The sequence below is a fragment of the Pongo abelii genome, chromosome 20 (genome assembly GCF_028885655.2).
Source record: "Pongo abelii isolate AG06213 chromosome 20, NHGRI_mPonAbe1-v2.0_pri, whole genome shotgun sequence".
Classification (NCBI taxonomy): domain Eukaryota; kingdom Metazoa; phylum Chordata; class Mammalia; order Primates; family Hominidae; genus Pongo; species Pongo abelii.
Genome location: NC_072005.2, coordinates 53,741,673 through 53,848,702, shown reverse-complemented (window position 1 = coordinate 53,848,702; position 107,030 = coordinate 53,741,673). Strand labels below are relative to the sequence as shown.

The 107,030-nt window shown below is 51.6% G+C and overlaps 1 protein-coding gene across 7 annotated transcripts; it reads right to left on the bottom strand.

Annotated features, from left to right (window-relative positions):
* Window positions 1-9,338: 9,338 nt before the first annotated feature.
* On the bottom strand, window positions 9,339-105,359 carry BICRA (BRD4 interacting chromatin remodeling complex associated protein). 7 transcript variants are annotated; one of them, XM_063720170.1, is made up of 16 exons: window positions 104,377-104,546; window positions 66,381-66,547; window positions 41,889-41,990; window positions 38,981-39,026; window positions 38,834-38,876; window positions 36,716-36,781; window positions 31,331-33,286; window positions 30,450-30,626; window positions 17,833-18,444; window positions 17,479-17,659; window positions 17,084-17,193; window positions 16,044-16,105; window positions 13,768-13,916; window positions 13,493-13,587; window positions 13,143-13,245; window positions 9,339-11,284 (listed from the first exon to the last, which is right to left on the bottom strand). In XM_063720170.1, exons 4-16 carry the CDS (start codon window positions 39,019-39,021, stop codon window positions 10,200-10,202), a joined length of 4,680 nt encoding a protein of 1,559 aa, XP_063576240.1. In that variant the 5' UTR covers window positions 39,022-39,026; window positions 41,889-41,990; window positions 66,381-66,547; window positions 104,377-104,546; the 3' UTR covers window positions 9,339-10,199. The 7 variants fall into 7 exon arrangements, with proteins under 7 accessions (XP_063576240.1, XP_024093378.3, XP_054396792.2 ...); XM_024237610.3 differs by having other exon boundaries at window positions 66,424-66,547; XM_054540817.2 differs by lacking the exons at window positions 66,381-66,547; window positions 104,377-104,546 and adding an exon at window positions 105,265-105,359.
* Window positions 105,360-107,030: the final 1,671 nt, after the last annotated feature.

The window sequence follows — 107,030 nt, the reverse complement described above, 5'->3', positions numbered from 1 at the left end:
GAGACCATTCTGGCTAACACGGTGAAACTCTGTCCCTACTAAAAATACAAAAAATTAGCTGGGCGTGGTGGCGGGCGCCTATAGTCCCAGCTACTTGGGAGGCTGAGGCAGAAGAATCACTTAAACACAGGGGAGGCGGAGCTTGCAGTGAGCCAAGATCACGCCACTGCACTCCAGCCTGGGGACAGAGAGAGACTCTGTCTCAAAAATAAATAAATAAACAAAAATTAGCTGGGTGCAGGCACATGCCTGTAGTCCTAGCTACTTGGGAGGCTGAGGCAGGAGAATCACTGGAACCCAGGAGGCAGAGGTTGCAGTGAGCCAAGATCACGCCACTGCACTCCAGCCTGGGCGACAGAGTGAGACTCCATCGCAAATAAATAAATAAAAATAATATTAATATTAAAACTTAACAGAGTTCATGAAACTTCTTGGCTGACAACCCTCCCGGCTCTCCTCTCTCTCAGAGTAAAAGCCAAAGTCCACACCAAGGCCCACAAAGCCTAGCATGATCCACCTACATCTCCCCTGTCCCCGTTCCTCAGGCAGCTCCAGCCACCGTGGCCTCCTCACCGTTCCTCAGACACACCCACAACCCTCCAAGTTCACAGCCTTTGCACTTGCTGACTCCTCTCCATGGAGTACTTTCCCCATAGGGATCTGAATGCCTCACTCTCTCCCCTCCTTCAGGTCCCTGCTCAAATGTCACCTCCTCAGAGAAGTCCTCCAGGATCGCCCTGCCTAAGGTAGAACCCGCTCTCTACCTCTTATCACTGCCCTATTTTTCTCCACAGCCCTTCCAACCACTCTGCATATTCCACATTTCTCTGCCCAAGGGACTGTCTTTGCCCTGAGAACATGAGCCCCGTGAGGGCTTTGCACAATGCCCAACTCCCTGCAGGTGCTCAGTAAACATTTGTAGAAACAATCCCTAATGTTGACTGAGCCATTCCTATGTGCAGGTGCCACTCTGAGCTCTTTGCATGCATGTATTAGCTCATCGAACCCTCATCATATCTCCAAGAAACAGGAGTTTTGGGGTTTTTGTTTTTGATTTGTTTTTGAGACAGTCTCACTCTATCGCCCAGGCTGGAGTGCAGTGGCACGATCTCAGCTCACTGCAACCTCCGCTTCCCGGGTTCAAACTGTTCTCCTACCTCAATCTCCCAAGTAGCTGGGATTACAGGTGCATGCCACCACACTTGGCTAATTTTTTTTTTTTTTTTTTTGAGTCAGAGTCTCGCTCTGTCGCACAGGCTGGAGTGCAGTGGCGCGATCTCGGCTCACTGCAAGCTCCACCTCCCAGGTTCACGCCATTCTCCTGCCCCAGCCTCCCGAGTAGCTGGGATTACAGGCGCCCACCACCATGCCGGGCTAATTTTTTGTATTTTTAGTACAGACAGGGTTTCACCGTGTTAGTCAAGATGGTCTCGATCTCCTGACCTCGTGATCTGCCCACCTCGGCCTCCCAAAGTGCTGGGATTATAGGCGTGAGCCACTGGGCCTGGCCTAATTTTGTATTTTTAGCAGACATGCGGTTTCACCATGTTGGCCTGGCCGGTCTTGAACTTCTGACATCAAGTGATTTACCCACCTCAGCTTCCCAAAGTGCTGGGATTATAGGCATGAGCCACCATGCCCAACCGAATTGTATGCTTTAAATGGGTGAATTGCATGGCTTCTGAATTATATCTCAATAAAACTGATATTATATATTATATTATTATAATATAATTATAACATATTATTTATTTTTATCTATTTTTTTCTATTTTTTTTGGAGGTAGACTCTTGCTCTGTCACCCAGGCTGGAGTGCCGTGGTGTGATCTCGGCTCACTGCAACCTCTGCCTCCCAGGCTCAAGCGATTCTCGTGCCTCAGCCTCCCGAGTACCTGGGATTACAGGCATGCACCAGCAGGCCCAACCAATAACATATTACTATAATATTACTATTATATATATAATATATAAAAGGTCTGGAGCTCAATGATAACTTACGTTAATGTTGTTACTGCTAGGAGACAGGCCCTGTTCCAAAAACATCACCTAAATCATCTCCCTTCCCCCAGGAGGGCAAGTCCTGTTATTATTGTTATTATTATTATTATTGCTATGTCTCAGATGGGAAAGTTGAAGTACAAGGAAGTGGAGACTCAGAGCTGGGTGCAGTGGCTCATGTCTGTAATCCCAGCACTTTGGGAGGCTGGGGCAGGGGATTGCTTGAGGCTAGGAGTTCAAGACCAGCCTGGGCAACATAGTGAGACCTCATCTCTGCAAGATAAAAAAATCTAAAAATTCGCCGAGTGTGGTGGTGCATACCTGTGGTCCCAGCTACTTGGGAGGCTGAGGTGGGAGGATTACTGGAGCCTAGGAGGCCGAGGCTGCAGTGAGCTATGATCGCGCCACTGCATTCCAGCTTGGGTGACAGAAGAAGACCCTGTCTCAAAAGAAAAAAAAAAAAAAAGGAGAGTTTGGCCTGCCAAGGTGTGGAAGAACTCGGAGTTGAGCCAGAGTTGTCTGATGGGAAAGTCTTGTTTTGCTTCTACCCCAGGGCTTCTCAACCTGTTGTAAAACATTCTGGAGGATCGGCTGGGCGCAGTGGCTCACACCAGTAATCCCAGCACTTTGGGAGGCCGAGGTGGGCGGATCACAAGGTCAGGAGATCGAGACCATCCTGGCAACACGGTGAAACCCCGTCTCTACTAAAAATACAAAAAAATTAGCCGGGCGTGGTGGCAGGTGCCTATAGTCCCAGCTACTTGGGAGGCTGAGGCAGAAGAATGGCGTGAACCCAGGAGGCGGAGCTGACAGTGAGCCGAGATCGCGCCACTGCACTCCAGCCTGGGTGACAGAGCGAGACTCCATCTCAAAAAAAAAAAAAAAAAATTCCGGAGGATCTGTGAACTTAGATGCGGGGGGAAAAAAGACAGCTGGAGTTTTCACTGAAATTCAGAGTTTCTGTCAACCACAAATGTTAGCAGCAAAGCACAGTGTCATCAGCAGGACCTGGGTCCCTGCCACCCAGAGGAATCACTGATGCGTTCATCGGTTTGCAGTTGTGGATTTTTTTTTCTGTTTTCTTTTTTTTTGGAAACAGAGTCTCACACTCTTTCCTAGGCTGGAGTGTAGTGGTGCGATCTCAGCTCCCTGCAACCTCTGCCTCCCAGGTTCAAGCGATTCTCATGCCTCAGCCTCCCCAGTAGCAGGGACCAAAGGTGCCCACCACCAAGCCTGGCTAATTTTTTGTATTTTTTAGTAGAGAATAGGTTTCACCATGTTGCCCAGGCTAGTCTCGAACTCCTGAGCTCAGGCAATTCACCCGCCTTGGCCTCCCAAAGTGCCAGGATTACAGGCATCAGCCACCGCACCCAGCACTCATCGCTCACTGGCCCCACAGCCAGCTCTCTCTAATGAATGCATTGAGGCAGGTTGGCTCACAGCCCAGTCTGCCATGTACTACATCTTTGGGGCCTCAGTTTCCTCACCCGCAAGCTGGGCCTATTAGTTCCCACGCTGGGGCTGCTGTGAGGACCAAATACGCTAACCCACGTGGTTCCCTGTTTAGTAAAGGTTAGTCACTGCTGTTCTTCTGCTCTGCCTGCAGGCAGTCAGACTTCCAGAACTGAGTCCCGGAGCCCGTGGAAACTGTGGGCGAGTCCTTGTGAGTAATCAGGAGGGGTCTTTCAGGAGAGTCTCTCTGAGAGTTTTGTGATCCAAGGATGTTAAGAAACAGCCATTTAGGCCGGGCGCAGTGGCTCACACTTGAAATCCCAACACTTTGGGAGGCCGAGGAGGGTGGATCGCTTGAGCCCAGGAGTTTAAGACCAGCCTGGGCAATATGGTGAAACCCTGTCTCTACCAAAAATACAAAAAAATTAGCCAGGCATGGTGGCACATGCCTGTAATTCCAGCTACTTGGGAGGCTGAGGCAGGAGAATGGCTTGAACCCAGGAGGAGGAGGTTGCAGTGAGCCAAGATTGTGCCACTGCACTATAGCCTGGGCAACAGAGCGAGACTCCATCTCAAAAAAAAATTTATTTATTTATTTATTTTCTTTTTTTTTTTTTTTTTTTTGAGATGGAGTCTCACTCTGTCGTCCAGGCTGGAGTGCAGTGGTGGGATCTCGGCTCACTGCAAGCTCCGCCTCCCGGGTTCACGCCATTCTCCTGCCTCAGCCTCCTGAGTAGCTGGGACTACAGGCGCCCGCCACCATGCCCGGCTAATTTTTTTGTATTTTTAGTAGAGACGGGGTTTCACCGTGTTAGCCAGGATGGTCTTGATCTGACCTCGTGATCCGCCTGCCTCAGCCTCCCAAAGTGCTGGGATTACAGGCGTGAGCCACCCCGCCCGGCCAAATTATTATTATTTTTTAAAAAAACAGCTGTTTTCCTATAGTGCTTTATTTCACACGTGGAGGGAGTAGTTCCAGAGCTAGGAAAGGGGATGGTCCATCCCTCTGAGACCCCAGATATCAGTTTCCCACCCACACACAACCCCAGGGGGCCCATTGCCATGGCTCATGCCTGTAATCCCACCACTTTGGGAGGCTGATGCGGGAGGACTGCTATAGGCCAGTGAGACCCCTGTCTCTACAAAAAATAAAAATAAAACAATAAAAATTAGCCCGGCAAGGTGGTATGCACCTACTCAGGAGGCTGTGGCAGGAGGATCTTTTGAGCCCAGGAGTTCGAGGCTTTAGTGAGCTGTGATTGCACCACTGCACTCCAGCCTGGGTGACCCAGTGAGACCTTCTCTCTCTCTCTCTGTCTCTGTCTGTCTCTGTCTCTCTGTCTCTCTAAGACAAGGTCTGGCTGTATCGCCCAGTGGCGCAATCTCAGCTCACTGCAACCTCCATCTCCTGGGCTCAAGCAATCCTCTCATCTCAGCCTCCCCAGTAGCTGGGACCACAGACGCACACCACCACACCCAGCTATTTTTTTTTTTTTTTTGTAAAGACCGGATTTCGACATTTTGGCTGGGCTAGTCTCGAACTTCTGACCTTAGGTGATCCACCTGCCTCTGCCTCCCAAAGTGCTGGCATTACAGGAGCAAGCCACTGTGCTGGGCCGAGACCCTGTGTCTCAAAAACAACCAAAGAAATAAACAAACAAAACACTTCCAGGGGCCTGCAGAGAAACAGGGTGCATCACCCCGGTCCAGCCGCCACCACCACCCACCTCGACTCACAGCAAATCACCTCCTCGCTGCACTTGGTTTCCGCCCTTGCCGCTCGTCTATTCCCCCAAACAGCCACCAGAGGGTGCTGGTGAACCTAAGTTCGCTCAGGGCCCTCCTGAAGCTCCCGTCTCACTCAGTGTTAACAGTGAAATCATCCCCATGGAGGACACGGTCCCGCACGATGAGGTGTCCTTTGTTCCCTCTCGGACCTCACCTCCAGACCTCTCCCCATCACTTATGGGCTGCAGCCGCATTGGCTTTTTCGCTGTTCCTCGACACTCCAGGCAGGCTCCTGCCACAGGGCCTTTGCACTGGCAGTTCCCTCTGCCTTGGATGCTCTTCCCTGAGAGCTCTCCTGTGGCTTCCTCCCTCTTTTCCTGCATATCTCTGCTCAAATATCACCTCCTCAAAGAATCCTTCCCTTCCCACCTGATCCCGAGGGCCCTGATGTGCAGTTGGGCAGGTTGTTCACTGCACAAGGCACTCATTGAATGGGTGAGAGGGGGCTGGAGCCCAGCTCACGCTCTGCTCTTCAAATTCTGGGCCCAGGAGAGAGGGGTGCCCTTTTCTAGTTCACACAAAGGCATACTAGGGCCTGACAGCTGCCTTGCCCACTTGCGGAGTCCTAATTAGGAAGAGTCAGGCTGCTGAGAACGCAGGAAAGCAAAAAGATAAAGCAGCTAAGTTACAGGTCTGCCTTTCTTTACTGTCTAGGACGTAGCCCCCCTGTACAAATAACTCAATCTTCCTGAGCCGAAGTATCACCAGACACCTGCAAGTGAGCTCACTGTAACCCTGGCATTATCAGTACTGCACAAAGCCCTCTTCAGCACACAGCATGAACTCTCTCCTATATGCCGGGTGCAGTGACTCACGCCTGTAATCCCAGCACTTTGGGAGGCAGAGGCAGACGGATTACTTGAGGTCAGGAGTTCGAGACCAGCCTGGCCAACATGGTGAAACCCCGTCTCTACTAAAAACACAAAAATTAGCTGGGCATGGTGATGGGTGCCTGTAATTCCAGCTACTCAGGAGGCTGAGGCAGGAGAATTGCTTGAACCCGAGACACGGAGGTTGCAGTGAGCTGAGATCATGCCACTGCACTCCAGCCTGGGTGACAGAGCGAGATTCTATCTAAAAAACAAACGAAAAAACTAACTCCATCCTATACAACCCCCAGCAAGGCTATGTTTCTTTGCAGTCAGCTTCTCCCTGGCTGTGTCGCCCATTGCAACCTTGCAGTGCATTTTCCTACTTTATTTCATAAATCTGCCTTTTTTGTTTGTTTGTTTGTTTTTTGATGGAGTCTCACTCTGTTGCCCAGGCTGGAGTGCAGTGGTGCAGTCTTGGCTCACTGCAACCTCTGCCTCCTGGGCTCAAGTGATCCTCCCAGCTCCCAAATAGCTGAGACTACAGGTGTGCATCACCATGCCCAGCTAATTTTTGTATTTTTATTTATTATTATTTTTTCGATGGAGTTTCACTCTTGTTACCCAGGCTGGAGTGCAATGACGCGATCTCAACTCACTACAACCTCTGCCTCCTGGGTTCAAGTGATTCTCCTGCCTCAGCCTCCTGAGTAGCTGGGATTACAGGTGCCTGCCGCCACGCCTGGCCAATTTTTGTATTTTTAGTAGAGATGGGGTTTCACTATGTTAGTCAGGCTGGTCTTGAACTCCTGACCTCAAGTGATCTGCACACCTCCCAAAGAGTTGGGATTATAGGCATGAGCCCATAAATCTGCTTTTTTTTTTTTTTTTAACCTACCACTGTCTTGGTAAATTCTCTTACCCCCACACCACCAGCCCAGATAATTGTCACTCACCTGTGACACACCTCCTAACGCTGCATTATGGATTGAGTTGTTCTGTCCTCTCAAAATACATGCTGATGTCCTAAACCTAGTGCCTGTGAATGTAATTTTATTTGGAATCAGGGTCTCTGATCTGAAGAAAGCTAGAAGGGCGGGGCATGGTGGCTCACGCCTGTAATACCAGCACTTTGGGAGGCTGAGGCAGGTGGATCATGCGATCAGGAGATCGAGACCATCCTGGCTAACACAGTGAAACCCTGTCTCTACTAAAAATACAAAAAGTTAGCTGGGCGTGGTGGCACATGCTTGTAGTCCCAGCTACTCAGGAGGCTGAGGCAGGAGAATCACTTAAACACTGGAGGCGGAGATTGCAGTGAGCCGAGATCCCGCCACTGCACTCCAGCCTGGGCGACAGAGCAAGACTTCCGTCTCAAAAAAAGAAAAAGAAAAAGAAAAGAAAGCTAGAAGAAAAAGAAAAAGGAATCAGGATCTTTGCAGATATTATTAAGTTATGACAAGGGCATACTGGTAGGATGGGCAAAAATCCAATATGGCTGAAGCCCTTAGAAGAGAAGAGATACAGTGGGAAGTCAGCCAGAGATTGGACTGATTCAACCACAAGCCAAGGAGAACCTGGGGCCAGCAGAAACTGGCAGAGGCAAGGAAGGATCCTTCCCTAGCACCTCTGGAGAGGGCATGGCCCTGATGCCACCTTGTTTTCAGACTTCAAGCCTCTAGGGCTGTGGGAGAATAAATATCTGTTGTTTTAAGCTGCCCTGTTTGGGGCATTTTGTTATAGCAGCTTGAGGGGACTAATACACCTAGCATGATTTTTTTTTTCTTCTTTTTTTTTTGGTGGGGGGATAGAGTCTCACTCTGTTGCCCAGGCTGGAGTGTCACAGTCTTGTCTCACTGCAACCTCCATCTCCTGGGTTCAGGCGATTTTCCTGCCTCAGCCTCCCAAGTAGCTGGGACTACAGGCGCGTGCCACACCATGCCAGCTAATTTTTGTATATATACCTATTTTTTATTAAGTAGAGACAGGGTTTCACTATGTTGGCCAGGCAGGTCTCAAACTCCTGACCTCAGGTGACCCGCTCGACTTGGCCTCCCAAAGTGCTGGGATTACAAGTGTGAGCCACCGTGCCCGGCCTGATTCTTCTTTATATGGGTATCTGACACTGTACACATTTACAGTGGACCCTCACTATTTGCAAATGCCATATTTGTACATTTTATCTGCTCATCAAAAGTTCTTTGTGACCCCCAAGTCAAGACTCTCAACACACACAGGGCAGCAAAATATCAAGTTGCCCAACACACACGTTCCCAGCTGAGATTGAATAAGGTGACATTCTGCCCTCGTTTTGGCTCTCACACCATAAACACGCGTCCTTTTCTTGGTTTATCTAGTCCCACGCTTTTCACATTTTTGTGCTTTTTGTTGGTGATTCATTGTTTAAAATGGGCCCAAGCGTACAGCTGAAGTGCAGTCTAGTGACCTTAAAGCGCCAAGAAGCTGTGATGTGCCTTTGGAGAAAAGATAAAACATATGTGTGAAATAAGCTTGCTCCAGGTTCCAGTTATAGTGCTGTTGGCATGACTTCGATGTGAATGAATCAACAATATAAATAAGGTATCTTTAGGGCTGGGCGTGGTGGCTCACGTCTGTATTCCCAGCACTTTGAGAGGCCAAAGCCAGAGGATCACTCGAACCGTGGAGTTCCAGACTAGCTTGGGCAACATAGTGAGATCCCATTGCTACAAAAAAATTTTAAAAAAAATAGCTAAGCGTGGTGGTGCGCCTATAACCCCAGCTACTCGGGAGGCTGAAGTGGGAGGATCACTTGAGCCCGGGAGATCAAGGCTGCAGTGAGCCACAATCGTGCCACTGCACTCCAGCCTGGGTGACAGAGTGAGCCCGTCTCAAAAATACATAAAGAAGTGTTTTTAAACAGCAACACACGTAAACTAAGGTGATGTAATGACCGAACTGTGGTGACCAGAGGCCCTTAGAAACCTAACCCTGTCTCCCTGGGGGCAATGGCTCAGTATTCACTAATTCTCAGAGTGTATGCAGAGATTATAGAACCCTACCGGAAATAAGAAGAACTGGCTTGATATGGCTTAGCTGTTTACCACCCGCCTTCCCCACTAACAAGTCAGCGTACCGGCTTAGCAGGGACTCCTGTCTGCCTTGTTCATATTGAACCCCTTGAGCCTAGAACGGGGCCTGGTACTCAGCAGGTGCTCAACAAATGCATGTGGAAGAAGGCCTCACAACCCCAGATCAAAACACTCCCCCACCCTCAAAAACCCAAGAGCAATGGGCCAAGGGGGCATGAGTACAGTTTTAAAAAAAGGATCGGTTTTTAATTTACAAGAGTTCTAAATGTACAGAATTCTCCTTTAAAAAAATCGTTATACACAATAAATACAGTACAAAAAAATTTATCTTACAGTACTAGTTTTGTCTCCGAGATTTCAAAATCTGGCAGGGGCGGCTGGAGGCAGGAAGAACAGAGGGAAGACTAGCTGGGGAGGGGTTCGGGGGAGAGGAAGACCCCAGTTTCTTGTTTTGCTCAGATTTCAAAGTCGAGGGGTGGGCGTTCGAAATCTCTCACTCACTTACGCACACACACAGACACAGGTCACGGAGCTGGACGTGCGGATGTCACACGGGTGCCTGCGGGCACAGCACGCTGGGAGGCTGGCTCCCCCACCCCCTCTCCGGTTTTGTTTGACAGCCTGTTGGGGGCGGTGGGGAGAGGCTGAGACTGTCTGGAAGGACCCTGCCAGCTCCCAGCACCCTCCACCATCTGAGAAACCACACGGACAAGACAGGCACCCGGAGCGTTGGCATCAACCTGGTGGCCCCATCCCTGGCAAACACGCGCGCGTGTCCCCCGGACAGAGGGGCAGAGTGTGCCAGGAAATGACAAGACACAGGAACTGACACGGCACTTTGCCCCTCCTTTGGCAGGGGAGACGTTTTACATTACAGCCCCCTCCCCTAAATCCACGCCCACCCCCCAGCAACCCAGCTGAAGCAGGCGGCAGGGAAGGAGGCCTTTGTGACTCAAATAACTTAGGCAAGAAAAACCGTCAGGGGATCCCCGGCTCGAGTCCCCAGGAGGCTGAGGGCGGACACCCGGCTGTCCCGGCGTCTTCAGGAGGAGGGGACGGGGAAGGGGAGGCGGCCCGGTGTTATCTGGTCAACGTCCTGGCGCCGAGGCCGCCGTTGTGACTGGAGGGCGGGTAGGCCTCGGGCCTGTGCAGGGGCGGCGGGGAGGCGGGGGTGCCGGCCGGGGCAGCGTGGGGGTACGAAGGCGCGGGCGTCCGGCCGGGGGCCTGCTGCAGGTTCAGGATGCTGTCGATGGCGCTCTGCAGGTGCTCGGTGAGCGTGTCATCCTGCGGGCTGTCGCTGGAGAAGCTGGCCTGGTCCACGTCGGGCGACTCGGACTTGCGCCGCTTGGCAGGGGGCAGCCCGGGCGCCTCCCAGTCGGGGTCCCCGGTGCCTTGGGCAGCGGTGGCTGCGGGCTCTGTCGGGGCGCCCTTAAGCATACGCTGGTACAGCTCGTCCTCCACGGCCGCCAGCTCGCGGATGAGCCCGCTGGTGGCCTCGTCCACTTTGGCGGGCAGCGACGCCGGGCTGCCTCCCCGTGCCCGGCTCGCGGGCGTCCCCTCCGGCGCGCCAGGGCCCCCCACGTTCTCGCGGTAGGTCTTGCGCAGCGGCAGGCGCGGGCAGTGCGGGGCGGTGCCCAGGGGCTTGCGCTCGGGGGCGGCAGGCGGCGGGTGGTCCACCGTGCCGTTCATCTGGCCCGTGGGCGGCGGTGGCGGCGGCGGCCGTGGCGGGGGCTCGGCCACCTTGAGGGCGGCGGGGGGTGGCGGGGGCTGGTGCACGGGGTCCAGGGCCGTGTTGTGCACCACCTTGCTGAGCCCGGCTTCCTGCTTGATCTTGAGCTTGAGCCCGATGCGGCTCCGGGCCTCGTAGGTCTTGATGGGCGGGCGGTTGCGGGAGGGCATGGGGCCGTCCTCGTCGGCGTCCAAAGAGGAGGCGGCAGAGGAGGAGGAGGAGGAGGACAGGGAGGAGGACGCCCGGGCCCAGGTGACCGAAGGGGAGCCGCCTGCCCCGCCGTGCCGGATCACAAGCTTGGTGGGCAGGTGTGGAGGGGGCTGGGCGGAGGCCCCGGGAGCTGAAGACGACGGGGGGCCGTGGCCGGGGAGCCGATGACCCTCGGAAGAGGCTGCGATGGGGAGGCCGAGCGAGCGGGAGGAAGACACGTACTCGTCTGCAGAATCCGGGCAAAGAAAACCCACGCGGTTAGGATGAGGCTCCCCCGACCGAGCTGGGAGGAGCTGTGTGCAGTGAGCACCTACTACCTGCCAGGCACCAGACTGCACCCTGGACCCTCCAATCCTCAGGACAGGCTGGGTGAGACCCTCTTCAGCAAGGCCCAAATTCCCCCAACTCTAAACCACTGTGTCTGGTACAGCGGCCACGAGCCACGTGGGGCTCATTCAGACATAAGTAAATTAAGAGAATATAAAACAAGGCGCACGCCTGTAATCCCAGCACTTTGGGAGGCCAAGGCAGGGGGATCGCTTGAGCCCAGGAGTTTGAGACCTGCCTGGGCACAGTAGTGAGACCCCTGTCTCTACAAACAAACAAACAAATAAATAAATAAAATATGACATTCTATTGGACAGCACTGCTCTAATTATATACATAACTTTTTAAAAATGGGGGTAAAGAGGTATCTAATTTCAAAATCTGGTCTGAAATGACATGATGTTTTTGTTTGTTTTTTGTTTGTTTTTTTGAGACAGTCTCAATCTGTTGCCCCGGCTGGAGTGCAGTGGCGCCATCTCACCTCACTGCAACCTCCGCCTCCTGGGTTCAAGCGATTCTCCTGCCTCAGCCTCCCAAGTAGCTGGGATTATAGGTGCCAGACACCACGCCTGGCTAATTTTTGTATTTTTAGTAGAGGCAGGGTTTCGCCACGTTGCCCAGGCTGGTCTCGCACTCCTGACCTCAGGTGATCCGCCCGCCTCAGCCTCCCAAAGTGCTGGGATTACAGGTGTGAGCCACCGCACCTGGCTACATGAGGTTATTTATGGTCTTGATTTATCCCAACTACTCTGGATACCCATCGATTTCACTCCAGAAATACTAGTGTGTTTGATCACAGAGTGCTTCCCCAAACCCACTAGGGGCAAATCAGAAGACAGCATTGAGGTAGCTCATCGCCTTTCTAAAAGCAAAAAGATTCCAGAACATATCAGGCCCCAAGGGTGTCAGATAAGGGACTGTAAACTGATCATCATAACCCCCACTTTACAAAATGAGAATACAGAGACACAGAGAAGGTAAGTAACTTGCCCAAGGTCACACAGTCAGTAAGTGGCAGAGCCAGGATTTAAACCAAGACTCCAGCATCGAGCCCCTAACCAAGGAACTACCCTTCCTCTCCTATCCTAGAGACTTCAGACTTGCTCCTGGCCCCTCCTTCACTATGGCCACCCCTTTGCACCCATTTAAGTACCAATGACTACTTTTTCAAAATTAAGGTCCAGAGCTCAAGGTGAAAAGCCTGGGCCTGGCAGCACAAAGCAGGGACCATGTTTTCATCCAGGGAAGCCCTGGAGTTGGAATGCGGGCAAAGGCTAAGGGAATATTCTGGAAACTCTGGCAGCTGGGCTCTGCCTGTACTGTTTTCTGCAGACAGAAGACTAGAGTGAGGCCAGCCAGCCGCCTAAGGTGCAACACTTAAGGAGGTGCTCACTCTCAGGGTCCCCAAGCAAAGGACTGGCACCCAAGAGTGGGCGTTACCTTATATATTTTGCAACCTAGGTGCCTGCTCTCCTGTTTTCTGTCCCACGGGGGTGGCAGAATATTCCCCCCATCCCAGAGTGGTGGGGGTGAAAGGGACACACAGGGATGGAGGAAGATGGATGCAGGCTATCTGGTCTGGGAGGCGGGAGGTCAGGGGGAGGCACAGCTGCCAGCAGGAAGGTGGGGCTGGGGCACCGCCTAGTGGTGGAGTGAGGTAGGGCCACACACCCACTCCCCACCCTGAATCTAACTCTTCTGCCCAGGTGGGGTGGGGGCACCTCTCCCTCCCCTCCCCTCTCACTCCCCACTCTCACCGGGCTTCTCCTTGGCCAGCTGTTTATCCAAGGCAAGGGTGGTCTTCTCCTCCTGAATGAACATTCGGTCGATCATCACCATCTCCGCTGAGGGGCTCACCCTCTGGGGTGGGGGGAAAAGAAGACGTGCGAGTGAACCAGCAAGAAGGCGGAAGGGACGCGAATGATGGGGACGATGCGTGCAGGGTCCAAACTGTCCTCCTTGTGATGGGAGCTCCCGCCTTCCTCCCAACCTCCCTCCTGGGGCTAGGAGGGGCGGGAGGCTCCACCTTGCCCAGAGCGGGTGAGGGAAAGGGGCAGTGTCCCAGCGGGGAGGAGCCCAGAGGCAAGGAAGGCGACTCTGACCCTACCCGGGACTCCTCCAGGAGCAGGAGCCGGTATTTATTGAGCATGGCCTGGGTGCGTTTCAGCAGCTGCGTGGAGACCGTCTCAAACTCCTCGTCCACTGCGAGGAAGGGAAGAGAAGCCAAGGGCGGAGATGTTGGGGGCGGCCGCGGATGCGCAGGGAGGGCGGGGCAGGGTCAGCATAGCGCACTGTGCACCTGCGACTCCACGCTGGCGGCGCCCCGCCCCACTGGCTGGGGTCCCCTGGGACATATAGAGCCGTGTCCTGGGGAGGCCTCACCTTTGTGGTAGTCATTGGGGGAGGGGAGGGCGCCCTGGTAGACATGGTAGGGCAGGAGGCGATGCAGGGCGTCCTCAAAGGAGGGGAAGGCCGTCTTGTAGTCGGGGTGCAGGACAGAGCCCTGGTGTTTGTGCAAATGCTCCAGGAAACTGCGGGTGGAAAGGGGAGAGACCACACACGGCGGAGGGTGGGGGGACGGGTGAGGGCCAGGGGAAGTCCCTGAACCCTCAGCCCCAGGCCGCAACTGAACACAACAGAGGGAAGGGGAATACTTGGGCAGTGGTGTTCGCATGTACTGAACGTGCTTGTTCCGTCTCACTGAGTCCCTGGGGCCGACCAAAGCAGTGCTATCGCTATCCCCATTTTACAGAAAGGGAAGGTGAGGTCGAGAAAGTGAAGTGAAGTCACTCCTCCCCAAAGCACATAAGGGAGGAAGAGCAGAGCGGGAGTGAGGCCACAGCCTGGAAGCTGCTATTCTGCCTCCTGCCACCTGGGGCCAGTGTGGCTCCACCCTGCGTCCTCCTAAGTGCAGCCTTCGGGAAGAAGGGAGGGAGGCTGGATCCTGTCTTCTCACGGGGCGCTTTTGTAGCCCATGTTACAGTGGGTTTTGTCTGTTGGCCGTGTGACTGTCTCCCCCACCAGGCAGGCCCAACTCCACCCTTGGCTAAAAACCAGCAGCCTCTCTGCACTGTGGGGGCAGGGAATTTGTGTCACTCCTGTGTTCCCAACATGGGGCTCAGGCCTGGGCACTGAGTGGGGACTTAATTCACACTCCTAGGCCAGGCGCAGAGGCTCACACTTGCAATCCCAGCGCTTTGCGGGGCCAACGCAGGATTGTCTGAGCCCAGGAGTTCAAGACCAGCCCGGGCAACACAGCAAGACCCTGTCTCTACAAAAATTATAAAAAAATTAGCCGAGTGTGTTGGCACGTGCCTGTAGTCCCAGCTACTCAGGAGACTGAGGTGGGAGGATCACTTGAGACTAGGAGTTTCAGACCAACCTAGGCCGGGCATGGTGGCTCAAACTTGTACTCCCAGCACTTTGGGAGGCCAAGATGGGCAGATCACCTGAGGTCAGAAGTTCAAGACCAGACTGACCAACATAATGAAACCCCGTCTCTACTAAAAATACAAAAATTAAGCAACTGTGGTGGCACGCACCTGTAATCCCAGCTACTCGAGAGACTGAGGTAGGAGAATCACTTGAACCCAGGAGACGGAGATTGCAGTAAGCCGAGATTGTACCACTGCACTCCAGCCTGGGTGACAGAATGAGACTTCGTCTCCAAAAACAACACAAAACAAAAACAAAACCAACCAGCCTGGGCAACATAGTAAGACCTTGTCTCCACAATATACGTAAAAAAAAATTTTTTTTTTTTTGGTGGGGGGACGGAGTCTTGCTCTGTCGCCCAGGCTGGAGTGCAGTGGCGCAATCTCGGCTCACTGCAACCTCCGCCCCCCGGACTTATATGTTTTTAAAAAACACTCATGGTGGGCTGGGTGTGGTGGTTCACACCTGTAATCCCAGCACCTTGGGAGGCCGAGTCAGGTGGATCACTTGAGGCCAACATGGTGAAACCCCGTTTCTACTAAAAATACAAAAATTAGCCGGGCATGGTGGCAGACACCTGTGGTCACAGCTACTTGGGAGGCTGGGGCAGAAGAATCACATGAACCGGGGAGGCGGAGGTTGCAGCGAGCCAATATTGTGCCATTGCACTCTAGCCTAGGTGACAGAGTGAGACTCTGGCTCAAAGAAACCCCCTAAAACAAAACAAAAAACTCTGCTGGCGGAAGGAGGGCAGGAGAGAGGGCAGGCAGGCATCCAGCATTTACCCATCCATCCACCCAGACTCCCATCCATCCATCCCCAAACACCTCCCATCATCCTCCCAACAGCCATGTCCACCCACTCACTTCCCCCACCCATCACTTCACCCACCCAGTGGGGCTCAGCACCGACGCTGCCCAGCCGTGTGGGAGACGTCGCGGGCTCAGCAACAACCAGGACGGACTGAACTGCCACCCTCCTGAGCCCCAGCCTGGCGGAGCCACAGCCCACCCTCCCTCCACCACTCTCTGGTCACCCCCATTACCACCCCATTTTCCAGAGGGGGAAACTGAGGGTCTATGAGGGAACTACATTGCTACCAAGAGGTGGAGCTGGGCTTGGCACTTGGGCCTGCCCAACTCTGCTTCTGGAGGGTGGCCCCGTGCTCCCCCAGGTCTCTGGAAGGTACAAGGCAGGCGTGCAAGGATGGGGTGTGGACTCACCAGGCTTCCTTGCTGGGCTGGAGCGTGGGGGGCTTCTTCAGGCCACTCAGCTTGCTCTCATACTGGGAGAAGAAAGGCGAGTGAGAGGCCTTTGCCTCCAGAAGCCTTCCCTCCCCGACCCGCTTCCCCTCCAGCCTGGGATAAAGACGGGACAGGGGACCGGTGTCTCACCCGGGTCGGGGCCTGGCCCCAGCTGCAGGATCCCCTGCCCATCACAATGAACCCCAGAGGAAGACCTGGGCTGGGCTGGGGAGTGGACGGAGAGGGTGACAGGCAGGCTGGAGCCCTGGGCGTCCTCCACCCGGGTCCCCTCCGTCCCCTTGCCCAGGGCTGCCTCTGTGTGACCTCCCTCCTCTGCCAGATGCCTGCTTCCCACGTCACAGCCCAGCACCCAGTGCCCCTGCCTCGCACAGTCTCTCTCCCAGTGTGGCTCCTGTCGTTTCACTCCCCCGCCTCCCCGCTTCCTGGCTTCCCCTCTTGTCCTCAGCGTCTGGCCTTCGTTCCGGCATCTCCATCTCTGAGCCTCTCCCGGCCTCTTGGGTCCTGGTCCTCCCACCTGCTCCTCTCCTTGTGTTCTGTCTCCCCCACATCTTACATCTACAGGTGGCCTCGAACTCAGCTGTCCCCACCCTCTCAGCCTTTCATTCTCGGTCCCTGATCTGCTCCATCTCCGGTTTGTCTCATCTAAACCCGCCTTTCCTGTCCTGAGCTCCCATCTTGTCGTCTCAGCCCTGTCCTTCCTGTCCTGTGTCCATATCACCTGCTCTTTCGCCAGTCACAGTCCCTCACGCTGTTGCCAGTCGTCTTGGTGCCATCTCCGTCCCACCGTCTCCGTGTTTCTCCCTCATCCCTGGCTGCCCATCTGGGTGTCATTCTGCCCCTCCTGTCCCTGCACGGCTGTTCGTTGTGTCTCAGCTGCCTGACGGTCTCAGCTTCATCCTGTCCCTGTCTTCCTGTGTCTCCCTGCCCCTGTCGGCCCCAGTTCCCAGTTCCCGAAGACTCCTGGTCCTGTCCTGACCCCTGCTCTGAGGGCCCCTTACCTGCAGCCCGGAGGGCTTCCCTGGCCCGGAGGAAGCGGCCTTGGCCACATTCAGGGTCGGGAGGTTGCTGGCAAAAGCCTTGTTCTCGGCCGGAAGCAGAGGAGGCAGGCCTGGGGGTGGGAGGGGTGGGGGAGACAGGGCCTGCGGTCACTGCATGAAGGTCCCTCCTCAGACGGGAGCCCCACCCTGTACCCCACCGCTCTCCTCCTGGCCCTCCGGCCCTTCAAATCTGGGGCCAGCTCTGCCACCTCCGGCCTTCCCGGGTCCCTTGAGTTCTGGCTGATGCCCTGTGCTGAGTCCCACAGCCCTGCCCCAGCCCATTCTCCCTACTCTCAGCCCCGCCCACCCATCTTCAGGCCCCATCTCCCTGGGCACGTAGGCGACCTCTCCCCTACCTGTGGTGGCCATGGGCGCCGGGGCGGGGGCGTGGCTGGGGGCGGTGGGGGTCCCGGATGGGGCCTGCCCACTGACCAGCACAGAAGCAGTGGGGCTGGTAAGGGGCCCCAGGCTGGTGGAGGTCTGCGGGGCGGCAGGGGCCCCCCCAGCCTTGTTCTGGAGGATGATTCCGGACGGCACCTGAGGAGGGGACAGGTGGATGAGGGGTGGGGAACACAGGCTAGGAGTAGGGGTGTCCAGACGCAGCAGGGCTGGGGAGGAACACAGAGCAGTAAGGCGGAGGGGCTCCCATCAGACTGAGGGGGTGGGATGGGATGGGGCTGATGGGACGGGCAGTCCCTGCCTCCCGTTACCTGGTGAAATCTCTCGAGAAGAGCCTTCGGCTGGGGCAGCGCTGGGAAGGGGGTGGTCACCATCTGGAAGGTCCGAGGAGGCGGTGGGGGGGGTGCTGCCGGCTCGGGGACCAGGTGGAGGGTTGGAGGGGGGGTGGGAGACTTGTGGGGCCCCTGGCTGGGTGGGAACTGGAGCTGGAAGTCGGATGGCGTAGGGGCTGGCAACCTGGAGGACGTCTCAGAGGAGGAGGCCACAGCGGAGGAGGTGGAGGATGGAGGGAGGTGGGGGGCTGGGGGCAGCGGTCCCTCAGGCGGCTGGGATGGGGGGCGGAGAGGCGGCTGGGGCGGGCCTGGGGCAGTAGGGGCCGGGTTGCTGGCAGGCGGGGGAACGCCCAGCTGGTTTTGGATGACAAAGATGCCAGGCAGAGTTGGGGGGGCCTGGGGTGGGGGGCAAGGGTGCAAGGCGGGCTCTGAGGGAGGGCGGGACACGCTCTGGGGCCGGGAGGGTGGGCGGGAAGGGGGCCGGGTGGGGTGTGGGGAGGGCAGGTGGGGGCTGTCCCCCAGAGGGGCCTGGTGAGGTAGTGACGGGGACGAAGAGGGGCCTGGGCCCTTCAGCGGAGCCGCTGCCGGGATCTGGGCAGGGGAGGGAGGGAGAGGGGAGGGGCGGGGGTCAGAACCAACCGTAGCTCCTGTTGCCCCAAGACACTGGGGTGCCCGGCCATCCCCACCAGAAGCCCCCTTCCTAGCCCACCCCCATCCTGAGAGGGGAGCCCACCACGGCTGCCCTTCCCTCGTCTCTCATTCCCCATGGCGCCCCCTCCACCTGCCCTCGACCTCTGTCCCCCACCCCAGCTCCTCCACATTTCTCTGGCCTCTGATCTCAACCCCGCTTCTGCCCCATTCCCCCTACCCCTCGCAGTTCCCCGGACAAAGGCGAGCCCTGCAGGGTTAGGGTGGCAGCAGCGGAGGAAGCAGAGGCAGTGGTGGCAGTGGCAGCAGGGGCACCACACCTGCTGCCCAGCAGGAGGCAGGAGGGCCGGGCGGCGAGCACAGCAGCGGGGAAGGAGGGCGGGCAGGGCAGCGTCCCAGCCGCCAGCCCCCACCAGCCCATCCAGCCAAGTCAAGGCAAAGAGACACCAGCATGATGCTGTGTACCATGGCTAGAGGCTGATGGCCACGGCACGGGAGCTGCTGAGGATACGGATGGCCACACAGGGACAGGCCTGGGTTCACAGTCACGTGTGGACCTCTGGATGCGGGCATGGGAAGACCTGGACCCCCTTCTAAGTGTCCTGGGCACCTGCCTCTGTGTGCCTGTGTGGCCATGGCTGCAGGCCTACCTGGGCACCATGTGAGCTTGCAGGTACAAGCGTGCGTGCGTGTGCACGACGTACCAGACTCTGATGAAGCCTGTGTCTGCAAGCACAAGCGATCTGGTGCTAGTTCTGTCACACGCACACAGCCACCTCGCCTAAAGCATGTCTCAGATGGAGCGCCTTGCCCTTCTGGACCCTCCTCCCAAAGAATCATAACCAGAGCAGCCACTGTGTAACCAGTGGACACCAGCTATGTACCCAACACTGGGCTGGCACCGTGACACTTGCTGTCACAGAATCTGCATCCTAGCAACAGCTCATGCTGATCTAACACAAATGGCCGGCCTCCCGCATCCATTTGTGTGATCTCTCCCTAGCCCTGAGGGCAGTGGTAACACTGGACCCATTTCACAGATAAGAAACTGAGGCCAAGGCGCCAAAACTGGTCCAGACTCTCCAGGCTAGGGAAGGCGGAACTGAGGCCTTTACACTGCTCAGTGACTTCTCAGCCGTTTCTCAAAGCTGACTGAGTTCAGGCTCAGAGGGCTCAGGAGATCTGCCCGAGGACAGCCAGCACCACCACACTCCAGAGCCGGGCCTCTCGGCATGACATCAGATTCACCACCAGCTTTGGCCTCTAAGTCCCAGGGCCCTTCCAGCATCCCTTCCAAGCTGGGCCCTGAGTAACTTCTGACAGTTAAAGAACCAAACCAATCAATCAATCAATCAATCAGTCATCAATCCAGACATTCAAAAGGTTTGCCACCTCTAAGAAGAGATGAGAGGCACAGTCCTTGGCGCTGTGTACGGCTGGTGGGACTGCCTCCTGGAAGGCAGCTTGGTCTGGGGACTTTGAAAGGGTCATGACTTTGACCTGGAAATTCCCCTCCAGGAATCTGTGATGAAGAATATTTAGCCGGGCGTGGTGGCTCACGCCTGTAATCCCAGCACTTTGGGAGGCTGAGGTGGGCAGATAACCAGAGGTCAGGAGTTCGAGACCAGCCTAATCAATATGATGAAACTCCATCTCTACTAAAAATACAAAAATAATTAGCCGGGCATGGTGGCATGCACCTGTAATCCCAGCTACTCAGGAGACTGAGGCTGGAGAATTGCTTGAACCTGGGAGGCGGAGGTTGTAGTGAACTGAGATTGCATTGCGCCACTGCACTCCAGCCTGGGCAACAAGAGTGAAACCCCGTCTCAAAAAAAAAAAAAAGAATATTCAAGTACTTGCTATGGGGATGCCCACTTTGGGAGTATTTACAATAGAGGAAAAGGAGAAATGACTCAAATGGCTGATGGCAGGTGCGTCGCTGAGTCGGGGAAAGGAGAACTGGCCCACTCAACAGGTTCCAAGGGCTCAGGGAGGTGGCCCACACACAGCGGCACTCCGATGCCACAGGGAATAGGAGAATAATACAACATTACAGGATCCCTGGGCACCTGGGAAAGTTGGATTATGGACAGTGGATTTGACAACAGTATCATGTCAATGCTGTCTGCTTTATTTCTTTGCAGTATGATGGTTAAGTAAGAGAATGTCCTTGTTCTCCAGGGCTGAAATGTTATACTAAAATATTAAGGGGTAGGCTGGCCGCAGTGGCTCACGCCTGCAATCCCAGCACTTTGGGAGGCCAAGGCAGGTGGATCACTTGAGCCCAGGAGTTCAAGACCAGCCTGGTCAACATGGTGAAATCCCATCTGTACTAAAAACACAAAAATTAGCAGGGCGTGGTGGTGTGTGCCTGTAATCCCAGCTACTCAGGAGGCTGAGGCAAGAGAATCACTTGAACCTGGGAGGCAGGGGCTACAGCGAGCCAAGATTGTACCACTGCACTCCAGACTGGGCGATAGAGTGAGACTCAGACTCAAAAATAAATAAATACATAAATAAATAAAATAAAATATTAAGGGGCAAAGGGGTATAATGGTTGCAACTTACTCTCAACTGATTCAGAAAAAAGTGTACACAGAATGAAAACGCTAAGGTCAAGGCAGATGCAGCAAAAGGCTGACAATGGGTAGATGTGGGAGGCAGCCACCAACAATCCACCTCCTTGTGTTCAGTCCCCTCCCACATGCTGGTCTTTGTGGCCAATAGAATTTGGCAGAAGTGATTATATGACACTTCCAAGATTAGTTATAAAAAGCCAGCGGCTCCCATCCTGAGCATTCTTTCTGTTTCTATTGGGTCACTCACTTTGTGAGAAGCCAACTGCTGTGTGTCATGTGCTGCCCTTTGGAGAGGCCCACTGAGGAAGCAATTGAGGCCTCCTGCTAATAGCCACACAAGTGAGCGTGGGAGCAGGTTCTCCAGATCAGTGGGACCTTCAGATGACTACAACCTCATGGGAGATCCAGAGCTAGAACCTCCTAGCTAAGCTGCTTTCAGATTCCTGATGCTTAGAAACTGTGTGAGACACATGAATACTTGCTGTTTGAAGCTGCTAAGTTTTGAGGGTAATTTACTGCATAGCAATAGATAACTAATACATCTAGTTGAGGAGTAAAGAACTCCTATGAGCTCTCTGTACTAGTCCTGAAACTTTTTGTGTTTGAAGTCATTTAAACATAAAAAGCTTAAAGATACCAAAAAATTTAAAAAATTTAATTTCATTCTCATCAAAAGTGCGCACACACACACACACACACGAACCACAAATTAAATCACATGCCAAATGACTTACTGGGGAAAATATCTGCAACTCCTAGTACAAAGTTCGTCTCTCTCATATATAGAGAGCCCCTAGAAATCACTAAGAATTACAACTGGTGAAAAGCGGGCACAGGATATGATCAGACAGTGCACGGAAAAGGAAAGACAAAAGGCTTAAGTATTTTCAGAGCTACTCAACCTCACTTGTAATAAGAGAAATGCACAGCAAAACGCACCCCAGGGCACTATTTTTCACCCTAGGGTACCATTTACCACCCATCGCATTAGGAATAAAGCCTATGTCTAGTAAAGATGCTTGCATATACTGCCCTTGGGGGTCTCAACTGGCACAATTTGCTACAACTCCAGAGGAACACAATTCAGCAGTAGCTATCCAAGTTATAAATGCACATTTGCTTTACCAGCAAACAGGCTTCCAGGAAGTAAACAGACCTGCACACATGGGAAATAACAGGTGAACAAGTAGGCCGGGCGCGATGGCTCACACCTGTAATCCCAGCACTTTGGGAGGCTGAGGCGGGCAGATCACCTGAGGTCAGGAGTTTGAGACCAGCCTGGCCAACATGGTGAAACCCCGTCTCTATTAAAAATACAAAAATTAGCTGGGCATGGTGGCGTGCGCCTGTAATCCCAGCTACTAGGGAGGCTGAAGCAGGAGAATTGCTTTTTTTTTTTTTTTGAGACGGAGTCTTGCTCTGTCTCCCAGGCTGGAGTGCAGTGGCGCGAGCTCGGCTCACTGCAAGCTCCGCCTCCCAGGTTCGCGCCATTCTCCTGCCTCAGCCTCCCGAGTAGCTGGGACTACAGGTGCCCGCCACCACACCCGGCTAATTTTGTATTTTTAGTAGAGACGGAGTTTCACCGTGTTAGCCAGGATGGTCTCGATCTCCTGACCTCGTGATCCGCCCGCCTCGGCCTCCCAAAGCGCAGGGATTAAAGGCGTGAGCCACTGCGCCCGGCCTCCGAGAATTGCTTGAACCTGGGAGGCAGAGGTTGCAGTGAGCCAGTATCATGCCATTGCACTCTAGCCTGGGCAAAAAGAGCGAAACTCTGTCTCAAAAACGAAAACAAAAACAAAACAGGTGAACAAGTTGTTTTCTGCAGCTTCGTGTAGAACGCCAAAATCTGGATGTGGTCTAAAGTGCATCAATATGGTACTTCCTGGGGAAATGAACTGTGGCTCTTCTGTACAAAGGAATACTTCAAGACTCTAACAGAAAACAAGCAAACTCTCTGTTGCTGCCACAGTAAGTACATAATGAGCTCCTTTTTGGGTACAAATGGGAGAGAAACGTAAACCATATTTGCACTAGGTTGTATATACACGAAGAACTGGAAAGGGATACAAAAATTAGGCCAGGTGGCCAGGCGTGGTGGCTCACGCCTATAATGCCAGTACTTTGGGAGGCCGGGCAGGCGGATCACCTGAGGTCAGGAGTTCAAGACCAGCCTGACCAACATGGCGAAACCCTGTCTCTACTAAAAATACAGAAATTAGCCGGGCGGGGTGGTGTGCACCTGTAATCCCAGCTACTCCGGAGGCTGAGGCAGGGAGAACTGCTTGAACCCAGCAGGCGGGGATTGCAGTGAGCTGAGATCTTGCCACTGCACTCCAGCCTGGGCAACAGAGCGAGACTCCGTCTCAAAAAAATAAATAAAAATAAATTAGGCCAGGCTCAGTGGCTCATACCTGTAATCCCAGCACTCTGGGAGGCTAAGGCAGGAGGACTGCTTGAGCCCAGGAGTTCAAGACCAGCCTGGGCAACAGAGCAAGACCCTGTCTGTAAAAAAAAAAAAAAAAAAAAGAAAGAAAAAGAAAAAGAAAAAACTTTTTGATGATCATACCATGTGAATAAAATGCCTTATTTAAAAAATGTTTTAAATAAAATTGGGGTCGGGGGGTTAAACAGAAACTCCATACCAAAATATTACTTCTTCTACAATATTTATCTTAGAAAAAACAAAGCTAGGCCTGGCATAATGGCTCACGCCTGTAATCCCAGCACTTTGGGAGGCCAAGGCGGGTGGATCACTTGAGGTCAGGAGTTCAAGACCAGCCTGGCCAATATGGTGAAACCTTGTCTCTCTAAAAATACAAAAATTAGCCGGGCATGGTGGCATGTGCCTGTAATCCAAGTTACTTGGGAGGCTGAGGCAGGAGAATCGCTCCAAACCCAGAGACAGAGGTTGCCATGAGCCAAGATCACACCACTGCACTCCAGCCTGGGTGAGAGAGAGAGAGAGAGACTCTGTCTCAAAAACAAAAAATAAAACAAAACAAAGAAAAAAAAATTTATTTTTTTTTTTTTGAGACGGAGTCTCGCTCTGTCACCCAGGCTGGAATGCAGTGGCGCAATCTCGGCTCGCTGCAACCTCCGCCTCCCAGGTTCAAGCAATTCTCCTGCCTCAGCCTCCTGAGTAGCTGGGATTACAGGCGCACACCACCATGCCCAGCTAATTTTTGTATTTTTAGTAGAGACGGGGTTTCACCATGTTGGCCAGGATGGTCTTGATATCTTGACCTCGTGATCCACCCAACTCGGCTTCCCAAAGTGCTGGGATTACAGGCGTGAGCCACTGTGCCTGGCCAGAAATTTTTTTTTTTTAACCAACTGTTTGCACACAGTGGTATTACATGTGACTTATTTTTCTTCTTTGTTCTTTTCTGTATTTTCTACATTCTCTAAATGAGCACAAAATTATTATTATTATTTGGTCTTCAACTGCTAGCCTCAAGTGATTCCCCCCATCTTAGCTTCCCAAAGCAAAAAAACTAACATATGAGTGGATTGTCCATCAAGAGATTCCCTCCTTCTCTTCCTTCCCTTTCTTTCTTTCTTCAGAAATGAGATCTCGCTATGTTGCTCAGGCTGACCTCAAACTCCTGGGATCAAGTGATCCTCCTGCCTCAGCCTCCCTCCTGAGTAGCTGGGACTACAGGCATGAGCCACCACGCCCAGCTTCCAAGAGATTTCAAGAGCCCCATGTGGAGGCGGCAAGATGCTCAACTTCACACATGATTAGAGAAAAGCACAGGGGGTGTGTCACTTTCCAGCCTGGCAAAGAACAGGCCAGCTGCTAATCTCGTGTATCGGTAAAGCTGCAGGACCAAGTGAAGCTATCACTGGCATGAACCTTTTCAAAAAGGTTTAGCACTTTCCATAAAATGGTTGGAAAGCTTATCCTCTGCATCTGGCAATTCTATTTCTAGAAATTTACCCTACAAGTACTTTCATACCTGTGTGCAAAGGATGGGTGCAAGGATTTTTTTTTTTTTTTTGAGGCAGAGTCTCAGTCTGCTGCCCAGGCTAGAGTATAGTGGCACAATCTCAGCTCACTACAACCCTCCCTAGGATCACTACAACCTCTGCCTCCCAGGTTCAAGGGATTCCCCTGCCTCAGCCTCCCAAGTAGCTGGGATTACAGGTGCCCACCATCACACCTGGCTCATTTTTGTATTTTTAGTAGAGATGGTGCTTCACCATGTTGGCCAGGCTGGTCTCACACTCCCGACCTCAGGTGATCTCCTGCCTTGGCCTCCCAAAGTGCTGAGATTACAGGTGGGAGCCACCACGCTCAGCCAAGAATATCTTATAGGAGTTTTATTTGTTAACAATGACAAATAAACCACCTGAAGTATTCCTGAAGAGGGGACTGAATAAAGAAATCATGGTATGTCCATATCACAAAACACAATAAAGACATCAAAAGAAAGAGGCAAACTATAGCCCACAAGCTAAGAACAGTTTTTACATTTTTAAACAGTTGAGGAAAAAAAATCATAAGAATATCATTTTGTGACTTGCAAAAATTACATGAAATTCCAATTTCAGTGTCCTTAAATAAAGTTTTATTGGAACACTCCCGTGCTCATTCATTTACATACGGTCTGTGGCTGCTATTGCACTATAATAACAGAGACCACATGGCCCGCAAAAGCCTGAGATGTTTACTATTGCTTCTTTATAGGAAGTTGCCCAGAAAAATAAACAAATAAATGAATAAAAATCAAATGAGCAAAAAGAAAGCTTGCCTGGCTTCTTTCCCTTCATAGCTCTTTCAACATGCCCAACTCTGTTCTAAAACATTTTAATGTTAATATACATCTATTAATTTACAGATATTAGTTTATTTAACCCTCACAGCTCTACAAAGTAGCCGCTGTTCCTATCATTCTGATTTTGCAGGCAAGGACACCGTGGTACAACAGAGAGGCAAGCAGCTTGCTGAAGGTCACAGGGCCTGTAAGTGGCCAAGTCCTATTTCCTAACTCCCACATCACAGCAATCTTCCCAGATGGAGGTTTGCAAAAAAACCTCCCAAAATAAAAACACACCCCTACACATAGTAACCATTGGTAATGGCTCAAGTCATCTTAGGGGGTTGGAACCAGCACTTAAAAAGAACAGTGGAGGCTGGGCGCGGTGGCTCACGCCTGTAATCTCAGCACTTTGGGAGGCCAAGGTGGGCAGATCACCTGAGGTCAGGAGTTCGAGACCACCCTGGGCAACATGGTGACACCTTGTCTCAACTAAAAATACAAAAATCAGCTTGGCATGCTGGGGCACTCCTGTAATCCCACCTACTTGGGAAGCTGAGGCAGGAGAATCGCTTGAACCTGGGAGGTGAAGGTTGCAGTGAGCCGAGATAGTGCCACTGCACTCCAGCCTGGACAGCAGAGGGAGACTCCATGCCTCCCCCCAACCCCAGAAAAAACAATGGAAACAAAATAGAAAATATTGATGTGTATCACACATTGTAATACAGCTAATATTTCATGAAACTTTTGTTTCAGTGATATGTGTATATATACAAATACATATATGTATGCGTGTCCTGGGTGGTGACATAAAATGAAATTCTTGTGCCGGGCATGGTGGCTCACACCTGTAATCCCAGAACTTTGGGAGGCCGAGGCGGACAGATCACCTGAGGTAAGGAGTTCGAGACCAGCCTGGCCAACATGGAGAAACCCTGTCTCTACTAAAAATACAAATATTAGCCAGATGCGGTGGCGTGCGTCTGTAGTCCCAGCTACTCGGGAGGCTGAGGAAGGAGAATCGCTTGAACCCGGGAGGTGAAGGTTGCAGTGAGCCGAGATCGTGCCACTGCACTCCAGCCTGGGTGACAGAGCAAAAAAAAAAAAACCAATTCTTATCCCAGGTGGTGGGTCAAGGAAAAAAAAAAAGGTCTGAAAGCCAGTGCTCCAAGATGCGTTGCTAAATAAGCAAAGCCAGATGCAAAACACAGTCTTTGTGTTTCTGTTTGTGTTAACACAAAGGGAAAATGTACACATGCTCACACATGCGTGCGCGCACACACACACACACACACACAGAGGCTGCCAAATCCATCTGGGTACAGAGAGCACAGAGTTCCTTCTGAGTGCAGGGGTTGGAGTTCGGACAGTAAGGGAACCACTATTCTTACTAACAGTAAGAATCACCCAGATTGGGAACTGCTATTCCATGCATTCCTGCATATCCACAGGATAGCGGTTCTCAATCTGGATGATTCTGTCCCCACCAGGGGACACTTGGCCAATCACCCAGTCACACACCCACCCATGCCATCCATCCGTCCATCTATTCAGCCATCTATCCAGCCATCTATCTGTCCATCCATTTGCTCACCCAACAAACATTCACTGACCACCTTCTGTCGTGCTGGGCACTGTTGCAGATACAGCTACTGCGGAGGGCCCTACCTTGTGCCTCCCCGCCTGTGTGTGTGACTAAGAATCAGCTCGTGTGCACACCTGCCTGTGCGCATACCTGCCTGTGTGCACTAAGCTTCCTTCTCAAAGGTCATCCACACGGCCAGGCACAGTGGCTCACCGCTGTAATCCCAGCCCTGTGAGAAGCCAAGGTGGGAGGGTTACTGAGCCTAGGAGTTCGAGACCAGCCTGGGCAGCATAGTGAGACCCCATATCTCCCCCACACACACACACAAAAATTAGCTGTGCGTGGTGGCATGTGCCTGTAGTCCCAGCTACTTCGGAGGCTGAGGTGGGAGGATCACTTAAGCATGGGAGGCGGAGGTTGTAGGAGTCAATATTGCACCAGTGTACTCCAGCCTGGGCGACCAAGCCAGACCCTGTTTCCAAAAAAATAAGTTCAGCTACAGCATCATTACTGCAACAGCTAACAGTGTCTGTTCACGAGTGCTGGCTCTGTGCAGTGCCATCATGTCAGGTCACTGGCCTTATTCTCATTTTAGATGCAAAATCCATGCCTCAGAGAGCTCCACTAAGCAGAGCTGGATTCACACCCAGGTCTGGCTTTCTCAAGACTTCAGGTGTTTCCAGCAATAAGCCCCCAGGGTTTTTAATCTAGGCCCTAGCATTTGCCAGCGTGCAACCTTGGGCAAGCTAATTATTCTCCCTGTGCCTCTGTTTCCTCACCTGCAAAATGAGATGCTACCACCTACCTGGAGGTTGTGAGGTTTCAACGAGAGAGTGCCAGGCCGGGCGCGGTGGCTCACACCTGTCATCCCAGCACTTCGGGAGGCTGAGGCGGATGGATCACCTGAGGTCAGTAGTTTGAGACCAGCCCAGCCAACATGGCAAAACCCCATCTCTCTACTAAAAATACAGAAATTAGCCAGGCATGGTGGCGGGTGCCTGTAATCCCAGCAATTTGGGAGGCCGAGGCAGGTGGTTCACCTGAGGTCAGGAGTTTGAGACCAGCTTGGCCAACATGGTGATACCCTATCTCTACTAAAAATATGAAAATTAGCCAAACGTGGTGGTGCGCACCTGTAATCCCAGTTACTCAGAAGCTGAGGCAGGACAATCACTTGAACCCGGGAGGTGGAGGCTGCAGCGAGCTGAGATCTTGCCACTGCACTCCAGCCTAGGCGACAGAGTCAGACTCTGTCCCCCCCAAGATAATAATAATAATAATAATAATAATAAAAGCAAACATTTATCAAGTGCTTACTTTGTGCTAAGCATATAGTAACTCGTTTACTCCACCTAAGTGCTTCCTTAGCCTGCCTAAGCACCTGCTGATGGAATGAAAAACTGGTTGCTGAAGGTTAAATGGTAAGTGGGAGAGCGTGCAAGTGAAACCACGGCTGCTCAGGGTCAAAGCCCGTGCTGACTTCTGCCATCCTGCCCTTGTCACTGTCACACTCTCCTCTTCCTACTTATCCACTGGTCCTTTTTGAATGAGTACCACATTTACTGCTCTAGAATAAGACGGTAGCCCTCCCTAACCTGTTATGTGCTTATGACTCATAAGCATAATGGTTATTACTTTAAGACAAAAGGCGAATTTTCCTAATATGTAAAGAGTTTCTACAAATCTACAGCAAAATGACAGTAACCCAGATTTTACAATGGCAAAGGGTATGAGCAGTTTCATAGAACAGAAAGTACAAATGGCTCTTACTCTTATGAAAATCTGCCTGACCTCATTCACTATAAAAGAAATGCAAATGAAAACAAAACAAGATACTATTTTTCACCTATCTAGATTGGCCAAGTTCAACATACCGGTGAGGTTGCGGGGGGGAAAAGGCACAACCACATATTGCTGATAAAGGTAAAACTAATTTACACTCCACAGGCGGCAATTTGGCAATGTCTGTCAGAGATAAAAATGCATATGCCTTTAGAGCCAGCAAATTCCTTTTGAAGAACTTATACTACAAAATGACATACATACAAAGGCATTCTTTGCAGCCTTGTTCATAATAGCTAAAGATCAGAAGTGACCTAAAAACCTACCAACAATTTAGACTGGCTAAATAAATATCCGTACATGCACATAGTGGAATACTACGCAGTCATACAAGAGAATGAAGAATGGGGCCAGCACAGTGGCCTACACATGTAATCCCAGCACTTTGGGAGGCCGAGGCGGGCGGATCACTTGAGGTCTGGAGTTCAAGACCAGCCTGGGCAACATGGTGAAACCCCGTCTCTATTAAAAATACAAAAATTAGCCCAGCATGGTGGCGGGCACCTGTAACCCCAGCTACTCGGGAGGCAGAGGCAGGAGAATCACTTAAACATGGGAGGCGGAGGTTGCAGTGAGCCAAGATTGCGCCACTGCACTCCAGCCTGGGCGATAGAGTGAGACTCCATTTCAAAAAAAAAAAAAAAAGAGAGAGAGAATGAAGAATGGTCTCCAAGATCAATTTTTAAATAATAAAAGATGCAATACTGCAGGGAGAGGATGCTACCCTTTTTGTAAACATTGAAGGAAAAGAATCCATATTTGATTCTGTTTCCCTATCCAGATAACAAATGCAAGAAACCACCCTGGGAGGACAACAGGAGGCCACGGTTCAGGAGAGAGGGCTTTCCACTATGCATCTTTTTGTGCCTTTTGAAAGGTGAATTATCTGAATGTATTACTTATTCGGATTCGAAAATTATAATTTTAGGAAAGAACAGATTTCCTTCCGTGTGTGTCTTGCATTCCTGCAGCGCGTGGGCTCCCAGGGCCGGCCCTGGTCTCAGGCATCCACGATCACTAGCAGACACTTGGGAAACACTTGGCGGGTGAAGGAGAGCTCTGTGTTCCAAGTCAGCAGGACAGAGACGCAGGCAGGGCGGAGAGCGAGGAGCGGGAGAGCGGGCAGGAGGGGCGAGGCTGGGTCTGTGCTGCGGACACAGGCTGCTGGGGTCCCTCTACCTGGGGGGCCGGAGCCGGGGAAGTCCGGCTGTCGGGGGCCTGAGGGCCGAGGCCAGCTCCTTTGGCGACGGGGGTGGCCGGGGCTGGGTCTTGGGCGGGAGGCGGGGCGCTGACTATGACCGAGGCAGGCACGGAAAGGTGGGGGCCCTCTGTGGAGAGGGGCTGCTGGCTCCTCTCCTGCAACGGGCAGCCCGCACAGGGTCAGAAGGCCGCCCCCACAGGCCCTGAACCTCCCCACCTGAGACCCCTGCCCCTATTGACGCTCCCAGGGCTCCAAAGAACGGGCTAGTGCGCAGCCCGGCAGGCGGGGTGCCAGGCACAGAGGCCGAAACCCAGGCAGCCCGCTCCATTCTGAGCTCCCATCGGCCCCTCTGCCAGCTCCACGTTGCCCTGCCTCTCTCCTGCCCCACCTGCCTGTCCCTCTGTCCCTGTCTCGTCCACTTTCTCTCTGAGATTCCTCTCCTTGTCTGTCAGCAGGCCAGCCAGTGCCTGCCCTTCTCTGTCCCTCTGCTAGTCCCTCTCCCTGCCGGTCCCTCTTCTCTCCCTGTCTGTCAGCAGCCCAGCCAGTGCCTACCCTTCTCTGTCTGTTCGCTGGTCCCTCTCTTTGTCTGTGTGTCCGCCAGTCCCTCTCACTGCCTAACAGTTGTCCTGCCTCTCGTCTGTCAAGTCAGCCAGCCTGCCAATCCATCTTCCTGCCAGTTCAGCCAGGGCCCTTACCCTTCGGGCCTCCACTTAGGAGCCACTTGTGCCGTGACTGAGACCTTCCCCCCCAGCTGCCACAGTGGCATCCACTTTTGGATCTTGGTGCCTCGCCCCAGGGCCCCTCTTCCTCCCAAACCCGCCTCCTCCAGGTACCTGCTCCCTTGCCCCGCCCTGCTTACCTGGGGCAGGAACATCTGCAGGGAGTCCTGAGTGAGGATGGCCGTGGGGGTGGCAGAGGGCGGCTGCCCCAGGACGATCTTCTCCGGGCTAGACGCCAGGCCAGGGCTGGGCTGGGGGGTGGTGGCCTGAGGCGGGGCGGCGGCCTGTGGGGTGGGGGCCTGCGGGGGCTGCTGCGCCTGCGGCTGCTGGAGGCCCAGGGGCAGGGGTGTGCTGACCGCGGGGGGCGCCTGGGGGGCAGGCTGCACCGTGAGGACGGGCGCGGCCTCCCCGGTGGCGGCGGCAGGGGTGGCCGGCTGCACCAGGCCGTCGGGGGTGTTGAGCATGGCCACGGCGCTGGGGGGCAGGGTGACCCCCTGGAGGACGGTGGTGGCGGCCGGCCCAGCGGGCGCTGGCTGGCTCTGCGTGGGCAGGCTGCCCGCCGCCAGCGACACGGGCATCTGGAAGAGCGCAGGCTGGCCCACCTGGATGGGAGCGGCGGAGAGGATGTGCGCGCTGTGGGCCCCGGAGTGGGGGGCCAACACGGGGCCCAGGCTCAGTGGGCCCGCCAGGTTCTGGTTGGTGAGGATGGGGTTCGCGATGAGCTGTCCACCTGTGTGGGGGGCAGCGGCCGCCAGGATCTGCCCGCCCACGTTGGCCGGCAGGGCTGAGAGTTGCTGTGGGAGCTGGACCGCGGGGGCGCCAGGCAGTAGGAACTGGTTCTGGCCCGGCAGCATGTGCTGGGCGGGGATGACGATGCTGCTGCCTTGGTTCAGGAGGTGGACGCTCATGGGTTTGCTCAGGACCCCGGGGGGCTGCGGCGGGGCCGCTCCGGTGGTGGTGGCCGGTGGCTGCTTGAAGACGTTCCCTTGCAGCGCAGGCGCGGGGAAGCCCGACAGCACCACGTTCTGGCCCGCCTTCCCCGCCGCCATGAACGTCAGGTTCTGTGGGGCCTTGGGCTGCTGCGGGAGCGCCCCCGGCTCGCCCTGGATGGTGAGCGTGGCGCCCGCGGGCGCGAAGGGCTTGGGCGTCAGCTGGTAGAGCTTGGGAGGCAGCACCCCCGCGGGCTTGGGCTGGATGGGCGTGGGTGTGCGATGCAGGATCACGTTGGGCGCCGGGACCAGTGGCGATGAGCCGAGGCCTGGGGCCACCGCCAGTGGCTGTCCCGAGGGCGCTCCGGTGGGAGCCGAGGCGGCCCCCGCGCCTCCGAACACAGAGTTCCCATTGAGCGTGGTGGCCACAGCGGCCGGGAGGTTCTTCTGGATGACCAGGCCAGCCCCCTGTGGCGAGACACCGGCCGACGCCAGCGTCACAGGCTCCGAGGGGCCAGCCGCCGAGGCCAGGTAGCCGCTGACGGGCACCTGCTTGGCCAGGAGCTGGGAGGTGGGCGTGTTGAGCGCCATGACGGGCTGGCCCACCACCTGGATGGGCGCCAGGCCCAACGTGGCCGCCGTGGCACCCCCAGGGCTGCCATTGGGCAGGCCTTGGAGGCCCGGGATGGGCTGCAGTGTCACGTTGCCCAGGCCCACAGGCTGCAGGAAGGGCTGGACACTCAGGGCCTTGTTGACCACGTCCTGGGGCGGCACCAGGGCCTGGTGGGTCAGCACGGTGGGCGGGCCCTGCAGCCCCAGCAGGTCGGTGCTGCCTGGGAAGAGGGCTTGGGGCCCCGCAGCCACGGCCGCCGCCCCTCCAGCGCCCGTTGGGCCTGCCCCGCCATCCGCAGGCTGCAGGGTGGGCAGCTGGAAGGGACCCAGGTCCAGCTCAGCCTCGGCCTCCAGCGTCTGCTCCGTGATGTTGGCCTCTTGGAGGCTCTGCTGGAGGATGTCACAGGGCTGGTCAGCGCCCCCACCGCCCCCGCCGCCACCCCCTGTCGCAGGAGAGCCCAGGATGTCATCTTCCAGGAAGTCTAAGTCCACACTGGGGGCCGGCTGGTTGGGCTCTGGGTTCAGGTGGTTGCCGGAAGCTTCTTGCACATGGAGCTGCAGGCCAGGGAAGGTGGGAAGGAAAAGAGCTGAGGTTAGCAAGGGGCTAGGCTCAGGCCACAGCTGCGGCAAAGAATGCCGAGGTGACAGGGCAGCCACGTTCAAGAAAGAACATTCCCGCCTGGCATGGTGGCTCACGCTTGTAATCTCAGCACTTTGGGAGGCTGAGGTAGGAGGATGGATGGCTTGAACCGAAGAGTTCGAGACCAGCCTGGGCAACGCAGTGAGAAAAAAATTTTAAAACAGAAAAATTAGCCAGGGGTGGTAGCCAGGGGTGGTAGCATGTGCCTGTGGTCTTAGCTACTTGGGAGGCTGAGGTGAGAGGATCACTCGAGCCCAGGAGTTTGAGGCTGCATAGTGGAGCTACGAGCACATCACTACACTCCAGCCTGGGCGACAGGGCAAGACTTTGTCTGAGAAGAAAAAAAAAAAAGGAAGAAAAAAGAAAAGAAAAGAAAAAAGAACATTCCACCTGCAAGTGGCTGGACCCAGGATCAAATCCCAGCTCTGCCAAGGCTTAGCTGTGTAACCTAGGGCGTGCTTGATCTGACCTCAGTTTCTCCATCTGTACCCATCAGTAAAATGTAATAAAAAAACCCTACTGTTCAAGGCCACAGTGACACACGCCTGTAATCTTAGCACTTTGGGAGCCTGAGGTGACAGGATCTCTTAAGCCCAGGAGTTCCAGGCTACGGTGAGCTATGATTGTGTCACTGTACTCCAGCCTAAGTGACAAGAGTAAGACCCAGCAGGGCACCCTCGGGACAGCCGCTGGTGGTGGCCCCAGGCCTCAGCTTGTCACCACTGGTCCCAGCGCCCAACATGATCCTGCATCGCACGCGCATGCCCATCCAGCCCAAGCCCACGGGGGTGCTGTCCCCCAATCTCTACCAGCGGACACTCAAAAAACAAAAATAAAGACTAGGCACCGTGGCTCACACCTGTAATCCCAGCACTTTGGGAGGCAGAGAGAGGCAGGCGGATCACTTGAGCCTAGGAGTTTGAGACCAGCCTGACCAACGTGGTGAAACACCATCTCCACTAAAAATACGAAAATTAGCCAGGCGTGGTGGCACATGCCTGCAGTCCCAGCTACTTGGGAGGCTGAGGCAGGAGAATGGCTTGAACCCGGGAGGTCAGAGGCTGTAATGAGCTGAGATCCTACCACTGCACTCCAGCCTGGGTGACAGAGTGAGACTCCATCTCAAAACAAAACAAAACAAAAATAAATAAAAACAAGCAACTATTGTTTAAATAGTGATACAGGCCCACAACACTTACCTGTAATTACAAAACCCAAAAAGCTCTAAGAACTGAGACTGTTTTCATAGCCCTGTTCGCAGCAAAACCTGACCAGAACCGACATGGCACTTTAGGTGGGATCCATTTATCCACATGATGTGACTTCCTAAGTTTGGCCGCCGAAAGGCAAGCGTGTGACATTACACACACCACATATATGGCACCACTTTTCCAGAATTTGAGAAATTCGAAATTCTGAAACACACCTGGCCCTAAAGGTTTCTGACAAGCAGTCGTAGTTCTGGTGGAGTAAAGCTCACATCAGCAGTGGCTCCCATTTGTGAGCTTCTGTGCCAACCGCACTGTGAGTTCAATGCTTTTTGTTTTTTTCGGTTTTTTTTGAGACAGAGTTTCACTCTTGTTGCCCAGGCTGGAGTGCAATGACGCGATCTTGGCTCACCACAATCTCCGCCCACGGGTTCGAGCAATTCTCCTGCCTTAGCCTCCCAAGTAGCCAGGATTACAGGCATGTGCCACCATGCTTGGCTAATTTTGTATTTGTGGTAGAGACAGGGTTTCTCCATGTTGGTCAGGCTGGTCTCGAACTCCCGACCTCAGGTGATCCGCCCACCTCGGCCTCCCAAAGTGCTGGGATTACAGGCACGAGCCACCGTGCCCAGCCTCAATGCTTTTTAAGTGCTTTTCATGCTATCCTGGACTGCAACCCAGGACACGCATGGAAAAATACCTGCAGGCATATGTGTGGAAAGCCTCACAAACAATACTTATGATACAGATTTCCATCTCCACCAATACTGACCAGATAACCCATCAAAATCTGCAGCTTCCAAGATTCTCAGTAAATCCACATGGAGGGTTCACGGTAGCACCCGGCCCCTGGCAGGTGCTCGAGAAGCATCTATCATCATCACTGTCATTATTATTGTGATTCTCCATGCTGTTGATGGTGACAGTCCCATGAGGTGGGTGCTGCTCCCTTCCTCATTTCACAGATGAGGGGACTGCCTGGGTCAACCACTGGTGAGTGGCGGGGAGTAGCAGGCAGACAGGGCTCTGGCTCAGCCTCCAACCAACTGAGGACCAGGCAAGCCACTGTGACCCCCTGAGCTCTTAACTGCCAGATGGTCACAACCAACCTGCCTCCTGGGATGCCTGTGAAAATTCACTGATGTCACGTGTGGAGAGTGTTTAGAACCGGACCAGGGATCTTAGGGTATACAAAAATGATGGTCGTGGTAAGAAGTGTGATCACAAAATAGTAACAGGATCACCACTGTTACTGGGCCTGTAAATAGACCAACGTTATATAATTACTGCATTTCCTCATCATTTATATTACGAAAGATAAGCTATTTGGAATATGATATTATAGCTGTGAGAACTAAATGAAGATGACAAGGAAGGGCCGGTCGTATAATAAGTGTTTGGTGAATGCGTGTTCTGATGATGAAGAGAGAAGGCGGGGAGGGTGAGGAGGGGGAAGGAGGAAGGCGAGGCAGGGAGTGGGGAGGCCGAAGGAAGGTGTGGGGAGGAAAAGGTGAAGGAGGGAAAGCAGCAACAGAAGAGGGAGAAGGAGGAAGGAGGTGGCTACTGTGGTGTGGACAACTGGCACTTAGTCATGGGACCGGCATAGTCAGGCACACAGTAGGTGCTCAATAAACGTCCTCTGCATTGGCCACTCTGGGCTTTGCTCAGCACCCATATTCACTGCCCAGGTGAAGACTGAAGTCTGCAGGTGAGGAGGCCCCTCCCCTAGGTCACACCCTGCCATGGCTGAGTTGGGCAGGACCCCAGGCCTCCCCGAGCCCTCTGCTCTCCAAAAGAGTGCCCCTGTGAACCCCACAACCCACATCTCCTTCAGCTCCCCGGAACCACTCTGCATGAACCGCTCCAGGGCCCCAAGGCCTCGGGGACCCTCACCTCTTCCCCGAGGGGTCTGCAAAGCACAATCAGCCTTGTTCATGTTGCCCCCCCACAGGGTTCCCCAGCTCTGCTCCTTCCTGCACTGCCAGGGTGGTCCAGCCACCCTGGGTGGCCCACCCCTGCCCTCCTCCTGTCAACAGCCCTCAGGAAATGAGCCCAAGCCTCCCCTCTTGGCTTCAGGCCCTCCTCCCACTGGCAGCCCCAACAGCTCAGGCAATGATCGGGAGCCACAGCACTTACCCCAGGACCTTCATAGAAGGCACTTTGGGCCTCCCCGGGATTATCCAGGAGGTCATCACTGTCAAGCTGCAACAAGACCCACCCCATCCAAGGTCAAAGGTCAGCAGGGCAGGCCCATGCTCTGGAGCAGAAACCAATTTAGCGTCACTCAGGACAAAATGACAAGGGTTGGGATGGGAGAGGGCTGGGGGTATGGGAAACTCTCGCCTCCGAAAAGAGGCCCCAAAGGCAGGGGCTTGGGTGCCTGCCTAAAACCCAAGGCATCCCCAGCGCTGAGTCCCCGAGCCTGGCCTGCAAAGCGATCCTGCCGTGACTGCCTTGAATTCCGGAATCCTGCCTTCACGCCTCTGCCCAAGCTGCGCCCTGCCACTGCCCCCAGTCTCTCCAGTAGCACAGCCTTCAGGAGTGGTCACTCGTGGTCCAACAGCTCCTGTCCCTTCTCACTAAGTACTCCTTTCCCAACGCAGCCTGAGTGCCTGGCATGCCCACCATCTGGGCACCTGACAAGCCATGTGGTGCCGTCTCTGGGAGGGCAGGGCCTTCTCGAATGCCTAGCACCATCCTTAGCGCCCAGAACAGGCCCTGGCATCCACACACGTGCCCAGTGAATGTATGTCCATGGCTGGGGCTTCCCTAATTTCTTGTTCCAGCTGGACATCTCTCCAGAACCCCAACTTGTACATCCACCAGCACCACCTGGACTTCTGGAATCTTCCCCAAATTCCCAACCTCAGAAAATGGCACCAGAATCCACTCAGTTGCTCAAGCCAAAATCCAGGAGACATGGTGGACACTCTCTCCCCCTCAACATCGAGTCCACCAGCAAGTCTAGTTGATGCCACCTCCCAGATAGATCCCAAATCCAGTGCCGCATGCCTCCCCCACTGCCTGCACCATGCCTCATGCCTCTACTCTACAAATTATTTGATACGTCTCCCTTCAAGAGGTGGAGCTCAATTCTCCTCCCTCTGAGTGCTGGCTGGACTGACTGATTACCTTCTAGTGAATACAGTGTGATGGGAGGAAGGGCGTGGGACTTTGGAGACTGGGTCATTAAGGGTACTGTGGGTTCCTCCTGTGTTCTCTCTCGGATCACTTGTTCTGGGGGAAGCCAGCTGCCATGCTGTGAAGACACTCAAGCAGCACTATGGAGAGGCCCCCGTGGTGAGGAACTGAGGCCTCCTGCCAACAGCCACAGGAATGAGTCCTGGTAAAAGCACATCTGCCAGCCTTCAGATGACTGCAGCCCCAGCCCACAGCTTGACTGCAACCTCATGAGAGTCCCTGAACCTGAACCACTCAGCTAGGCTGCTCCCAGATTCCTGACCCTCAGACACTGCAAGAGCTCTAACAATTGTTGAAGGCACTGCATGCTGGGATAATCTATTACACAGCCATAGATACTAATACAGCTACTCAGAGCTCAACAGACTTCTACTTTTCCCCATTTTGTTCCGTTCTCTGGGGAGCAAATCAAATATGGCATTCTCCTGTTTAAGAGCCCATCAGAGCTGCCTGTCACATTCAGAATAAAAATAACAACTCCTCTATCAGGCTTCCAGGCCTACATAACCTGGTGACTTTTACCTCCCACAGTCTCACCTCCTACTAGTTGCCCCTTCAGTTTGGCCCCATCAGCCTCCTTCTTGTTCCTCAACCATGCCAAGCTCTCTCCCACCTTTGAACTTGCTCTTCCCCCTGCCAGAAGCACCAGGCCTGGCCACCTCCCTGTGATCCTCCAGGTCTCAGCTTCAATGTTACCTCCCTTGTGTGACCCTTTCTGATCACATTATCTAACGGAGCCCCTGGGACTCATTTATTTTCTTTTAAACCTCTTTCATTGTGCAAATGACATTATTATTTTTTATCATACTCTACATGGTACTTTTCACCATTACCTTTATTAGTGACTGGTTTCTTTGTTTACCAAGGAGGTGTCCATGGCAGGAGGGCAGGGATTTACCATGAGTTTTGCTTATGGCTGTAACTCCAGTGCCTGGCGTTAGAAGCCACAAGGCAGATGGCTACCTCATCAAGGGGACACGTCTCTCCCTGTCCCTCACTCCCGATTATACAGCCCCCCACGCAGGGAATGCCTCTCCCTGTGCCCATGCTTACCTTCTCGGATCCATGCAAGAAGTCATTGAGGGCCTGTGGGTCACTGGAAGAGAAGAGGAAGAGACGCTGAGGAGGTAAGGAGCTGGGGAGGGGAGGGAGGGGAGGGGGTTGAGACAGAGGGCAGGGGGTGGGGAGCCCGTTACTCACCAAATCACGTCTAGTAAGCATCTCCCATCCTCATCATCCATCGCCACTGGATGGGGTGGGGTCAGGAAGAGGGCGAGGGAGACAAGGTTAGATTTTGGCAGCTTGCCTGGCCCCCTCCCTTCAGGGGAGCCCCCTGGAGGGGGTCAGAGTTTCTGTTCCCTTGAGTCCATGGGGATAGATGGGGACAAGGAATACCCCCAGGTGCCCTCCCAGCCAGAAAGCCCTGACCAGGGACAGGGTCCTTTTCCTCCCACTCCAACTCTCCCAGCACCTGATGATGATGATGATGATATCAACCGAGACTAAGTGAGTCCTGACTATGCCTCACACACACTAAGCTAATCCTCAGGGAATCCCAGGAGGGGCCCCACGGCCCGTACTTTGCAGAGGAGAACTGGAGGCACCAGGAGGGTCATCCTCCGTCTCCCAGCAAGCAGGCAGCAGAGCCAGGCCTGGAACCTAGGAAGCCTGGCTCCTGAGCCCTGCTCTTCACCACCCTGCTGTCCTGCCTCCCCAGACATGGGGCGTGTGGTGGGGATCTGTCCTACATATAAACGGGTGAAGGAGTGAGGGAGCCAGTGTAGACAAGAAGGGCTTTGTGGCTCAAGGCTCTGGGTGACCCTTGAAGATGTCTGCAGTGTGTTCCTGAGGAAGGGGAGGGTGGTGGGGAAACTGAGGCAGAAGCAAGGGAGAGGGGCTCATGAGGAGGGGCGCTCTGAGTCAGAGAAGCCACCGGGGCAAGGCTGAGCCCTATGGTCTGAATGATGAGGATGAGGATGGCTAACATTTGTCGAGTGCTCGCTAGGTGCCAGGCACTGTCTGAGCACTTCAGCAATGTTAGCTTGTTCCACCCCCATAGGGAAGGGATCGTTAGTCCCATCTGACACCAGGGGAAGTAGGTGTTCTCTGTATTTATTTACCCATCCACCCTCCCATCCATCTAGCCTTCCCTCCCTTCAAACACCCCTCCAAATATTCCTCCAACCCTCCAAAACATCCCTCCCTTCCCTGCCTCCATCCGTCCATCCATCCATCCACTTCTTTATCTTCCCAAACATCCCTCCAAACATCCAATCAGCCCTCAGAAACATTTAACTAGCCAACCCTCCCTCCAAAGCTTCCTCCTTCCTCCCTCCAGCCATCAGTCTCTTCCTCCCTCCATCCTTCCATCCATCTACCTACCCATCCCTCCATCCTTCCACCCATCTACCTACCCATCCTCCATCCTTCCATCCATCTACCTACCCATCCTCCATCCTTCCATCCATCTACCTACCCATCCTCCATCCTTCCATCCATCTACCTACCCATCCTCCATCCTTCCATCCATCTACCTACCCATCCTTCATCCATCCATCTACTTACCCATCCCTCCATCCTTCCATCCATCTACCCACCCATCCCTCCATCCTTCTACCCATCTACCTACCCATCCCTCCATCCTTCCACCCATCTACCTACCCATCCTCCATCCTTCCATCCATCTACCTACCCATCCCTCCCATCCTTCCATCCATCCACCTACTCATCCCTCCATCCTTCCATCTAGCTACCCATCCCTCCATCCTTCCATCTACTTACCTATCCCTCCATCCTTCCATCCATCTACCTACCCATCCCTCCATCCTTCTACCTACCCATCCCTCCATCCTTCTACCCATCTACCCACCCATCCCTTCATCTTTCTATCCATCTACCTACCCATCCCTCCATCCTTCCATCTATCTACCTACCCATCCCTCTATCCTTCCATCCATCTACTTGCCCATACCTCCATCCTTCCATCTATCTACCTACCCATCCCTCTATCCTTCCAAGCTTCCATCCAAACACCCCTCCTTCCCTTCTGCCAAATACCCACACAGACCCATCCTTCCAGCCACTCATCCCTTCATTACTTCCTGCACCCTCTGCCCCCTTCTCCTCCCAATGACACACACAATACACAATGAAAAAGAAGACCTGATCCCTGAATGGTGGGAATTTACAGCTCAGGACCGTGTAGTTCCCTTACCCTCTTTTTTCGTTGGGGTAGAGGGTCTCAAACCTCATTGATGATGTGACAACTGCCACGGTGCCACGGGTCACCATTCTCACCCAAAAACCCCACATATAAAATCTTACACGCACCCTCGGCTGGTTCACAGCCCCTCACCCTGACGGCATACTCTGAACTCCCCTAACAGGGGTCTCCTCAGTGCCACTCCCAAGTCCTCCATCCCCAGTGCTCAGTGACACAATGAAGACCCCTGGCCAGGGACCTCCCACAGTGGGCTGGGGTGTATTTGCTGAATCATGTTGTGAAAAATCTGATGACACATGCATGTTTCACGCCAAAACATGCACGTGGGTAAGAAATGTGACACATACTTTTCCAGGGTTCACGGATCCCTCTCCCTGCAGCACAGACAGAGACACATGCATCTCCAGAGCCCCACACGCCAATTACTCTCCCTCTCAGGGGCTGGCTGTGGGGACTGTCCCCAGGGAGGCACCTCCCGGGCTCTCGCTGCCTTAGGAAGTGGTGAGGACGTACTCTCACCACCTGCTCCATATCCCAGCCCCACCAGGCTTCCTCACCCTGTGTCACCAGGTACATGACCTATGAGCCCCTTCCCTCCCCAATCCGCTCACAGAAGGCATGCAAAGCCATGGTCTGCAAAAAATCTGGAGAAAAGGGGAAAGGGGCAGAGAGAAAGATTTTGCTTGCAGCTAATGCAGAGGCAGGGTGATGGCCCAGATGACCCAGGGGGCCCAGGTGGGAGAAGAAAGAGCCGGAGATACTCCTTAGCCAGGCTCTTCCAGGAAGGAATGCTCCTTCCTCATCCAGGGGCCAAGGGGGTGCTGGGGAGGTGGAATGAGGGACGGTTGCCCCTCCAGGAATGAACAGGGATGCTTTGCTGGTTACCTGCGCTACAAACGAATCATGAAGGGAAGGAGGGGCGTGTCCACTCCAGGTCTACGCAGAGCCCCCAGCTGGGGACTTGGAAAGGGTCCTCTTGGGGGCCAGCTGTGGAGAAAATGAGAGACAGACAGTGAGTGAGAAAGTCAGCGAAAAGGAAAAAGACATGGTCAGAGACGGACAGAACTATGGGAGGTAGGTAGGAGAGGGATGGACAAAGGAGGGGGATGGAAGAGAGACGGGAGGCTGAAAAGGCAACATTCAAGGGAAGTTTAAAAAATTTAGAATCACACAAAATGGCTGGTGCGGTGGCTCACGCCTGTAAATCCAGCACTTTGGGAGGCTGAGGCAGGAGGATCACTGGAGCCCAGCAGTTCGAGACCAGTGCGGCTAGGCAACACAGGGAGATCTTGTCTCTACAAAAAGAAAGCTTTTTGGCTGGGCATGGTCGCTTGCCTGTAGTTCCAGTTACTTGAGAGGCTGAGGCAGGAGGATCGCTTGAGCCCAGGAGGTCAAGGATGCTGTGAGCTAGGATAGTGGCATTCACTTCAGCCTGGGCGACAGTGAGACCCTGTCTCAAAAATAAAAAAATTTGGCCAGGCACGGTGGCTCACCCCTGTAATCCCAGCACTTTGGGAGGCCGAGACAGGCGGATCACGAGGTCAGGAGATCGAGACCATCCTGGCTAATACGGTGAAACCCCGTCTCTACTAAAAATACAAAAAATTAGCCGGGCGTGGTGGCGGGTGCCTGTAGTCCCAGCTGCTCAGGAGGCTGAGGCAGGAGAATGGCGTGAACCCGGGAGGCGGGGCTTGCAGTGAGCTGAGATCGTGCCACTGCACTCCAGCCTGGGTGACAGAGTGAGACTCCATCTCAAAAATAAAAAATAAAAATAAAAATAATTTAAATAGAACAAAACCACACTATACATACTATTACCCCATATATACTACATACATGTAGCACATACACTATAGCATGTAACATTATACTATATCATTTACTGGCACTTCAGTCTAACAAAATGCAGCCAATTCTTGCTATTTGCAGTAGTGAGGTTCTAGAAAGTCACCGTGAACACTGAGCCGCTGCTCCTAGGGAAAATTCAAGGCTAGGTTCTTGCCAGGTTCTGGCCACAGTATTTTCACCCATCAATCGATACATCACCTTGACTTATATGCGTTTCTGTTTGAAGACATCTTATTTAATCTATATTGTTGATTCATTCACATTGAACTCATGGCCAACAGGGCTATAACTCCCACCTGAAGGAAGCTTCTCTAACACAGGTATTTTCTCCAGAAGGCACATCACAGCCTCACTGCCCTTAGGAACACTAGATTTCTGCACCCTGCTTGTAGCCATTTTATTTTATTTTTTTATTTTTTGTGAGTCTTGCTCTGTCACCCAGGCTGGAGTGCAGTGATGCGATCTCGGCTCACTGCAACCCCCGTCTCCCAGGTTCAAGCAATTCTGCCTCAGCCTCCCAAGTAGCTGGGATACAGGCGCCTGCCACTGTACCCGGCTAAGCAGAGACAAAGTTTCACCATATTGTCCAGGCTGGTCTCAAATTCCTGACTTCAAGTGATCCACCTGCCTCGGCCTCCCAAAGTGTTGGGATTACAGGAGTGAGCCACTGTGCCTGGCCTAGGAGCCATTTTAAACAGAGAAATCACCAATAAGAAGCACAAAGACAGCAGGGCGCGGTGGCTCATGCCTGTATCCTAGCACTTTGGGATGCTGAGGCGGGCAAATCACTTGAGGCCAGGAGTTCGAGACCAGCCTGGCCAACATGGCAAAACCCTTTAGTCTCTACTAAAAATAGAAAAAATTAGCCAGGCCTGGTGGCGGGTGCCTGTAGTCGTGCCTACTCAGGAGACTGAGGCACGAAAATCACTTGAACACAGGAGGCGGAGCTTGCAGTGAGCCGAAATCGCACCACTTGCACTCTAGCCTTGGTGACAGAGCTAGACTCCGTCTCAAAAAAAAAAAAAAAGACTCACAAAGATGTGAAAAATGTGGCATTAAATAGATTGCAAAAAGGACACTGCTTTGCAATCTGAGCTGAAACACGACATCAGAGTGCTGCCAGGCCCCACCTCAGCTGGGAACCTGCATGTCAGGCAGCTCAATTTTTTTGGCCACTCTACCCACTTCTGCAAATGATCAGCACCGTTTTGGGGTTACCAATGTTCGCAAGTAGGTGAGTTCACAAATACGGGATCTGTAAAGAACGAGGACCAACTATGACAATGATAAACCACGCTGACTGCAGGCCCACTATGTGCTGGGTGCTGGTTTAGGTATCCCACCTGTACAACTCATTTGCCTTCCCTAAATCCCAAAAGGCAGGTGCTTCTGTGATCCCTACTCAGTAGATGAGGAAACAGGCTCAGAGAGGTTACTCATCTGGCTGAAATCCTGTAGCTGGTAAGAGGTCAGGCTGGGAATTTTTTTTTTTTTTTGCTCTTGTTGCCCAGACTGGAGTGCAATGACGCGATCTCGGCTCACTGCAACCTCCGCTTCCCGGGTTCAAGCGATTCTCCTACCTCAGCCTCCGGAGTAGCTGGGATTACAGGCATGCATCACCACGCCCAGCTAATTTTGTATATTTTTAGTAAAGACAGAGTTTCACTATGTCAGCCAGGCTGGTCTGAACTCCTGACCTCAGGTGATCCGCCCCCCCTTGGCCTCCCAAGGGGGGATTACAGGGGTGAGCCACCGCGCCCCGCCCAGGCTGGGATTTCAGCCCAGGCAGGCTCACTGCAGAGGCCTCGCCCTTAACCACTACCCGACAGGCGACCCTCTCCTGCTACTTCTCTTGTAGGATCTGAAACAAATACAGCAGAATGTTCAGGCACTATTGCGGGGCTGGGTGACAGGGGTGTGCATCTCTGTTATCATTTTATGAATGCCTGGGATGCTTCAGATTGGAAAAGGAGATAAAGGGACTGGCATGGACGAAGGAGGAAGGAACAGGAGTGGCGAGTGGCTTTCTCTTCCTCTCAGGTCCTGATCCCAGAAAGATCTAGAAAGCAGATGTTGCAAGACCCTGGAACACAGGATTCTTTTCCTCTGGAATGCGGGTGCCCTGTTCCTGGCCTGGAGGTGTGCATAAGCTCCCAAGATGAAGGGTTCACGTCTGTTCATGCTTCCTCCCTGGCTGTGGTAGGTGTGGCCCAAGCTCTGAGCACGACCTACCTACCAGCAGAATTAGAGACAGGAGGAGGTGCAGCTCCCGTGAGACTTCTGCAAACCAGTCCCGAGTGTGAATTTCGAAGTAGAGGCTGTAGAGCTCTCTCTGAGGATTTTGTATTCATGTGCTTTCATTCCAATGACAACATTAAAGACATGAACGGGGCCGGGCGCTGTGGCTCACACCTGTAACCCCAGCACTTTGGGAGGCCAAGGCGGGCGGATCACAAGGTCAGGAGATCAAGATCATCGTGTGAATGGTGAAACCCCGTCTCTACTAAAAATACAAAAAATTAGCCAGGCGTGGTGGTAGGCGCCTGTAGTCCCAGCTACTCAGGAGGCTGAGGCAGGAGAATGGCGTGAACCTGGGAAGTGGAGCTTGCAGTGAGCCGAGATCACGCCACTGCACTCCAGCCTGGGCAACAGAGCGAGATTCCATCTCAAAAAAAAAAAAAAAAAAAAAAAGACATGAACGGGAACTTCCTGGGGAGAAGGAAACAGTCCGTGTTGTGACCAAGGTGAGGTTATGTGAGTGTTCAGAATTTAACAGCTCGGATTTGTGTGTTTCAACACAGGAAAACTTTATTTCAAAGAACTAAAAAGGAGGGAGGCGTGGGTAGCTCACACCTGTAATCCCTGCCTCGGCTGGGCAGGAGGATGGCTTAAACTCAGGAGCTGGAGAACCAACCTGGGCAACACAGCAAGACCTCATCTCTACAAAAAATTTTAAAATTAGCCAGTGGGTAGTGATGGGCACCTGTGGTCCAATCTACTCAGGAGGCTGAGGTGGGAGAATCGCTTGAGCTAGAGAGGCCGAGGCTGCAGTGAACCAAGATTGCACCACCACACTCCAGCCTGGGCGACAGTGAGACTCCATTTCAAAAAGAAAAGAAGGCCGGGCGTGGTGGCTCACACCTGTAATGCCAGCACTCTGGGAGGCCGGGGTGGGAGGGTCAACTGAGGTCAGGAGTTCAAGACCAGCCTGGTCAACATGGTGAAACCTTGTCTCTACTAAAATACAAAACAGCTGGGTGTGGTGGCACATGCCTGTAATCCCAGTTACTCGGCAGGCTGAGGCAGGAGAATTGCTTGAATCCAGGAGGCAGAGGCTGCAGTGAGCTGAGATTGTGCCACTGCACTCCAGCATGGATGACAGAGCTCAAAAAAAAAAAAAAAAAAGAAGAAGAAAAAGAAAAAGAAGAAAAGAAATTGGGCGAGGGGCTGGGGTTGCCGCCTGCGCATGCTCAGAGCAGGAATCAAGTGCACCTTGACGGATTCTGAGGCTCCCATCCCTGGGCTGCCACTTCTCATTCCCAGCCGTGTACCCTAAGACAAGTTACTTATCCCCTCTGTGCCTCAGTTTGGGGAGGATAACACTACGTCCTCCATGGGACTGTTACATAGGAACACCCTTAATCCATGTCCTAAAGTACTCTGTAAGCAGTGTGTACGCTAGTCGTGATCATTTTAATTGCCACTGTTGATGCTATCTAGTGGGGCGACTCCCAGAGCTTTCGGGCCACAGCCCAGTGAGGCTGGACAGAAGTCCCCAGCCCCACTTTGGTGCTGTTTGCCGCACGTGGCCTATGTGTGTATCTGGAAGGGTTAACAGATCTCCTGCTTCAGCCAGGTACCAGGGATCTTTGAATCCTTCCAAACACCCTGGTATTACCCCCATTTTCCAGATGAGATAAACGCAGTGGAAAAGAGCAGTTTTGGGGGCGCTGCAGCACCTGCACTGTGTGCACCCTCACCAGGCCAGCTAGGTGTCTTGCTGCTCTCAACCCAGCAGGCAGAGGAAGCCTTTCAAGACACAAATGAACATTAAAAAAAACAAAAACAGCCAGACATGGTGTTGCACACAGGTAATCCCAGCTACTCAGGAGACTGAGGCAGAAGAATTGCTTGAACCCAGGAGTTCGAGGCTGCAGTAAGCTGTGATCGTGCCACTGCACTCCAGCCTGGGCAAGAGAGCGAGACCCCATCTCAAAAAAAACAAAACCAAAATTTTAACATCAAATATCATATATCCATCTGATGGTTTGGTCGTTTACTGTGTGTCTCTTCTACCAAAATGTCCCCCAGGACAGGAACCTTTGCTTGTTTTGTCCCCTGCAAGATCCCTGGGGCTGGCACAGTATGTGGCATACAGTATGAGCTCAGTAAATATCTGTGGGATGAATGAATGAATTTGCAGAGGAAATTAAACAAATCCTTTCATTTGTTCAAGAGGCAACTTGCTGAAATGTACATTTAGTAGGCACCTACTGTGTGTCTGGTGGGGGTTGCTGAGGACAGCAAAAGGGCAGAAGCAGACCCCATCCCTGGCTTGGGGAGCACAGCCAGTGGTTCTCAGCCAGGGAGGGCGCTGGAGACCCCTCCCCTACCCCCCACACTCAGAAACTTTTGAAACAGTGACTGAGGTTGCGGGGTGGGGGGCGGAAACTAGCATGCAGGGTTGCGGACCCAAAATTGTCACCAGCACCCTGGAGACAAGCCGTGGTGTGGCACACTGGCTTTTTAACCATCTGTCTGCTGCCCCCCACCCAGTGGGCCTGCTCCTACGGAAAGATTCTCCTTCCATGAGATGGAGTGGGCGCACTGTGTCTGTTCAGAGCAGAAGCTTCGAGAGCCATCACATAGTTCCCCTGAGTTCCAGAACAGGGCGGACATGTGGACAGAGCTACAGCCAACCCACCACAGGGATACACATCAGCAAGAAGCTAGCCTCCGCCAGCATGAACCACTGCGACCCGGGCTCACTCGTCACTGCGGCATCACGCAGCCAAAGCTGCCTGGCACACCCCGAAGAGCCCGCATTGCCTGAGTGCTTCCGGGTACCAGCCCCTGTGCTTACTCCATATCCACCGATCCTTCCCCATCCCCACGGAAGCACTGCTCATGCACATCTTACAGGAAAAGGAGACTCAGAGGTGGTCAGGACACTTGCCCCAGATCGCACCATGGGACCAGAATTTGAACTCAGACCCTGTGATTCTGAAGACCTCACTCTTCACTACCACACTATAAAAAGCAGGAGAGGCCGGGCCTGAAAACCACAACCAGCTCCAAAGAACAGCATGACGCAACAATGACACAGTGTCCTTCCAGAAAATTGTGTGAATTCCTCCTCCACTTGTAATGCAATCGGAGTTTTGCGCTGTCATCAGGAGTTGTGCAGAAGCCAGGCTGCTAGCAGGATACAGAATTAAAAGGGCCAGCTAAGTTCCACAAACAGGCAAATTTTAATTTCCCAATATAAATTGGAGTAACCTCAGGTTGCCTGCCAGTAATACAAAGTCTCCAGAATGATATCATTTGCCGATAGGAAGTGCAGATGATGTGGCAAAGTCTGTTGCTTTTCAAAACACCATTTCCCCACCTCTCCTCCTCTCTGCTCACAGAAGCCTGACTCTGTGCAGGGTAACACTTGCCAACACTAAGATGTAAACAAAGACTGTTCTAGGCCAGTCTTTCTCAAACTATGGGTCACGCCTTTGAAGGTTGTGAAATCAAATTAGCAGGTTGTGACCAGGAACTGCTTTAAATAATTAAAATGCATGCAATGGAATGGAATGGAAGACATTAACGTGTATCGTACATAGTAAAGAGTGAGTATTTGACAAATTGGTTTCAATAATGTGTGTGTGTGTGTGTGTATGTGTGTACTGTGACACACAGAAACATATTTTGGACTGTGAGTTGTGGTCAAAATAGCCCTAAAATAATTGAACTAAGCCAGAGGCATTCCTATCTCCTTTATCAGACACTCACTTTCCCAGCCTTTCTTGCAGTTAGAGTAACCACAGTTCTGCAAATAGTAAAAACCGAAGTGTACAGACAGGTTCTGCTCAGTGAGACTTTCAGGGAAAGTTTTTCTTCCAGAATACAAAGACAGAGTTTCTCCAGAAAGACAGTCTTTTGCTCCTGCTTGCAGTTTTGAATACAGTTGAGATGACTAGAGCAGTGGCAGACATTTTGCAACCATGAGACAACAAACCTGAGGCTGAAAAGCCCACCAGCAGAGGATGGTTGATAGGAGCTGACAAAAAGACCGTGTTCTTTTTTTTCTTTTGAGACGGAGTCTCGCTCTGTCGCCCAGGCTGGAGTGCAGTGGCGCAATCTTGACTCACTGCAACCTCTGCCTCCCAGGTTCAAGTGACTCCTGCCTCAACCTCCTGAGTAGCTGGGATTAGAGGCACATGCCACCACGCCCGGCTAATTTTTGTATTTTTAGTAGAGACGGGGTTCACCACGTTAGCCAGGCTGGTCTTGAACTCCTGACCTCTAGTGATCCGCCCGCCTCAGCCTCCCAAAGTACTGGGATTTCAGGCATGAGCCACCGCGCCGGCCTGACTGTACTCTTAATAACTCTTCATGGGCTGCCCGCCTCCAAACTTGTTAATCCTTACGGTTTAAGCCACTATGTGGTTTCCCATTATTTGCAGACAAATACAACCTGACGCAAAAAGAGCTTCCATTTCTGGATTTTCTTTGCAACCCATGGCAAGGCCTCTCACATGGGTCAAGGGCTGTTCTTTGTGGGTCACTGATTAAGAGGAGAGGTCAAACAAAATGGGAGAGGGCTGGTGGAAAGGGGATCTGAAACAAAGGCCACTGTGGTTGATTGCAAAGTGGCCAGAAATTCTCCTCCCTCGTCCCACACTCTTTGCAGCTCCTCCTATTAAGAAGTGGGGTCTACGACTTCAGCCCTTGACCCTGGGCTGGCTTCTTGACTTGCTTTGGCCAACAGAATGTGGTGAAAGTGATGGTGTGTGATTCTTTTTTTGAGATGGAGTCTTGCTCTGTTGCCCAGGCTGGAGTGCCGTGGCACAATCTCGGCTCAGTGCAACCTCCACCTCCTGGGTTCAAGCGATTCTCTCCTGCCTCAGCCTCCTGAGTAGCTGGGATTACAGGTGCATGCCACCACACCCAGCTAATTTTTGTATTTTTAGTAGAGACGGGGTTTCACCATGTTGGTCAGGCTGGTCTTGAACTCCTGACCTCGTGATCTGACCGCCTCGGCCTCCCAAAGTGCTGGGATTACAGGCATGAGCCAAGGCGCCTGGCCGATGGTGTGTGATTCTGAGCCTGGCACACTTCCACTCTTTGCCCAGCTGCCAGGTGAAGATGCCCAGGCTGGCCTGCAAGAGGATGAGAGCCACGTGCCCATCACCCCATCACCCCAGCTAACAGCCAGCCAAGCCCTAGATGCAGAGTCACCAGCTGCCCAACAGCTGACTACAGACACCCAGCCCAGGCCAGAAGCACCTAGCTACGCCCAGTCCAAATTCTAACCGTTGGGATCATGGTTTTCCTTTTTCTGTTTATTATTGTTTTGATTTTCTGAGACAGTCTCGCTCTGTTGCCCAGGATGGACTGCAGTGGTGGGATCACAGCTCACTGCAGCCTTGACTTCCTGGCCTCCAGGGATCTTCCCACCTTAGCTTCCTGAAGAGCTGGGACTACAGGTGCACGCCACCACACCTGGTTAATTTTTTGTAGAGACGGGGTCCCACTATTGTTGCCCAGGCAGGTCTCAAATGCCTGGGCTCAAGCAATCCTCCCATCTTGACCTCCCAAAGTGCTGGGATTACAGACAAGAGCCACTGTGCCCGGCCAGGGCTGTGTGTTATGCAGCGACAGCTCACTGATACAGCTCTCTCTGGGGACTAGGAACCAAGTTTGACCCCACACCCGACTCATCCAAGTTTTATCCCTCCCACCTCCCAAATCTCTCCAGTCAGTGCCCTCCTGTCCATGACCACTATTCTGGCCCAAATGTAGTAAATGTATTTCTCTCATCACCCAGCCTGGGTTCACATTTGGCTTATTCACATCTGGCTGCTCCTGCCATTAAAATACTCAAAAGCTGCCCTACCGATTGGTAAATAAATGCTGCCCAAGCAGCCTCGGCTCCTCCTATATGCCTGCCCTGCGCTGGACACCGAGATGCCATGTGTAAACGACCATACAAAGCCCTCCTCCCTGGCCCGGCTCCCTCTGGCCTCTGCTCCTCCCCGCGAACCCCCTTCCTCACTGGCCACCGACTGGACCTGCCCCAACTACGAGTCCAACCTCTGCCTGGGCCACATGGCTATGAGCCCTGGTGTTTGGGAATCTGGGCATTTGACTGGGTCAGGTTCTGTCCCATGAGCCCTTGGCTACGGCCACCTCCGACTTCATCATCTTCGTCACCCCAGCCAAGGTTGCTGAATGCTTACTAAGTGCTTCGTATTTTTTTTTTTTTTTTTTTTTGAGACGGAGTCTCGCTCTGTCACCCAGCCTGGAGTGCAGTGGCGTGATTTCAGCTCACTGCAAGCTTCACCTCCCGGGTTCACGCCATTCTCCAGCCTCAGCCTCCCGAGTAGCTGGGACTACAGGCGCCACAACCACGCCCAGCTAATTTTTTGTTTTTGTATTTTTAGTAGAGACAGGGTTTCACTGTGTTAGCCAGGATAGTCTCAATCTCTTGACCTCGTGATCTGCCCGCCTCGGCCTCCCCAAGTGCTGGGATTAGAGGCGTGAGCCACCGTGCCCGGCAAAGTGCTTCATCTTACTCCATTTCATTCTCACAGCAACACTATAAGGCAGATGCCATTATCCTCATGCCCATTACACAGATGAGGAGACTGAGGCCAAAAAGGGTTGGGTACTTGCCCAAGGTCACCCAAGAGCCAGGATTTGAACCCAGCTGAAACTCCTAAGCCCATGGGAACTACATGATGGTGCCAGCCTGGCCATCTCTCCCTCCACCCCCCGACAGCAGGGGTGTACTATGACAGGTTCCCCACCTCTGCCAGTCACCCGGCCAGGTCCTCTATCCCTTTCGTTGTCCTGAAATGCCTCGAATGAGTCATTCCCGTGAACTTTGGTCAGATAGACAAATGAGGTGATGCATTCACCTGGCACGTGGACTTAACATGCTATGACGCCTAGAAGTTAAGCTCTCAGGATGTATTTCCAAGGCCTTTGTAGTGAGTTGAATGGTGGCTCCCACCACGAAAAATATGTAAACATCCCAGAACCTGTGGATGTGGCCATCCTTATTTGGAAAAAAGGGTCTTTGTAGACATAATTAGATTAACAATGTTGAGATGAGACTGTCCTGGATTATCTGGGTAGGCTCAAAATCCCATGAGAAATGTCCTCTTAACAGCAGAGGAGAAGTCACAGAAGAGCAGAAGGCCACGTGAAGAAGGAGGCAAAGCTTAATGTCACGTGGCTATGAGCCAAGGACCACCTAGAGCTCCGGGGGCTGGACCAGGCAAAGAAGGCTCTAGGCTCTTCCCTAGAGCCTCCCGAGGCAGCATAACTCTGACCACCCCGGTGGCCCCGTTGACACCCTGATTTTGGACTTAGGGCCTCTGGGACTATACGAGAATAGTTTCCTGTTTTAAGATCCCCCATCTGTGGTATTTGTTACGGCGACAATGGGAAACTAATGTAAATGTAAGTTTCTAAGACACAGAGGCATATAATACGTAGAGTATAGAACATATATATGAAGCCTGGGCAACATAGTGAGACCCCATCTCTACAAAAAATTTTACAAATTAGCCAGGTGTGCTAGTGTGCACCTGTGGTCCCAGCTACTTGGGCAGCTGAAGTGTGCGGATTGCTTGAGCCTGGGAGGCTGAGGCTGCGGTGAGCCAAGATCATGCCACTGCACCACAGCCTGGGTGACAGAAGGAGACCCTGTCTCAAAAAAGAAAGAGAAAAGAAAAGAAAAAAAAAAGAGAGAAGAGAAGAGAACGTGTGTGTGTGTGTACGTGTGTGTGTGTGTGTGTGTGTGTATGTATGCACCACCATGTACAGCTGCACAGGTTGTTCACTGCACAAAGGAATCCAGACAAAGAGGCAAGTGGGGCATCAAATCCAGTCCAGGTTCTGCTCACACCTATGAGCCCCAGAGAAGGGTGGCATCCACATGGAGAAAGGAGTCCCCTTTCCCAATTCATACAAAGGACACACCACAGAGTCATGCCCTCTCGGACAAAGCACCATTTTCAATTGCATGCAAAAGCCCAGTAAGAGCTGGCTGGGCCCTGGATATGTAGCCACTTGCATGATGTGTCTATTTTAAAGCTAGAAAACGAAAACAGGGAAAAAAATGTTGATTCTTCACCCACCTCCACCCCTGTTGGGAAAGACAGAGAAAGAGCAATTTGAAGAGCAATTAAAATCTACACCATCTTTATTTTTAGTGACCTTTAGAGCTCTAAAATCATTGAATTAGTTTAACCAAATAAAGTGGGCCCCATAAAGCTTAGATTGCCCATAAAGCGACTGATGTCCAGCTCCTAAAAGCCTATTTTATACAGGTAGTTACAAACTAGAAATGTTTTGTGCGTCTTCTTTTTTCCCTTTTCACCATTTGACGCTGTTCTAAATACAGCTATAAAGCTGCAGGCTTGCCAAGAAAACCAGGTATCTCAAAAGGGTTTGGATTTTTCTCAATGCCGGCTTATGAGAAACAGGAAAAACCCTGGGAGAGGGTAAAGCACAGGCATTCGGGGTGGGTGACGGGAATACAAAAGAAATGATTATGTTCATCGGACACAGGGCTTCACACGTCATCAGGCAACGAAGCAGGCTTCGAATTTGGGGGAAAAAATGCAGCTAAGGGAAGCAAAGGAGAAAACAAACGTTCCCCAAGACGTGCACATGGGTTTGTAGATCACTGGTTCCTAATACAGATTTGGGAATCTGGGAATCAGCAGGTCCCGGTGCGGCCTGAGACTCTGCATTTCTAACGAGTTCCCAGGTGATGCTGATGCTGCTGGCACAGACCACACTCTGAGAACCACTGTTCTAGAAGCTGCTGCTTCTTTTTTTTTTTGAGACGAAGTCTCATTCTGTCACCCAGGCTGGAGCACAGTGGCATGACTTCAGCTCACTACAAACTCTGCCTCCACGGTTCAAGTGATCCTCCCGCCTTAGCCTCACAAGTAACTGGGATTACAGGCACTCGTCACCACGCCTGGCAAACTCCTGACCTCAAGTCATCTGCCCGCCTCAGCCTCCCAAAGTGTTGGGATTACAGGCATGAGCCACCACGCCCGGACTAGAAGCTTCTGTCTCTTTAGTTTTCCTTCTGGGGTTCTTGTTCTTGTATCAAACACAAGCCACCAGTTCCTGGTCAAGGTCCAGGCCTCTGACCAAGTGGTCCCACCAAGTCTTCTCTGAGGCTCAGGAAGGCTAATTTAGAAGTTGCCCAGGGTCTGATAAACACTTCCAGCCCCACCATCCTGGTCAACAGAGGACAGACCATAGTGAGTGCAGACCCCTGCTCCTTGGCCAGAAACTTTCTTCCTCAGACTGCCTTGCAGCTCAGAATGGATATGGGAAAGTTTTCACATTTGGTTAAAAAGGCAGAATCTTGTCTTGGGAAGACTGTTTGCTCCCGCTCCTTCTTTTTGCTTGAAAGACTGCTGTGAATATAATGACAATGACCGGTGCCGCAGCAGCCATTATGCATTCCTGAGGGGAAGGTCAAGAGAATCGGGGGTTCCCTAGCAAAGCAGACTCAAGGGAAAAAAAACGAGAGAGAGAGAGAGTATAAGAGGGACACTGACCTACTGGCCTGACAATCCTCAGCTGCCAAACATCCCTGGAATGGCCTTCTCCAAGACATCTTGTCCCAGAAGAGAATTAAAGCCTGGATTAAGTAAAGTTAAACATATACCAACTCTATGACCCAACAATGTCACGCCAAGGTATTTACTCAAGGGAAGTGAAAAGTATGTCCACAAAAGCACCTGTACAAAAATTTTCACAGCAGCCGGGCATGGTGGCTCATGCCTGTAATCCCAGCACTTTGGGAGGCCAAGGCGGGCGGATCACAAGGTCAGGAGATCGAGACCATCCTGGCTAACACAGTGAAACTCCGTCTCTACTAAAAATACAAAATATTAGCCGGGAGTGGTGATGGGTACCTGTAGTCCCAGCTACTCGGGAGGCTGAGGCAGGAGAATGCCGTGAACCCAGGAGGCGGAGCTTGCAGTGAGCCGAGATCAATGCCACTGCACTCCAGCCTAGGCGACAGAGCAAGACTCCATCTCAAAAAAAAAAAAAAAAAAATTTCACAGCAGCCTTATTCATAAAAGCCCCTAACTGTAAATGGCACAGACAGCCATCAACAGTTAAATGGATACATTGTTACATCCACACAACAGAATACAGCTTGGCAGTAAAAGGGAATGAAGGACTTCCACACGCAACAATACAAATGAGTCTTAAATGGATCATGCTGAGCAAAGGAAGCCTGGCACAACAGTCTACACACTGTGTGAGTCCATTTGTATAAAGATCTAGAATATGGGCCCAGCGCAGTGGCTCACACCTGTAATCCCAGCACTTTGGGAGGCCAAGGCAGGCAGATCACTAGGTCAGGAGATCGAGACCATCCTGGCTAACATGGTGAAACCCCGTCTCTACTAAAAATACAAAAAATTAGCTGGGCATGGTGGTGGGCACCTGTAGTCCCAGCTACTCGGGAGGCTGAAGCAGGAGAATCTCTTGAACCCAGGAGACGGAGGTTGCAGTGAGCCGAGATCACCGCACTACACTCCAGCCTGGGTGACAGAGTAAGAATCCGTCTTTAAAAAAAAAAAAAAAAAAAAAAATCTAGAATATCCAGAACTGATTTATAGTGGGGGAAAAAAATCAGACGTGTGGCCACTTCAAGGGAGGGATGCAGGAATGACTGGGAAAGGCTATAAGGGAGCCTGCTCAGATGATAGACGTGTTCTCTAGCTAGATTTGAGTGATGCTTATATAGGTAGTATTTGTCAAAACTCATCAAGCTGTGGACTTAAGGTTTGTGCATTTTACGGCACATAAATCAGAACCCAGTAAAGCACCACTAGCATGAAGAAAAAAAAAAATCGCTGTGCAACTGATCGTTATTCCAGGTGGCTGTGTTCTATATATTATAGAATCTAAAAAGTGACTGTGAACATTGGATTAGCAAATACTTAGACATTAGCCATGTCTCCTGGGGGAAATACAAAGTTAGGTTCCTAAAAGCCTCTGGCCACAATGCTTTCATCAACCAATATATAACCTTGGCTTATGTGTGTTTCTGTTTGAAGACACCTTATTTAATGTATAGTTTTGATTCATTAACATTGAGCCTCACATCAGCAGCACCCTAACTTGTGCCTGAATGAAGTTTCTCTAATATATATGTATATTTTCTCTGAAAGGCACATCATAGCCTTCTCGTTGTTTTTTTGAGACAGGGTCTCACTGTTGCCCAGGCTGGGGTGCGGTGGTGTGAAAAGAACTCACGGCAGCCTTGACCTTCCAGGTTCATGTGGTCCTCCCAGGTGTGCGCCATCACACTTGGCTAATTCTAAAATTTATTTAGTGTGTGTGTGTGTGTGTGTGTGTGTGTGTGTATTTAGTGTGTGTGTGTGTGTGTGTGTGTGTGTGTGTGTGTGTGTGTGTGTGTGTGTGTGTGTGTGTGTGTGTGTGTGTGTGTGTGTGTGTGTGTGTGTGTGTGTGTGTGTGTGTAGACAGGATCTCACCATGTTCCCCAGGCTGGTCTCGACCTCCTGGGTTCAAGCGATTCTCCCACCTTGGCCTCCCAAAATGCTGGGGTTACAGGCGTGAGCCACCACGCCCAGCCTCACAATACAGCTTTCTTGGGCTTAGAAACATTAGACAGCACTTCAGCACTAACCTGGGGACTTTTTTTTTTTTTGAGACGGAGTCTTGCTCTGTCACCCAGACGGGAGTGCAGTGCGGCGATCTCAGCTCACTGCAACCTCCACCTCCCAGGTTCAAGGGATTCTCCTGCCTCAGCCTCCCGAGTAGCTGGGATTACAGGTGCCCGCCACCACGCCCAGCTCATTTTTTTTTGTATTTTTAGTAGAGATGGGGTTTCACTGTGTTGGCCAGGCTGGTCTCGAACTCCTGACCTCAGGTGATTCACCCGCCTCAGCCTCCCAAAGTGCTGGGATTACAGGCATGAGCCACTGCATCTGTCCTAAACCGGGGACATTTTACTAATTTTTTTTTTTTTTGAGATGGAATTTTGCTCTTGTTGCCCAGGCTGGAGTACAGTGGTGCAATCTTTGCTCACTGCAACCTCCACCTCCCAGGTTCAAGCGAATCTCCTGCCTCAACCTCCCAAGTAGCTGGGACTACAGGCATGCACCACCACACCCGGCTAATTTTGTATTTTTAGTAGACCCAAGGTTTCGCCATGTTGGCCAGGCTGGTCTCGAACTCCTGATCTCAGATGATCCACCCGCTTCGGCATCCCAAAGTGCTGGGATTACAGGCGAGAGCCACCACGCTCGGCCAAACTGGGGACATTTTAAACAGCAAAATCACAAAGCACAAAAACATAGAAAACATGGCACTAACTAGACCACAAAAAGGACACTTGTTTATAGTAAGAGAATAAGAAAGCAGGGCGTGGCGTTGCTTGACCGTGGCTGGAGATGTGTGCACCAGGTGACTCAAATTTTTTGCTATTCTGTGAGTGTCCATAAATGATGGGAAAAGCATTGTGCGTTATTGATTTTGGGGTTATGAGTAAGTGTTCGCGATTAGATGAATCTGCAAATATGGTATCTTGGAATAATGAGGACCCCCTGCACATGACAATACCCACCAAGATCAAGACGCATTCACCCTCTGCCTGGCTACTTCACTTATGGGAACATACTCTGCAGGTACCATTGACACGACCAAAATTATACAGTTAGGGGCTTTTACAGGTGTGTTGTTTTGTGATTTTTTTTTTTTTTTTCATAGAGATGGAGTCTTGCTATGTTGCCCAGGCTGGTCTTGAATTCCTGGGCTCAAGTAATCTTCCCACCTCAGCCTCCCAAAGTGCTGGGATTACAGGCATGAGCCACCATGCCCTAGCCTTACAGTTATGTTTCTATGAATAATAGCAAGACGGTAGCAGGTGCCTGTAGTCTCAGCTACTCAGGAGGCTGAGGCAGGAGAATGGCGTGAACCCGGGAGGCGGAGCTTGCAGTGAGCCGAGATTGCACCACCGCACCCAGAGTCTCCCTCTGTTGCCCAGGCTGGAGTGCAGTGGCATGATCTTGGCTCACTGCAAGCTCCACCTCCCGGGTTCACGCCATTCTCCTGCCTCAGCCTCCCGAGTAGCTGGGACTACAGCTGTCTGGGTGACAGAACGAGACTCCGTCTTAAAAATAATAATAATAATAATAGCAAGATACTGGGAGCAACCCACTGGCCATCAGTAGTAAACAGGTTGATTTTTTTTTTTTTAATTTCTTGGGCAGGACTATTGCAGTAGTAAATGGGTTAAATAAACTACAGTTTCTCTAAACAGGGGAATAGTATGCAGCTGTACAAAAAAGAAAGAGGTATACAAATGGCCATGACAAGATACTCAACATCATTAGCCACCAAGGAAGTGCACATCAGAACCACAGGATGCCATTTCGCATCCATTAGGATAGCTCAAATCAAAGAGACGGACAAGGGCAAGTGTTCGTGAGGGCGTGGCGGAACACGAACGCTCACTCACTGTTGGTAGGACTGTAAAAGGTTGCAGCTGCTGTGGAAACCCGCCTGGCAGTTCCTCCAAAGGTTAAACATAGAGTTGCCATGTGACCCAGCAATTCCACTCCTACTTATAGACCCAAGAGAGACGAAAACATATGTCCACACAAAAACTGGCCCAAGGCTGGGCACGGTGGCTCACGCTTGTAATCCCAGCTACTCAGGAGGCTGAGGCAGGAGAGTCGCTTGAACCTTGGAGGTGCAGGTTGCAGTGAGCTGAGATTGCGCCACTGCACTCCAGCCTGGGCAACAAGAGCGAAACTCTGTTTCAAAAAACAAAACAAAACAAAGGCTGGCCTGTGAACATCCGCAGCACCTTTACTTGCAAGAAGCAAAAGGTAGAAATGACCCAAATGCCCGTCCGTGGATGAACGGATGAATAGATGTGGAGTATCCATATCACAGACTATTATTCCACCATAAGAAGGAAGGAAACACGGGCACACGCTCCAACACGCATGAACCTGGAACGCATGACACCAAGTGAAGGGAGCCAGGCACAAAGGCCATATATTCCATGATTCCATTTATGCAAAATGTCCAGAATAGGCAAACCCAGAGAAACCGAAAGTAGATGTGTGGTTGCTAAGGACTGTGGGGAGGGAGAAATTCAAAGCGGCTGCTCATGAGTACGGTTTCTTTTTGAAATGATGAAAATGTTCTAAAATGGATTGTGGTGATGTCTGCACAACTCTGTGAATATACTGAAAACCACTGAATTGGTACACTTTAGATGGGTGGATTTTATGGTATGTGAATATGTCAATAAAGATGTCGTTGAAAAAAAAAAAAAGAATGAGGCCAGGCAAAGTGGCTCACACCTGTAATCCCAGCACTTTGGGAGGCCAAGGCAGGCGGATCACTTGAGGTCAGGAATTCGAGACCAGCCTGGCCAACATAATGAAACCTCATCTCTACTAAAATACAAAAATTAGCCAGGTATGGTGGTGAGCACCTGTAATCCCAGCTACTCTGGAGGCTGAGGTCGGAGGATCGCTTGAGCCAGCGAGGGTGGAGGTTGCAGTGAGCTGAGAACGTGCCACTGCACTGCAGCATGGGGGACGTCACGAGACCCTGTCTCAGAAAAAAAAAAAAAAAAAAGAATGAGGACGTTCTTTGTGTACTGATAGGGAAAGATCGCCCAGACTATTGCTACATGGAAAAGTAAAATGTAGAATGGTGTGTGTAAAACGTTACCACCTGCTTAAGAAAAGGGTGAAGAAGAAATGATACATATTCTGAATGCTTTTCAATGCCTAAAGAACTTCAGGAAGGGTGTATATGACACTAAACACACTGACTAACTATGAAGGGACCTGGCAGATCAGAACAGGAATAGGAGGTGTTCCACTGCATAGTTTTCAAAATAACTTTTGCTTTTTCAGCTTTGTGAATTAGCCATCTCAAAAACTAAATTTAGAAATATTTGTTGAAAAAAATAAGAGAGTATTTAAGCCATCAGTGGTCAAGTCAACTGTTACTTGCAGCCGAATGCACACAAGCTAAAAAGCCACGAGTAGTAAGAGGAAGCAATGAGATTAGAACCTGGGTTTCATGGACACCAAAGCCTTGGCTGCTTTCCAAGATGCCACACTGCCTGACTGCTGATGTCTATACAGAGTCTGGACAGGCCGGGCACAGTGGCTCACACCTGTAATCCCAGCACTTTGGGAGCCAAGAAAGCAGGATCACTTGGGCCCAGGAGTTTGAGATCAGCCTGGGCAGCATAGTGAGACCCTGTTCTCTAAAAATTTTTTTTAAAAATAGCTGGGTGTGGTGGCACATGCCTCTGATTGCAACTACTCAGGAGGCTGAGGTAGGAGGATTGCTTGAGCCTGGGAGGTCAAGGCTGCAGTGAGCCATGGTCACACCATTGCACTCCAGCCTGGGTGACCTTGTCTCAAAAAAATACTCCAGATGACCTTCCTCCCCTCCACCCTTCCATACCAGAAACAGCTTTTTACCTGGATTCTGCATGAGCCCTCCTAATCACTCCCCTATTTTTCTCACATGCCACACAGGCAAAAAAGCCTTAGAGACCAGAGAAGTGACAGCAGGCTGACATCTGCCCAGGACCTGGCAGGGGTTTGGGCTGGCAGAGTCACAGGCCTGGGTCTTACAGCAAACACCTTCAGATGCTGACCTGGTGCGGATCAAACGTTCCTGTCCCAGAGCAGGTCCTGGGCGAGCCATGGGTTTGCAGCCGCATCACAGCCAGGACTGGCGCCATCTGTGGGAATCAGCCAATGCTGGTTGGCTCTAAGATGCCACCATTCCTCTTGTCTCTTAAATAACTCCAGCCCACCCTTCTCTAGGTCTTGGAACCAGCATTGTCTGCCCAACCCTCTCGTGCTCGTTGCCTGGAGGGTGGCAGGGACTTCTAACTGACCTCCCACTTTTAAACTCAGTTCCCCACTTGGTGGCCAGAGCGACCTATTTTATTTAAGGTCATGCTGTTCCCCTTCTTAGGGCTCCCTACTGATTCCTACTGCTCCACAAAGAGAAGTCAAACGCTTTCCTGATGGTGCTGGGAGTGAGGAAGTCATCCCTGCTCTCCCGGAGCTCACGTTCTACCGGCAGGAGTCAGACCCTGAACCAAGAGACAGCGTCCCGAGGAGAAGATGAGGGCAAGGATGCTGAGAATGGTTGGGGAGGGCTGGGGTACATACAGGATGTGCAGGAGGTAAGGGGAGCAGCAATGTGGCCACCCCAGGAGAGCGGGCTCCAGGCAGAAGGAGGAGGACATGCAATGGTCCTGAGGCAGAATCACGTGGACGCCTCAGGGACCACGGGCAGTGATGAGGGTGTGAGCATGAGTAGGCACGCAGGAGAGGCGAGGTCAGACAGACGAGGGCAAGGACTTTAGCTTTTATTCCAGGTGAGCCCAGGGCTGCGGGAGGGCCCCGGACAGGGCAGGGACATGACCTGACTTGGGTGTTCACAGGTTCCTTCTGGCTGCGGAGTGGAGAACGGACTGCAGAAGGTGATGACGGAAGCACAGCGAGGGCGCGACGGTAACAGTCCAGGCAGGAGATATGGTGACAGCGGAGGGGACAAGGCGCAGTCAAATTCTGGACATAATAGCAGAACAAGGCCGGGCACGGTGGCTCACGCCTGTAATCCCAGCACTTCGGGAGGCTGAGGCAGGCAGATCACGAGGTCAGGAGATTGAGACCATCCTGGCTAACACGGTGAAACCCCGTCTCTACTAAAAATACAAAAAATTAGCCGGGCGAGGTGGCGGGTGCCTGTAGTCCCAGCTACTTGGGAGGCTGAGGCAGGAGAATGGTGTGAACCCTGGGGGGCGGAGCCTGCAGAGAGCCGAGATTGCGCCACTGCACTCCAGCCTGGGCGACAGCGAGACTCTGTCTCCAAAAAAAAAAAAAAAAAAAAAAAAAAATAGCAGAGCAAGAGGGTTTGCAGATGGATTGGCCAAGGGGTGTAAGGGAACAGCGGAGCCGAGAGCCCTCCAGCATTTGAGAAGGCCGGGCGGGCCAGGCGGATGGTGTCAAGATGGGTGGACCGGGCAGATGGTGTCAGGCTGTGTGGGCTGGGCGGATGGTGTCAGGATGTGTGGTGCACACAAGCCCTCACACATGCTCCTTCCTCTCATCCACTGCCCTCTTCAGTGAAGCCCATTTCCCTCTAATGCATTCTGCTGGTCCCAAAGCTACTGATCACCTTATTAAGAGAAGAGACGACTCCAACCCAGGGCACAGCAGGGAGGGCTGCCCAGAGCCTCAGAGAAAGAGAGAAATACTGAAGTGGCAGCCATGGGCAAGAACTCCATACCTCCCTCTCAGAGCAACACCTTTTATATTGGGTTGGTGCAAAAATCATTGCACCTTTTGCCATTAAAAGTAATGGCAAAAACCGGCCAGGCACGGTGGCTCATGCCTCTAATCCCAGCATTTTGGGAAGCCAAGGTGGGAGAATCACTTGAGGTCAGGAGTTCGAGACCAGCCTAGTCAACATGGTGAAATCCCGTTTCTACTAAGAATACAAAAATTGGCCGGGTGCTGTGGCTCAGCCCTGTAATTTGGGAGGCCAAAGCGGGAGGATCACGAGGTCAGGAGTTTCAGACTAGTCTGGCCAACATAGTGAAACCCTGTCTCTATGAAAAATACAAAAATTTAGCCAGGGTGGTGGCGGGTGCCTGTAATCCCAGCTACTCGGAAGGCTGAGGCAGGAAAATCACTTGAACCTGGGTGGTGGAGGGTTGCAGTGATCCGAGATTGCACCCTGCACTCCATCCTAGGTGACAGAGCAAGACTCCACCTCAAAAAAAAAAAATTAGCCAGGCATGGTGGCATGCACCTGTAATCCCAGCTACTCAGGAAGCTGAGGCAGGATAATCATTTGAGCCCTGGAGGTAGAGGTGGCAGTGAGCTGATACTGTGCCACTGTACTCCAGCTTGGGCGACAGAGACTCTGTCTCAAAAAAAAAAAAAAAAGTAATGGCAAAAACTGCAATTACTTTTGCACTTAATGGCAAAAAATCTAATTAGTTTTACACTAACCTAAATCTCATTTCAGAATCTGTCCCTACCCCAAAGTCTAAGCAGGTTCCAAGTTTATATTTGACTTTGAGTACTCAATAATCTTGGGGTTAGCTGTGCTGTACAGTGTGAGGTAGGGATCTGATTTCATCTCCTTCCACCTGTGGATGACCTTTTTACTTTTGATCCCTACCTCTATTTATTATGAGTCCCTTGTTTCCCCACAAATCTGACCATTGTCCATATCGACCTCATACCATGTCTTAATGTGCCTGGTTCTCCTTCTGGACTCTCTGTTCTATTCCATTAGTAGGATATCAATTTCTACTAATTCCCTAACCTCAGAGATAAAATAGATTCTGTTGGACAGGTAATCAATACATTGACACTGAGCAGAAAGTGGCAGGTGAGTGGGGAAGTGAAGTGTCTCCAGGAAGGACACAAGATCTTCGAGGCAGAGACAGTAACATTCCTTTGCTTGTCAATACATTCCTGTTTGAATTTCTGATTATGTTGACTTATATATTATGAGATCAACTTTTAACTAAATTAATCCTCACAAAAGATACAGAGGGCATATAACAGTGCTCACAAATAAATGAAAAGATTAACAATAATATTAATAATGTACAGGCCAGGCACAGTGGCTCACGCCTGTAATCCAAGCACTTTGGGAGGCCAAGGCAGGTGGATCACTTGGGGTCAGGAGCTCGAGACCAGCCTGGCCAACATGGAGAAACCCCATTTCTACTAAAAATACAAAAATTAGGCCGGGTGCAGTGGCTCACACCTGTAATCCCAGCACTTTGGGATGCCGAGGCAGGCAGATCACAAGGTCAGGAGATCAAGACCATCCTAGCTAACATGGTGAAACCCCATCTGTACTAAAAATACAAAAAATTAGCCAGGTGTGGTGGCGGGTGCCTGTAGTCCCAGCTACTTGGGAGGCTGAGGCAGGAGAATGGCGTGGACCCAGGAGGCGGAGCTTGCAGTGAGCCGAGATCGTGCCACTGCACTCCAGCCTGGGCAACAAAGTGAGACTCCGTCTCAAAAAAAAAAAAAAAATTAGCCCAGTATGGTGGTGCACGCCTGTAGTCCCAGCTACTCAGGGGGCTGAGGGAGGAGAGCCCAGGGCTCACTTGAGCTCAGGAGGCAGAGGCTGCAGTGAGCCAAGATCAGCCTACTACACTCCAGCCTGGGCGGCAGAGCAAGACTCTGTCTCAAAAAAAAAAAACAAAAAAAACAAAAAAAACTCCTGACCTCAGGTGATCCACCGCCTCAGCCTCCCAAAGTGCTGGGATTACAGGCGTGAGTCACCACTCCCAGCCATGCCCTTCCTTTTCTCCAGTGTCACCAGAGCCATCTGTAGTCACAAGCCCTCCCCCAGTCCCTCTCCTGCTTGCTTTCCTGCAGGCGCTGATTGCTATCTGACAGGCCATAAATGGGACTTATCTTAGCTCCTGCCTGGCTCCCCCAGGAGCGGTGAGCTCCAGGTTTCTTTTTGTTGGCTTTGTGTAAATATTGACTGACTGGGACTCCTGAAGGAGGATGATTCTCAGTGGCCACAGGTGACGCTGTCAGCGCCTGACCTAGGCCTGACTGGGACACATCCACAGGCCGACCAGAAACCACAGGGATTGGTCAGCAGGAGGCAGGAGAGGAGGTGAAAGGGCACAGGGGCGGGTTGCAGCTCAGGCAGCCACTGCGGGCTCAGAGACGCCCAATCTATGGGGGTGAGCAGTTAAACTGGGCATCGGCACAGAAGGCAAGGAGGGAACGAGCAGTTCAGAGAGACAGAGAGAGGGATGGGGAGACGGGAACAGGAAAACAGGGAGGCAGAGAGAAGGCAGACGCTCCACAAGGACTGATGCACCCTCCCCCCATCCCGCACACCGACCCAGGAGCAAGTTAATCCAGTAGGTCTATACCAGTAGTTCCCGCCCAGGAAATGCCAGGAGCACCCCCACCCCCAATAAACAACCCCAAATGCCAGGGCAAATATGCCAAACGCCTCCCAGGGGGTGACACCGCCCCCCGTGAACTACGGTCTCCATATCTAGACACTCAAGCCCAACAGGACACCCCGCATCGTGGACAGGATCCCCATGCAGTGTGGTCAAGGACATGGCAGGGTCTTCACTAACGATGCGGCCATCTTGGTCACAGGCACCGTGGAAAAGCACGTTTCTCAAGTCCACAGGGCAAGGGTTAAAGACTAAAACCAGCAACAGAGACAGGCGATCATGGCTTCCAATCCTTACCCGGGAAGGAGGATTCTAGAAGAACATGCAACATGGGCCACACACACGTGCCAAGGAGAGAGAGGAGCCCACAGATCATTTCTACCTGTTACCTAACAGGACCTACTCTCTATGGAATCCCAACTTTATGCATGGCGGGGCAGAGGCGGACCACAAAACACATTCTAGAATGTTCACAGCACCCCTAAACTGAAACAACCCAGATCCTATCAACAGGAGAATGGATGAATCATCAAAATGATAGAGAAATCAGAGCCCTCATGCATTGCTGGGCGATATACAAGGGTGCCGCTGCCGTGGAAGAGTCTGGCTGGTCTCAGTAGGTTAACACACAGTTACTCTGTGACCCAGCAATTCCACTCCCACGTAGAAACCAGGAGAAATGGAAACACGTGTCCACACAAAAGCCTGCACACGAACATTCACACGGCATCATTCAGAACAGCGCAAACTGGAAAAAAAAAAACCTCCAATGTCCACCAACTGAACGGCTAAACAAAATGTGGCCTATCCATACAATGGAGTATTACTGAGTCACGAAAACGGATGAGACACTGACACACACATGGAGGGACCTTGACAACATCATGCTGAGTGAAAGAAGCCAGGCACAAAAGGCCACGTCGTGTAAGAGTCTGTTTCCACGAAATGTCCAAAATAGGCAAATTCACAGAGCCAGAAAGTAGATTTGTGGTTACTGGAGGCTGGGAGGGGGAGAAGGAGTGGGGATGATGGCTAAGGGATGCAGAGTTTCTTTCTGAAGTGATAAAAATGTTCTATAATAGATTATGGTGATGGTTATAACTCTGCAAACACACTATAAACTGTGGTGAACGATTTACATGGGTGAACTGTATGATATGTGAGTTATATCTCAATAAAGCTGTTAAAAAAAAGGAATAACTGTGTGAGAGTGTTACTTTATAATTGCCGGATGAAACGAGCATATTTTACACTTTTCTGTAGGAATCCTCGAGTTACTTCACCTTGCTGTGTCTCAGTTTCCACTTCTGATAGTAACCGTCTCACCTTCAAGGGACTGTCAGGAGGATTAAACGAATTAATACGGGTGAAGCGCGTGACCTGAGCTCCCAGGATGTGCTCGGGAAGTACTCTCAGGAATAGCTGTTATTCTCAAATCCCCGGGCTAAGGCTGAAAAAGTAAAACACAGGGAAGAAATGTTCTTAAGCATGGTGTTTCAGCCGTGTGTGTGTGTGTGTGTGTGTGTGCACGCGCGCACATGTGTGTCTGTGTGCGTGGGTGTGTGTCGGGCTGAGCTGATCCCTTGGACTTGATTAAAAGCCTCTACTCCAAGTTCACCGGGGGCTGGTGATTTCTGGAGATTTTTGCAGGCGCTCTGGAGACATAGGGAAGTTTCCAGCAGGGACCTATCTCTGCTCCCCTGAGGACCCTGGTGTCCACACTGTGAGGCAGAAATCCCAGGTCTGGGGACACAAGCCCTCAGTGGGCAGAGCATTCCGCACCCTGGACGTACCCCTCCTCCACCCCCTGCCAGTTCCCAAAATGCACCTCCCTGGCTGATGCCCCCCTGCCCTGAGTTTTCTTTTTTCTTTCTTCTTTTTTCTTTTTTTGGAGACAGGGTCTCACTCTGTCAACCAGGCTAGAGTGCAGTGGCACAATCACAGCTCACTGCAGCCTCAACTTCCTGGGCTCAAGAGATCCTCCTGCTTTGGCCTCCAGCATAGCTGGGCCTACAGGCGCGCGCCACCACGCCTGGCTAACTTTTTTTATTTTTTGTAGAGGCGGGGTTTCACTCTGTTGCCCAGGCTGGTCTTGAACTCCTGGCCTCAAGCAATCTGCCAGCCTCAGCCTCCCAAAGTGCTGGGATTACAGGCGTGAGCCACTGCACTTGGAATCTCAGTCTTGAGCTTTCAAAATATGTCTCTCCTGTCAACTGTGCAAACTGAATGCCTGAGGGCAAGAGGAAGAGCCAATCAGAAGGAAGATTAGAAGGAAATAACATACTTGCTCTACCCCAGGAGTGACAGGATTACAAGTTACTTTTGTGTTATCTGCGTTTTTGGAACTTTGTATATTCCAGTTTCTTTTTTGCTCCCTCCCCTTTCCTCTTTTGCTCCTTCTAATGATCCTCTATGACCTTTTCATGTTAAGAGACCATTTTTCTTCAACCTTTTCTTGAAATTATATGACCCCAATATTATGAATGCAGCGGGTTGTCCAGCTGAACGCACCACCTGCCAGAACAAGGACAAGATGATCACCAGCCCTTTGGAAAGGAATCAGAATGTCCCTTTCAGAGGCAGAACCTCAGGGTGGTTAAGAACGCAGGCTCTGGAAATTCCAACCAGCGATGCGTAGCCTGGATCTCACTGAGAGGAAACATCCAACAAACCGAAAGTGAGAGACGTTCTACACAATAACTAGCCTGGACCCTTCTAAAATGTCAACATCACGAAACACAAAGAAAGGCTGAGGAAACCCTCCAGAATGAAGGGACTGAAAGGGACCAGACAACTAAATGCAACTGGTGTGATTCCAAACCTCATCCTACATCAGGGTGGGGAGGATACGGCTCTGAGGGACATTATTCTGGACAGAGCCAGAATACGGAGAGTGGCTGCGTTAATGGTGTTGTATCAATCAATGGTCAACGAGGTGCGTCTGATAACTGTCCTGTGGTTCCATAAGAGAACGGTTCTTCGGAAACGCACGTTCGTGTCATTCCTACCCTCAAATCGTTTAGGAGAAGCACAGGACAGAGAGAGAGGAAGTGTGTGTGCAGAGTTCACGTGAAACTGGTTCATTTGCCTTAAGAGTAAACCAAGACCTGCAGACAGAAAACCTTTTGCTCTACAGGCCTGTAGAAATAAAAGCAGATGCAATGAAATCCAGGCGCGGTGGCTCACGCCTGGAATCCCAGCACTTTGGGAGGCCAAGGTGGGCGGATCACTTGAGGCCAGGAGTTTGAGACCAGCCCGGCCAACATAGCAAAACCCCATCTCTACTAAAAATACAAAACTTATCTGGGCATGGTGGCGGGCGCCTGTAATCCCAACGCCTTGAGAGCCTGAGGCAGGAGAATCACTTGAGGCTAAGGGCTAAGAGTTTGAGACTAACCTGGGCACCTAAGTCTCTGCAAAAAAAAAAAAAAGAAATAATTAGCTGGGCATCATGGGCACACCTGTAGTCCTAGCCACTTGGGAGACTGAGGTGGGAGGATCCCTTGAGCCCAGCAGATAGAGGCTGCAGTGAGCCACGATCTCCCCACTGCACTCCAGCCTGAGCAAGACAGCAAGACTCTGTCTCAAAAAATAAAGAAATAAATAAAAGGTTGGTGAATGTAGGTAAAGGTCGCTCTATATCATGCTCTGTGCCTCCTGGCTGTGCAACCTGAAGCAAGTTACTTCCCTCTCTGTTCCTCAGTTTCTAGGTCTACAAAATGGACATCAGAACAGAATTAACCCCCCCAGGCCGGTGGTGTTCCGGCTGAACACGCATGTGGTAGTCTCGCAGCCAACCTGGGTTCTGGTGGGGGCTCTGGACGCTTAAATATTCTCAGCATTGCCCGTGCTTCCGGGGCCGTTTCAGGACTTCATTAGTCCAGAGCCTGATATGGCAAACAACCGATGTTAATTGTTAGGACCAGCACGAGAAAAGCAAAACCATGAAAATGTATGCCTTGTTTTCTCAGCTAACCTACAGGCTGCTCAAAGTCAGACAGTGTAACTTCTGCTGAGCTCTTCTGTCCACAGCCACCCAGTGGGAGGCTGGTGTCCCCAGTACCTCATCACAGCCTGTCTAATGCCAGGGACCCCAGGGACAGCACCGTGAGCAGCCCCGGCATGAAAAGGGATGGTCATGGCTGGATGCCAGGGATGCTGCGACAGGGCCAGTGTCCCAGGTGACAGATGCCCCTCCAGGGCCTGGACTGAGCTGCTGGGATGCAGAAAGAGCCACATTCAAAGCCTTCACTTTGTCAGTCAGGGGCAGCACACCAGGGCCCCAGATGTATTTGGGTTGGTTACAGGGTTACTTTTGTAGGTCAATTTTTAGCATCCAGAAAAAGGGCTTTTAAAAAGAATTCCAGACCGGGCACAGTGGTTCATGCCTGTAATCCCAGCACTTTGGAAGGCTGAGGTGGGCGGATCACTTGAGGTCAGGAGTTCGAGACCAGCTCGGCCAACATGGTGAAACCTTGTCTTTATAAAAAATACAAAAATTAGCCGGGCATGGTGGAGGGCGCCTGTAATCTCAGCTACTCAGAAGGCTGAGGCAGGAGAATCGCTTGAACCCAGGAGGCAGAGGTTGCAGTGAGCCAAGATTGCGCCACTGCACTCCAGCCTGGAGCGAGACTCCGTCTCAAAAGAGACAACAAACGATCCAATTTAAAATGAGCAAAAGAAGATACGCAAACAGCCCATAAATCAATGCAATGTTCAACATCTTTAGTCGTCAGGGAAATTAAAACTACAACCATAATGAGATATTACTACATACCCATTAGAATGTCTGACATTATAAAGGCTGACGATGGTAAGTGGTGGGGAGGATGTGGGGCAACTGCAATGCTTATCCATTGCTGGTGGTAAACAACTGCTTTGAAAAATATTTGGCACTTTCTTTCTTTTTTATTTTCTTTTTGAGACAGGGTCTCACTTTGTCACCCAGGCTGGAGTGCAGTAGCACGATCTTGGCTCACTGCAACCTCCACCTCCAGGGCTCAAGAGGTCCTCCTGCCTCAGCTTCCCGAGTAGCTGGGACTACAGCTGTGTGCCACCACGCTTGGCTAATTTTTTTGTATTTTTGGTAGAGACTGGGTTTTGCCATGTTCCCAGGCTGATCTCAAACTCTTGGGCACAAGCAGTCCTCTCGCCTCAGTCTCCCAAAGTGCTGGGACTACAGGCATGAGCCACTGCGCCCGGCTGGGCAGTTTCTAACAAAATTAAACATACCCTTATCATCTGACCCTGCTAATCCACTTCTAGGTATTTGCCCGAGAGAAATGATAGCATAGGTCCACACAAAGACTCGTACAGGCATGTTCAAGCAGCATCATCTATGGCAGCCAAACACTGGAAATAACCCAAAGGTCCATCAGCAGGTGAATGGATGAAAAAATTATGATATATCTGCATAATGGCATACTGCCAGCAAAAGAAGGAAAAAACGACTGGTACACATAACATAGATGAATTTCAATATCACTATGCTGAGCAACAGAAGCCTGATACAAAAAAAGTACATGCTGTGTGATTCTATTTATGTCAAACTCTAGAACAGACAAATTGAAATTGCAGAAAGTTGCAAAATCAACATGGAAAAATCAGTTGTGTTTCTATACACTAACAATGAACCTATCCAAAAAAGGACTTAAGAAACAATCCCATTTACAATAGCATCAAAAAGAATGAATAAAATTTAACCAAGGAAGTGAAAGATCTGAACACTGACAACTATGATACATGGATGCGAGAAATTATAGAAGACACAAATAAATGGAAAGATATCCCATGTTCATGGATTGGAATACTTAATATTGCGAGGAAATATATATACATATATGTGTATATATGTGTATATATACGTATATATGTATACGTATATATATACACATATATATGTAGATATATATAACTCTAATTGGTCTATAGAGTCAATGTAATCACTATCAAAATTCCAATGGCATTGTTCATAGGAATAGAAAAAAAATCCTGAAATTCCTATGAAACCACAAAAGACCCTGCCCTGAATAGCTGAATTTTTATTTTATTTTATATTTTTTGAGATGGGGTGTCGGTCTGTCACCCAGGCTGGAGTGCAGTGGCATGATCATAGCTCTAACTGCTGGGCTCAAGCGATTGTCCCGTCTCAGCCTCCCAAGTAGCTAGGACCACAGGTGAGATTCTAAGAAAAAAGAAAAAAGCTGGAGGCATCACACACTCCCTGAATTTGCTGATTAGAAAAGACAAGTTGAATCTCTAGTTATAGAAAGCAGAGATTTTTGTACTGCCTGAGCCAGGGGGTAGTGAAGATTGATTACAAAAGGGCATTATTGATCCTTTTGGGGTAACAGAAACATTCTGTATCCTGATCGTGATGATGGTTAATAATGGTACACATTTATCAAATTGCATCCAATGATACTTTTTAAACGGGTGTGTCACACTGTACATAAATTATACCTAAGTAAAGTTTACTAAAAAAAAAAAAATCTGGCCAGGTGCGGTGGCTCATGTCTGTAATCCCAGCACTTTGGGAGGCCGAGGCAGGCAGTTCACAAGGTCAGGAGACCGAGACCATCCTGGCTAACACAGTGAAACCCGGTCTCCACTAAAAATACCAAAAAAAAAAAAAAAATTAGCCAGGCATGGTGGTGGCGGGTGCCTGTAATCCCAGCTACTCAGGAGGCTGAGGCAGGAGAATCACTTGAACTTGGGAGTGGGGGTTGCAGTGAGAAGGGACTGCGCCACCACACTCCAGCCTGGGCAACAGAGTGAGACTCCATCTCAAAAACAAAACAAAACAAAACAAACCTGCCTTAAAAAGTGTGTGTGTGTGTGTGTGTGTGTGTGTGTGAGAGAGAGAGAGAGAAAGAGAGAGAGAGAAACACAGAGACAGCGAGTGAGAGAGATGCTTACACATGCACAGAACATCTCTTTGAAAGAAGGCCCAAAAATCCTAACCATGTTGCCTCTGGGAAGAAGACGTGGGTATAGGTGGCTGGGAGTTGGGGGAGGGAGGAGACTTGTCACTAGAAATCCTTGGTACCATCTGAGTTTTATACTTGAGCATGTGTTCCCTATTCCAAAAAAAAATCAAATAAATGCACACAATTTTTAAAGCCCCAGAGAAAAGCTGTTTCCCAGGCTTGGCCCTCTCCCTACGCCTTCCCGGGAGCTGAAGCAGTAGCAGGCTGTCCCTTCTGTCCCTCCCCTGGGGCCAGTGTTCAGGGCAGGCTGAGGCCTCCCTGCCGGGGGAGCAGAGCTGCCCCAGGGCCTACCCCAGGCTCCCTGGAAATTAATTCCAGACTCACTCTCTCTTGGCTGAGGCTGGGGGAGGGGGAGATATACAAAGAAAGAGCAGGAAAAGAAAGGAAGAGAGGAAAAGAGGGAGGAGGGAGGAAGAGACCCGTGGGCGCTGTGAGAGCACAGCGGAAAAGCAGCCCCGGGCAGAGAGGCGCTGGAAATGCCAGCTTCCACCTGGCTAAAGAAACAGCCACCAAGCAGCTTCTGTAATAGCCAAAGGGGAATGGACCCAATGTCCATCCACGGATGAATGGATCAACAAAATCTGGTCCATCCATCCAGTGGAATATTATTCAGCCATAAAAAGGAATGAGGCACTGCCACAGCAGGGGTGGACCTGGAAAACATGACACAGAGAGAAAGACACCAGACACAAAAAGATCGGCTAGTGTATGATCGTGTTTATGTGAATTACCCACAACAGGCAAATCCATGGAGACAGGAAGCGAATTAAAGGCTGATGGGGCTGGGAGGAGCAGGGGATGGGGAGTGGCTGCGTAGTGGGTATGAGGTTTCCTTTTAGGGTGAGAAAAAATGTTCTCAAACTAGACAGAGGTGACCGTTGCACAACTCTGTGGAGATACTAAAAACCACTGCACTGTACACTTTACATGGCTGGATTTTATGATACGTGAATTATGTCTCTCAACAAAACTGTTTTAAAAAGTTAAGCAAGAGAAAATAAAGTCACCAGGCGGCCGACCCCAACACCCTTACCTCGACTCTTAACTCCAACCTGCATTTCCCAGGCAGCAAATCCACGCAGAGCATCCTCCCTCAGCACAGGCCCCATGGGTCACCCCCCAACCCCCAAACACAGAAGTCTGATCAACAGGCAGAACCAGGCCCAGCCTCCAGTCTTGGCTGCACCGCCTGGGTCCCCCACGTGATTCACATGGGCCCCCATTCACCCCGGTTCCCTCCCTTCAGCATGCGCAAGGGGAGGAGGGCGGCCAGCTCGGCTTCATGTTCCCCCCACCACACCGCCCACCCCCACCCCAAGCCAAGAATGAGCCCAACAAGAAGACGCAGAAACCACAATATGCTGGGTGTGCAGAATTTCCTAAGTGATGTAAAGTGCTGACTTCAGAAGCACAGACACCTTTATACTTCAAAAAACAAAACCCAAGATGTAGAAACCTTTACACATCCATAAAAACATACACACACACACACACACACACACACACACACACACACACACACACACACACAGAGAGAAAACCACACTGGAGGGGTTAAGGGAAAGGCTCGGTGGGGGCCCTGCCCTGGGCTTTGTGGTTCCTTAGGAGGCTACACTGATTAAGTGAGATTTAGGACTAATATTAAGCAGGGAGGAGAGAAAAACCCAAGGTGTTCCTAAGCAATATGTATATTTTTTGAGACCAAGTCTCACTCTGTCGCCAGGCTGGAGTGCGGTGGCGCGATCTCAGCTCACTGCAACCTCTGCCTCCCAGGTTCAAGCGATTCTCCTGCCTCAGCCTCCTGAGTAGCTGGGACTACAGGTGCGCACCACCACGCCCAGCTAATTTTGGTATTTTTAGTAGAGACAGGGTTTCACCATGTTGGCCAGGACGGTCTCAATCTCTTGACCTGGTGATTTTCCCGCCTTGGCCTCCTAAAGTGCTGGGATTACAAGAATAAGCCACTGCACCCACCCAGCAATTCTTTTATGAAATAATAATCCTGGCTGGGCACGGTGACTCACTCCTGTAATCCCAGCACTTTGGGAGGCCAAGGCGGGTGGATCACCTGAAGTCAGGAGTTCGAGACCAGCCTGGCCAACATAGTGAAACCCCGTCTCTAGAAAAAATAAAAAATTAGCTGGGCGTGGTGGTGCACGCTTGTAGGCCCAGCTACTTGAGAAACTGAGGCAGGAGAATCTCTTGAACCCAGGAGGCGGAGGTTGCAGTGAGCCGAGATTGTGACACTTCACTCCAGCCTGGGTGACAGAGCGAGACTCCGTCTCAAAAAAAAAAAAAAGAAAGAAATAATAATCCTGACCAGGCGCGGTGGCTCACGCCTGTAATCCCAACACTTTGGGAGGCCGAGGCGGATCACCTAAGGTCAGGAATTCAAGACCAGCCTGGGCAACATGGTGAGACCTCCATCTTTAAAACAACAAAAACAAAAATAAAATGAAATAATAATCTACAAACATATGTTTTTGCTTTCAAGCAACCAAGCTATTGATTCCATAGAATTCCTGGGAAGGGACTTCCCGGCTCCAGCATCTCTTGTTCCCATGCCACCCTGACCCAGCCCCTCCAAGACAACACCCCCGTACAATTCACCTTCCCAAAATGCTGACTGGTGGAAATTGCTTTCCAAGTGGACAAGGGAAAAAACAAAAAACTTTGATTCATTCATTCAACAAATATTTAATGCTGCACCTACTAGGCCCCAGGCCTTAAGAAAACCCTCATGGAGCTAAATTCTTCTGAAAGGAGCACACACAAATTAGGAAACAAATTAATCTTGAATGTAACATTGTCTAGTAGTGAGTGGCTTATAAACCCCCATGGCCATAAATGAGGAATTGGGCTGAGCCCTTTAATCATCTTTTCAGGACAACCCTGCATAGTAGGTTCTTTATCCCCATCTTGCAGATGAGGATAACTGAGGACTACGGCAGCTGCCCTGACGCTGAGAACTGCCATTCACTATGGGCCTGCCAGGTGTTTCAGCGCTTAATTCACACGTCAGTCCCAGGAAGTGGGAGTCTAGAACTGAAACCCAATGGGGGCAGGAACAATGCCCACCACACCTGCCACAGTGCCTGGCACATGGAAAGTAGGCAATCAATAGTTGTTGAATCAATGAACCCACAGACACTTTTTTCCCTTTTTACAGATGAGGCCGTGAGGATCAGAGAGAGCAGGTCACTGACTCGAGGTCACCCAGGAAGTGAGTGACAGAGCTGGACTGCAGACATGGTCTGGCCCCCAAGCACTCCCCGGCCTACTCAGCCAGCCTGTCCTCGGAGCCCTCGCACCCACCTAAAGCCAGACTGGCCCCAGCTTTCAAGCCTCTGGGCGTTTTTTGGAGATGTTCCTAACTCTTGCCACTCCTCCACTCCCAATGCTCTTTCCTTTGGTTCACTCAAATCGTCCCAAGTTCCTCATTGAATAAATATTCACATACTCAGCAATGAAGGACAGAGGCACGTGCTATGTGTGGGCTCTGCTCCAGATGCTAAGGGACAGTGGTGAAGAAAACAAAGATCTTCCTGAGCTTAGGGCTCACATTCCTGAGGACGGTAAGGGTGAAGACAGGAAAGAACAATAATATAACATATTAAATATTTAATGTACATGTATATGATTTATAGCCACTGAATATAAAAGTTACACATTTATGATTTATATTTATATTAAAATACAAATGATATCTATGGAAAAGTTATTTTACAAATATTAGAAATACTTATGGCTGGCACTGTGGCTCATGCCTGTAATCCCAACACTTTTGGGAGGCCAAAGCAGGAGGATCGCTTAAGCCCAGGAGTCTGAGACCAGCCTGGACCACATCTCGAGACTCCATCTGTACAAAAAAAAATTTATGAAAAAATAAATAAAACTATTTATAAATATTACAAAATATGGCTATATATAAAATCAAGGCAAGGCACAGTGGCTGATGCTTGTAATCCCATTACTTTGGGAGGCCAAGGTGGGTGGATCACCTGAGGTCAGGAGTTTAAGGCCAGCCTGACCAATACGGTGAAACCCCATCCCTATGAAAAATACAAAAATTAGCCAGGCATGGTGGCACGCACCTGTAATCCCAGCTACTCTGGAGGCTGAGGCAGGAGAATCACTTGAACCCAGCAGGCAGAGGTTGTAGTAAGCTGAGATTGCACCAATGCACTCTAGCCTGAGCGACAGAGCAAGACTCTGTCTCAAAAAATAAAAATAGGCCGGGCGCAGTGGCTCACGCCTGTAATCCCAGCACTTTGGGAGGCCGAGGTGGGCGGATCACAAGGTCAAGAGATTGAGACCATCCTGGCTAACACGGTGAAACGCTGTCTCTACTAAAAATACAAAAAATTAGCAGGGTGTGGTGGCAGGCACCTGTAGTCCCAGCTGCTTGGGAGGCTGAGGCAGGAGAATGGCGTGAACCCGGGAGGTGGAGCTTTCAGTGAGCCAAGATTGCACCACTGCACTCCAGTCTAGGCAACAGAGCGAGACTCCCTCCCAAAAATAAATAAATAAATAAATAAATAAATAAATAATAAATAAAAATGAAATAAAATCAATGTAAAATAGATGGCATGTCAAAAATGAAGTGCTATGAAGAATAAGCAGTGAGAGAGATGCGCCAGGGAGTTGCAATTTTAAACAGGGTGACAAGAGCAGGCTTGGCTAAGGAGGGAAAGGAGGGCCCCACAGCAGGGGAACAGCAAGTTCAAAGGCCCTGGGGTAAGACTCATGCCTGCCTTGAAGGAAGAGGTTGGTGTGGCTGAAGTGAGTGAATGAAGAGGACTCAGTGGGAGGTGAGGTTACAGGGAGAAATTCAGAAGCCAGGTTGCATATTAAATACAGTAATATAGGCTGGGCGCAGTGGCTCATGCCTGTAATCCCAGCACTTTGGGAGGCCAAGATGGGAGGATCACCTGAGGTCAGTAATTCAAGTCCAGCCTGGCCAACATGGTGAAACACCATCTCTACTAAAAATAGAAAAATTAGCTGGGTGTGGTGGTGCACGTCTATAATCCTAGCCACTCAGGTGGCGGAGGCAGGAGAATCACTGGAACCTGGGAGGCAGAGGTTGCACTGAGCTGAGATAACACCACTGAACTCCAGCCTGGGTGACAGAGACTCCGTCTCAATAACATTAATAATACAGGCTGGGCGCAGTAGCTCACATCTGTAATCCCAGTACCACTTTGGAAGGCCCAGGCAGGAGGATCACTTGAGCTCAAGAGTTGGAGACCAGCCTGGGCAACAAAGCAAGATCCGAAATCTACAAAAAAATTTTAAAGATTAGCTGGGCATGGTGGCACATGCTTGTAGTCCCAGATCCTCAGGAGGCTGAGGAGGAAGGATCGCTTGAGCCCAGGAGGTCAAGGATGCAGTGAGCTATGATTATACCACTGCACTCCAGACTGGGCAACAGAGCAACACTCTGTCTCAAAATAATAATACAGGTTGAGCATCCCTTAACCTGAAATAATTGGGACCAGAAGTGTTCCAGGTTTCAGATTTTGTAGGAGTTTTGAAATATTTGCATATACATAATGAGATGTCTTGGGGATGCGAACTGAGTATAAACATAAAATTCATTTATGTTTCATATACACTTTATATACAGTCTGAAGGCAATATTATAAAATATTTTTAATAATTTTGTGCATGAAAAAGTTTGTGTACACTGAACCATCAGAAAGCAAAGGCTTCATGCTGGTGATCAAAAAGTTTCAGATTTTGGGGCATTTTGGATTTTTAGATTAGGGGATGCTCAACTTGTAGTTAAAAGGTGGAAACAATCCAAGTTTATCCATTTCAGCAGAAAAGTGGGTAAACAAACTGGTATATCCACACAATGGAGTATTACCCAGCCTTAGAAAGGAATGAATTCTAATACGTGCTATAGCATGTATGAGCCTTTACTATGTTAAATAAAATAAACCAGACACAAAGGGACAATATCACATGATTCCACTTAGATGAGGTGCCTAGAGTACGGAATTCAATGAGACAGAAAGCAGAAGAGTTTTGCAGGGGCTGGGGGCCAGGGAGAATGGAGAGTTACTGTTCAACGGGTATCGAGTTTCTGTTTGAAAAAATTCCTAGAAATAGAACAGGTGCGGTGGCTCATGACTGCAATCCCAGCACTTTGGGAGGCCAAGGCAGGTGGATAGCTCGAGCCCAGGAGTTCGAGACCAGCTTGGGCAACATAGTGAGACCCTGTCTCTACAAAAAAGTAAAAAAAAAAATTAGCCAAGTGTGGTGGCACGCTCCTGTAGTCCCAGCTACTTGATAGAGTGAGGTGGGAGGATCACTTGATCCCAGGAGGCGGATGTTGCAGTGAGCCGAGATCCAGACACTGCACTCCAGCCTGAGCGACAGAGCCAGACCCGGTCTCAAAAAAAAAAAAAAAAATCCTAGAAATGGACAGTGGTGATGATTGTACAACATTATGAAGGTACTTAGTGCCACCAAATTGTACACTTAAAAAAGGTTCAATTTTATGTTATGTATATTGTACCACAATAAAATTATAACAGCAGCTAATATTTATGTTGGTTTTGATGTATCAGGCGTTATTCTAAAAGCTTTACATATGTGGCCAGGAGTGGTGGCTCACGCCTCTAATCCCAGCACTTTGGGAGGCCGAGATGGGCGGATCACGAGGTCAGGAGATCGAGACCATTCTGGCTAACACGGTGAAACCCCGTCTCTACTAAAAATACAAAAAATTAACCGGGCGTGGTGGCGGGTGCCTGTAGTCCCAGCTACTCAGGAGGCTGAGGGAGGAGAATGGCGTGAATCTGGGAAGCGGAGCTTGCAGTGAGCCGAGATCGCGCCACTGCACTCCAGCCTGGGTGACACAGCTAAAAAAAAAAAAAAAAAAAAAAAATTTAATTTTAAAAGAGAGAGGAGAGTCGAGTATGGCACTGAAGTATCTGGCCCAGGTGGCTGGGAGCTCGGAGCTGCCGTTTACTGAGATGGTGCCGTTTACTGAGATGGAGAGAAGCAGGCTTTTTGGTTTTTATGGGTTTTTTCCTGGGGAGGAGAACCATATCAGGAGCATGGTGTTCAACACATTAAGTCTGAGGTGTCTCTCGACAACCTAGTGAGTTTCGCAAAGTGGTACAGGCTGCAGACAGCGTGCCAGTGATCAAGGGGGAAAGAAAGCGAGTGAAACCCCTTCCAGCGCACTCTTTCTGAATTCCTTCTGCTACCTGGCCACTTTCAAGGCCTGGCCTCCCTCCTGGTTCCCACCAAAGTGGGCACAGCCAACATGGCCTCCTCCCGGTCCAACAAGGCAGATCCCATGTCCAAGGCAGATCCCGGTCCAACAAGGCAGATCCAACAAGGCAGAACCCGGCCCGGGTTAGTCCATGATGCCATTCCCCCTTCCTCCCTCCTCCCAGCCGTGGCCTCCTCCGGGCTCCGGGCTCTGAGCCTTCAGAGAATGGGTTCCAGAAGCCGCACTGCCCACTCCTCCCACCCACCCTGCAGAGCCCGTCAAGGCCTGACGCCACTGCTCATTCTCACTCGTCTGGCAAGGATGGGAGAGCTGAGTGGTAAATACAATAAAACACAGGGCTGGGAGATGCCAAATGGTGTGTGCAGTATGCAGCCTGGGGTGTATGAAGAGGGGGAAATGGAATTTACATTCACATGGCCCCACAATCTTTTAGTGGAAACCTCTGGAGTGAGATGTGTTCTGAAATGAGGAGTTTTTCAGGCTTTGGAGGCGGACAGGGTGAACGCACAGAACGCGGGCTCTGAGACACCCAGCAATCCAATCTTAATATTTCTGAGCTAAACATATGAATATTCAGATGGAGCTCAATAAAGACGGGTTATAAATAGCCTGGCTTCAGGTCAGGGCTTGTCACCCGATGAGTCACTGCAGGTGAGGTACCATTAGCATGATTGATGCCACTGGTGGTGTTTTCATATCGTGTCTTGTTCACTGTCCATTATAACAGGGGAAGAGACTTTGCTCCCTAAACCTGGAAGCTCTCCAGAAATGGGGAAGCCCTGGGTCAGAGGAACCTGGCTTCCAATCTCTACTCTATTATTTCCTGACCCTAAGCAACTGCCCCACACCTCTGGGGCTTTAGTCCTAGAGGAAGACTAAGGGTCTGGCTGTTGCCTATTAGGCCTTAAATTTAAAATAATCACAATGGCCAGGCACAGTGGCTCATGCCTATAATTACAGTATTTTGGGAGGCTGAGGTGGGAGGAATACTGGAACCCAGAGTTCAAGACCAGCCTGGAAAACATAGGGAGATCCCATCTTGGAAAAACAGGCCGGGGCACAGTGGCTTAGGTCTGTGATCCCAGCACTTTGGGAGGCCAAGGCAGGTGGATCACTTGAGGTCAGGAGTTCAAGACCAGCCTGACCAACATGGTGAAACCCCGTCTCTACTAAAAATAAAAAAATTAGTCGGGCGTGGTGGCGGGCACCTATAATCCCAGCTACTTGGAGGCTGAGGCAGGAGAATTGCTTGAACCTTAGAGGTGGAGGTTGCAGTGAGCTGAGATCGCACCACCGCACTCCGGCCTGGGTGACAGACTGAGACTGTCTCAAAAAAAAAAAAAAGAAAAAGAAAATCGAATAAAAATAATGACAGCAACAAAATGACAGCAATATTAGTAAGAGCAGCTAAGCTTTATCAACCCTTACCGTGGTCCAGGACGTATACTGAACTCTTTGCTGCTATCATCTCACTGAGCCGAACCCTCGCACCACTTCGGGAGGCAGACTCTGCTGTCATTTAACCTCGTCTAACAGAGGAGAACTTGCCTGAGAAGGAGACAGCTGGGGATCCGAGCCCAAGTTCATCTGACACAGGCCTTAAACACTGTCCAAAACTTGAGTCACGCCTTTCCTAGGCTGGGTGGGCCTGTGCCTGAAGGTGGTCCCCTCCCACTGTGCTGATCATTTGGTCAAATGACAACCCGGATCGTTAAGTTCTGACTGTGTGCTCTCTGCCCTCTCACTGAATCCTCCCAAACAAGTCCCATGAGGGAGATACTATTATTTGACCCCTCAACTGCACCCCAACATGGCACACAGTGATGGGAGCCCACACGTGTGGTTCCCAGTCCAATACACTCCACCTCCTGGTCACGCTCCCTGTGGTGGTACCATCGGATGCAGCCAGCTCTCCCATCACCTGGGATGTCCCAGGCCACCTTCAGCCACCCACAATCATCTCTTGCTTCTCCTTTTTATGGCCCCTCTGAAATCCTCACCTTTTCTTGAGGTCGGAGGTAGGACTCGAGGACTGAGAATTAGGAAGCAGCCAGCCCCCGGCTGACTCCTGCCAAGGTCCCCAGAGTCCAGCACAGGCCTGGCATGGAACAGCCACTCAAAAGCTCCCACTGCCGTTTGCCAGCAGTGAAAATGGTGAAGCCTTTCTGGAATGCAACTTGGCGGGGCTACCAAAGTCTAAATGCTCGCTCCCTTTTGCCTCAGCAATTCCTTTTCCAGGAATCTGGCCGGTGGAAACACTCTTGCATAAGCAACCCAAGGTATGGATATAAAAATGTCAGGTCGGGTCACTCCCCAGCTCAAAGCCCTCTCACGGCTCCCATCTCACTGAGATTCAAAGCCAAAGTCCTAGTCAAAGACAGAGAATGGAAACTCTAGAGCAATAAAGAGGTAGCGCTACCAGGCTAAAAGTGGAGAGAAAATGGAACACTAAAATATTCCATTTAAAAGAAGCAGGGAAAGGCCAGGCACGGTAGCTCATGCCTCTAATCCCAGCACTTTGGGAGGGTGAAGCAGGTGGATCACCTGAGGTCACGACTTTGAGACCAGCCTGGCCAATATGGCGAAACCCCGTCTCTACTAAGAATACAAAAATTAGCCAGGCGTGGTAGCGTGCACCTGTAGTCCCAGCTACATGGGAGGCTGAGTCAGGAGAATTGCTTGAACCCAAGAGGCAGAGGCTGCCATGAGCCAGGATCACACCACTGCCCTCCAGCCATACCAATAATTATAATAAACATAAATCGGCCGAGTGTGGTGGCTCACATCTGTAATCCCGGAACTTTGGGAGGCCAAGGCAAAAAGATCACTTGAGGCCAGGAGTTTGAGACCAACCTGGGCAACATAGTGAGTTCCTGCCTCTACAAAAAATTTTAAAAATTCGGCTGGATGTGGTGGCTCATGTCTATAATCCCAGAACTTTGGGAGGCTGAGGAGGGCAGATCACCTGAGGTCAGGAGTTTGAGACCAGCCTGACCAATATGGTGAAACCCTGTCTTTACTAAAAATACAAAAATTAGCCAGGTGTGGTGGCGTGCGCCTGTAATCCCAGCTACTGAGAAGGCTGAGGCAGGAGAATTGCTTGAACCCAGGAGGCGGAGGTTGCAGTGAGCCAAGATTGCATCACTGCACTCCAGCCTGGGCGACAGAGTGAGACTCAGTCTCGAAAAAATAAAATAAAATAAAAAATTAGCCAGATGGGGTGGGGCACATCTGTAGTCCCAGCTATCAGGAGGCTGAGGTGAAAGAATCGCTTGAACCCAGGAGTTCAAGGTTACAGTAAGCCTTGATGACTGCACTCCAGAATGGGCAAAAGAGTCAGACTCTGTCTCAAAAAAAACCCCAAAAACATAAATCATCTAAACTTGTGCTTTCCACTATGAGCAGCGTCACATGACATTTGAGCACTTGAAATACGTCGAGTCCCAACTGAGATGTGCTGTGAGTATAAAATACACACCAGATTTTGAAAACTTCATGTGGGAAAAAAATAAAAGACTACAACAAGTGTTGGCAAGGATGTGGAGAAACTGGAACCACGTGCACTGCAGGTGGAAATGTAAAATGATGTAGCCACTGCTCCTCCAAAAGTTAGAATAGATCATTACCATACAACCCAGCAATTCCACTCCTAGATATAAACCCAAACAAACTGAAGGCAAAAAGTCAAACAGATACTTAGAGCCTATGTTCACGGCAGTGTCGTTCACAATAGCAAAAAGGGGACATGACCCAAGTGTCCATTGATGGCAGAACAGGTAAACCAAATGTGGTCTATCCATCCAATGGAAGATTACTTAGCCACAAAAAAAAGAAAAGAATTCTGATACATGCTACAACAGGGATGAACCACGAAGACATGTAAAGTGAAATCAACACAAAAGGACAAATACTGGATGATTCTATTTACATGAGGTACCTAGAACTGGCCAATATAGGCCGGGCGCGGTGGCTAACACCTGTAATCCCAGCATTTTGGGAGGCCAAAGCGGGTGGATCACGAGGTCAGGAGATGTAGACCATCCTGGCTAACAAAGTGAAACCCCACCTCTACTAAAAAAAACAAAACAAAACAAAAAAAAATTAGCCGGGCGTGGTGGCGGGCACGGTGGCGGGCACCTATAGTCCCAGCTACTCGGGAGGCTGAGGCGGGAGAATAGCGTGAACCCGGGAGGCGGAGCTTGCAGTGAGCCGAGACTGCGCCACTGCACTCCAGCCTGGGCGACAGAGCGAGACTCCGTCTCAAAAAAAAAAAAAAAAAGAATTGGCCAATATATAGAGAGTAGAACAGAGGTTACGAGGTGTTGGGGTAAGGCAGGATAGAGAGTTACTCTTTAATAGGTATGGAGTTTCTATTTGGAATGATGAACAGGTTCTGGTAATGGATAATGGTGACAGTTACACAATATTAAAGTACTTAATGCCACTGAATTATACACTTAAAAATAGCTAAAATGGGTGGCCGGGCGCAGTGGCTCACGCCTGTAATCCCAGTACTTTGACAGAAGGCCACAGGGGGTGGATCACCTGAGGTCAGGAGTTAGAGACCAGGCTGGCCAACATGGCGAAACCCTGTCTCTATTAAAAATACAAAAATTAACTGGGTGTGGTGGTGGGTGCTTGTAATCCCAGCTACTCGGGAAGCTGAGGCAGGGGAATCACTTGAACCTGCGAGGCAGGGGTTGCAGTGAGTCGAGATCACACTACTGTACTCCAGCCTGGGTGACAGAGCGAGACTCCGTCTCAAAAAAACCCACAAAAAACAAATAGATATTTGCACACTCATGTTCAAAGCAGCACTATTCCCAATAGCCAAGAGGAGTAAGGAACTCATGTGTTCATCGACAAATAAATGGATAGGCAAAATGTGGTCTATTCATGCAACAGAATATTATTTAGCCTTAAAGAGGAGAGAAATCCTGTCACATGCTACACCACGAATAAGCCTTCAGGACAATACAATAAGTGAAATAAGCCAGTGACAGTATGACAAATACTATAGGAGTCCACTTAAATTTGGCATTTAAAGTCAAATTCATAGAGACAGAAAGTTGAATGGAGGCTACTAGGGACTGGGGATGGGGGGAGTTGTTGAATGCGTATAAAGTTTCAGTTGGGCGGTTGGGTGCGGTGGCTCACACCTGTAATCCCAGCACTTTGGGAGGCTGAGGTGGGCGGATCATGAGGTCAGGAGATTGAGACCATCCTGGCTAACATGATGAAACCCCATCTCTACTAAAAATACAAAAAATATTAGCCAGGCGTAGTGGTGGGCACCTGTAGTCTCAGCTACTTGGGAGGCTGAGGCAGGAGAATGGCTTGAACCTGGGAAGCGGAGCTTGCAGTGAGCCGAGATCGCGTCACTGCACTCCAGCCTGGACGACAGAGCAAGATTGAGTCTCAAAAAAATAAATAAATAAAGTTTCAGTTGGGCAAGATGAAAAAGCTCTGGAGATCTGTTACACAATAAAAGTACATTTAACACTACTGAACTGCACATTTAAAAATGATTAAGGCCAGGTGCGGTGGCTCATACCTGTAATCCCAGCACTTTGGGAGGCCAAGGCAGGAGGATCACTTGAGCCCAGGAGTTTGAGACCAGCCTAGGCAACATGGCAAAACCCTGTGTCTACAAAAAAAATACAAAAATTAGCTGGGTGTGATGGCATGTGCCTGCAGCCCCAGCTACTCAGGAGGCTGAGGCGGGAGGATCACCTGAACCCAGGATGTTGAGACTGCAATGAACTATGATCATGCCACTGCACTCCAGTCTGGACAACAGAGACCATGAGCCCCAAACTCCCCACAGAGGTCACCTTTGGAAAAGGAAAGAAGAAGAGATGGTGCAAAGACTTTCGTCGTGTTATATGACTTTTCTCCATATGTAATGATTAATACAGACCTGGCTGCAAATTGGCAAACCCCAAAGCTAAGAGCTAAGGAATCTTATTTTAACCTTGGCATCCAATGCCTCCCCTCCATTTGCAGAATCCTTGAAAGCAACTCAGAAACACCTGGAAAACCACTGGACACCTTGCTACTCAGAGGGCAGGCCCCTGACCTTAACAGCCTCACCTGGGAGTTAGAAATACAAAGTGTCTGCACCAGCTGACTCAGAACTCACATGGTAACAGGATCTCCCAGGAACTGGTGTGCACGTTAAAGTCTAGAAAACTGTGGATTTGCATCACAGCCCAATGTGTCTGCACCAGCCCATACAGACTGAAGAGGGGTTAGTAATAATAATAGCAACAACAGTCAATAGTAATAGCAACCAGCAATGACAAAGTCCTTGTTATGTGCCAGTCACTCCACAACATATCATCTCAAACCCCATACCCTGGCCGGGCGCGGTGGCTCACACCTGTAATCCCACCACTTCGAGGGGCTGACATGAATGGATCACGAGGTCAGGAGTTCGAGACCAGCCTGGCCAACATGATGAAACCCCCGTCTCTACTAAAAATACAGAAATTAGCCAGACATAGTGGCATGCACCTGTAATCCCAGCTACTTGGGAGGCTGAGGCAGAAGAATCGCTTGAACCTGGGAGGTGGAGGTTGCAGTGAGCCGAGATCACACCACTGCACTCCAGCCTGGGCAACAGAACAAGACTCTGTCTCAAAAAACAAAACAAAACAAACAAACAAACAAAAAACCCACACTCATCCTACTCAGTAGGCATTTTAGGTCTGTGGCCCCTAATCTGCAATTCCAACCTCCAAAAATCTCTAAAGCCATCCTTTTCTTTTTTCCTGGCTCATTGTGAGGCAAAGCACAACTGCAATGGCTGTCCTTAGATCTCCCTCTTAGTATCAACAGCCGCAGATATATTTGCTGCAGAAATATTATTTGCAGAAGTGCTAGCATATGTGTCGACGGGGAGCTGCCTGTCTTGCTGGGGGTGTCCCACATCATCCTGTGTGCACTCTGGTCTGAAACAGCCTGAATTTTGAAACACCTACAAAGTCAGTTACTGCCATAAATGCAGTATTTCCGTTGACCTATGAATGTCATCTATTTAACCTCCAAGGAGGAAGTAGGCCTCTCTAGCTGATTAGGGAAACTGAGGCTGAACAAGGTAGGGGCCTTGTTCCAGTGCCACAGTTGGCTCCAGACCTACACCACACCCCCCAAATCCTGACTCCAGCCGGTCACCCATGCTCTCTAGCTCAGGAACACATTGTTCTCTGAAAGAAGCTGAGGTGGCCATGATTATGTTAAAGAAGACATCAGGGAGGGTAAAAGGAGAAAGAGAGGCTGTGCCTCAGCCTGCAATGGCTCAGCAGCAACCCAGGTTGGCTCTCGGGGCAAGAGGAAGGGAACTTCCCAGCTGTGGTCTTGGCCCCTGTACCAAGGGGGCAGCAAGGCTCGATGAATAAAAACCCAGGGTGGACCAAGCACAGTGGCTCACGCCTGTAATCCCAGCACTCTGGGAGGCCAAGACGGGTGGATCTCTTGAGGACAGGAGTTCAAGACTAGCCTGACCGACATGGTGAAACCCTGTCTCTACTAAAAATACAAAAGTTAGCCGGGTGTGGTGGTGTGCGCCTGTAAACCCAGCTACTCCAGAGGCTAAGGCAGGAGAGTTGCTTGAACCCGGGAGGTAGAGGTTGCAGTAAGCCAAGATCGTGCCACTGCACTCCAGCCTGGGTGACCGAGAGAGACTCTGTCTCAGAAAAAAAAAAAACAAAAAACCCAGGATGCAGCTGGGCGTGGTAGCTCATGCCTGTAATCTCACTGCTTTGGGAGGCCAAGGCAGGCAGATCACCTGAGCCCAGGAGTTCAAGACCAGCCTGGGCAACATGGCAAGACCCTGTCTCTAAAAAAAAAAAACCAAAAAATTAGCGGGGCATGGTGACACATGACTGTAGTCCCAGCTACTCGGGTGGCTGAGGAAGGAAGATTGCTTGAGCCTGGGAGATCGAGAGGTCGGGGCTGCAGCAAGCCAAGATCACATTACTGCACTCCAGCCTGGGAGACAGAGTCTCACTCTGTCTCCAAAACAAAACAAAACTGAAACAGGCTCCAGGAACAGACCATCCAGGGAAGAGAGTGGGGGCTCTGCCACTTTGCAGCTGTGGGGCTCTGGGCAAGTCACTTAATCGCCCTGTGCCTAGTTTACTCATGTGTAAAATGGGGGTGCTCCCTGCACCTACCTCCTCCAGTCCTTCTGTGAGTGAAGGAGCTGATGCTTGTAAGCGGCCTAGACCAGAGCCTGAGCTGGGGCGAGCCAAGATAAGTGCTGGCTGTGATTATCATGGTTATTGCCATCACGATCCGTGAACAGCTCTTAACTGGCTCCCCAACCCTCCTGAAACCCTTTGCCAAACTTTGGGATATAGAGTCAAGTGTGTGTTTCTCTGGGGAAAAGTCTGTGGCCCTGAGCAGATTCCTAAAAGGACTGGAGCTCCCTCTTACCCCAAATTAGGAACCACCATTTGCTCATAAGACCCAGGGGCCAAGAAACAAAAGGCACCTCTCCACATCCAGCAAGGCAGCTGCCAGAGCTCTCTCTAACTACCAGCTCCCCGTGCCCCTGGCCCCCACACAGCCCCACAGCCTCCCTTTCCTCCTGTGTCTCTCAGCCCATCCATGCTGGCCTCCTGAACGCCTTCCCAATTGTACACACAACCTCTGCCTTCACACCCTCTCCTCTTCGCAAACTGTGAGCAAACTTCACTCCTGAGCCCAACCCAGTACCACCTCCTCCAGGCTCTTCCAGAACCTTCCCTCACCTTCTTTCCTTTTCTCTCCTAAGCCTCCAACTCAGCTCAGAAACTCAAAAACCCAATCCAAACCCAACCCAATCTCCTCACGATCTGTGTAAGGGTCACTTGGCCCCTCAATCATTCAGTATCAGTTAAGGGTTTATTCAGTCCTTTTCAGACCCTGGGGATGTCACCTAACATGGAAATAAGCTGAGTGAAGTGAAGGAAATTGGACGAGAGAGTCAAAGAGGGCTTCCCCGAGGAGGGAGCATTTAAGCAGAGACCTGCGAGATGTGGACCCAAAAGAGTTGGAGGCCACAGTGAACCATGATCGCGCCACTGCAATCCAGCCTGGGCATCAGTGATGCCCTGTCTCTAAAAAAAAAAAAAAAAAGCCAGGTCGGTGGCTCACACCTATAATCTCAACACTTTGGGAGGCTGAGGAGGGCAGCTCACTGGAGGTCAGGAGTTCGAGACCAGCCTGGCCAACATGTCGAAACCCTGTCTCTACTAAAAATACAAAAATTAGCCCGGCGTGGTGGCTCACGCCTGTCATCCCAACTACTCAGGAGGCTGAGGCAGAACTACTTGAACCCAGAAGGTGGAGGTTGCAGTGAGCCGAGATCACATCACTGCACTTCAGCCTGGGCAAGAGTGAGACTGTCTCAAAAAAAAAAAAAAAAAGCCAGGTGCAGTGGCTCATGTCTGTAATCCCAGCACCATGGGAGGCCGGGTCAGGAGGATCACTTGAGCCTGGGAGTTCAAGGCCAGCCTGGGCAACATAGTGAGACCTCATCTCTGCAAAAACTTACAAAATCAGCCAGGTGTGGTGGCACATGCCTGCAGTCCCAACTACTCGGGTAGCTGAGATTGGAGGATCGCTTGAGCCTGGGAGGTCAAGACAGGAGTGAGTATGGTCACACCACTGCATTCCAGCCTGGACGACAGAATGAGACCCTATCTCCCAAAGAAAAACAAAAAAAAGTCAGGGCGTGGCGGTGGGAGGTACAGGCATAACTTGTTGGATTGTGCTTTGCTTTACTCCACTTCAAAGACACTGTATTTTTTTACAAACTGAAGGTTTCTGGCAACCCTTTGTCCAGTGAGTCTATCTGCATCATTTTCCCAGTCACGTGCTCACTTCATGTCAGTATCAGCATATTTTAGCAATAAAGCAATTTTTAATTAGGGTATGTACACTGGTTTTTTTAGACATAATATTATTGCACACTTAACAGATTGCAGTATCGTATAAACATAACTTTTGTATCCACTGGGGAATCAAAAAACTTGTGTGGCTCGCTCTATTGTGATACTCACTTTACTGCAATGTCTAGAACCTAAGTTGCCTCCTGTCTCTGGGGCATGCTTGTAGCAGGGGAAGATGACTGGGCAGAATACAGTGCAGGCCGAGGTGGGGAGGCGGGAACAAGCTTGGTGAGTGAAAGGCAACATGAAAAGGGTAGGAGATAAGCCAGGCCCGATCAGGCAGACTTTGTACAGAGCTGAAGGGGTTTTACCTGAGGGCACTAGGGAGTCACAATCGGTCCGGCATGTTGGCTCACGCCTGTAATCCCAGCACTTTGGGAGGCAGAGGTGGGCGGATCATCTGAGGTCGGGAGTTCAAGACCAGCCTGGCCAACATGGAGAAACCCCGACTCTACTAAAAATACAAAATTAGCCGGGCACGGTGGTACATGCCTGTAATCCCAGCTATTCGGGGAGCTGAGGCAGGAGAATCGCTTGAACGCCAGAGACGGAGGTTGCGGTGAGCCGAGATCGCACCACTGCACTCCAGCCTGGGCAATAAGAGCTAAACTCGGTCTCAAAAAAAAAAAAAAAAAAAAAGAGAGAGAGAAAGAACACTTCCTTCCACCCAGCTGCTCAGGGTAATGACCTTGGATCATGCTAGATTCCCTGTTTTTCTTACCCCACCCCCAAGCCCCAAAGCCTGCCCCAGAAGTTCCCTCCTCCAGGAAGCCTACCCTGATGCCTCCCCGCCTGACCTCCCCAGGCTCAGCTGGCAATCCTCAGACACTGATCTGGCTTTGCAGAGGAATGGGTGTGTTCCTGCCTCATCGCCCTCCCCAGTCCCTGAAGGCACAGCACTGGCTATTTGTGCTGGAGGCGAGAACATGGGCCACAGTCCAAGCAGTAGGAAGCCTGAGTGTGAGTCTGAATTAACCAGGAGGACGAAAATCCCAGCTCAGGCAGCAGCTCCCTGTGTGACCTTGGGAAGTCATTTTACCTCTCTGCCTCTGTGACAGGGAGATGGTGAACACCTGGGGGTCTGACCCTTGGGAGGATTTGAAGTGAACTGTGCTACCTGCAGCCCATGGAGCGCACAGCAGGGAGAAGCAGCAGGGAGGGACAGGTAACCAACAAGGCGACCCTCTAAACACAGCACTGGGAGGAAAAGCAGCAGGAGGAGAAACAGAAGCAGTATCCTTTCTGTAAAGCAAAAATCCATCGCACAAAGCAAGCAATTCACTCCAGCGCAGGAGGTCACTGACGGGGAGGGGAATGAAAATAAAAGGGAATTTTATAAATAGGAGTATATATTTTTATATATTATAATGTATAGTTTTATATTTCTATTATGTATTATGTAATGTCTAATACATGAGAGTATACACACACACACACACACACACACACACACACACTTTTTTTTGAGATGGCCTCTCGTTCTGTCACTCAGGCTGGAGTGCAGTGGCACTATCTGGGCTCATTGCAACCTCTGCCTCCTGGGCTCAAACAATTCTCTGCCTCAGCCTCCTGAGTAGCTAGGATTATAGGTGCCTGCCACCATGCCCAGTTAATTTTTGTATTTTTAGTAGAGATGGGGTTTCACCATGTTGGCCAGGCTGGTCTTGAACTCCTGATCTCGTGATCCACCCACCTTGGCCTCCCAAAGTGCTAGGATTACAGGTGTGAGCCACCGCACCCAGCTCACTCCTAAATTTTTTTTTTTTTTCTTTTTTGACACGGAGTCTCACTCTGTCACCCAGGCTGGAGTGCAGTGGCACAATCTCGGCTCACTGCAAGCTCCGCCTCCCAGGTTCACGCCATTCTCCTGCCTCAGCCTCCGGAGTAGCTGGGACTACAGGCGCCCGCCACCAGGGCTGGCTAATTTTTTGTATTTTTAATAGAGACGGGGTTTCACCATGTTAGCCAGGATCGTCTCGATCTCCTGACCTCGTGATCCGCCTGCCTCGGCCTCCCAAAATGCTGGGATTACAGGCGTGAGCCACCGTGCCCGGCCCACTCCTACATATTTTTAAGCAGACTTTTGTTAGAAACCAAGTTACAGTCAGGCGTGGTGGCTCATGCCTGTAATCCCAGCACTTTGGGAAGCCAAGGCGGGAGGATCACCTGAGGTCAGGAGTTCGAGACTAGCCTGGCCAACATGGCAGCGAAACCCCATCTCTACTAAAAAAGTATGGCTGGGAGTGGTGGCTCACACCTGTAATTCCAGCACTTTGGGAGGCCATGGAGGGCAGATCACGAGGTCAGGAGTTCGAGACCAGCCTGGCCACATACTGAAACCCCGTCTCTACTAAAAATACAAAAATTAGCTGGGCGTGGTGGTGCACACCTGTAACATCAGCTACTTGAGAGGCCAAGGCAGGAGAATTGCTTGAACCTGGGAGATGGAGGTTGCAGTCAGCCAAGATCGCACTACTGCACTCCAGCCTGGGCGACAGAGCAAGGCTCTATCTTGAAAATAAAAAGAAACTGAGTTAAATAAGTCTCTCAATTCAGGCCGGATGCAGTGGCTCACTCCTGTAATCCCAGCACTTTGGGAGGCGGACACCAGTGATCACCTGAGGTCAGGAGTTCAAGACCAGCCTGACATGATGAAACCCCATCTCTACTAAAAATACAAAAATCAGCCAGGTGTGGTGGCATGTGCCTGTAATCCCAGCTACTCAGGCGGCTGAGGCAGGAGAATTGCTTGAACCCGGGAGGCGGAGGTTGCAGTGAGCCAAGATAGCACCATTGCACTCCAGCCTGGGCAACAAGAGCAAAATTCCATCTCAAATTAATAAAAAAAAAAAAAAAAAAAAAGGCTAAAAAATTTTAAATACAAAAGCAGGACCATGGAAGGGGACATGCTTGAGAAGGTACAAAGCACTGGGCAGACATCAGGGGATTTTGTTCTTTTGGCTAAAGAGACAGAAATTTAACAGAAAAAGGCAACCCTGCACAAAACAGCCTTGAGACAGCGGGCAAACTGCAGGGTGGGACAGGACTTTTCCTGAGTTTTATCAACTCCAAGATGCGCATTTTTCACACTTTTGTCTCTGAAAAGGAAGCCGCATCTTACAACTGATGGCTGCTTAGCCCAGGAAATACCCTGTCTGGCTTTCACTCCCAGGTGAACTGCAGGAGAAACACCAGAACTCAGGGAGCCTCGGTTTCCCCGCTGAGCAGTGGGGAGGTCGACAATCCTGACCTACCTCCCAGGTTCCCATTCACTCCCTCTTTGAACAGCACTTAGGGAGTGAGTACAGGACTCCAGGCTCACACGGAGGCACCAGGGAGGTAGCCAGGGTCAGGACAAGCAATGACCGTAGACAGAGGTCGAGTGGGGCTCCAAGACCCATGGCTGCCTTGACAGGGTGACAGGACTGCTGGGGAGCTCTGCTGCTGCCGGAAGAGGCCTAGGATTTAGGGCTGGGCTACCTGTGCAAAAGAACTGCTCAGAGACGGGGCTTGATGAAAATGCTGTTTCCTGGACTCCACTCTTCGGGATTCCCAGGAGTTTGGTCTGCGTGGAGCCCAGGGATGGTCATTTTTCACAAGCATCCCTGGTCATTTGGAAGCAGGTGGGTTTTTTTGTTTTGTTTTGTTTTTTTGAGACAGTCTCGCTCTGTTGCCCAAGCTAAAGTGCAGTGGTATGATCACAGCTAACTGGAGACTCGACCTTGTGGGCTCAAGTGATCCTCCCACCTCTCAGCCTCCCAAGTTGCTGGGACTACAGGCATGCACCACCATGCCCGGCTACTTTTTGTATTTTTTTGTAGAGACGGGGTTTCACCATGTTGCCCAAGCTGGTCTCAAACTCCTGACCTCAGGTGACCTCCCAAAGTGCTGGGATTAGAGGTGTAAGCCACTGCGCCCTGGCCAGTGGGACACTTTTTGAGAAACACACAGGAACTCCAAAGACAGGGTCTCTGCTCCCCTGTCTCCATCCCTGGGACATGCCTGTCATCCACCCATCCATTCATTCAACAAGCATCTACAGAGCACCTACTGCACACCAGGAGCTGAGAACACAGGAAACACAGCCCTCCCTTCTCATCTTCTGCAGTTTGGAGCCTCATGAGAAAGCCAGGCTTGAAGAAATACTCACGGGAAAGAATTTCTTAAAGGAAGGCACTCCCGCTACACAGACACCAACATGCCTGCATCTCAAAAGGATCATGCTGAGCCGAAGATGCTCAACCCAACGGACTCCACAGGGCAGGTCTCCCCCTCTGTGAAATTCTAGAAGAGGCAAGCCTGACCCACAATGACAAGGCAGGCCAGTGACTGCTTCTGGGAGCAAGTACTGACCAGGAAGGGGCAAAGGGCAACTTTCTGGCAGTGACGAGAATGTGCTGTATCTTGATAGGGGTTAGGACTCATGGAAAGGCATGCTTAAGCTATGTGCATTTTAATGAATGGCTCTCTGCAGCCTCAGCCTCCTGGACTCAAGCAATTCTCCCATCTCAGCCTCCAGATTAGCTCCAGGCAGGGGCCACCACAACTGGCTAAGGTCTTTATTTGTGTTTTGGAGAGATAGGGTCTTATTGTGTTGCCAAGGCTGGTCTCGGACTCCTGGCCTCAAGTGATCCTCCCACCTCACCCTCCCAAAAAGTACTGGGATTACAGGTGTGAGCCACCGTGCCTGGTCCCTCTGCGGATTTTACTGTAAACTTCAATGAAAAAGGACTGGGAGAGGCTGGGAGCAGTGGCTCATACCTGTAATCCCAGCACTTCAGGAGGCTGAAGCAGGCAGATCACCTGAGGTCAGGAGTTCGAGACCAGCCTGGCCAACACGGCAAAACCTCGTCTCTACTAAAAATACAAAAACTAACTGGGCGGGATGGCGGGCGCCTATAATCCCCGCTACTCAGAAGGCTGAGGCAGGGAGAATGTCTTGAACCTGGGAGGCAGAGGTTGCAATGAGCCGAGATACTGCCACTGCACTCCAGCCTGGGCAACAGAGCGAGACAGCGAGAACCCATCTCAAACACAAAAAAAAAAAAGAAAAAAAAAAGGGGTTGGGAAAAAAAAAAAAATAAATATATATACACTGTGCATGAAAGGGTAAGTATACTCACAAAAGTAGGAGATCACCACGCACATTCTAGGGAGAGAAATTCCACCAGTATAGCAAGGGCTTGCTAAGCTGTGAGCTCAGACCTCTCCCAGGGAGACCTCCCGCACCCAGGCTGGGTGCCAAGTGTCTGAGGTCAATGAGACACTATGCATGCCAGGTGATGGAGGTTACAGTCCAGAGAACTGTCACAGCCACCCAGTGAGGCAGGCGCTGTGGACATCTGCCCGCCCAGCCTCACACAGTGGACAAGAGTTGGCATCCAGCCTCTGGAAAGGTGGCTCCGGGGAGCTTCACCTGCAGGCGTCCCTGGACACTGGGCCATCCTCTGCCTCCAGGCAGCAGAGGCCACCAGGTGCTCCCTCAAGGACCCCAAGGGTCTTTAGCAAGGGTCTCACAGCCTCAGACAGATATTCCCGCTCACTCCGTTCCCAAGGTTACCAGGCTGGGACACAGAGGACATAAGAGGCTGAGAGGGGCCACGCTGAAGTTGGCAGCCCCCTAAACAGGCAAGCACTTCAAAGGGAGAGTGCAGAGGGACAGGGTGGGCATGGCGAGGGAATGAAGGTAGTGGGGCCGGGCTGGGGGGTCCAGGGGCATCAACCCTTCCTCTGCAATCCTAGAAAGAGCATTTTTGTCCCCAACCTCAAGAGTATACACAGAAGCAATAACAACACTAACAATAGTGACCGTTTACTCTGAGCCAGGCACTTGCAAAACATCTTTTCCACGCTAGACCTTATTTAACAATAAGGTCATCCAAATAAGTATTTATTATTTCTCCTGTACTTCCGGTTCTCTAAACTGGACTACAGGAGGGAAATAGCTTGCCACCAAGTCACAGGCTTAGAAGGAGCAGAAACAGGACTTTAACCCACACAGCTGACCCAGCTGCCCATCACCTCCAGGGTCATCCTAGGGGTCCATCCCCTGCTGCCAGCCCCACTTCTACTCTTCCTTTATGAGGATGATTTCTGCACAGAGTAACAGAACCTGTACCCCACACTGCATGCACCCAGGTGTGACCCCCAAACCTGTGTAATCAGAAACAACCCACAGGGTTTGAGGCTTGGTGTGGCCAAGACAGGGAATTCATCACAGTCCCAAAGAGGGGATCACAGAAAAAGGACAACCTGATCAAAGCCCACTCCCTGCTGCCTCAGTTTCCCAACCTATGAAATGGGCCTAATGCCACTTTCTTCACAGAACAGGACAGACTCTGGAGGTGCTGAAACAAATTCTGGATCCCAGAAATAACAACACCATTAACAACAATAATAATACAACGGAAATGATATGATATCTGGAATTTGCTTTAAAATACCTTGGCAAAAAAGAAAAAAATATATGTGCACGGTAGGTAATGGCCAAAAAAAAGATCAGATCAGCAGAAAATTCTTGCAGAAGCTGGTGATGGTTACACAGGGGTGGTTGTGCTATTTTCTCAACTCTCGGTGAGTGCTTTAAAATTTCCTTAACAAAAAGTTAAAAAGGCCGGGTGCATGGCTCATGCTTGTAATCCCAGCACTTTGGGGGGCCTAGGTGGGCAGATCACCTGAGTTCAGGAGTTCGAGACCAGCCCGGCCAACATGGTGAAACCCCTTCTCTACTAAAAATACAACAATTAGCCGTGTGTGGTGGCAAGCGCCTGTAATTCCAGCTACTTGGGAGACTGAGGCACGAGAATCGCTGGAGCCTGGGAGGCGGAGGTTGCAGTGAGCCGATATGGCGCCACTACACTCCAGTCTGGGTGACACAGTGAGAGCCTGTCTCAAAAAAATAAAAAATGTAAGTTAAAATAACAATAAATAAATCTGCCAAGCCGAGTCTAGATGGCAAAAAAAAGAAAAAAGAAAACAAAATAATAATAAGCAAAGACGGCCAGGTGCAGTTGCTCATGCCTATAATCCCAGGACTATGGGAGGCCAAAGTCGGAGGACTGTTGAGCCCAGAAGCTGGAGACCAGCCTGGGCAATATAGCAAGACCTTGTCTCTATAAAATAAAATAAAATATTTAAAAATAATAGGCCAGGTATGGTGGCTCATGTTTGTAATCCCAGCACTTTGGGAAGCTGAGGTGGGTGGATTGCTTGAGTCCAGGAGTTCGAGACTAGCCTGGCCAACATGGCCAAACACCAGCTCTACAAAAAATACAAAATCAGCTGGGTGTCGTGGCCCACATCTGTAGCCATAGCTACTCGGGAGGCTGAGACATAAGAATCACTTGAACCCGCGAGGCAGAGGTTGCAGTGAGCCGAGATCACACCACTGCACTCCAGCCTGGGCACAGAGAGAGACTCTTGTCTCAAAAAAAAAAAATAATAATAATAATAAAAATAAAAAATAATAAGAATCAAAGTGAAGCTTCACTGAGCATTCCCGAGAGCCAGGTCCTATCCTAAAAAGCTTCCCAAGTCTTCACTCATTGAAGCTTCACAATACCCAAAGTGGGGGAAGCTCTGTCACAGAAGAGGAAATTGTGGCCCAGTGGGTACTTGGGCATTGTCTTCCTTTTTTTTATTTTTTGAGACGGAGTCTTGCTCTGTCGCCCTGGCTGGAGTGCAATGGTGCGATCTCAGCTCACCGCAACCTCCGCCTCCCAGTTTCAAGCGATTCTCATGCCTCAGCCTCCTGAGGAGCTGGGATTACAAGCATGTGCCACCACGCCTGGCTAATTTTTTTGTATTTTTAGTAGAGACAGGGCTTCACCATGTTGGCCAGGCTGGTCTCGAACTCCTGACCTCAGGTGATCCGCCTGCCTTGGCCTCCCAAAGTGCTGGGATTACAGGCATGAGCCACCAATGCCAGCCCTGTGCCTCCCATTTAAAATGCCAACATTGATTGCCTAGGGTTTGGGGGAAAGGCCATAGCGACTTGGGTATCTAATCCTGTGGGAGACTCTGCTACTTAATAATAATTATTCCAATCACAGCCACTCACATTTTTTGGGTGCTTGCTATACCCCAGGCACTGTGCTGAACACTAAGCATGCCCGAGGTGGCTTTCCTCTCATGACCACTCTTCCAGTTGGGGAAACTGAGGCACAGTACAGGGAAGCCCTGTGTGCCTCATGCCGGAGCAGCCTGCGTGCCCTCTGCTGCCATGCAGTTTAGAATGCCAACATTGTTCCTCGTGTGCCTTTCAGGAAGACAATGGGGACCTTTCAGAGCGGAGGAGTCAGCATGAGTCCCGTGGGAGAACAGTAATCATAGTGAAAACAACAGCAGCATCATTTGCTAGTTCCTGAAAGCGACTGCCTGCCCAGCTTGGCAGAACATTGCTTCGTTCAGCCTCACAGCAGACCCTACAAGGGAGGCATCATGGGCCCATTTTATAGACAAGGAAACTGAGACCATGCAAAGGAATTGCTTGCCCAGGGTCACACTGCAATTAAGCAGAGAAGCCAGCATTCCATCCGACGCCTGCCAATTAAGGGGGTCACAGTCCCCAGGAGAAATAAACTGCCTAAGAATGACAGGTGACACAGACACTGACTGACAAGGCTACCTTGGCACTTTATGGGTGTTTGGGGACCCTCACAAGAGCCTTACCAAGTAGGTACTGATATGAAACCACTTAATAGAGGGGAAAACCAAGGCCCCAAGCAAGCCCCCTGTCCACAGCCATTCAGCCAGCAAGTAGCAGAACTGGGATTAGAACCAACAGGCAGGGCCCAGAGCCCACGCTCCTAACCTCCACACCAGGTGGCAAGCATGTGACACAGGCCATAAGCAGGAGGAAGAGGCAAGGAGGTCATCAGATGCAAGGAGGTCACCCGAGGCAAAGAAACCTGCAGCCTGGAGACGCTGCCTGGGCGACAGGTGGGATCACATTGAACAAGAGAGAAAGAGAACAACTTTCTTCAAGGGGCAGCATGAGGGGCAGGGCACGGTGGCTCATGCCTGTAATCCCAGCACATTGGGAGGCCAAGGCGGGAGGAGTGCTTGAACAGGAGTTCGAGACCAGCCTGGGCAACACAGTGAGACCTCATCTTTACAAAAAATATTAAAACTCCCTGGGCGCGGTGGCGTGCACCTGTAGTCCCAGCTACTGGGGAGGCTGAGATGCGAGGCTCACTTGAGCCCAGGAAGGATAATGCTGCAGTGAAAAGTGATGGCACCACTGCACTCCAGCCTGGGTGACACAGCAAGATTCTGTCTCAAAAAAATAAAAAAGATGCGACATCAAAGGTGCTCCCTAAGAGCTACCGAAAGACAAATCACTGGCCCTTGATCTAGCAATCCCACTTCCAGGAGTCCATCCCACAGGCATACTCATTTCCCTGTAACATGTGTGGACATGTGCCTTCCCATGCTTCACACAGAAACGTCTGGAAACACCTCCACGTCCATTATAGTAAACAAGGATTCACCCACACAGAGGAATACCACACAGCCAAGAAAAAGATGGAGGAAGACCTACATTGGTAGGGTCTCCCTGGGAGATGAAGTGGGAAAAAAAGCAATGGATAGACCAGACTACCATCTGTGTAAGATGAATAGTTTTTTGTTTGTTTGTTTGTTTTAGACAGAGTCTCCCTGTGTCGCCCAGGCTGGAGTGGAGTGCAGTGCCGCAATCTCGGCTCACCGCAACCTCCGCCTCCTGCGTTCAAGCAATTCCCCTGCCTCAGGTTCCCGAGTAGCTGGGATTACAGCCGTGCACCACCATGCCCAGCTAATTTTTGTATTTTTAGGAGAGATGGGGTTTCACCACGTTGGCCAGGCTGGTCTTGAACTCCTGACCTCAGGTGATCTGCCCACTTCAGCCTCCCAAAGTGCTGGGATTACAGGCGTGAGCCACCATGCCCGGCCTGAATAGTTTTAAACACATACATCCATATATAAGAGTACATGCACAGAACATCAGAATGGAGGTGCTGTCTCCAGGGAAGAGAGCTAGGGGACCAGGGATTCTGGGGAGGTTAGAGGGAGAGACATCATCTTTAGTGTTCTGAATTTGCCCCGTGTGTGTATCACTTAGAACAAAAAGAACAAAAGGCAGAGAGAGAAAAAGATGATGTCTCAGACCACCCAGACAGAATGAATGAAACCCCACAGCGGCTAATCCAACCCTTCTCTCTCCTCCTCCTGGACTGTGTCCCAATGTCTTAACTGATCCCCAGGGCCCTGTCACACAGTAGGCCCTCAGGAAGTTTAATTGGGAACAATTAAAGAAACAAAGGCCTTCTCTGCTTTTGCCAACACTCCTTCCCCCCTCCCCCCAATGAATACATACACTCATACACAAAACTAATTGTCACCAAACTAGAAATGCCTTAGAAAACTCTCCCTCTCCACTGGGGAAACTTGCATGTCACTGAGACACAAAAGCTTCAGTCAACTGGGACAAAACTCTACTGGTGGTACTCCAGGCGGAGGAGAACTCGAGGGACAGAACCAGGAGACACTCCCTGGGGACCCCTCAACCAAACGCTCCCCATTCGTCTCTGGTGTGGCATAAGGTGCATCCTACCAGGGAGCTAGCTCAGACAAGACAGGGGACAAAAAACCAGAGGGATATGAAGGGGTGAGTAAGGAGGGGGCAATTCATTCTGCTGGGAGAGCGGGCAGCAATTGTCATCTTGGACACGGCACGGGTGACTGCTCTTGTTTCTACTAAGTGAGGGTGCCTGGTGGGGGAAGAAAGCTCAAATATGACCAGGGCAAGATAACCATACTCCCCACCCCTCTCCCCTGCAGGGCGGGAGAGGGGAAATGGCAGCCCCTCTGCCTTCCAAGCCCAGGCGGCCTGGAAAGGAATGCCATGTTTTCCTGTTTCCAATTAACTTCCCCTACCAGCAGCCCTCTGCATTCTTGAGACCTGGAGTCAAGGCAGCCTCGCGGGTGGGGGTTGAAAGCTGGCGGGGGAACTGGGCTGCTGGCTAGACCTGGGCTACAAGGTGGCCCACGGGAACTGAGGGAACCCTACACACCCCCAGGAACTCCGCCTTCATAGGCCTCTGGGTGCTGATCCCCTGGCCCTTCCACAGCCTGGGGCACACCCCACCTCCTGAAGGAAGGTTAGGGAAGGGCCGGAGGCCTCTGGGAAGGAAGTCAGCACGGAGACCCTCTAGCGCCTCACTCGGACTTCTCCCACCAGCCCCCCAAAAAGATCAGTTCCTACATTCAGCCAGCACTCAATCTTGAGAAATCTGGGTGTCCCCCACAGCCCCTCTCCTCCTGCCCACCACCCCCGAGAATTCTTATTACTTATGCCTGTCATCTCACCAAGGGAAATAACTGCACTTAAAGGAGGGGACAGTGGCTGCGGGGATCAGGGGTCCCTTAAAGCTCCTGGGATCAGACACCATGAAGCACCATCTCCCCAGTTCTGTTGACAAATATGGAATCCCCACCACTAGTCTCTGCCGTCTGGCTTGGGAGTCCCAGCTCGGCTGTGGAACATGCTTCCCCCTGGCCTCAGTTTCCCCATCTGTAAAATGGCAAGATCACCTGTATTACCTCCTACACCGGGTGAGCTGGGCCCAGCCCCTCTCTGTCAGCCCCTCAGCCCCTCTCCCTCAGCCCCCCAGCCCCTACAGCTAAGCATGTATTCCGCATGGGTAAAGTGCTGAAGGGGTAGGGGCCTAGTCCCCGAAGCGCTCAGAGGGTGGGTGTCACTGAAGGGGAATTGTTTGTTTGCAGCTGGCCTTCCCAGACCACAGGGAATTCTTCTGGGGCAAAGGTCTTCTGCTACTCACCTTTACACTTTTTATTTATTTTTTATTTATTTTTTTTTTTTTTTTGAGACAGGGTCTCACTCTTGCCCAGGCTTGAGAGCAGTGGCACAATCACAGCTCACCCCAGCTTCAAACTCCTAGGCGCAAGCAATCCTCCCACCTCAGCACCCCCAAGTAGCTAGGACCACAGGCGAGTGCCACCATGCCCAACTAATTTTTTCATTTCTTGTAGACGCAGGGTCTCACCGTGTTGCCTAGGCTGGTCTTGAAATCCAGGCCTCAAGCAATCCTCCAGCCTCGGTCTCCCCAAGTGTTGGGGTTACAGGTGTGAGCCATGGCACCCGGCCTTAAATTTAAATGCCAGTCAGATTACCTGAGGTCAGGACCTCAAGACCAGCCTGGCCAACATGGTGAAATCCCGTCTTTACTAAATATACAAAATTTAGCCAGGTGTGGTGGTGGGTGCCTGTAATCCCAGCTACTCCGGACGCTGAGGCAGGACAATCGCTTGAACCCGGGAGGCAGAGGTTGCAGTGAGCCGAGATCAGGCCATTGCTCTCCAGCCTGGGCAAAAGAGCGAGACTCTGTCTCAAAAAAAAAAAAAAAAAAATTAAATGCCGCCAGTTGACATTCCTCCCCTGTGCCCACACTGCGTATCCTGCCTGCTGAATGATAAATATAAATGACACGTTTGGATAATACTTTTACCCACCTCCAGGTCACTTAAAGGAACTATAATTACCCCCCCTTGCAGATGAGAAAACAGGACCAGCAGTTAAATGACCTGCCTAAGGTTACAGAGTGGATCAGGCCAAGGAGAACAGGCAAGAAAGTTCTCCGCTAGCTGCATCAAAGGGCCATGGTGTGGCAAAGCGACAGCGGGTCACAGGGCATAGGAACAAGACATCAACAGTCCCAAACAGTTCAGCTTCTCTCTTCTCTACTTCAGGGCTGAGTAGCAGCAAATGGGGCCAAGTCCCCCGCTCAGGTAGAGAAGGGAGAAGATGACAGTGGGGCCAGCTCCCAGGTACCCTGAGCCCATCACTGGCCAGGCCTGGGGCTCCCCCTCCCCGACTCCTCACACACCTCCAATTCTCAGTTCCTGCAGGCAATTCTCCATTCCAGCCACAAGTGAAATGATCCTGCCCTCAGCCCAACTTCGAGGTGCATCTTACCCCTTCCCAAAACCAGCTCCCAGGGAAAAAAAAAATCTGGCTGCTTTTTCTAAGTATTATCTACATTTCCGAACCAGGTCCACTGAAGTCAGGGGGACAAAGTGCCAAAGGGTGGGACAGAAGAAGAGCTTAACAGTTTTGAGCTAAGCTGGAAAAACTCCAGGAGGTTACAAATTGGGGCTCTATGTGACCCAGGGCTGTGTGACCCTGGGCAAGCTTCTTAACCTCTCTGAGCCTCCACCTGTCTGGAAAATGGGAATAATGTCTGTCCCTTCTCTATTTCCTCCTTGGACTCTGGCCAGTGTGTAATGTACTTAGCAGCAGCGGAATAAGGCTCCCTAGTTAGATATTGTTATTAATATTTCCATCTTGAGGGGGGAGCTATGGGGGAAGGCAAGGGAGGTCAACATGTCCCAAAAGTCCTACCAGTGCATGGGAAGGGGGTGCTTCCTGAGTTGTCCTCCCGTTTTCTCATGACCCAGGGCAGGTCAGAGTTGACAAAGCCCCCCACACCCATCCCAGGTGCTGCGAGAGGTTAAAAGCACAGAGAGCTTATCATAAATCTCAGACCTTGATGCCTTGGATGTTTCTAGTTTCCCTTTCAAGTGCCCTCCGTAAAGAGGTGTAAGAAAAAGGCACCCCTAGATCTGTACTATACTACGGAGTGGGTAGGTAGGTGTGTGGGGGGGGGCGGTGAGAAAAGGGGACGATGGTCAGGACATGGGCCTGGGCACAGACTGCAGCCCACAAGGCTGGGGACACCAGAGAGCTAGGACCTGTCACCTGGGCCTCCCCGGGAGAGCTGACACCGCGGCCTCTGACCCCACCTCCCGGGAAGTTCAGCTGCTCAGAACCACAAAGCAAAACAAAGGGGCGCGGAGAGGAAGAAGCCGCAGTGCCTCCCAATCACCGCCGGCGCCCGAGCCCGAGCCGAGCCCTCCCGCGGCTCCTTGCCCGGTCCTCCCGGCTGGCCGCGCACCAAGGCCCAAGCAGCCCCTGGTCCCTCGTCTCCCCGCGGCCGCCCGTGACAGGAGTCGGGAAGCAGCCGAGGCGCAGTCGGGGATGGGAAAACCAGATGGCTCCATCCCTCCTCCCTCCTCCTCCATCCCTCCCTCCGGGTGCCCGCGGCCTGGCTGCCCTCCGCAGGGGCCCGGGGAGGCCGCGGGCCCAGCTCGTCCGGGCTCATCCCGGGGAAAGGGCTGCCTTTGTCTAAAGGTCACCACCCGAGCGCGGTGCCCCGGCCGGGCCTGGTGCCTCCCGTTCCCAGGCCGAGGGGGAGGAGATGGGGGGCCGCCCCGAACCTCGGGAAGTGACAGGAGGCGCTCACCCCCCCACCCCCGTAACGGCCCCCTCCGGGATGAGCCTCAGCTGGGGGTGGGGGAGGGGGTCACCTCTCTCCACTGCCGGGGGCTGGGGGTCAAGTCAACTCCTTTCATTGTTTAGGGGCGGTGCGGAGGGGGAGCCCCGGTGGCCTCCTTCCCCATCCATCCCTCCCCAGCTTTCCAGGGGCCCCCAGTGTCCGCGACACCCAAGGGAGGGATTTGGGGAGGGGGCGCAGGGGCCGAGCGAGGCGGGGAGATGCAGGCTCTCCGCCTCCGGCCGGGAGATCACCGCCCGCTACCCGGTGGCCCTTGCCTTCCCCGAAAGGCGGGGAGCGGGGCGAGGGGAAGGGGCCGGGCAGGGGAGGGGGTCTCCGCGCCCCTCCCCCCGTGGAACGTTAGGTCTCCTCTCTCCGCCGCTCCATTGTATCCCCGGCAGCCGGCGGGAGGGCCGGGGAGGCACCGGGCGCCGGGTCTGGGCAGGGAAGCCGGTTGGGGGGGTCCCCGTAGGATCGGGGCGGCGGCGGTGGTGGAAGAGACGCGGGGCTGGGGGGTGCCGGTGGCGGTGGGCGCCGAGCAGAAAAAAAAAAAAAAAAAAAAGGAGGCAGCGGGCGCTGCGCCCCGGCTGGGGGGCTGAGTGTGTGAGTGTCGCGGGGGTGGGTTCGGCCCCGGCTCCGGCTCCCCCCACACACACCCTCGCCGCCAACCCCCACTCCCCCCTCGCTTTTGCGCCCTGTCACAGCCCCGACTCGCAGGTAGAGAGAGTTAAGAGATTTAAAGAGAAATTGCTACATTGTGAGAAACTCACCCTGATGTTTGAGCAGCCGTCGGCGCGGGGTCTCCGAGACGGCCCCGCACGGGCTGCAAAGGGAGGACCCAGAAGGGGCCGGCCGGCCGGGCCGGTCAGCGCACTGCCTGATCGCATGGCGGCCGCTCGGCAGCCGCTGCCGGGCCCCCGCCGCCGCCCCGCGCCCAGGCCCGCGCGCCCCGGGCCCGCGCCCGTTCCGGGGAGCGCCCCTCGGGTATGAAAAAAAAAAAATTTTTTTTTTAATTAAATGCAAACGGAAAAAAAAAAAAAACCTCTCAGGTTTTGTGTTCCGCCCCCCCTCCTCTTCCTCCTCCTCCTCCTCCTCCTCCTCCTCTTCCCTCCGCCCTCGCCGGAGGAGGGGCCTCAGGAATCCCCGCCCCGCGTCCGGGCGGACCAGCCCCGACCCCGCCAGGCCGAGCGGCGGGCCCCGGAGCCAATGGGAGGCTGCGGACGTCCGGGGACTGGGCCCTCCGCGCCGGCACCGCCCCCGCCCCCAGCCCCAGTCCCGGGGGTTCAGGGGCGCGCCTGCTCGGGCTCGGGTGTAGTTTGTCGACTGCCTCCGGCCGCGATCCGGGTGCTGGGGCGCGGGGCAGCTGAAGGGATCCGCGCTCCCAGACCCCCGGTCCGGCTGGGGAGGGGGCGCCGTGCGTCCTGGGCGCGTCCCCCAAGGCGGAGGACGGTCGTCCGGCGGGAGGACGCGTCCAGGGGGAGCGCCGCAGGTTCGAAAAGATAACTGGAGTCGAGGATGAAGGAAATGGAGGGGATGGAGGGGAGTTCCCCCCAGAGGTGGGACCGCGCCGGAGCCTGGAGTCGGAGCCTGACAGGATGGAAGGCGGCGGGCACTTCGGGGTGACAGGCCGGGACCCCGGGCGTGGCTCGATCACTCACCCTAGCTGGTCTCCGTCGAGCCACGGCGGCGCCGGGGAGGCGGGTCGGGCCTGCCTGGGAGCCTGTCCCCGGCAGCTCTGGCCGCGCTGATGGGATTCCCAGAAGCCCCAGGACGCCGCGGTGGTGTCGGGTCCGTTTCCGCCCTACCAGGCCGTAAACGCCCTGCTGGCGGGACACGGATTCACGCGTTGCCCTTAGCGAGCGCTTGGTGAGCGCCCACTGTGTGCGCTGCGCAGTGCTGGGGGCCCAGCGGGGACACAGAGCCCCCCGACCTGCCCTCCGGAGGCTTGCCGCGCAGGGAGACTTACACTTTGTTATCTTAGTCCCTTCTGCCTCCCCAGTGCCCTAGAAAAGCTCGTGCACACAGTAGGTGAATGCGGGTTGAATAAATGAGTAATTGAGACAGATTGTAATTTTGTTGTTGTTGTGTTATATTTTGTTTTGTTTTGAGACGGAGTTTCGCTCTTTCGCCCAGGCTGGAGTGCAGCGGCACGTTCTAGGCTCACCGCAACCTCCCTCCCCTGCGTTCAAGCTATTCTCTTGCCTCAGCCTCCCGAGTAGCTGGGATTACAGGCGTATGCCACCACGCCCGGCTAATGTTTGTATTTTTAGTAGAGACCGGGTTTCACCATGTCGGCCAGGATGGTCTCGATCTGTTGACCTCGTGATCTGCCCACCTCGGCCTCCCAAAAAGTGCCCGGCCTCTGTTTTTTTAAGCCTTAACATGTGTTCTAGTATCTTGGCGGTACTACCTATAATATTTACTTCAACGTATTTTTTTTTTAATAATTTTATCGGCCAGGCGCGATGGCTCACACCTGTAATCCCAACACTTTGGGAGGCCGAGGAGGATCACCTGAGGTCAGGAGTTCGAGACCAGCCTGGCCAACATGGTGAAACCCCGTCTCTACTAATAATACAAAACTTAGCTGGGTGTGGTGGTGCATGCCTCTAATCCCAGCTACTTGGGAGGCTGAGGCAGGAGAATCGCTTGAACCCGGAAAGCAGAGGTTGCAGTGAGCCGAGATCACACCATTGCACTCCAGCCTGCGCAACAAGAGGGAAACTCTGTCTCAAAAATAAGAAGAAGAAGAAGAAGAAGAAGAAGAATTTATCCAGCCTGGGCAACAAAGCGAGACCCTGTCCAAACAAAAATTACAAAAATTAGCCCAGCATGGTGGCGTGTACCTGTAGTCCCAGCTACTTGGGAGGCTGAGGCAGGAGGATCGCTTGAGTCCAGGAAGTCGAGGTTGTAGTTCCCTGTAGTCATGCCACTGCACTCCAGCCTGGGAGACAGCAAGACCCTGTCTCAAAAAAAAAAAAAAAAAAAAAAAAAGAAGAAGAAGAAATTAATTGTGAGAGACCACAGAGGGTAAGGGCCCTGACTCAAACCAGTCAGCCCCGGTTCACATCCTGCCTTTGCCACTTTCTTGCTGTGTGACAGTGGACAAATTACCTCATCTCTGTGTGTCCTCATCTTTAACATGCTGATAATAATAGGCCTCATTTCATAGGGTCATGAGGAGGAATGAGCTAGGGAGAGCTGCACCTGAGAGGAAGTGCCATCTAAATGCTGGCTGTTATCATTATTGATGATTAGTAAGTAAAAAGGAAGTTATCAGTTCCACAAGTGAATACCTTATGCAATGTCCCAAACATAAAAGCGTGATAGATCTATAACTTAATACAGTGGTGTTCACCCAACACTATTTACAATAGCAAAGACATGGAATCAACTCAGGTGCCCATCAACAGTGGATTGGATA

Bases quoted from the DNA above. Each gene is read 5' to 3' on its own strand.
- BICRA (XM_054540817.2), bottom strand. From the start codon at position 39,021: ATGGATGATGAGGATGGGAGATGCTTACTAGACGTGATTTG. The intron at 13,588-13,767 runs GTGAGGCCTCCC...CCTTCCTCGCAG, and splicing joins CCCCAATGACTACCACAAAG to TGGACGAGGAGTTTGAGACG. The intron at 13,246-13,492 runs GTAGGGTCAGAG...CCCCCACCCCAG, and splicing joins TGCTCCTGGAGGAGTCCCGG to AGGGTGAGCCCCTCAGCGGA.